A 136,399-nucleotide genomic window follows, 5' to 3' on the forward strand; every position below is an offset into this window, starting at 1 on the left:
GTGCACACTCACGCACACAGAGACACACACACATCCCTTTTTGCCCAGTAATATGACACACTTGACATTCTCAGAATATGTCAAGATCCCTCACAACTTCCAGCTTTGAACATATTTTTCCTTCTTATCCCAGGGTTATTCCCTCTTCCGCTTCATACCTGTGCAAGACTAACATTCTTTTAGACTTCATAAGCAAGTGTTCTTTAACCATGCCCGCTTCACCAGGATGGATTAATTAGTCCTTTCTTCTCTCTACCCTCCATGCAGAGATCTGTTGCAGTACTTTTTTCACTATATTATAATTGCTAACTTTTCATTAGTCTTCTTACTAGAAGGCAAGCTCCTGCTGAGTAGGCAGGAGGTCATGTTTACTTCTGAAATCCTTAATGTGTATGCTTGGCACAAAAAAGAGGCTCAAGTGTGTATTGGGAAAAAAGAATTATATGACTTCATTGAGACATGTTTCTCTTCCAAAATATTTCCAAATTTCTGCATTCTCAGTGAATGGTTTTTAAAGTCTTGGCGCATTGAAGAACCAAATTTTGTAGCATATTTTAGCAAATGCTAGACATATGCATAACTTTCTGTGTATAAAACTCCTTAATTTAGGATTATGTTATTTGAAAGTTATTTGACACTTAAAAAAGACTGAAGGGGTCCTTGGGTGGCTCCATCATTTACGCGTCCAACTTCAGCTTAGGTCATAATTGTTATGCCCAGAATTCGTGATCCCCAAAGACCACTAGGGAGCCGAGTCCGATGCAAAAGCAAAGAGCCTTTATTCGAGCTAGCTCGAGCTCAATCCCCTACCTGCACCGACGCAGCGGTGAGATACCAGGGAAAGAGAGCGAGTTTCAAAAGGACAAAGGTTTTATTGGGGCCTGGGGGCAGTTGGTGAGGTAATGGCTATGGCCTCAGCCGATTGGCTGGGGAGGGGTCCTGGGGAAGGGTCCGGCAGGTGAGGGAGGGTTTACTCGAGGGGAGGAGGTGTGGTCAAGGTGAAGGACACAGAACAAGATGGAGTCAAGGGGAAGAGGTGTGGTCAAGGTGAAGGACACAGAACAAGATGGAGTCAAGGGGAGGAGGTGTGGTCAAGGTGAAGGACACAGAACAAGATGGAGTCAAGGGGAGGAGGTGTGGTCAAGGTGAAGGACACAGAACAAGATGGAGTCAAGGGGAAGAGGTGTGGTCAAGGTGAAGGACACAGAACAAGATGGAGTCGGCTGGCGTAGGCCCGCCCTTTCATTCCCCCCTTGTCATGTAGCTTACGGACCCAATCATGGGACCGGCTGCATTTATGGTGACAAGGAGAACAGAGTCTGGAGGTTTACGCAAAGTTCTGGGAACCAAGTGTCCCTGGGATGGCTCTGGGAGGTCTGATTAAGTATTGTCCCCGAGCTGGTGTCTATGATCTGCCAGGTGATGTTTTGGGGGGCGTGGGGACTCCCAGCAGCATGAGCAATGACAAGCAGAGTTAACAGAGTTACCAATATTAGGTAGGTCGAATGCGCTGTAGCTTGAGCTTGAGCGGGTTGTGTTGGTCCCAACTGATGGCCCATCGCGTGACGAAGTCCTTCCGGATCGAGGAGGGGTCCGCTGGCTGAGCGTGGGTGTGATGGACCCAGGTCGCGATGCCGTCTACCTTGAGAGCGGTGGGGGTTGTCAACACCACGATGTAGGGTCCCTTCCAGCGCGGCTCGAGAGTCTCTCGGTGGTGCCTCTTGACGTAGACCCAGTCTCCCGGCCTGTACTGATGAGGTGTCGGGATCGGGCCAGCCTCGTAGATGGCACGGAGGCGCGGCCAAATGTCCTCATGCGCCCTCTGGAGCCCGCTCAAGGAAAGAAAAAGTTCTTGATCTTTAAACTCAGCAATAAGTTCAGCTCAAAGGCTGAGAATAACAGGGGGTGGCCTGCCAAACATGATCTCATAGGGAGTAAAACCCAGAGTGTAAGGAGTGTTTCTAACCCAATAAAGGGCGTACGGTAGGAGAGTCACCCAGTCCCCGCCAGTCTCCATGGTTAATTTGGTAAGGGTCTCTTTTAGGGTTCTATTCATTCTTTCTACCTGTCCTGAGCTCTGGGGCCTATAAGCACAATGTAATTTCCAGTTTGCCCCCACCGCCTTGGCTACTGCCTGTGTTACCTGCGAGATAAAAGCTGGTCCATTGTCTGATCCTACCAGGGCAGGAAAACCATACCTGGGTAAGATGTCTTCTAGTAGCTTCTTAGCCACCGTCTGAGCCGTTTCATGCTTGGTTGGGTATGCCTCCACCCAGCCAGAGAAGGTGTCTGTAAATACTAAAAGATATTTAAAACCATACTTTCCTGGTTTGACTTCAATGAAGTCGACTTCCCATTGGGCTCCCGGTCTGGTGCCTCTGAGCCTGGTTCCTTTTTTTATTTGATGTGGCCCTCGCGTTGGTGAGTTGGCAGGTCTTGCAGGCAGATACAACTTGCTCTATTTTGGTGTCCTGTTGGTGAATCCTCTCCCTGCATATCTGAGCCTTCTTCGTGGATGCCCAGTATCCTAAGGCCCCCAGGGTAGCCAGCAGGTCCTGGGTCCCTCGCTCACAGTCTTTGGCAGTGTCGGCAGCAATCAGGATGTCATCTACATACTGTAGAAGGGTGAGGCCACGGTGCTCCCTTCTGTACTCACCCAGGTCCTCGTGTAGTGCCTCGTCGAAGATGGTGGGTGAATTTTTGAATCCCTGAGGTAGCCGTGTCCAGGTGAGTTGTCCACTGTAGCCCTCCTCCGGATCATGCCACTCGAAGGCGAACAAGGGTTGGCTCTGGGGTGCCAGCGGCAGACTGAAGAAGGCGTCCTTTAAATCTAGTACAGTATACCAGACCCTGGAGGGCGCTAAGGAGCTCAAGAGAGTATATGGGTTGGGAACAGTTGGGTGTATGTCCACTACCCTCTTATTTACTTCCCGGAGGTCTTGTACCGGTCGGTAGTCATTTGTGTGAGGCTTTTTGACCGGCAGTAGGGGGGTGTTCCAGGCAGACTGGCAAGGAACTAGTACCCCTAGGCTTCGTAGTCTCCGGATGTGTGGCTGGATCCCCTTCCAGGCCTCCTGAGACATGGGGTATTGTTTGATCCTTACCGGACTCTCTCCTGGCTTGAGCTCTACCAGGACTGGGGTCCTATGAGCGGCTAGTCCCATCCCCCCTGTCTCTGCCCAAACCGAGGGGAATTCTTGTAGCCATCTGTCTATATTATCCTCTCTCGGGAGCGCCTCCTGGTGGAGGAGGTATTCATCCTCCAGTTTCATGGTCAGGACCTGGATGGGGTGGCCCTTGCCATCGGTGACCTGAGGCCCCCCTTGTCTGAAAGTTATCTGAGCTCCAATCTTGGTCAGTAAGTCCCGTCCTAACAGCGGGTAGGGGCATTCTGGTATTACCATAAAGGAGTGGGATACCCGGCCCGTTCCCAAATCTACTGTTCTTCGGGTAGTCCATGAATACTGGCTCATACCAGTTGCCCCTTGTACCCAGGACTTCTTGCTAGCTAGTTTTCCTTGTGGGGTGCGGAGGACCGAATGTTGTGCTCCGGTGTCGACAAGGAAGTCAATAGGGGTCCCCTCCACTTTAAGAGTTACCCTGGGTTCGGGGAGAGGGTCTGAACCCTGACTCCCCTAATCACTTAGTTCATCCAGCTCTAGGACTTTTACTCGATCAGTCTTGCTTCCCTTCCAGCCGGCCCATTTCGGACAATCTCGGGCCCAATGCCCTATCTCCTTGCAGTATGTGCACTGATCCTTCTGCAGCCTCTGCTTCCCCCCCTTGGTGGTGCTTTTACCTTTTCTTGCGTCATCTGCCAGCTGCCGGAGACGGCGGTCTCGTTCCTCGGGGAAGTCAGCAGTGGTAGCTAGCAGTATTCTGGCCAGGTCTCGAGTCTGCTTACTGCTGGCAGCCGCCATGGCGCGAGACTGCTTGTCCTCAGGAGGCTCCCGGTTATTATATACCTTTTCGGCTACCACCAGTAAGTCCTGCAGACTTTTTTCTCCTAGTCTATTTTCTGTAATTTTCTCCTAATGTCTATGGCCGATTGGTTTACAAAGGCCATGATAACAGCTGCCTTGCTTTCCAGAGCCTCTGGATCCATGGGGGTATAGGTACGGAATGCCTCCATGATCCTTTCTAAAAAGGCAGCCGGAGATTCATCTTTTCCCTGTTGTACATTTCCTACCTTGGCCAAATTGGTTGGCTTTCTAGCAGCCATTCGGAGACCCCCCATTAGAGTCTGGCGGTAGACCCGGAGCCTCTCCTTACCTTCTGCCGTGTTGAAATCCCACTGGGGCCGAGTTAAGGGGAAGGAGGCCTCTATCTGAGCCTGGTTGGTGGTGGGATTCCCGTCTGCGCCCGGAACTAGTTTTCGGGCCTCATTGAGGATTCTTTCTCTTTCTTCAGTCGTGAACAGGACCTGTAAAAGCTGCTGGCAATCGTCCCACGTGGGCTGATGGGTAAAAAGAACAGAGTCTAATAAATCAATAAGCCCTGCCGGTTTCTCAGAAAACTTAGGATTCTGAGCTTTCCAATTGTAGAGGTCACTAGTGGCGAAAGGCCAATAGTGATGGGGCTGATTCCCCTCCGCGTCTGGGGGTCCGGTGGCTCGCAGGGGCAGAATAGTAGAGTCGGCGGCAGAGGCGGATTGCTCCCTCTGAGCCCTTTGTCTGGTAAATGGCGGGCTTCCCCCTGGGGTGTTTCCGCCTCCCGCTCTCGGAACAGCATCTGCCTCCCCCGGAGGGGGAGGATGGTGTTCTTCCGGCATCCTAGAGGGGTTATACGGGGGAGGAAAAATTAATTCTTCTTCAGTACCCCCCTGTAGGACAGGGTAGAGGGGTGCTGAAGGCTGGGTAAGACGTTTCCTCTTCTCTGTCTCCTGCAAAGCAAGAATGGGTTTTGGCTCCGGAGGGAGCAGGGTTAGGAAGGGCTTAAGCCAACAGGGTGGGTCTTCTACAAGGTCCTGCCAAGTGATAATGTAAGGGAGCTGATCAAGATGGCCCATCTTAGGCTGAGAGATGATACTCCTGACTCGGTGGATGGTAGGGAGGTCGAAGGTCCCCTCTGGTGGCCATCCGACATTGAAAGTTGGCCACTCGCTAGAACAAAAAAACTGCAACCGACTCTTTCGGACTTCCAAACTGAGGTTGTTAGCTCTTCCCCTCACATCCTTAAAGTGATCAATCATAATACTTAGAGGAGTAGTCTGAGTCTGTCCCATAACGTCCGTCCAGTAAGTCCACAGAGCAAAACAGAGAAACACAAAAACAGACAAACAGAGGGCCCCTAGAAAGTCTTCCAACTCCATGGAAGCAAAACTGAGAGCTAGCTTAGACATTTGAGGGGATTCCATGTCCCTCCAAAACCGATGAGGGGATTCCACGTCCCTCCAAAACCGATGAGGGGATTCCACGTCCCTCCAAAGACGACGGCCTCACGCCGACCAGCGGGAGCGACCCGCCTCGTCTCAGACCTTTGAGGGGATTCCACGTCCCTCCAGAAGGGAGAATCGGAACGTCTTCCGAAACTCCCGGCCCGTGGTCCTCCAATGCGTCCACCTAGACCGCGTCGGGCACTACCAGAATTCCAGAAATGAGCTCACACAGAAAAGACAGAACAAACAGACACTAACCGTGGCCAGTCAGGCTCTCCGGGTCGGGGGTCCCTCGGGGTCTTGGGGATCCCGGGCCGAGCCCCCAAATGTTATGCCCAGAATTCGTGATCCCCAAAGACCACTAGGGAGCCGAGTCCGATGCAAAAGCAAAGAGCCTTTATTCGAGCTAGCTCGAGCTCAATCCCCTACCTGCACCGACGCAGCGGTGAGATACCAGGGAAAGAGAGCGAGTTTCAAAAGGACAAAGGTTTTATTGGGGCCTGGGGGCAGTTGGTGAGGTAATGGCTATGGCCTCAGCCGATTGGCTGGGGAGGGGTCCTGGGGAAGGGTCCGGCAGGTGAGGGAGGGTTTACTCGAGGGGAGGAGGTGTGGTCAAGGTGAAGGACACAGAACAAGATGGAGTCAAGGGGAAGAGGTGTGGTCAAGGTGAAGGACACAGAACAAGATGGAGTCAAGGGGAGGAGGTGTGGTCAAGGTGAAGGACACAGAACAAGATGGAGTCAAGGGGAGGAGGTGTGGTCAAGGTGAAGGACACAGAACAAGATGGAGTCAAGGGGAAGAGGTGTGGTCAAGGTGAAGGACACAGAACAAGATGGAGTCGGCTGGCGTAGGCCCGCCCTTTCAATAATCTCATGGTCCGTGAGTTTGAGCCCCCTGTCGGGCTCTGTGCTAACAGCTCAGCCTGCTTTGGATTCTGTGTCTCCCTCTTTCTCAAAAATAAATAAAATATATTTAAAAAAAAAACCCTGAAAGTGCAGACTCAGGAAATGCTAAAGAGTGTTGTGATTTCTTCTTTATATTAATAGCAATTACCAGAATATCTTTTCTTTATTTGGAGCAAAATTGCAAGATAAGAAGTAAAGATCTTTTCTTTGCACTTAATTCACTGTTTCTATTTCAGGCTTAATAGGACAAAGGAAATGTGAAAAATAAATTTATTTAACTTGGATAAGCATTGACAGATTAGTAAGAAAGAACCTGTCCTACAAAGATCCCTTTCCTTCAGGTTTTCCCCCATTAAAAGGGCAAAAGAACATTGAAATTGCATAAATAATGATAATTAATATTTAATGAGTGATTGACCAAATGCCAGATGTAAACCTACCGTGACCAAACACAAGGAAATATCTTTTGATGGTTTCACAGCCAATGTCTTTTGGGAATCATTTTTGAAATAGGCTGTTAAAATATCCCTTGTTTTCGTAATTAGGCATTTAACCTCTGCTGCTATATTTAGGTGAAGAATAAGAATCTTTGGACTTGTATCAATGAACCAAAAATTGTGTCTCATGAAAATACAACATCGTGTACTTCAAAACTGCTGGAAGCACAAAATAATTTAAATCCCACTTTGCCACTTTGACTACTATAGAGAAATATTCTTGTAGTAGAATGACACTTTTTAATACACATCATTTCCTTTCTTACTATTTTATCAGCATCAGTTGCTACTTGCTTTCCTATTACCAGACTGATACTGCCAAGATGTTACAACTAAAATTTTCATTCTTAAGTGTTGCAAACCTTAATTATTCTGCTTCATACTCCCTCTCTTATCCTAAATTGTTTTTTTTTTAGGTCTCTCCACACTAAGATTTTCTCCATCCCTCTCCAACATCTTTATTTTACTTACTACATATTCCTAATAAGGCACTGTTGCATGTTGTGTTGTCCGGAAGCTGACTTTAAGATGAAAAATTCCATTTAGAAAGTTGATTAGAAAGTGGTCTTTGGAAAAACAACTATGGAAAAGAAAGGAGGAAAGCAGGGTTGAGGACAGGGAGGGATTGAACAGTAATATGATCAAAGCAAAGACTTCAGTTGAGACAGCTGGTCCCTCAGGGAGCACCAGGACTGAGGCGGCCTGTTAAAATCTCCTGCGTGTAAGTGAGCGGTTAGGCCTTTATATGTCCACTCAAACCAGTTATTAGTTCTGAGCTGCCCCTAGAATGGCAGCCTCACCCTGGCCAAGGAGATTGTCTATACCTGAGCCAATTCCAGGACCCACAGAGACATGACCAGTGGCTATGGAAGAAGTCCTTCTTGAAGGAGAATCTTGGTGGCACATCATAGTGCCCACTGCAAGATCAAACTGGCTCAACTGTGCCTTTTGCCAAAGATAACTCAACCAAAGCTTCCTAAAGGAATTTAAAGACTTTTTCTGACCAACAACTTTAGATAATACAGTGATGTACAACACGAGAGGCCTCCTTTAGAAAACAATTAGAGGGACTGAATTAAGAAAACAAAACAGAGAAAATGTTGTGGAATGAGAAGAACTGAGTGAGGTAGTTTACGTATAGTCATTCCCTGGAATACAGTGCCAGTGAAAGCCACAAGTAGCATGATAGCCAGAAGAATCTTAAAGAATATGGTTGTCAGCGTCTATTTGGAAATGGTTGGTGTTGCTGCAGTGTAAATCTCCCTCCACTCCACCACTCCCACCAAAGTCTTTAATTAAGTTTACTTCAAGCATGGATCCTGAATGAATGATGGAATTTTAGTGAAGATTAACATATAATCTTGAGATTCACAAATGGGTTGACATAGCATGTGTGTAAATAAAACGCTGGAACTAGAACTGACCATTTAAATATAAACTCTTGAGAATTTTCTTAAATTGTAATAAATATTTTCAAGTAAGTCTTTCATAAATCTTAGAGGGGTGCCTGAGTGGCTCAGTTCGTTGAGCGGCTGACTTTGGCTCAAGTCATGATCTTGCTGTCCATGAGTTCGAGCCCCGTGTCGGGCTCTGTGCTGACAGCTCAGAGCCTGGAGCCTGTTTCAGATTCTGTGTCACCCTCTCTCTCTACCCCTCTCCCACTCATGCTCTCTCTCTCCCTCTCCCTCCCTCTCTCTCTCCCTCTCAAAAATAAACATTAACAAATTTTTTTAACTCTTAGAAAATTATACATGTGCATAAAATGGGGTTCAAGTTTATCTTAATAGGTTTGAAGGGGTGATGGTATACCAGGTAATAAATGCATTACACTTATGAAAACATATCTGGTACATTTAACATAGTAAGTGAAATACTGATAATTCAGAATTTAGCAAAGAAACGGCTTTTGAATTCATCTGCCTCTGAAATAGTGAAGACACACTAAATATATTAGTAAAGGACATTTTTATTAATTGTATGTTCAAGCCACACTTAGCCTAGAAGATGCTTTCCCCCACATAAGTTAGTACTGATAAAACCCCTACTGCAGCTACAGTAGAAGGTATTTTGTGGGAGAAATATGTACCCAGTACTTGTCAATTGTGTCTACACACCTCACATACCCTTGCTGCCAGAATCCCTCTTCTTACATAGATGTTAGGATTAACAATTTATTTAAGAAATAGAGCAGTAAAAATCAGATTAGTAAAATCTGTTTGAGAAAGAAAGTCATAGCAGGTTTGAGATTGAACCTAGAACAATTGGAGGGAGAAAAAAAATGAAAGAAAATAAATTTGCCATTTATCAAGTACTTATTCTGCACCAGACTCTGAGCAAGATGTCTCCAATCCTCAAGTGACTCTGAATGGTGAAGACCCATTTTGTACTGAGGGGTCCAAGGATTGGAGGGGTCATGTTACTTGTCCAAAGCCACAGAAATAAGATTTAAACTCAGGTTGGTCTGGCCAAAGATCCATGTTTTTCTCAATTGCTAAGTGGTTTTGGAATTTTCTTATCAATTCTGATGAAAGTAAATGGCCAGTCTGACATTTTTCAGCAGAATCCTGTGTAGAATATAATTATCACGAATTCAAGGAACAAAAGCATCCTTACAGAACCGTCAATTGGGCTAAGGTGTCGTCAGGACTAAGTAAGAAGGTATTGGTGATTACCAAGAATTTAAATTGTAATTATACCTGCATAGTACTCAAATTTATTATAAAACACTTATTCTGTTTAGTAAACTATAATCATCAATGAATGTCAACATTAGTTTGTTGACCTTAAGAGAGGTGTCTGAATTCATGGGCCAAACATATCTGTAGTCATAAAACTGGTGTACCATGGTGTGACCAGGCAAGGTGTGTTCTTTACCTAGTCTGAATTGAATCTGTCTATGCTTAGTTCTGCTATACCTTAAATTCACAGAGGTCAGAAATACCTTATTTTGAAGGCATCTATTAATAGCTATAATAGAGTTAAAGTAACTTTATGTGAATAGCTAGTCACACTACATTTATGGAATTGTGACTTCATTGTGGACACGTTTTGTTTAAACTGGTTTATAAACAATGAATCCATGTAGTGTATAAATATAGGGTTCTATTTAAATTCTAAGAAATTAATGGTGGAGTTTCTGGAATTAGAAGATACCTCTTCAATTCTCATAACATTATTTTTCTAAAGAGGCAGATTAAATAGCTATTTGACACTCCTCATGCAAATTTCTTTTGACTCTAACATATTAATCACAACCCCCACATTAGTACAACTCTACAATACTTTTCTACCCTCTCTTCAAAGAACTATTCAGTCATGTTTTTTTCTGTGTCCCTGGACTTTCTGTCTTTGTGACTTTATCTTGTTCGTTCTGCACTCAAAAATGAGGTGAACAAGTGTAACACTAGAATAGCTTCCTCCCACAAAGCCAGCTTCAGTGTCTTCATCAAAAGAAGATATTACCATACAGTTTAATGAGAACAGATATTTACCAATCAAATCAGGGCTGTCCCCTGTAGGTTCTAGTTCACAAAAGCTTGAATCTCCAATTACCCAGTGTCTGGTCTCAAATATGTTTTCCTTCTAGGCAGGTTTTCAGTAACAGATCCCGTGCCCACAAGACTCTCCCTTGGGCAGAAGCAAGCACAAAGACACCATTGTCTTCTTCTTGAACGGGATTCAAGGCAACAGTCCCAGTTTCTTTGCTTGTGGGTTCTCCAAGCTGTTCAGTGTGACAGGAGGAAGCAGAGTGTGTCTGCGGTCTTCCCACCTGCCACACCACTCCCAGTCAAATGGGAACAAACCTTTGGGTGTCCACGTCATGCGTTTGAAGTCCAGCCCACAAGTCTTAACAGGACCCTTAAAGAAATAATCTTTCTTTTGGTTATGTTTATGATTTGCTTAGCACTATTTCTTCATAAGTACATCATAAAGACACATTATTCTGTCTCAGTGGAAGGACATATTTAAGAAATATCAATAAATACAAATTAATATGTTTTCCACAGGTTAGGAGAAAAAATAAATAATTTTTTACTTTATGTATTACATACGTAAAAGTTCTACATAACATGCCATTCTTTAAGAACCAAAACATATTGACTTTTCTTCCACAAGTGCACGGAAATGTGTAATGATGGGATGAAACCCCAAGGTTCACACAGGGAAGGCAGGTGTTCTATCAATGAACTACAGACTTTAGGAATTATTGCTTTGTTTGTATGCAACTTGGGTTTCCTTGCTTATTTCTGTTAAGTTAGACTTTATATCCTCTATCCTTCCAACTTAATTTGACAAAATTTGCCAAATGCTATATTTTCCCCTTTGTTATTTTCTGCATTTCTGTTTGCCGTGCATTTAATTTACCTTGTTCATCATGCTGTGTGATCTATTTAACTTCTCTTTCTAATTCTGAGGCCAACCCATAATCTGTTTCTCTCTGGTGTGTCTATTTTTTATAATCTTTCAACCCTTATTTCTAGTTTTTAAAGATTTTAACCTGTGCTTAGTCACCTTCCCTCTTTATTTCCCTCTTTTTTCATTCTTGCTTTTGGGTTTACATTCCTAGACTGTGATCCCGCTGGGCTACCGCCTGTTACAAAACAGCACAGGAATCTCCCGGGAATAGCCTGTCAAAATTGTCTACTTGGTGATCGTTTACAATGCTTGGCAGGTGGTGTGTGACTGATCACTGCTTGAGCAGAAATATATTAAACTGATATGTGGCCACCTTAGAGTCACCTAAACAACCAATTCTAGATGATAAAGTAGCCATGGAGCAGAAAAATAAAATTCTATGAACGAAAAGCAACATTACCAACAAAATCAAATAAAATAATGGTAAAATGCCAAAAATGGGCCAAAATATCCATGTTTCTATTGTTCTGAGCCTTACATTTTCTTATGCCATGAAATAATTCTGTACACATATGTGAAACAGCATATAGTATGGATATAGCTGTGTAAACTGTGATTTTTCAAAACATTTTCCAATTCACATCTTTGTGTTTGTTCCCTGTTTTTTTTCTCAACATTCACTATAACTGACCTAGATACTCTACATGGAAAGCAGTTAGTAGAAAGGAAAACATATGGCATTATGGAAACGAAGGGGGAAGTGATAAAAACTAGTAGGAATATTACCTGGGCCTCTAATGAATCCTGACATTCCATTTAAAGAAAGCAGGTCCCCACAGTATAATGATATGGTGTTCTACATTTGGGCCTTAATAAAGCCAGAAACTATTCTTTTATATACAGTGAATGAAGAGGAGTAAGGAGTTCAATTTTGGAAAAATAGCAAAGCAACTATGTGAAAAAGAAAATTCATTTTGAATAACTTCTTCCCCTATAAAACTAGTAATTATATTTAATCACAGGAATGTTTAAAGACAGCCAGATGGAAAAATAACAGGTGTTGGTGAGGATATGGAGAAATTGGAACCCTCACACTTTGCTGGGGGGAATGTAAAATGGTGCAGCCACTGTGATAAACAGTTTGGTGGTTCCTCCAAAAATTAAAAATAGAAATACCATATGACCAAGCAATCCCATTTTAGATGTATACCCTGGAAAATTGGAAACAAGTATTCAATAAAATATTTGTATATGAATGTTCAGAGTGGTACTGTTTATAGTAACCCAAAGTGGAAACAGTCCAAATATTTCAACCAATGAACGGACAAACACATTGTGGTATACACATTCAGTGGTACATTTTTAGTAATAAAAAGGAATGAAGTATTGATACACGCTACAGCAAGGATGAGCCCCAAAACATTAGAGTGAATGAAATAAGTCAGTTGCAAAAACTCACATATTACATGATCTCACTTATATGAAATATCCAGAATAGATAAATCCACAGAGACAGAAAACAAATTAGTTGATGCCAGGGGCTGAGGCAAGAGGGTACCAGAGAATGATGGCTTAGTGGGTACGGGTTTTCTTCTGGGATGATGAAAATATTTTGGAATTGGATACAGATAGGGATTACACAACATTGTGAATCTGGTAATAAATCCAACTGAATTATTCACTTTAAAGTATGTTTGCTGAATGTCACCTTAATTTAAAAAAAGAGAACCGAGTAAGTCTTTTTCTTGAGAACCAAGAGAAAGGTAAAAATTTTCCTAACAAAGTGTGGAAATATGTATTTTCACAAAATTTTAATAATCTTCTTATATTTAAATGAATGCAATGATAGTTTTGTATCTTTTCTTGAGATTTTTCTCATCATTTATTTATTTAACAAATATTCATAAGGTCCTTAGTATGTTCTAGTTAATTTTAGTATTACTTGATTCCTCCTTCTAGGGAAATTTTCTTTTTTAATTTTTTTTATTTTATTTATTATTATTTTTTTTTTGTTTTTCAACGTTTATTTATTTTTGGGACAGAGAGAGACAGAGCATGAACGGGGGAGGGGCAGAGAGAGAGGGAGGGAGACACAGAATCGGAAACAGGCTCCAGGCTCTGAGCCATCAGCCCAGAGCCTGACGCGGGGCTCGAACTCACGGACCGTGAGATCGTGACCTGGCTGAAGTCGGACACTTAACCGACTGCGCCACCCAGGCGCCCCGAAATTTTCTTTTTTTAAAAGCAATGTTTTATTAGCTTTGTGAATAAAAAGAAATAATCACATGCCAGTTAAAATCAATTATCATGTTGTCCTAGACTTTAAGAATTGTCAATGAATATTTTACCTTGAAAAGGAATAAATTTGAGACTGGAATCCAGACGAACCTGTCTTCCTCCCTTCCTTTCATCTTTGCTTTCTTACTTCCTTTTTGTTTTAAAATGACTAAATTAGGGGTGCCTGGGTGGCTCAGTCGGTTAAGGGTCCGACTTCTGCTCAGGTCACCATCTCATGGTTCCTGTGTCTGAGCCCCGTGTGGGGCACTGTGCTGACAGCTTGGAGGCTGGAGCCTGGAGCCTGCTTTGGATTTTGGGTTTCCCTCTCTCTGCTCCTCTCCTGCTAACACTAGGTCTGTCTCTCTCTCTCTTTCAAAAATAAATAAACATTAAAAAACATGAAAAAATAAAGTTACTAAATTAGACATATAAAAACAGTTTTTAAATTATAGCTATAGAGATTTAAAATATTATGTTTATTGATATGTTACGTAGTATTTGAATGTAGCCATGTGGTATATTTTCAAGACATTTCATCTTTTCTATCATTAGAAGACCAATGATTTCCTAATTTACTGTAGAGCAGAATCCTGTTTTTTAAATTTAATACCATGTAGAAGCTGAATGTAAAAACCAGTTAAAAATGGAGCTGATCTATTTGAACCTGCCTCTGCTTTGCTCTTCTGCGAGTGGCCTCTGACCTTGGAACACAGTTTGAAAACCACTACTTCAACCAGTTCAATACATTTAATGACATTTCTTCTTCCCCTATTTCTATATAATTTGTTGGGCCTCTTACTACAAGAAAGGAATAAATTGCTCATTTTCAGTGATACATGGACTCAGGGATTCCTCCAGAATACATTTAGTAAATTACTCCTAGTGAAGTAAATTGTGCTTTAGTGGCCTGAAAGAGATCATGAAATTTAGAAGAAAACAAATATCTATGTCTCATTCAATTCATTCTATTAGGTTCCGGTCATTCTGGACAGTTTGGGTCTTTTAAGTTGTTTTGTTGTTTGTTTGTTTGTTTGTTTCCCATTAAGACAGGTCAAGGATCACAGTCTCAGTCTCTCTCTGGTTTTTCACTGTTAACCTCACAGATCATCTGCCCACTGTATCTTCGTCTAAACACATATGACTTCAAAACTCATTCTTGGGAAATGACCAGACATAGTTAATTGCAGCAGGAAAAGACAGGCACTGCATTCATTGATCTAATTGCAGCCACCAGGAAGATTTAATTTTAGCAAGATTCATCTCCGTATGGGCTGGAGGAAGACAAAAAGTAAAGTTATCATAGCTGCTTACATTATAACGTATTAAGGTATTCTACCAAGATAGCTATGTACTAATTAGCAATTCAGAAACTGACCAATGTTTACTCCTACAGAGTCCCAAGACATCTATCTTCCACAAGTATCAGAGACTGTTACTCTTTCCAAACTGTTTCTCTTTCCAAAACTTAGTAGAGGCCAGGATATTACAAATGACATTCTTTGCTGCCCACCTGTTCTATGGTATAACCATAAATCCAATTAGTCAATATAGAACATGTAATTTTGGAAAGATCTAAGTCCCTCTGCCTTCCAATCTCTTCTCCCTCACCCCCCACCCCCAGCAGCATACTGCTTCGACTAATAATTCTGGAAAGCTTGCATCCACATCATCCTTTGTGCTTCACATCCCCCGCTTCTGCTGCCCAGCTTTTTCTTGCCAACATTCATAGTCGTAATCTATTATCTTTTTGTTGTAGTCTTTTGGCAAAATGACAATCCTAGATCCACCTAACTCCACCTTTCTTCTCCCACACAGGAGATACTGAATTCTCACAATTGTATACATTGGTATGATAGCAAATTCACGGTGTCAAATCTTGATGGAACAGGCTCCCAATGCTGACTGTTGGTCACTCTATGGTCCATTCTTTAGATGCTTATTAACTCTTTATTATACGTCAGGAGTCATTCTATGCTGTGTAGGTATAAAGATAACAAGAGAGGAGTTTCTTCTCTCATGACACATTACAATTCAGGAGACAGATTATAATCAAGTAACCGATATAAAAGATAATTTTAGTTACTGTGGAGTACAATAAATGGAGTCACCAGGATGATATGATAGAGATATAGGAAGAGTGTCACTTTTAGGTCAACGCTAGGGATGGCATCCTTCTTAGAGAAGGTGACATTTGAGTTGAGCCAACAAGACACAGAACACAGGAAGGCATCTCTATAGCAAATAACCAGATTTGCAATCGAACAAAGGCTTTCAAGCCAGGGAAGTAAAGCCAATGAGCTCAGAGCAGAGTATATAACAGCAAGAGTACAGCAAGCAGGACTTGTAACCCATGACAATAATATTATTGTGAGTATAAAGGAAAGTCCTTTAAAAGTTTTCAGTATGTTTTTCACTATTAGAAAAAGGGGTTACAAATAAACAAAATCTAGAATGAAGCCTGTGATGTTGAATTAGGTTAGTACCAGTAGCAACTAATTAAAAATACAAACCTACAAATAGATAGATGCATAAATAAATGGCAGTGTAGATGTGTGAGTAAGGGTTTAGTGTACATGCAAAAATTTCCCAACTCCAACACTGAAAGGAGAGGATTGAAGCAGTCACTAGCTCAGTTGCCCAAGAGAACATCTAGTGTCCAGACATTGGTTTTTGAATGCATTCTCCAATAAGAGAAATAGAGAAACTGTCATTTCAGGGCTGTAGCAGAAAAAAAAAAATGCAGGAGGAGTTTAAAGCATTGTGTGGGACCAGAATGTACAAACATACTAAAAGAAGAAAAAAAAAATATGAGGATCAGATGAAAGGGATACCAGATCCAGCCTGAAAGAGTTCCTTGTGGTCATATCTGGATCTATTTGGGAAGCAATATTAATAACCATAGTACTGGATTTTAATCCATAAGGATCAGGACTGTATTTATCAGTACAAAGCAATCTAGCTTTGATGATTTTTTAGTCTGGCATGTGTTCAATGCTGATTTTCACTCTGGAACACTTTCATGAAGACTTGAATGATACACATTTTATTTACATGGGTTATACATATCTGGCTGAGATCTTGTTACTTCTTAACCCCACCTCTGTCCTTTTACGCCGATGACTCTTTGCCTTGGTTGGCCACCCTCTTGGGGAAGGTTCCTTCAAGATGACTCTGGCTCAGTGAAAATATTTATCCTCAGCCCTCACCAAAATGTGCATGCCTGTAGATGTAGTTTTGTTTTTGTTTTCTAATAGAGCCACCTCAACTTATACTGAGGTCAGAGAAGCTAGCCATCCATAATAGTATCTCACCTTTATACTTTCCAGATGTTAATGGCATTGACTAAATACCTCCTAAAAACTCTGGATGACACAAGTTAAACTTGCTGAGTAGTCCTCTTGAGTACTTACTCTATAGGCTCATGGTAAAAGACCAATAACCTTTTCTTCTCTTCCTTTGGGAGAAGGAAGAAGGGAGTGGGGGGGGGGATGTGAAAGTACTTTATTAGCTTTTCTCAAAGAAACTCTCTCTCCTATTCATTCAACTTCAAACCTTTAGAACTCAAAGGGACGATGGTGTATGGGAAGATATACTCAATCAAGAATGAGGAAAGATATTTTAGTCACGTAGGGTAACAAAGAATTATGTCTCTTGCACTCTTTCCAAGAGGCTGGAGAAAGTGATCCATTAAAATGAAGCACTAAACCTTGAAAGAGGAAAACAGAACAATTTCAATTTGGAAAGACATGAAGGGAATCTCCACTATGAGAGTAAAAAGAGTTCCTGGCTAATAACTGACATCAGGCTGACAAGGCTATGAAAGTAGATTGGAGTAAAAAAAATGGAATTGATGAAATGATTCATGGATATGATCATTTAGGAGAATGATTTAGACAATTGGCAAAGGGTTTAGGACTGAATTAGTGATGAGTATAGAGAAAACTCAGCAAACAAAGATGATTATTAACTATAGAGAAAACTCATCTGTGACTAGCATTTGCAAAATAATCATAACGTACACATAAAGTGTTAATTAAATAATTGAGCTATGTTGGGAGGCTTGGTGGTGGGATGGATGTGTGTCTGTGGGGCTTAGGAGAAGAAAGTAAATGCTCATCTTCCACAGCAGCAAATAATCAAATGATTCCTAAACCTGAAATATCCAGAAGTAGGAATACAAACATGTTCTTGGGAGCCATGAAGTTAAGGACCACAGTCATCACTTAGAAGAGAATTTTTTTTTTTTTTTTTTTTTTTTTTTTTTTTTTTTGTGATGGAGAAAGGGAATCAATTACAGCCAGTGCTGCTAGGGGGTGTGAAGTTAAAGAGAGGACAGAAATGCATCCCTTGTACTTGGTGGTAGGGAGGATATTAGTGACCTTAGAAAAATAGTTTTGTCGGAATGGTGGAGACAGCAGCCAGAGCTGAGCAGATTGAAGAGTGAGAAGGAGGTGAAGAATTAGACAACAATGGAAAACAGAGAAAGAGTGAGTTCCTAAGAAGTATTTGTTGAGTGAATTGGGTATCCAAACAAACCAGCAGGTATCTCAGTAAATGTGAAATGTTGAGCAGGCCACAGAATGAATGGTAGGGGAGGAAATGACGATCGGGAGGGGCCCATATCATAAGGATCTAGCGTGTAAGTGTCACAAACTGGCCATTAGGTCAGTTCCAGACTAACAAGAAATGACTGGTTTTATTTTTCAAATAAAAAGCATTCGTGTAAAGCTAACAAAATTCAAAGCCAATCTCTCTACCCCTCAGAGTCACAGACGTCAAGGAAGCTCTTAACTCCTAGTTGTACTTTAGAATTTTAACTAGCAAAAGTAAGTTGCTCTGAATGCCTACTGACTTTCACATCTTCAGTTTGTTTTTGTCAGTCATACAATTTTAAAGGATCCTGTCTTCATAGAAGGATCCTGTATTTCTTATGACTGCTGTAAACAGATGAATCACAAACTTGGTGGCTTTAAACACAGAAATTTATTTTCTCACAGTTCTGGAGATCAGAGGTCTATAATCAATATCATTAGTCAAAATAAGGTGTCAGTAGCAGGGCCATACTCCCTCCAGAGTCACCAAGGAAGGATCTGTTCCTTGCCTCTTCTACTTCTTGTCACTCTGGTATTCCTTGGGTATGGCTGCCTCACTCCACAGTCACCTTGCCTTTTCCTCTTTTTTCAAATGTCTTTCTTCTCTCTCTTATAAAGAACGGTGGCTGCATGTAGGGCCCACGAGATAATCCAGGATCATCCCCACATCTCAGGATCCTTACCTTCCGTATTAGATAAATGTTACAGGTGCCAGGAATTATGTTTGAGGGAGAAGGGCATTATTTGGCCTACTCAAGTCCTCAGAGATCACCTAATGTAACATTTCTGATGAAGGAAAAAGACGCAGAGTTGAAAAGATCTATTCAGGCCCATACTTCGTAACAAAACAGGGCTGAAGCCAGATGCCAGCCTCTTTGCTGCAGAAACCTCACATTAAATTAGAAGCTGGTGACGTGTTGTCCCGTTTTCTGAAACTTTTCTTGGACAGTCAAATGATACACGGAGACTGGGGATGAAAAATTTAAAAAGAAATCATAAATTGTGTGGTTCCATTTCAATGATAGCCTTAAAAACCATTTTTAACAGTTACATAGATGAAACTTCTCACTTATAGTACCAATTCATAATTTAAAGTGTTTTGTTAAATTAAGAGCTTAGTGTCTTCAATTAATGTTTATGAACTGGGATTTGTGGACAATTTTCCTGAGGGTTCTGGAAAATTTTCTTCTAAAGAAACAGTCTTTGGAAGCAGGGTGTAGATCCGTGTTTTAGTTTTAATGTATTAGTCATTCAGATAATTAAATATTATTTCCCCTCAATTACCTGGAGAAATAGAATTAAGCATTGTGTGGCCAAAATCTTCCCTTAGTGAGGGAGCCTGGAGAGTTAGCAGGTTTTTCATGCTTCCCAAAGCATTTTTACAGCCAGATCAGCACACTTTTCCATTTTATTTGTTTACACTCCACACATCAGATTTAAATGTGATGATTTAGATGATTAAATCCTACCGCTTGAGGGTATTGGTATGGTACAATTACTGTTGTCAGTCATCATTGCAAATGTTTCCAAGTTTCACATCAGTCCTATTAGGTGAGAAACCATAAAATAAGAAAAAAAAATTCAGATTGAAGTTGAATGTTCCAGTCACTCAAAGCTGTCATAGGGAAGGATGAGAAGATAAAATTGGCATATCTTGAAAATAATTGGGTCGGGCTTAATGCTATTTGAAACTGTCATATGTATCTCTTGAGGAAGCTTTTCCAAATCGTAGCATGTTCAGCCCTACCACGCCACATTTGAAAGATGAGCTTTGACAAATACCATGTTCTGATTCCTGTTTCTTGATTTTATACTCAGGAAAATTCTTAATTTCATTCCTTACCAATTCTTGCTATATTTGATCATTTTATTTTTAGCAATCCAGTGGTGTGTGCACTTACCTCGTTGCTCCTTCTTCTGCTTCTCTTTGCATTTCCTGATGTTGTGCCTCCTCTTAAATGTTCTGTGTGCATTTGAATATCTTTATTTTGTCAAGCTCCTGTGGAAGACTTATGTCCATTTCTCTTTTAAGCTGTTTTTTCCTTGTTGATGTATAAGAGTTCTTTGTATGTTCCAAATATAAGTCCTTAATTGGATATAGGTATTGAAAATGATCTGCCATTCTGTGGGTTGCATTTTAGTTTCTTAATGTCAATTTTGTATGTGGACCAATCGTTAATTTTAGTGTCAGATGAAATACCTATTTTTTTTTTCTATTTTGATAGGACGTACACAACCTTCTTTAATGCTTGATATTAACCATGTGATCAACCAGCTTGAATGCATTTAAATAGCTATTTTGAAACACCTGGTTTATGGAATAACCTCAGCCTTAAAATAATGAATCTTTAGGTGCAGAACCCAATTAGATTTCATTCCCAATTTTTTAAATGGGTATTATGTGTTAGTGTAGCCTAATAGAGAAGAGAGTGGATTTTGGCATCAGAAATGGTTCCTATCCTCCCTCTAACATTCAGCACATAGTAGATAATCTAAACTTTATGAGTGTCTCAGTAACTTCTTTTCTAAAATAGGGATGACAGTGTCTACATGGTAGACTCATTTTTAGTTTTAAATGTTACATATAAGATATCTTAATATGATGCTATTTAGTTATTTATTTACTTTTTGTTTGAGAGAGCGAGTATGTGATGGGGAGATGGGCAGAGAGAGAGAATCTTAAGCAGGCTTCATGCTCAGCATGGAGTCCAATGTGGGGCTTAATCCCATGACCCTGGGACCATGACCTGAGCGAAAATCAAGAGTCAGACACTTAACTGACTAGCCACTTAGGTGCCCAAATATGATGATATTCTAAGATGCCACTTTTGTAAGCATTTTAAAAAATTAAAGTACCAAAATATCTTCAACCTAAACAATAGTAAGATCCAGTAAAGTTTCTTACCGTCACTAAATATATGAATCAAAATGTCCCTATAGCTGTGGAATAAATAAATAAAAGTGTCATTCAAGTGATGGATGGATGCTCACAATTTTACCTTACAAATGACACTCAGGCACTTAATCAATTTTTAAATTGCTTTTTGAGAGATGAAAAATAAACTCATATATCATAAACATAACAATGTCAATTGAAACTGCACTTCAGAATGATGGTCTTAAAAGGAGAATATGACTTAGATTCAACAATTCCAAAGCCACCTTTATTCAGCAATTAAATCCCACAGGTCTTAATGGTATGTTTAAAACAAATAGGAAAACGTTTAGCAATATGAGCAGTAAGGTGCTGTATATAATGCGTGAGTAAAGAATCAGGCTTATTTAAGGCTGTAACATATGCTATATAGGAATGTGTGTACCCGTGATCAAGTATGTCAAATATAATAGACAGGTCCAACAATGTAGAAGTTGACAGCATGCTGTTATCAGCATACCTGAACAAATGATTGGTACAATACTCCAAGAGAGGCAGCCATCATGCTGTGGAAAGATCAAAACACAGATAGAAATTTCTCATTAAGGTTGTTAGGTTGGAGGCAATTGTATAAGTGTGTTGTCAGCACTTTTTAAAATGCTCTTGGCTGGAGAAGGCAAATCGCTTGGTGGCAAAGTAGAATTAAACTTCCCCACAAGCTATCTATGAGAAATGATCTCTGCATTCTATTATTATTTTTTTTAATTCACAGTTAGTGTTTTTCACTATAGACAAATACTTATAAAAATTTGCTTGCTGACATAAATAAGTCATATAGAATTTAATATCTCCTCCTAGTGAATTCATCCAATTTGAACACTTAAAGGTATAGGTGATATGGCATAGATACAATGCTACCAATTTATGTTAACATAAATTAATATTATATGTTAATATATGATATATATTACATGTTAATTTATGTGTCATTGCATATATTGTATATACTTAATACATGTATATATATGATTATATATGATATTACATATAGTTATTTTATAATTACATATTATATATGTATTTGCTTGCTAGGGCTGTCGTAACAAAATTCCTTAGCCTAAGTGGCTTAAACAACAGAAATTTATTTTGTCTGGAAGCAAGAAATCCCAGATCAAGATGTTAGCAGGTTTAATTTCTTCTGAGGCCTCTCTCTTTGGTTTAGAGATGGCCATACTTTCACTGTGCCTTTACATGGTCTTTCTTCTAAGAGTGCACCCTTCTAATTATAAGGACATAGGTCAAAGGATTAGGTCCACTCCAAAGACTAATTTTTAACTTAGTTACTCTTCTTTTTTTTTTTTTTTTTTTTTGAGAGAGAGAAAGAGAGATCCCAATTTTGATCCCACAATCCTGGGATCATGACCCGAGCTGAAGTCAAGAGTTGGATGTTCAACTGACTGAGCAACCCAGGCATCCGTTCACTTAGTAACCTCTTAAATACAGTCACATTCTGAGGTACTGGCAGTTAGGATTTTAACATATGAATTTTGGGGGTGGTGCACAGTTCAGCCCATAGCGATATATTTTATATGAATTATGTGTACAATCTTATGATTCATAGAGTTTGATTATAGTGGCTAAATTTTACCATTAAGTTCAGTGTGTCATGTTCATTGATAGAAATACTCTAAATGATGTGAAATGGTTCTAGACTCATTTTAGATCTCAGCTGCCACACAAGTGGGGAAAGATGTCTATAGTCTTATCTCAAACAATCCTTGAGTGACACTTCCGGGGAAATTGGAAGTGTTGAGGGGTGGACATTGGCAATCTCAGTGTCAAGAGCCTGATAACCCTGATAATTCCTGTTCTGAGTTTCCTCCCACATGACATTTGAATTGTTCCTTGGAATACAGCATTGCCTTCTCATGTGACACTCTGAAAGAAGCATTGAGGAACAATAGCAAGACCATGGAAATTATCTTCTATGTGACTCTATGTGTCAGACCTAAACTCACTTGTGAAAATAATAGGAAATCTATTTTACCTTAATATTGAAAACAATATGTGTGCCTTAAAATAGAATGGACTTCTCATTATATAATAACCCCCACTGTCCAATAAAGTATTCAGAGGCAGGCTATCCCTGGACCACCTTCCATGAAATACTCTTCTCTTTTAATTTCTACTGTTAGTGTAACTGGATTATTCGCATGTTATCTAAATTCTGTATGTAATTACTGATTTGTCTCCACCCACAGAAAAGAAACCCGTGGATATGTATAAAGCTGCATAACCTTTTAATATCTGAAGGCATTCAGGGTTTTTGGAAGGGCAAAGACTGAAATACAATAGGATAGTTATATTATTGTCCTTCATTTAATAACTTATTATTTATTTTTTAAGTTATTTATTCATTTTGAGAGAGAGAGAACACGAGCAGGGAGGGGACAGAGAGAGAGGGAGGGGGAGAATTCCAAGCAGACTCTGCACTGTCAGCACAGAGCCTGACGCGGGGCTTGAACTCACAAACCGTTAGAGACCAAGAACCAAGAGTCAGACACTTAACCAGCTGAGCCACCCAGGCACCCCTAATTATTTATTATAAAATTATTGTTTGAAATAATTGATTATTAAGTTTATTAATTTATTACTATTATTAGTTTAATAATTTAAAAATCAACACGAGAACTTCTTTTTAGTGACTTCTTTTTGCATGAAGCAGTTATGTTCTCTTCAATATAAAAGCCACTGTACACTGAGGCATTCTTTTTTTTTCTCAGAGAATTAAGTGTGCAGTCCATTGTGTGGCTTAAGAGCTATGATAAAAGAGCTATTTTATTACTATAAAATGCAAATGGATTTTTTTGGAATAATTTCAAAAATGTTGACCGCCCCTGATTGTGTATCTACTCTCTGCATTGTCTCCTAATTCATGACAGATCAAATGACTAGGCCAAATTGAGTGAAGAAATTTTTATTCTCAATGATTTAGAAAAACCATTGTGTGCGGGAGCTGCTCTCCGAGAGAGAAGCAGGTGTAAGATATAAGAAGATGGGGGATGAGGGTTGAGAAGTGTGATTGGATTATATCCCCAAGGGTATCGTGCTCCCTGCGCAGGATCATGAAGTCAGGGGTTAGGTTTCACGTGGGGGTGGGGGGAGCCGGTACTAGGAGGAAGGGAAATGGATTTGACGCTGTTTGTGACAGATTGATACTTCTACACCTGAAGAGTAACTTTGTCCCTTTTTCATACTGGATGTTCAGTTGAAATTTGTTCCCAATATTTTGTTATAGGCGAGTGAATACATATCATATCATAAAACGATAAAAAAATGTTACCATTGTGGTTTTTCTTAAAGTCAGGTATTTTTATATAATAAAAATAGTTTGAATCTATAATCATGTTGTAGTTAATGCCAGTGTTATTATTTTCAACTCCAAATGGAACAAAATATTTACTGTATACAACAGCATAAAGATAAGTGGGATTCTGAATTTTAGAAAATAATTTCCTATTACATTATTGTAATGTCTTGTCTGTGCTCTCATTTTAAATATCCAGCTTTTTCCTCCCAGACTGACTGTTTTAGTAGAGATTAATGACACATATACATTTCAGAACTAGATGGGAAATCCAGACAACAAAATCGTTTTCTCTTGGTGTTTGTTTTCTCTTTCAGTATTTCAGTTTTTTTAGATGTACATGTATATATGTATTTATATATATGTGACCAAAAAAAAACCCATAATATCTGTTTTACTATGTTGTCACTTTTCACCTTGTTGCTTTTCTTTCTCTCTGCCAAATCAGTAATCTGACAGCGCAACTGAGTCAGTCTTAACCTAGTTAATTTTAACCCCATTTTGGTCTACCTAACTGCATTCATTATCAGTGGGTGCAGGGTTGTTTTCATATGCTTATTCCTTCATCAAAGCTCCTTGACTCAGAATACATTTTTATAGTGGCCAACTACTATGATTTGTTTTTCATCTATACAGATACCTCTGACACCTAACGTGTGGGTTTTTCACACCAAGCAATTCTGTATTCTCTGAACACCAACTGGGACTCCTGCAACTTAATTCAATTCTGACACTAACTAATCAGGGTTAGTGTAGAGCGGCAGGGTAAGGGCTCAGTCCCACAAAACTGCCTTCCCACCTTTAGATGTCAATCACACATGATGGGTCCCCAGATTACCCACATTTCTATCCAACGGGGCTACAAACTGGGGGATCCCATGGCCTCCTCCTCAGGCTTGATAACTTGTGATAGTGGTTCACAGTACTCAGGAGAAAAACTCTACTTGCTATTATCAGGTTATTATAAAGGATAGAGATGAATAGCCAGATTTTGAGTTATATAGGGTGAGGACTGGAATGGTCCCAAGTGCAGGAGCTTCTGTTTCCATAAAGTTTGGGGTACACCATATTCCCACACCTAGATGTATTCATCACCCCCAGAAGCTCTTTGAACCACCTTTGTTTAAGGCTTTAATGGAGGTTTCCATTATCTAGACATGATTGATTTAATCACTGGCCTTTAATGATGAACTCAATCCTCAGCCCCTCTTCCTTCCTGGAGGCCCAGCAGGTGGAGCTGAAAGTTTCAACCCTTTAATCACATGGTTGGTGCCTCTGGCAACCAGCCCTCATCTTGAAGCTTTGTACAGTTCCAGCCACCAGTCATCTAATTAATATAAACTAGGCGTGGTTGAAATGGGTTGATGAATAACAAAAGACAATCCTCTCAACCGTATCACTCAAGAAATTACAAGGGTTTTAGGAACTCTGTGCCAGGAACCTGAGATAAAGACCAAATATATATTTCTTATTATATCGCCCACGTCACATGTGGATTTAACCACTCTGTGAAATACCTAATCAGAACGTTTCTGACCTTCAGCTTGAGTGACACATAACTAAGTCAAGCAAGCAGGAATCCAAGTGGATTAAGTTTGAAATCTGTGATTTACCTGTGCCATAGGGGAGGAACTTCATCAGCTAAAAGAAAGCTTTAGAAGGGCAACAGAGAGAGATGGAAATCATGAGTGGGAAATTCATTTTAGTATCTGAATGTTTCTGTTTTATATTGGCTCACTCTCAAGAGATCCTTTTTTTATTAAAAAAATTTTTTTTAATGTTTATTTTCGAGAAAGCGGCATAGAGAAAGAGAGAGACAGAGAGAGAGAGAGAGAAAGAGAGAGAGCATGAGTAGGGGAGGGACAGAGAGGGAAACACAGAATCCAAAGCAGACCCTAGGCTCTGAGCTCATGACCTGAGCCGAAGTCAGACACCCAACTGACTGAGCCACCCAGGCACCCCAGAGATTCTTTATAAAATATTTCCTATAACTTTGTTCTTATATTTGCTTCAGGCAAGATTTGGAAAATCTCAAAATATGTGTTTCAGGTAAAATCTTATTTTTTATTTTTATTTATTTTGAGAAAGAGAGATACGAAGCAAGCAGGGGAGGGGCAGAGAGAGGGAGGCAGAGAATCCCAGGCAGGCTGCACAGTGTCAGCACAGAGCCCAATGTGGGGCTTGAATTCACAAACCTGACCTGAGCCAAAATCAGGAGACTGACGCTTAACCGACTCAGCAACCCAGGCACCCTCAGGTGAAATCCTTTTGAAATTAGGAATTGATAATTTGTTAGGGAATAAATTGAAGTGGATAGCTCTGAGCAACAGTATACTGACACACAAGTTTGTACCACATTTTCTTAACTTCGAGGTTGTCAAATACTTGTCCCATTATTATTATTATTATTATTATTATTATTATTATTTATATTAGAGAGAGAGAGAGAGAGAGAGAGAGAGCATGAGCTGGGGAGAGGGGAAGAGGGAGAGAGAGAGAATCCCAAGCAGGCTCCATGTTCAGTGAAGAGCCTGACACGGCGCTTGATTCCAGGACCTTGGGGTCGTGACTTGAACCAAAATCAAGAGTCTGATGTTCAACTGACTGAGCCACCCAGGCGCCCCGCCATCATTTTTTACATGAGGAATTCTAGAAACACTAGTGAGTACTCAAAGAGTACTTAGTATGTGCCAACCAGTATTCTAAATGTTGCATATGATTTAATTTAATCTCTGCACCAACCCTAAGAGTTAGATATTATCATTATTATTTATTTTACATACAATTAAATGAGGCTCAGAGAAAGTAAGTTACTAACTAAAGGTCACACAACACATAAGTGGCAGAGCCAGGTTTTGAGCTAAAGAATCTTGTAGCAATTATGCAATCTGCCTCTTAAATAATACCTTTTAGTTAATCTTTCTTCTTCACGTCTTTTCTAGTGTCCTAGAGTGGGGGATGAATATTTTTATCCAACATTCAAAAATACTTATCTTAGTTCAATCAAGAAAGTGCAGTGAACCATTTTACCAATACTGAACTAAACAACTTTTAAAAATTTATTTTTAATGTTTATTTATTTTTGAGAGACAGAGAGAAAGAGAAAGAGCACGTGCACACTTGACTGGGGCAGGGGCAGGAAGAGAGGGAGACAGAACCCAAAGCAGGCTCCAGGCTCTGAGCTATCAGCCCAACTTGGGTTCCAACTCACCAACCAGGAGATCATGACCTGAGCCAAAGTCAGACACTTAACTGACTGAGCCACCCAGGCACCCCATGAACTAAAGCAACTTTTAACAATATAAAATTATTTCCTTAATTTTCATGCAACATTGATGCATTAGAACAGCTTGTGAAGTTCCATTGCTTTAACTTCCTGTTCTTTGTGATCTGTTATTTTTACATTTCTGATTCATATAACACCTAAAAGAATCTATGAAAACTATGATGAAACTGATTTTTTTTTAAAAAAATCAACAATCAAGCTAAAGGTAGATTTTAAAAATTTTCTTATGTGAACAATTTTATCTTGGCAATGATTTTTTTCATAGCCTTTTGTAGCTAACCTTTTTTTTTTTAACATCTCTGCAAAGTTAAAACATGTTAGTAAACATAAAGACAAATGAAGAATTAATGTAATTAATATAGCACCTGAAATTCAACAAGTAATTTTCTGTTGCATTTTCTTCTTCATATATCTTCATTCCCTGTATCTTTTCCCTAAACATGGATGTGTTACGTTAGGCTATTTCATTTCAGAATTGTAACTGGGGCACAAGGGTGCAAGAACACGTCGCTCTGGGGTGTGGGGGGCAGACAGATCAGGTTCAGCCACTCACTACTGACAAAGCCGAAGGTAGACAGGAGTGGTGGAAAAACAAGAAAGGGATTTAACTCAGTGAGGCCAAAATGGGAAGATAGCAGACCAGCATCTCAAACACTGTCTCCCAAGTGCTGAAAATACTTCCAGGTTTATATTAAGAAAACATGGGACAAAGATTGGTGGGTATGTGCAGGTGGGCTGTGGAGATCAAATCGATCACTGTCTTTGGGTCAATCACACAGGGGGCGGGGGTTGGTTGAAGTCAGGGCTGTCCTCGTTGCTTGAAGGGGTAGTTTCACTTCCCATCACAGGGTGCTTTGCCTGCTGGGTCTTTTGCCTGAGTCAAAAGATAAGCTGGAAAGAAGAACTTAATCAGTTAGAAAGTACAGACTGAGGTCGAAATGGAGATAGTTAAAGCCCGCTTTCAGATGTATGTAATCCAGTGTGTGCGAATATCTTATCTATTTTTTTCCCTTCAGTTTCTCAGCCTGTCACATGATGCTTGTGCAAGTTTTTTCTGGTGACCTGGTGTCTTTTGCCCTATTCATTTTCATGAGCTTTCTTACTTTACTAATTCTGTTCATTTTGTTGCTTTTCTTTTTCTCTGTGAAAAGACTCCAACAGTAAAGCAGTTTTTGAGACGTGGCTAATCATCTCTTCTTTTCTGTGCATTCCCCTTCCCCTTCACAATCTTCTTTCTAGGGTGACAATGCTAGCCACTTATATATTTGCCAACCGCCAGTCACTGCTTAATGCTTTACATGGATTGTCATCCACATAGGAATCTTAATAATAAGTAGAAACTATTTTTTATGTCTATTTACAGATAAAGAAAATGAGGCACAGGAAAGTTAAAGTCCAATGGCCTGACTGAAGTTGGAACTCAGTCAATCCTTGCCCATCAGATCTCCCATCCTTTATAGATGGCCTCTCACACAAAATATGTGTGACCTTTGGGTCTGTCCAGCTGACAACTGATTTAATGCAGGCAGGCTGGTCTGAGTATCCGGAGGAGGGGTCCCACAGGACCAGCCAAGAGGGTCCTTGGCTTTGCACAGTATGGAAATCAAACATGAGCAGAGAGGAAGTGAGAGAAGAGTTTACTAAGGACATAAGAGTGCGGGTACAGACAGTGTCTGGGAGACTCAGAAAAGAAAGAAGGGCACACATATGGCTTAGTTGGTTAGTCGTCCCACTTCTGCTCAGGTTGGGGTCTCATGGTTCCTGGGTTCAAGCCCTGCATCAAGCTCTGTGCTGATAGCTCAGAGCCGGAAGCCTGCTTGGGATTCTGTGTCTGCCTCTCTCTTTGCCCCTTCTCCACTCGTGTTCTGTCTCTGTCGCTCAAAAATGAACAAACATTATTTTTTTTTTTTTAAGAAAAAAGTAAAAAGGAAAGAAGAGTGAGCCGCATTCATCTTTGCTTGGAGTCTGGGGTTTTTATTGAGGATGGTGGTCTGGTGCACCTGTCTTCTCAGGCATCCAGGATCAAATACAAGTGTTTAGATGTTCTCCATAAGTCACTCATGCCCTGTAGCCAGGGGTTCTGATGAGTCACCCATCTTGGAAAACATTCATGCTGCCCTGTCACTCCTTAGATGTTATCTGTTGTTCTGGAGACTCCAAAGAGAACATTAAATCTTTCACCTTTACAACAAGGACATACATTATCTATTGTGTAGCTATAGATATACATATCTATTGCATAAGGATTGTATAAGGCAGGGCTGTAGGATCTAGCAAGAATAGAAGCAGGGAAAGGGGCAAAAACAAGTTTTTCATGGAGTCTTTTTAGTTTCCTTGTCTCATTTTCCAGCCTTGTTAATAAAGGAACACCTGATTATCTTGACATCTAAATCTGTGATTACTTCTGGTCAGAATATTTGATATAAGGTAAAAAAAAATAATAATGAAATAAAAACTTTTAGCAACATGCAAATAGTCAAACTGTAGTTTTTAAATGATTCGTATAGTCTTCTATTTGGATTTGGTCCAATTCCATAGATTTAATTTGATTGTTATGCTGAACAGACAGAAGGTCGTGGGAACTGCAGTTATAGAAGAAAGATTGTTTTTATACATATTTGATATGACTTTTAATATTTCACACACCTGTATATATAAATTATGCAATTATTTATGGCATCCTTCTGCTGAAGGAATTTTAGTTACTTTCTTAGGCAACATGATACATTTGTGCACAAGGAAAACATATGTCCTATGAATGCTTCACTCATATATTTATTTTTCAAGTCAGGCATTCCGTAAACAGATACTAAATAAATAAATGCCTGTTCTATGTTGGCCATGGGGCTGGACGTTGTGAATGTTACAAATATCAAGAAAAACCAATGTTAAAGTCTTGTGAAATAGCTTTAAAATATATAACAAATAAGTAGGTATTTCTGCTTCTGGGATTCTTTTTCTTCCTTTTTTTTTTTTTTTTTTTTAATTTCTGCCGTAGCTCTTCTTGAATATAAATACTAACTGCCAGTGTTTGTAACGAAAAGCGATATGTATAGGGTTTCAGAAATCTTCTCTTTTTAAAAATTTCCGTCATTTGCAAAGTAGGTTTGATTATTTAGAGAGGTCTATAAATTATCCTTTATTCAAAATGTCTATAATTTTAATCATGTTATTTTAATTGCAATAGGTTGTAAATTTGCAATAAAATAACAAGAAGGGAGGCTGTAACAGATGTTCTGTCAGCACATGTGATTTCGTCTGAGACAATCAAGCATTCATCATGCTTAATCTTCATCAATTGAAATGTACTGATTTTCAATAATGTGAGTTCTGTATACTCAAAAGGCTTCTGATACTTAGGAACAAATTTCTTGACGGGGACATATTTTTATATAATGGCTAATTTACCCTAAGGATTTCTTCAGCTGCTATTATAAATAATTTTATTTAGTGATGAATTATTTTCATATTACTTGATTATAAAGGTAGCTATTGTTCTTTATAGATAGTCTTTTTTTTTTTTTTTTTTTTGGTCATTCCATGTTTCTTTGCACATGGCAACTATTTCACCTACATAAGTAAAATATCATTTATGCTTAAACTGGATGCAATTTGTAAATAATGATGTTAAATTATTTCTTGGAGATATACTGCTCTGATGGCAGTTTAATTTATTTAGATAGCTGGAGAATCCTAAGAGTGGTACATTAGCAGTAATACTTTCATAAAGAAAATACAATTAAGGCCCGCTTCAGTACTATGCACAATGAAATAAATTTCATTGAAAACATAGTACTTCCTAGGCAGTGTTTTGAATTATTGTTGGACCTTAGAAAATACAGGGTAACAATAAAAGCGGGAAAATGAACATCACGATTTTATAATCCGTACATTCTTTACACTGTGCTTTACAGGAAAGTGTGTAAGAAATGGAGAGTGGGAAGGAGAAAGGAAGAGGGAGGGAGCAGAAGAGAGACACAAAAAGAAAGGAATAGGAGATAAGCAGAGAAAATACAGGCAGTTAGAAACAAGAAGAAAAAGGAGAAAGGAAAAGAGGAGGAAGAGGTGGAGCTGGGGGAGGACAAGGGGAGAAGGTGAAAGAGGAAGGGAGTCACAAAAGGAGAAGAAGAATCATGAAAGTTAAAGACTAAAGCTTTTCCTTTCAGGGGCAAGGCCAGACATTCTCTGCAGACGTTCAGAGGCTCACGTAGAGAATCAAGCTGTTGGGTAATGGGAAGGTGATCTCCTGCCTTGAGGCTTGCTTTCATAGAAAAGGAGTGGAGGTGGGGGGAGAAATGAATAAAAGTTCCGGCCAAGGGGACCTGGGGAGAGGCAATTAGGTCTTGGCTAGTTCTCAGGTACTGCAAATGCCATTTGTCTGCACCTGGAAGCGTCTTGGTTGCTAGGGAAATGACAGTAGTTTGAGAGGCTCCCAGGGAAACCTGCCGAGTCGCTGAGAAACACAGGGAGTGACTCTGGAGGTCAATGTAAGATTTAAAATGGGCAGTAAAGGAACAGAGTTACTCTCATATCTTTGCCTTTTCCAACCAAACGCTTGGAAAACAAAACAGTGTAACTTCCAGAAAGTCTTTCCATTCATTCTGAAAAATTGTCACTTTAATCTTGCCTGGTGTACTGTCTCAGGAAGGGAAGATCAGAAGAATGAGCCTCTGATATCTGTTTGGAGATTTTATAGAAACCTCCTCTTCCAAACTCCACCCCCACACTTATTTATTTTTATGTTTGTTTACCAGTATTCTCTCCTTTTCCAAAAGAGATGCAGGTGAAATCAATGAAATGGTACTTTTGGTGGAATTCTCTTATCTTTCGTCACGTGTTTTGGAGAGAGAAATACATATTATCACAATCATTTTCTGATCAATTTTTATACAGAACATACTTTATATTAAAGGCAATCTGAATTCAGTACAGATTCATTTTAAAGTCACTACTCTAAGAAATTTTCTAAAAACTTCATAGCATTTTCTTCACTTTTGGAGCTCAAAAAAAAAAAAACATAAAAAGTGTAAGTTTGCTAACTTCTTACATTTATTCAGCAGCAATACCTGGGTAGAAACTTAACGATTCCATTACTGGAGCTTAAGGTCTATTTATTAAAAAATGTGCCCACTTTCCCCATCCATGCCTTTTATTTTAATGTACAGGGCTACCTCATAGGACTTCAAGAAGTATGAGGAACAGCACACTGATAATCATGTTATTAGGAAACAATTTTGGGATTCTATTGAAAGATATGTGGGGTGTTAAGTTTTTCTCTTGTTAGATGATTTGTCTGACAATTTGCCAAATTTTAAGAAATAGGGGAATAAAAATAAGAGCACATTAACCACAAAGAATTTTTGGAGATAGTTATCCATGTTCCTTTCCTTCCTAGTTTTTGAGGCTAGTGTTAGAGTTACTCAGCAAATAGCATACCACAAAGTCCAAAGGGCAACGTATGTCTTAAAATTTTTTCAAGACAAATTCACAGGTTTTCAGGTAGCGGCTGGGGTGAGTAGAGACAGTAATAATTTCCCTATCATAAATATTCTCTGCTAGTTTTTTATATCATGTAGGCTAGAGAGAAGTTGATGAAGTGGTAGCAGTGTCTTACAACTCCACTGTTTTTCACTCTTCTTCCTTGTCTCATCCTGTGTCTGGCCATACTCTCTCTCTCACCATTGACCAATTTAGCTCTTGTTTTTTTTTTCTTTCTTCTTTTCCTTTTTCCTGCCTTCCTCCTCTCATTGACATCCACCACCTCCCACTCTTCTTCCTCTTCCTCCTCCTTATTTCTGATTTGCTCTTTTTCTACTTCTTCCTCGAGTTCCTGCTGTCTATTTTCTGACAGTTAGCCACCAGAAGCAATAGGGAAAGAAAATATACAGGCATTTTCTCCCTGAAGTTTGTGTTACTTTTGATTTTGTAATTGTAGGGGGAAATGATGTTATAACTTTTAAATGGTAGTGATATAAGGGAGATTATAACTTGGGGTTTTGTATACTTCAGAAAGAGAATGGCAAACCAAATTCTGCTAATTCTTGAGAGCAATCACTTCCCTGAGGTGGTAACTGGCCCTATGGAAAATGGTTTTCCCACAAGGTCACTTGCCAAGATAATTTTTCCACTGATGTGAAGATGTATCTTGTTGGCAAAACTGCATGGGTATATTAAGGTATATCTAGTGCATGCAGAAGCTATTCGTTACAGCCCAGAATGGGAGCATTTTAAGAAAATCTGATGCTTCTCATAGACCTAAAACCTCTCCCTAACAAAGATAAGAACATTATCTAAGCATAGATACCACATTTAAATTTTCTAGATACAAAAAGTAAAGGGGCGCGTTGGTGGCTTTGTTTGTTGAGTGTCCGACTCTTGATTTCCGCTCAGATCATGATCCCAGGGTTGTGGGATCAACCCCAGGTAGGGCTCCCTGCACTGAGCATGGAGCCTGCTTTGGGTTCTCTCTCTCTCTCTCTCTCTCTCTCTCTCTCTCTCTCTCTCTTTCCCTCTGCCTCCACCACTCTCTTTCCCTCTGCCTCCTCCGTCACTTGCATACTCTTTCTTTCTAAAACAAAAAAAAATTTGAATAGTTTTGGAATTAATGATTATAAATTCAAGTCTGTCTCCATTTGTCTGAATAAAATGAATTCTCCTAGAAAATTTTCTAAATTTCTAAAATTTGATTAATTTAACACATTTAATTCTTTTCACACTCCCAGCATGTTCTATGCATTTAATAATCTCAATGACCCACCACTAGCTGCCATGCCAAGAACATTATTAATAAGCAACTGGTACCTGGCCTCATGGGATTCTCAGATGCTGTATAAGCATCCTAGTCTATTTTTCAAAATAGACTACAGAACCAGTTTTCAGATACCAATATTACTCATGATATCTATAATGTATTACTTAAATTTAAAAGGCTAGTTTTTTTTTTTTTATGATACTCATGAATGCCTTTAAGGTATATAGATGTTGTTTTCTCAAACATGTTCTACTTTGAGTATACAGCATGGGAAGAGAGAAGCCAAAATGTTGCAGAAACTCAGTGATGGTCTTTGGTTATTGCTTCCATTCATTGCAGGGGGTAGAGTTCATAGTTTGCTGTTAATGTAGAGAGAGCTGTGCGAATGACTAAAACCTACTTATGACCTCTCAGTGTGCTGACCATTTAAAGGAAATAGAATTAGAGCTTATGAAATAGAATCCTGATTCAAAAGATTTAATGACAAGATTCAGAAAGGGCAATGAAAGTCACATTAAAAAGACATGCACTCTCTGGAGTGTCTTTTAAATTTCATCTACAGAATAATTTCCACTATTTAGCTGTCTCCTCAGCAGGATTAAAGAGATCTAAATATGTTCGTTAAATAGCAAATCTGCAATGATGGGATAGGGAGTAAGGGATAGTAGGGAATTGAAGGACGATTTGAGATGATGGGAGGCATCTCTGTGGGATATTCTTTGTTAACAGCAAGATAACTCCGTGAAAAATCATGAAAATCAGTGTATGTGAATATATCTAAGACATCAAGATTAAAAAAGACATGTTCTTGGGGCGCCTGGGTGGCTCAGTAGGTTAAGCGTCCAACTCTTACTTTCGGCTCAGGTCATAATCTCACGGTTCATGAGATAGAACCCCACACTTGGCTCCATGCTGACAGTGTGGAGACTGCTTGGGATTCTGTCTCTCCCTCTCTGTGCCCTCCACTTATTTCTCTCTCTCTCTCACTCTCAAAATAAATGAAGAAACATTTTAAAAAGTACATGTCCTTGACATGTATTTGATGTATAAGTAGCCACTATCTTTGTCAAAGTTTGATATTTTTCTTATTTATTATCCATCTAGCAAGCTCAAATCATTTTTGAAAATGGCTAGGTAATAAAAATAAATGAATTCTTTCTATACATGTTTTCTAACAAATTACTGTCATCCTAATCCACAGACTTCATTATAGATAAAGAAATAGACATGTGGTCCTCTTTATGCAAACTATGCACAATCAAATGCTTTAGTGGTAATGATGGTGACAGCAAAGATACATGAGGGGAGTAAATTATAAAAAAATAAAATAAAAGTTTAGAACTATCTGTAATCGTATCCTGGTAAGAAGAATCTAGTGAGTCATTTTGTTAATTAGTGGCTGCAGTAAGGAAAGTAGAATAGTATTTATAAGAACACCCACCCTTTGCATTGTGTCATGTAGTATTTTCACTCTTAACTTGAACGAATTTGATATAGTATTTATTTTAATCAGAAAAATGGGAAATTCAAGTAAGTGTATGAATCCAAATCTTTGGATTTAGATTCAAATACAATGAAGACACTGAAAGAAAAAACGAACAAACCACTAACTCGTAGGTTGTAACACTTTTACTGTGCTCTTCAGTGGGCTTGCTCTAAGTTTCTATCTGGATCTAATAGGAAAAATCACCTTACAACCAGGATCTGCTATAGACGGATATGTTTTCAATCATGAAAGTAAGATTTTAAAATATTCTAAATACTACATTCAACATTTGGTAACCGGAAAACGTTTTGACTAAAGCCTTTGACAATTCACGAAGCAATCCATAAAAAAAAAAAAAAAAAAAGAAAAGAAAAGAAAAGAAGAGAAAAAGTAACAAAAACTCTAAAATTTGGACTTTTTCCGGAGTTTGGGATTGTTTGATTAGGATGTCAGGCCAGAGAAATGAATGCTACTTTGTTGTTGTTTTCTCTAAACACAAACGCGGTATATAGCTCATTGAAAATTCTCACTGAGCTGTGGTAAAAGCTCTCAAGGGAAGGGATTTTAGAACCCTCCTCAGCTTGTTGATGAAACCCTGGGTTTGAAACCACTGGGGCAGCAAACATGTTTGCCTCCGACGGGGGAGATCAACGCCACACTCTAACACGGGCATGTTGATCATTCCTGCTTTAATGGTGTCCTGCACGTGCCTTGCAAGGATAGAGGGTAGAAAGACGAACAGGTTTGAATAATATGGAAAATTTTGTTACATTAAAGATCGCCTTTAATGAAGACAAAGAATATTATTCAACTTGCTTCTAATATGAAAAAGTTGGCACTAAAAGCAATGTTTGTTTTTTTTTAAAGGTACCAAGTTGTCTGTACATTTTCTTTAGACTTGGATGAAAAGTATGTGATAAAAAACTTCAGTTTTATAAATATATATATTATAATTTATATGTTAGATAAAGATATATATTTATATTAGATATATATTAGATAAATGAAAATTTTAACTTTTTTATTATATAACTGAATGTATATATAATGTAAATATATACTATAAATAATATATTTACATATAATGTAACTGAACTTCTACAAATACAAATTCATTTGATTCAGTGAATTTAAATTTTGAAACAGATGAATAATAACAAAAAAATCCCCTCTAAGAAGATTAAATAGGCTAGTCAACCAAAAATCAACATGGCTTATTTTAATAAATCAAGCTTGTCACTTCTTAATGCTCAAATCTTATTAGTTCATTCTTCTAAAATAAGAGTTTTGACGTATGAAAGAGAATAAAGAAGAGTAATTTAGGCACACTTAGCTTTGAATCTGAACTTTCTCAGTTCTTGAGTGATCCAAAGGAGGTAATGGAAGCTTGGTCAGAGATGCAGAAAAAGAGGGGATGGTTATTTAAGATACATTTCCCATTGTCACAGAGCTGCTCATGATTTTGTTGGTAGTAAACGCCAGCATGACTCTGGATAATGTATTTCATATGTAGCATCCGTCTGTACTGATTTATTTGATATTTATTTTTATATTATTTAAAAATATCTATCCTGCCTTCATGAAGTAGGTATTTATTAAATAATTTGGTGAATGAATGCATAGGACGTTGTCATGAGTAACTAGGGTCGTATTGTACTTCAGGAGCTTGCTGGGCAGGAAGGTCTGGTGACAGAGAAGGGCTCTGCATTTCAATGTACAAAATAATAGCCATGCAAGTTGCTGTCTCCATGGGAGAAATAAAAAAAAAAAAAAAAAAAAAAACCCAGTGCTGTATTTTTTATCCATGAGTAAGTTTGGTCATAACAATAACATAACATAACATAACATAACATAACATAACATAACATAACATAACATAACATACTAAATTAATTGTCTTACATTATACTGGCTGGATTAAAAAAAAAAAAATAGCCAAACAAGATTACAGCAACTTAAAAGTCACTACAGGGGTGCCTGGGTGGTGCAGTCGGTTAAGCGTCCGACTTCAGCCAGGTCACGATCTCGCGGTCAGTGAGTTCGAGCCCCGCGTCGGGCTCTGGGCTGATGGCTCAGAGCCTGGAGCCTGTTTCCGATTCTGTGTCTCCCTCTCTCTCTGCCCCTCCCCCGTTCATGTTCTGTCTCTCTCTGTCCCAAAAATAAATAAACGTTGGAAAAAAAAATTAAAAAAAAAAAGTCACTACAATGCCTCTTTGTCATTTATGTATTTCTAAAATATGTCTAAAAACAAAGGATTATATTAATAATTAAAATTCCAAACACCAAAGCATCATTTGATGCTAAATATTCTTAATTATCTAATTACAAACTTAATTAACCAAATTGTGCATGGCAATGAAAAATATTGTCAAATGATTTACTTCCGTCTGTTTTGCTAATATTAAAGTATGTTGAGATCATTAGAATCTATGTTGAAAGTGTCTAAGACAAAAATTGTATTTAATCTATGAGTATTTAAAAAAATAAAATGAAAAACAGTTTAGATTGTGATGCAATTTTAAGCAGGCACTAAAGAAACTATCAAAACATAAATATTTTTGAAAATGACCCATTTACACATAACAGAATTGTGAGTCACCAAGCCTCCACTTGTCAGTATCTAGCTCATACTCTTCCCTGACAGCCCGAGTCTATTACTGAGTGAGGCAAGGTTGTGAATCCCCAGCCATTTCAGCTCAACGTGAGATTCTGATGGGCAATACTAAAGTTAATGATACTGGATTGTATTTTTTTTTTTAATTTTTTTTCAACGTTTTATTTTATTTTTGGGACAGAGAGAGACAGAGCATGAACGGGGGAGGGGCAGAGAGAGAGACACACACAGAATCAGAAACAGGCTCCAGGCTCTGAGCCATCAGCCCAGAGCCCGACGCGGGGTTCGAACTCACGGACCGCGAGATCGTGACATGGCTGAAGTCGGACACTTAACCGACTGCGCCACCCAGGCGCCCCTGGATTGTATATTTGAAAGTGGCTATGAGGGTAATTCTTAAGTGTTCTCATCACTAGGAAAAACTATTAGGTGAAGTGATGAATTTTTTTAAATGTTTATTTCTGAGAGGGAAAGAGAGACAGAGTGCGAGTGGGCGAAGGGCAGAGAGAGAGGGAGACACAGAATCCCAAGGAAGCAGTCTCCAGGCTCTAAGCTGTCAGCGCAGATACCGATGTAGGGCTTGAACTAAGGAATCGTGAGATCAAGACCTGAACTAAAGTGGGACGCTTAACCAACTGATCCACCCAGGCATCCCTGTGAAATGATGAATGTTAAGTAAGCTCATTGTTGTAATCCTTTTGCAATATGTACATATGCCAATTCATCATATAGTATACCTAAAACTAATATGGTATTATATGACAATTATATCTCATTAAAAAAAAAACAAACAACTCACTTTATACTTTCCTGCAGGGTTGGCCAAATTTTATCAGGTTGCAGTTTGAAATCTTCTCCTACATTATTATTAGGAGTTTCATACATGTTGTTGCGTGTTCATTCCTTTTAATTGCTTGGCAGTCTACTGTATGGATATACAAGTGTGTGCTTAACCATTCATCTGTTGCTAGACATGTGGGCGGTACCTTGTTTTTGGCTATCACAAATAAAGCTCCCATGAACATTCATGTACAAGTCTTTGTATGGACATATGTTTTCAAGTTTTGGCCAATTTGAATTCTTCTCAAGTTTCTGCTATAAGAAAACATCATTTTCACTTTCAAGATTGGCAATATTTTAAAAATTGTGAATTTTGATGAGGGTGAAGAGGAGCTAAAGAATGCTTTTTTACATGAGCAAAAGGGGACTATGGATCAGCACAAATCTTTTCAAGGGCAATTTGATAGTACTTATCAAAATAAGAAAAACATGCTTGTCCTTTATTACAGAAATTTCCCATAGTTTGCTGTAGTTACCCTCTGTGAGCCTCAGTTTCTCAGCAGTAGAAAGAGGATGATAATACTTAATATGTATGTCATAGGTCTAATATGTATATATCATAGGATTCTAGTGAGCAATAAGTAAATTAATTCCTGAAGAATGTTTGCCAAGCCAGACTTTTTTTCATTATTATTTTTACTATTTACTTATAGGAACGTATTGTTCAGAAATACTTTATTAAACATGAAAAAAATGTATATTTAACGGTGTCCACTACATTAACGGTGTTATAATAAAATACTCTAAACAAGCTAAAGAGGTCATCACGTAAATTGTGGTACATATATGGGAGGCAATAAAGACGAAGGGTGACTCTCCACTCTGGAGAAGACCCGGCCTGGTTCTAAATCCCGCCTCAGTCCTTGCTGGTTGTGGAGCTTGGTCCATCCTATAATCTCCCCATGTCTGTTTCCTCAACTGTAAAAATGATAATAATAATACCCACTTTACAAGAGTTTTTGTGAGGAATCAAGGAGACATTCCATGTAAGTTCCTTAGAAGAGAATCAGGACAGAGTGAACATCACATAAATCGTAGTATTACTCTGGAATCTTATGTCCCCTTTAAAAGAAGATGAGCAGGCCTGATTGCACTGCCTTGGAAGGATACTCATCAGAGGAAATTTTTATTTTTTCCGTGTAGATATTGTATCATGGAGGCAGGTAAAAGAACCACTTATACATGCTTAGACATAGATGTAAATGTTCCACTATTTGTCAATTACTACTTTAACCTCTAAATTACAGAGAATGGTAGTTAAGCATATTTCAAGCTTCAAATACAACTTTCTTAAGTTTGATTACAAATGAAAATTTTAATATATAAAACTGATCAACCCAATAATGAAGAGTAAAAATCAAAGTTAAAAAACAACAACAAAAAAACACTTCTCAGTCTTTCAGTAATTTATTTGAATTTTGAACTTAGGAAATGTATGTTATATATTTATATACATAGGGAATAACAAAAGGTAAGTATTTTATTGTAGAGACTACTGTGGCTGACAAAATCGAATGATTGCCATTTAGTCATATTACATTACATTAAAACTACTTAACTGGAGAAGACAAAAATCATTATGTCAACAAATGCACTTTGTTTTCTGTGTCACTAAATCTCTTTACGAGCAAAACTTCGTATACAGGTTATCCGAGAGATAGTGAAATAATTTTATGACATAAACAAACTTACAGGCTTACTCAGATTAAAAGAAAAGTTGATTTTCATTTCATGTAGAAAGCCAAAAACAGAGCAGATGTGCATGCAAAGATAAAGGAAAACTCTGACTGCTTCTCAGTGAAGGTGATAGTCTGTCTTTCATACTAATTTATGTACGATATAACAAGTAACCACTAAATGTAGTAGCAGGGGGAAATTTGGCTGGAATTGTTCCTTTTACAAGTCGCAACCACACTTCCTGCCCATAATTTAATTCTAATAAGGCATCCCCAGTTAAAACCCTATCACAGCGTATTTCACTATTAATATTTTCAGATTCAAATGCAAGCTTGTCTCTTCCATCAACCACTAAAAATCCAGAGATATGGGCACTAAATGACTCGATGGTATACTTAAACACATACACCCCAAGATATGGAATTCTGAATTTTCCAGTTCTTGGAGTATACGAAGCTCCATAATTGACATCCAAATTATTAAATAAGATAGGACCAGGTGTAGTCATTCCATATGTGTGAGATGCAAAAAATGCCACCATCGGTGCATATCTGTAAGATCCTTTGGAAAAATCTGTTAGGGAAAAAAAGTGGAGTCAATTTTCATGTTTTTTTTAAATATCGTCTTTCCCCATTTCTTTATCATTTTATCTCAGTTATAAAAAGGGCTACCAGAAGGAAAAAGGTCATTCATCAGATTTAACAAGGGCATAGGCAGATATGCCTGCCTCTTGGCTGGCTTATCTCAAATCATTTGCCCTCTGTGAGCCTCAGTTTCTCCATTCAGATCCGGATAGAATGATAATAACGCTTAATACATCCCTCATAGAAATGCCTCAAAGATTAATTTGCGTGTTGCTTTGATCTCTCCAGAGATAAAGGAATTCAAAGCACTCTATGCTTATTATGTTATGCCAGCATGTTTTAAAGCCGCTAGTAGGAATTGAAGCTGACATGATGTAGAAACAATTTTTCCAGCACCTTGTCAAACAGTTTCTAGAGGCTAAAACGGAAGCCAGACGAAGTCATATGCACTATAGAGAAGTAGACAAAAGCACTTTTCTATGTAATTGATGCCAAATGTACTTACAAAGGCTGAGATTTAAAAATAGACTAAAACATTTACTCTTTGGCGTGCAGCATATTATTGAAGAAAGCCTGAGTTAAAATATGTTTTTGCCATCATTAAAGAAAATATATTTTAAATGTTGCACATATTTTCTGTATAAAAATCGGAAATGGTACACTCTTAATTTGTAACAAGCAATACTTACGAAGGTAAATGGACAAAAAAGGCATTTGGTTCTACTTAGTACGTCTGAGCATATTCTAAGTCTCACCCAGTCACAGTGGCACTGTTAGCTTAACCTTCATAGAAGACATGCTGCTGATTACTTATTAAAGCTTCATTTAAATGACCATATCTGATATGAATCAAAGGTATATTTCTTTATCAACTTGTTTGAGAAGAAAGTTTATATCAATCAGGTATGTACATCTATGTTTTCTTTTAAGATGTACAAGAAAAAAAAAGACTGCCTCTATTATATCAAAATTGAAAATTTCAACAAGGGTACATCAATATAGATTTACCTGACAGACATTTCCGCTTGTAAATCATGTATGTCATTCGGTAAATTTCAGAAGTAAAAGGAATTAATCCTCACAAGAGTCCAGATTAATCATTTGCGAATATTTTCAAACAATGTTTTTATGACATTGAGCGAATCCAAGGCTGCGTGCGCTTTCCTACCTGGAGCCAGAGCATTTTCGTCCACCAGCTTGACGGTGCAGTTATCACCCGTGAACGGATGTCGGCAGGCGCAGATAGAGCTAGTCCTTCCGTTTATACATGTGCCTCCGTTCTGGCATGGGGACCTACTGCAGTCTGAATACCCCTCTGTTCCTGAAAAAGAAAGAATCGAGATAAGAGAGGCTGAAAGTGACCTATTTTCTTGTTGATCTTAAATTATAGTTTGCAGCTGAATGGGAAAAACATTGAAGCAGAAATGAGAAAAATGGGTTCCCAGGCCCAGGTTGGCCGCCAGTATAGTGCCAGGACTTCATGAAACCTCTTAACTCTCTGAGCGCCTTTTACTGCTTCTTCGAAGTGAGGATCATTCTGTGATATTCAAAGTGGGGACAATCCATTGTGTGAAAATGTTAAGATTTTGCTTAACTGTAGAACAGAATAGGCTATCTGGACACAGATTTATATATATTGGAACTGATAAAGGTAGTACTTCAAATCATTGGAGAAGAAAAAACGTGGGTCCATACATGGTGCTAATATAAATTAAATATTCATAAAAACGTACTTTCCACATACAAAAACACTAAATGTAAAAAAAATAAAAAATAAAAAAACAAAAACAGGAACCCAAACAATCCATACAATGATATTACAATCAAGTGAAAAGAATATCTTTGTAGAGCTGTAAGATTTTGGAGAACTCAAAGCAAAACAAAACAAAGATCCAGAAGCCATAAGAGAAAATCCTGACCTTTGACCACCCAAGAACAAAACACATTTGCAGTGAAAGTCATCATCATCAGGTTCAAAGATGAGTGACAGATTAAGAGAAAATTTTTTTGACAAACACAAAGAACGAACGAACGATATCCATAAGATATGAAAAGCTCTGATCAATCCAAAGGATTGTGGGGGGAAAAAGTGAAAAATGGACAAGTGATATGAACTGGCCAAATACTGAACAAAACCCACAAAAGTTCATTAACATTTTTCAAGCCTATTCAACTTCACTAATTAAGGAATAGTAAATTTTCACCACCATTTTTATATCAGGTTGCAACATTTAAGAAGACAGAAAATATTCAGTTATGGAAAAAAATGGGCATTCTCATACAATGTTCGTTAGACCTTAAATTGTTAGAACATTTGAGTGAACAATTTAACCATATTTATCAGAATTAAAAAGGCTCATGTGCTCAAAGCCAGAAATTTCTCCTGAAAGAATATAAAATCCAGAGACATTTGCCTATGTATACAAAGAGAATTGTTAAAAAAAAATGTTCTCTATGACATAATTTGCATTAGTGAAAAACTATAAGACACCTAAATGACCATTTCATTGTAAAATAAATTATAGGTATCTTTTCCCTAAGGAATATTAGACAGCAGTTAAAGAATGAGATAGATTTCTGACCCATTTGATTTACCGAAGGCAGAAAGTTCCAGTTCACTCATTAGATATAGAATAATTTCAATTATTTAGAAAACCTCAAATTATAAATATGGTTATAAAGGTAATTCATAATTATGTAAACACAGAGAAAAGGTTAGGGAACACATTACCGGCCACAGTTACCGCTATGGCGCCACCTTGTGACAAAAGTGTAAACAGCTTATAATTTACTCATTTCTAATCCTGATTGTTGATTTTTAAATTTAGGGTTATTTGCTTTGTTTAACCTTTTTCTCAAGAAGTGAGATCTGTAAATATCTTATATACATTATAATTCATATTTAAGTAATTCAAATTCACATATAATGTGACCAAACTACATGCCTGTATTATTAGAATTTTTTTGCAAAGAAAATATATATTACACAATTAGAAATTAGTTTAAATTATTTTGATATATTTTCTTCAATATTCCATAAACTGCTTTGCTCATTATGGAAAATACTACATGTATGCATTATATTTTAAAAAATGTCTCGAACTGGCCTACGTTTTTTTAAACATCATTTCTCAACCAAGTGAATAGGTTATTAAACCCTTCCATTTACTGTTACCTATCATTCTAAAACCTAGCTCATTGCTTCCTAGCTTTAAAAACTTCAATGATTCTCCATTACCTATAGAAATGTGAATTCTTTATGTCAAAGCGCTGGCTTCATCTGTTTTCATGTTCTCCGAATCTAGCCCAGTGATCGACTCACAGGGTAGTGTTCAATTACAGTGTTTCATTAGGAATGAATCAACTGTGCAGTGGCGCTGAGGGGACACTGAATTATTTATGCAATCTGATCAGCTCTATAAGTCTTATTTTCCCAGATCGGAAAATGCTATTCTCACCTGTAGACTCTGCCCCCATGAGTGAATCAGGGATCAAACCTATTCGAGGTAGGAGAACTTCAGAAATTCTAGAAATGTACTTTTTTGTATTCCTATTGGCTCTACTGTGATTCTATAAAACTAGGGCCTTTGCTTTCTATTTACTGTGTAGGATGTGCTTTTCATTCTTCTCCTCCCTCCCATTCCATTACCTCTAGGAATAGGGTATTTCCTTGTTCTCTCTGAGTTGTTTCAGAGGATGACATTTTATTCTTTATTCTGATTCCTTTGCAGGATCATTCATCTGGAGGAGGGGTTCACTTGAGTTTGATTGCTCCTATTGCTGTAGTAGCTGGAACTTGCTGAGAATACACATGGTTTGCCTTCTGGGGCATCTCATGTTCTTACTGAATACCTGTCCAGGGAGCCTCACACACTGGTCTGCACCTGCTTCTGCCACTTGTGTTTTAAGTCCTTTTCTCTGCCTTCTTTGATGTTTTAGACAACTCTGGTCTCCAAATCCCTGTTTAAACAATCCACACCATGATACATAAAATTATGCCCATGTCTTCCAGAACTGGATATATTGGGAATTGACTCTAATTAGAGCAGGCTCCAGTAACAGTTGCCCGTTATGACCTCATACTGAAATGAAATGACCTTATAATTTTGTTAATATTACATAAGTATTAAGTGTTCATTTTCAATTTTTTCAACTGCATTACATTGTGTCATAACAGGTCTTCTATGTTCTGATGTCACCGAAATTATCTAAAATCTCATGTTTATTTAATTCATTTTAGTATGGATTTGTAATTATTACCAATAATTACATTTATCTTATTAGACTTGATTTACCATCTGTCCATAGAAACTGTTCTTTAATTCTGTATACAATGTTTTAAATTAACACTCCCAGCTTCATCATTTTCAAACTTATGTTTTATCTAAATTCATCTAAGTCACTGATGAAAATACTTAATGGATCAGTGTCAAGCACAGAGTTTTATAACAGACAACTAAAGACTGATTGACATTGATTTATAAATTGAAACTATTTATGGTTACACAATCAGTTAAAATCTACTTTTGTACATCATCCGACTCACATTTCTACCTAATTACTAAAATACTTAAAAAGTGGTTAGGCATCTTTATAAGTTCTTGCATACGCTTGTGCTCAAAAGGCAATTTTTTCTTGAATTAACAACAAAAATCAGACCCCCTAAAAGCATCATTTTCTTTTTGAAATCTTCTCTCATCCCTGTCAATAGGATTAATTACATTAATTCTCTTATTGTCAGATGCTCAGAAGTTCTCATGTTGAATTTATCAAACTTCAGTGTAATTGCTCACGTATCCTCCTGACTCTCGATTAGATTGTGAGCTTTTGTGAAGTCAGGGCTTGGATCCTCTATTAAACTTTGTGTCACTACTGACCAGCACAGTGCCTGACATACCAAGTGCTAAAATGTGTTTTTAAAGTGAAATAAAGAAGCACAGGGTGTTGTATGGAATTCTTGAATCACTTATATCATACATCTGAAACTAATAGCACTGTATGTTAACCACCTGGAGTGAAATTAAAAACTAAAAATAATAAAATAAAGTTGAATAAACAGATCAATGAAAGATTGAATAGATGACCACATTCTTAACCCAACACTCTATCCTTTCTTCACATTTTCAAAGACCAGGTAGAGTTTGATGCTATGATGTCATTGGCATGTTTTTCTAGAGACACAGAATCATCTCAAGCAAACTTTCCACAGCTTCTCTCCTACCTTGGGCTTCAGTAACCTCTTAAACTCTTTATAGGCCATTTATTTTCTTTGGTGGAGGTCAGTATGATTAGTTGAACAGTTCTGCCAACTCAACATTCTACTATCTTGGGTAAGTAGCATAACTAATCTTTCAATATTCATTTCCCTGCTCTGAACATGACTAAAATTCCTTTGCCATTGACTTGGAATGTTTCATAAGCTTCAATTTGTTCTGGTCTTTGCTTTCAGGCTCCTAATATGTACTCAAGTTACACTTTCTTATTAATCTTACTTCTACATTTCATAAATGTTCACGTAAAACTTGAATTGACTGGAGAACTCCTTACATTTTCAAAGCACTCTGCCTTTGCTAATATTTGTCGTTCTCTATTATAATTACTTGTGAAATCTATGAGGTCCATGAGAAGAGGGAGTGTGTTGAATTTACCACTCTGTCCCCTCAATCTTTCTCAGGGGTCATTCAACACTTACTCAATAGATAGTTAATGAAAAAAATGAAGTGGCAGGGGCACCTGGGTGGCTCAGTTGGTTAAGTGTCCGACTCTTGGTTTCAACTCATGTTGTGATATCATGGGTTTGTGGGTTTGAGCCCTGCATCAAGCTCTGCACTGGCAGCACGGAGCCTGCTTGGGATTCTCTCTCTCTCCCTCTCTATGCCCCTCCCCCACTTGTGCTCTCTCTGTCTCTCTCAAAATAAATAAAATTAAGAATAAATCTAAAATAAATAAATAAAATGAAGTGGCCTGTTATATGGATGTCTTCTTCATTTTTATTTTTATTTATAGTACATATAATGTTATATATAATACATTTTATCTAATATATTTTACTGTCATTTTATTTAGTATTTACCTAATTCATTTTGCATTTTTATTCCTTAGTTCTGCTTTAGCATCAAGATCTCTTCCTTCCTTCCTTCCTTCCTTCCTTCCTTCCTTCCTTCTTTCTTTCTTTCTTTCTTTCTTTCTTTCTTTCTTTCTTTCTTTCTTTCTTTCTTTCTTTCTCCCTCCTTAAACAATAACATTGCAGAGGGAAGATAACCCTGATCTCTGGTTGGGGCAGAATGGAGTTTCCAAAGAGGAGTGAGGAAACTTGACATTGCCTCTGGGCCAGTTTTGTCATATACAGAGAAGAGTATGATGTACAAATCTACCGCACAACTTAGGTCAAGGTAACATTCCCATACAACATTAGGACTTTATTTTTCCTTCCAATTCCAATGCTCTCTAAAATGATTCCACCCTCATACTTATGGATGCATTAACTTTCAGCAATAGTCTGTGTCGCATTTATCAAAATTGTTCCTTTCAAATAAGGTTTATCCTTCCATTGCTCTAAAAGTGCTTCATATGCTCCTTGCCAACAACTTAGAGAAGTGTATTTATTTGCTTATATTAAGTTTCCAAACCCATTGTTCTAATTACTCATATTCTATCCATTGGTGGATAGATGGGTGGAAATACTGTTTCTGACCATCTTTACTACTTTTCCTTCAAGTCATCAGTTTTTATTTTTGTTCTTCTTTTTAACTCACATCTGTTGTTCTTGATACTTTTTCTGGGATCTTTTTTCTCAGCCTTTCAAATATAGCTTTAAAACTCATTTAATCCTATCAGCAATCCTTCGCAAATGTATTCGCTCTGTCCCAGAAGATTTACTCTAACCTTGTCATTAAATTATCATTCACTTATCTTTAAAAAAAAAAAAAAACAACAAAAAACATTTATTTACTTTTTGAGAGACAAGGACAGAGCAAGAGCGGGTGAGGGACAGAGAGAGAGGGAGTCACAGATTCTGAAGCAGCCTCCAGGCTCTGAGATGTCAGCACAGAGCCCGACACAGGGCTCGAACTCACAAACCACAAGATCATGACCTGAGCCAAAGTCAGACACTTAACCGACTGAGCCACCCAGGAGACCCTATCATTCATTTATCTTAAGACATGACCTAGGAAATTAAATGTTTCTATTTGATTTCATCAACTGTTTTCACCTTTTTCTTAAAAGTCATAGCATTTAATCAAAAACAGTATTTAAAAAACGACAAACACATTAAAATGTGTTCAACACTATTAGTCATTAGGAAGATGCAAAATAAAATCACAGTTAGATACAACTACACACCTACTGAATGGTAAAATAAACCATATTGATGATACCAAGGGTTGGCAAGGTTGTGGAGAAATTCTTGTACATTACTAGTGGAAATGGCAAGTGGTTCGCCATTACTTATAAAAGTAAAACTATGCTTATTTTACAAGCAAGCTATGCTTTTGCTATGTATTTATTCAAAAGAAATGAAAACTTGTGTGCACACAGGAACCTATGCATGAATGTTTATAGCAGCTTTATTCATAATCACCTCACACTGGAAATAACCAAAATATCTTTAAACTGGGAAATGGATGAACAAACTGTGGTTCGTCCATGCAGTGGAACACTACTGGGAAATAAAAAGGCATGCATTCAACAACACAGATGAATCTCAAACCTAGTGTACTAAGTGGAAGAAGGCGGACTCAAAAGCCTACGTACATGTGTTTCATTTATGAAATATTCTGGAAAAGATAAAACTGTGAGGAAAGACAACAGACCACTTGTTGCCAGTGACTGGGAGTAGAGGTAGAGTCTGACTACAAAGGTACATAAGGAAATTTGGAGGGGGTGATGGGTGATGGACAGGTTCTCTGTCTTGATTGTTGTGGTGATCATATGACTGCATTTGTCAAAACTCACAGACTGTGCATCCTTCCACATCCCTATGCTTTCTTTTTGTTTGTTTGTTTTCATTTTCATTTTTTTTAAAGATTGAGTTCTGTGATACATATACTTTCCTGATTATTATCACTCCTTCTCTTTTTTTCCTTCATTGATCTCTCTCTCTCTTTCTCGCTTTCATCAAACATAGGATATCTCCATGTTTTTATCTTCTTTTCTTTTTCTTTAGCTTTCTAATTTACTTCTGTGTCCTTGAACATCACCTCTGTGCAAGTAATTTCCAACTTTTACCTGCAAACCAGTTTTTGATTTGAGGCTTACATTACTAATTAACTTATGAACTTTTGATAGAAATAGATTTGTTTTAAGTTTATTTATTTATTTTGAGAGAGAGAGAGAGAGAGAGAGAGAGAGAGAGAGAGAGAGAGAGAGGCGCAGGGAGCAGCAGAGTGAAAGGGAGAGAGAGAATCCCAAGTAGGCTCCACACTGTCAGCACAGAGCCCGATGCCAGGCTCCAACTCACAAACCAGGAGACATGAGACCATGACCTGAGCTGAAATCAAGAGTCAGCCACTTAACTGATTGAGCCACCCAGACTGAGCCACCCAGGCGCCGCTGCAGAAATAATTGATTTTTAAACTAATGTATCACAGACTAAACTTCCCTTCCTGTATATATCTGTGCTTCCTCCTTAATGTTCCTATTTCCATTAGTGGAAATCTTTATGGGATTGATGCTTTATTCAAACTTTGCTGTTATTCTTCATTCTAAGTCTTTGTATTTTCAATTAGATAATTTCTACTAAATATATATTCACATTTAACTGATACTCCCAGCTTCCATTTTATTCCTGTCTTCATCTATTCATGCCAGAGCTGTTATAATGATTTTCTAACTGGTTTGTCTAAAGAACTCAAACTTAATGATGCACATACATGATTAGCCATATTCCTGCTTAAAAATCTTCAGGGTGCCTGGGTGGCTCAGTCTGTTAAGCATCCGACTTCAGCTCAGGTCATGAGCTCAGGTCATGATCTCATGGTTCCTGAGTTCAAGCCCTGTGTCAGGCTCTGTGCTGAGGGTTCAAAGCCTGGAGCCTGCTTTGGATTCTGTGTCTCCCTCTCTCTCTGCTCCTCCCCAGCTTGTGCTGTGTCTCTTTACGTCTCTCAAAAATAAATAAATGTTAAAAAAAATATTTGTTACCAAGAGAATGAATCTGAACATAGTATACTCAACACAGGATGTAAATGGTTGATTAATGAATGTTCAGCTCAAATCTCCCTCTTACATGAGATTTGCCCAAACACCCAGTTCTTTTTTTTTTTTTTTAATTTTTTTTTTCAACGTTTATTTATTTTTGGGACAGAGAGAGACAGAGCATGAACGGGGGAGGGGCAGAGAGAGGGAGACACAGAATCGGAAACAGGCTCCAGGCTCTGAGCCATCAGCCCAGAGCCCGACGCGGGGCTCAAACTCACAGACCGCGAGATTGTGACCTGGCTGAAGTCGGACGCTTAACCGACTGCGCCACCCAGGCGCCCCAACACCCAGTTCTTAATAAGAAATAAAACCCTTATAATAATGAAAACATATAGCATTCATTTAGTGCTCAGTACATACTTTGGTATATTTCTTTCATATTCAAAATAGTTTTATAACTATGTAGTGTTCATCAGCATATGAAAAATTTTAAAAATAATAAAAATACATAAAACATAACAACAACCAAATGTCACATTGCTCTCTAGGCACATCCTCTATGATCAACTTTTGTTAAAACAAAACTACAAAGTCTCTGAGCCAGAGTCTTGCTTTCTTTATCTTTATATTCCCAGTTTCTTGCCGACTTCACTATTTTTCTATCAGTTGAAGCCTATCCTATCATCTTATTTAAAAATGTTGTGATCTGCTCCCAGCATATCCTGGTGCATCCTGCAGTACACTGATTCCCTTACCTTTCTCTGCTTTTCCTTTTATGCATAGCATTGATTACCTTTAACATATAATGCAATTTATATTTTTATTAATTGTTTTTTCCTCTATCACTGCTAGAGTGTAAACTTCAGGAAGATAGCTTTTTTTGAAAAAAAAAAAAAAAAAAAGAAACATTATGATGTGTCCAAAATACCTAGAACAGTACCTGATTCCATTTAGCACTCCGTTATATTTGTCGAATTGAGCAGTTAGGAACTGCTATTTTCAAATAACTAATAATTCTAAGATAGTTATTTGACCCTAAGAGAAAAACTGCTTAAATTAGTTTGAGCACAACACTTTGGGGTAATATAACACTGAATTATAAAAATTATCTGATACTTTTACTGCACCTTTAATCTAGGAAGCTATTTTTAAAGATCTAGAGGTAGATATGCAAATTGAGATTTTTAAGAACATTTCTTAGATTACAATAAAGTCACTGATTTTAGGCGATATTTGGAAAGTAGAGTTGATGCCATCTCATTAGTACCCAGATAATTATTTGGGTTACTTGAGGACTTTTCATAACTTCCAATAATACGGCAGTCTTGCAGAATACAATCAGATGCTAACATCCACCTGAGGTATGCTTGTCCTACTACTTCTTGCTCTTTTCTCACTATTCTCTCCTCACTTCTCTTTCTCCACCACCCTTGGAGGATGTTGTTCCCCTGACTCTGCTCTATTTCCCATCTCTCTGTAGAATGTATACCTTCCCCTGGCTTATCTCACCCACACCCAGAGTTTCAAAACACTGTCTTTATGCTGATGCCTCTCAAATCTAAATATCCATACATATTTTAAAATTTAACACTTGCTTATGACTGTAAAGTCTAGAAAAGAATTCTTAAAGGAGCATTGATTAACCATAAAAATGGCTTCCTTTTTTGGTAAAAGGTAGATGTATATTTTGGTTCCTCTATCATTCTGGCACAATGCCATGCAATAGCTTTCTTTCACTGATTTCTTTAATTCTCCACACACTGTGTAATGATATTAGGGGTAATTTTTTGGAGTTGAAGAGTCTTGAGTTTAAATCGATCAATAATGTCGGGGTGCCTGAGTGGCTCAGTTGGTTGAGCGTCCAACTTCGGCTCAGGTCATGCTCTCACGGCCAGTGAGTTCGAGCCCTGCCTTGGGCTCTGTGCTGACAGCTCAGAGCCTGGAACCTGTTTCAGATTCTGCGTCTCCCTCTCTCTCTGACCCTCCCCTGTTCATACTCTGTCTCTCTCTCTCTCTGTCTCAAAAATAAATAAACGTTAAAAAAATAAAAAAAAAATAAATCGATCAATAATGATATCAGTAAAGGTGACATGTCATATTTTCCCCCCAAAGAATAGTATTCAACATAAACATATTTGAATAGTTCAAAGTAATCTTATAATAAAATTCTTATTACTTCTTTTCAGGGTCACTTTTAAGCTATGTATAGTGAAATTGACAATTAAATGTTTCTCAAACTTCATGTGCAGTTAAAATTTGGTACAGCTATTATGTTTATGCTTCAATTTTTTTCTCAAGATGTAACTATAATGTCTGCTCAGACAGTAGTTCACAATATGTGATTTAATAATCCCTACACTTTCCTTCTCGTGTTTGATAACTCATGTATGAAATCATACTATCATGTGCAATTTTCAATTTATAGTGTTTTTGATGCCAATACAAAGACATCTATTCATTGTATTTAGTTATGGACCAGTTAAATTTTTTTTTTAATGTTTACTTATTTTTTACAGAGAGAGAGAGACAGAGCATGAGCAGGGGAGGGGGAGAGAGAGAGGGAGACCCAGAATCCGAAGCAGGCTACAGGCTCTGAGCTGTCAGCACAGAGCCCGACTTGGAGCTCGAACTCAGGAACCGCGAGATCATGACCTGAGCCGAAGTCAGACGCTCAACCGACTGAGCCACCCAGGAGCCCCTAGTTATGGACCAGTTAATAATCAAATCTGTTTTCAACTCTTGGGTGCCAAAGAATAGTCTATTGTAGAAATAGCTCCTGTGATTCAGGAGAAAGAACCTAAGCATGTTCGGTGTCTGTGTAAATGGGGACTTGGTATTCTGTCCCCTTTCCTTTTTTGTGTCAGACCATGTGTTACAAATTTTGGTTCAGATGTGAGTATCAAACACATGGGTTTCTGCCTGCTCACCTCAGATACCATGGACACTTTACTACAAGACAAGGTACAGGAAGGGCCTGTCAGTTTTGTCAGCATCCTCTCCTCAATCGTCATCCTTCCATCTGAAGGAGAATCACATGGAAACCTGGGGAGTCTTTTCTTCTCCCAGGAACCATGAACGAAAATAGTACATTTAATATTCTCTCCAACACTGGTATGTTTTATTGACACAAACTGGGGAGACTATCCCCAGCAGACAGGCTTGCTAATCAATTCTGACATAATGAATATCTTTACGATCATGAACAGAAAAGAATTAATGGAGCAGGCCTGAGACTGCTAGCTTTAGAGAGGCCTGCTTGCAAGGTTTTGTCCTTAGCCCACATCTGGGCACTTGGCTTCTTGCCATTTCCTAATTGGTAAGCGTCATTCACCGTGCCCCGACTTTTTGTACAAATAATGTGGGTCTCCTGAACATCTGTTTTCTTTCTGAGAGTCTGCAGTTGTAGTAGATGCTAGGCAGAGGGTGCCTACATGGCCAGTCCTGTTATAGATGGAATGTTTGTGTTGGCTAAGAATTCATACATTGAAATCCTGACCCCCACCCCCCAGTCTGATAGTATTGGTAGGTAGGGACTCTGACGGGGGGTGAGTAGGTCATGAGGGTGAAGTCCTCATGAATGGGATTAATGCCTTTTTTTAAAACAGACCCCAGAGAGCTCTGTCACTCCTTCCCTTTCTGCCATGGGAGAATATAAGACATGTACAGTCTGCAACCTGCAAGAGGGTTCTCTCCAGAACCCAACCATGATGCACCGATGTGAGACTTCCAGCTTCCAGAACTGTGAGGAATAAATTTCTATTGTTTATAAGCCACCTAATCTATCGTACTTTGTTACAGCAGCCTGAATTGACTAAGACAAGCCCCAATAAAACCCTTGAGTGCTGACCACCTGAAGGACTTCTCTGGTAAGAAATATTGCACATACATTACTGCATTTGTGTGTGTGCGGGGGGGGGGAGGGCAAGGGGGACTAGAGAAAGAACACACAAGCGTGCTCCTTTATAGGAGACAGTGAGCATAAGAAAGCTGGTACAAGATTTCTCCAGACTCTGCCTGTATCATTTGCCCACTCTGATTCTATCAGGTATCTTCTCACTATAATAAACCTTAGCTCTGTGCATAACTATATGCCGAGTTCCATGAGTGCTTTGGGCAGATCACCAAACTTGTGTGTGGTTTTGGAGACCTTATAAAATATATCATGAATTCTAAATTCAAGCACTTGTCCTTCAAAATTTAATTAGCTTACAGTTAACTATTTTGTACAGAAGTCAACATATTAGTTATCTTTTTTTTTTTTTTTTTTTTTTTTAGAGAGAGAGAGAGTACAATCCAGGGAGAGGGGCAGAGGGGGAGAGATGGAGAATTTTAGGCAGGCTCCACACTTAGAATGGAGCCTGACACAGGGCTCAATCCCAGGATCTTGGGATCATGATGTAAGCTGAAATAAAGAGTCAGATACTCAACCAACTGAGTCACCTAGGTGCCCCAACTTATTCGTTATCTTGAGGTATATTTGAAAATGTTAATTTTTTTATAATATGGAAAAACACATGAAGAGTAGAAATTACCTTGGAAAAGACCATTATTAAACTTTTTGCAAGTATTTTTCAGCAATTATTAACACAGATACATTTTTTTACACTTAAGCCTTTACATTTTGTATCCTATTCTTTCTGAGTTATCATTATATGATAGGAATTAACTCAGTTATAAACATATGTTGAAGTTATTTTAATATTTATTTATTTATTTTGAGAGAGAGAGAGAGCAAGCAGGGAAGGGATAGAGAGAGAAGGAAAGAGAGAATCCCAAGCAGGCTCCATGCTGTCACTGTAGAGCCCAATGTGGGCTCCAACCTCCTAACTATGAGAGTGAGAACATGACCTGTGTCATAATCAAGAGTCGGAAGCTCAACCGACTGGGCCACCCAGGCACCCCCATATGTTGAATTTAAAATACAATGACTTATAAAGATAGGGAATGATGGAATACCATGAGTCTGTAAATTATGTTGATATATGTAAATGATTATATGTCAAGTGTTAATTGAAAATATTAGAGAAAAACCATAAACATCAGGTATGGCTAAAAAAAATTGTGTCATACGGATGTAACTAATTTAATGATGTATTGTATACAAGTTAGTTCCATGATCCTCAAAACAAACTTTTGAGGTAGATATATTATTCTATATTTTATAATAAGAAAGCAAGTTTTAGAAAAATAAATGACATGTTAGAAATAAATACATTGCCAGACAGGACCTGAATCTTGGTTTCCTGATTCCAAAATCAGTGCTCCATAGTCATCATAACTGTCTCAATGCACAGTCACAAAAATTAGATATGGTTTTAAAATGGTATAAAACAGTTAAATATCCAGGCTCCTATTTTCTCTTCTAAATCACTTATATCCTCAGCAATAATTTTACGAAGTGTATTTAGTACACCAGCAAGTCTTATGTAGAATGTAATCTTTCTTAAGAGGAGTGGTTAAAAGGGCAATTATGAATAAAAGAAGTTTATGATGAGAGTTAAGTATATTTGGTAAGCACTGGGAAAGGGTCACAAAAAAAAGTCAGTGGTTTTACGAGGAGGGCGTGCGCGTCCTCAGTGATGTTGCTGCTGACGTGTTGCAGCAGAATTCAGCTCCTCCTAGAAGGCAAGAAGCCAAACCCTCTCTGCAGGGACAAGTCTGCCAATTGCTGTACAAACAAATCTTCAAAGATGAAATAAAACCCCTTTGGTGTCTATGGGAATATTGTTTAGACACAATCAAATATTTAGTGATTCAACTGGAACAGCTTATCAGCACTGGCCTAGGAGGAATCATGATTAACATAGCCGAATATGGGGATGGCTTACAAGGAACTGATAGGGATGAGGACTCTGAATTTTTCCCTTCTATTGCATCAGTCAGAAAAAGATCTTGTGAATCATTGATGGTGACTTTCAGTGACAACTGCCCACTGGCCCTATCACAGAAAATCCAAACTGGAAAGTAGCACCTTTAATTCCTGGTAAGTGCAGGAATGAATGGCAATATTTGGATCTTCAAGGAAGGAAACTCTCTGTGAGTATCAATCCTGGCCATCTGGAATATTCAGGTATGGCCAGACACTGAGATAGATTTGATGCATTGAACAGAAGCAGAAGGAAGAGAAAGGTGGGTGAACGTTACTATACAATCTCTGGGCATAGTGGTTGAGGACTGAGCCCTGAGTCCAAGAGACCAGGGGCCAGGCTCCATCACTAACTAGTTGCACGAACTTAAGCAGAATAGGTTGGTTCATCTCTCTGAGGGTTAGTTTACTTATCGTCAACAATAACAACAATGACAGCTATTTCATAAGTATTGTTAAATGGGCTAATATATAGTATAATTTTTATAGCGCCTGTGATATACTGAGTGTTAATAAGTAGTATTCAATATTATATTATTATAATATTACTATTATTAGGCTTCAAAGGAAGTTATCAGTATGAAAATTAAGATTACATTTTTAAATGACATTTATATGGTTTTTTCATTCTACTAACTGAACTTACTATTCTGCAAATAATACTGACTATAATCTGAATAATATTATTGTGACATTCATAAGATGATAAATTATCTTCTGATGTTGGTTAGGTAAGGGAACACTCTGGCTACATGGTATTTATAATAGAATAACAAAGGTCAAAGGACACACAGCCATATTTAGCCAGTGTGCCAGTCTGTCCCACCCCTAGTATGAAACAGGTTATGAAAAGGAGTAGTTAATTGCAATTGGTTTATTCTTATAGGAGAACTTAGCCTGAGTCCACTGGTTTTATCACCATGCGTAGACTTCACCTGCTCAGCCGTTCAGTGAATGCCATTGGTTTTATGGCCCATAGAAGCCGGCTTAATGAGCTTGCATATCTACACATCCACTAAAAGGATCCTACGTGTCATGCTGCTGGTCCTACATAAAGTGAATATCTATCTACTCAGTTCACGAATTAGGCCAATATATCTTTATTGCCCTGACATTGTTATTGGCTATCTTTACTGAAATAAAATAAATAACTTTTAATTAATTATTAATTTTGGTAGATAAGCCTATCATTTTTTTTTATTTCCAGTAAATAAAAGAACAGGAAGCAACTTTATCAAGGCATCATTGGAAAAAAGAGGATCAGAACTAAGTTAATTATTAGCCCATTAAGCCCAATACTGAGTCAGCTGCTATATAAATATCTAAATATAATTTTCCTAAACTCCTAACATGCATTCTTTATACTATAAAAGTTTATAAGTTCTTAAGTTCTATTAAACATTTTACCTCAACTAATTTTGAAGCTATTCAAATTTTATACTTACTATATGGATCCAGGTATTTTTTGGTTTAAGAAAAAAAAAAATGACATGGTTTGCCTGCTGTGTGATCACATGTACTACAGAGCTTAACTGAAACCCATTTGCAATGTTCACAGGAAGACCGAAGATGGAAATAAAATGCAAAAAAGAACAACTGATTATTTTTTAAAAATAATTATTATAGGGGCGCCTGGGTGGCTCAGTCGGTTGGGCGTCCGACTTCGGCTCAGTTCATGATGTCATGGTCTGTGGGTTCGAGCCCTGCATCGGGTTTTGTGCTAACGGCTCAGAGCCTGGAGCCTGCTTCAGATTCTGTGTCTCCCTCTCTCTCTGACCCTCCCCTGTTCATTCTCTGTCTCTGTCTCAAAAATAAACATTAAAAAAAAATTAAAATAATTAATATAAGAACATCTTGTAATGAAATACTACCACGTCTGCCTTGGAAACATGTAAGTCTGAATCGTTTATTCTATGATTGCACATGATCAGGTTAGTCTGCCTGGGTCAGACTAATTGGAAGGAAGTCATAAGTAAAATACAATAATTTAAGTAGTCAAGAAACAATTCGACTTTGTATTATTCTGCGATATTTAATATTATCAAAACATCCAGAGATTAAATATGAAGCCATATGATATTAGAATAATGATCACTCATAATTAGAAAGCTATAAAATAAAAAAATTCATCCAACTGGGCGTATAATTTAACAGCAGACTCATGTGAGAGGCACACTGGCATTTCTTTTAGTGAGAATCAATAACTATTCTTTTCACTGTGGAAAGATTATTTAATATTATTTATGTGCCAAACATATTCATAAAACACTTCTCTCAGAGAGACTATTAAGTAGTTTATATGCACTGCATTGAATTCCGCCTTCTTCCCAAATTTATGCTTCTCTTTGGGTGTTTACAACTTTTATTAATGATATTGCTACCCTCTCATTTCCCAAATTCAAAACCTCAGAATATTCTAGGTTTCTCCCTCCCCAAGTGCCATGCCTCCAGGCCGTGAATAGCTCACCTTTTTCACAATAATGCATTCTGCAAATATTTCTACCAGTGAGCTCAACAAAACACCTAATGCAATCCCATCACTTAAAAAGAAGAAACAGAGACCCAGACAGGTGAACTTGAGTAAGGTTACAGAGAAACTTACTGAGACCACTAGGACTCGAGTCATGATTTGTTGGTGTCTTGGATCATCAATTTTTCCACTCTTCTGCTGTCTATTAATTTTATTTTTGCAACATGTCTCACATCTGTCCCCTGTGTTTCCACCACCTCTTTCTTAGATCTGGCTCTTATTGTTCTAATACTGTCCTAACTGGGATCTCTAGTTTCATGCTTTGCAGACATGTTGTATACTACTGCTAACTTCATGCTTCTGAGATAGTTCTTACCACACCCAACCCATTGCTCCAAATTTTCAAAGACCACTTTTTACAAAATCGTGTCTAAATGCCTTAGTGTTGTGATCTGAATGTGTCTACCCAAAATTTATATGTTGACATTCTCAATCCCAAAGTTGATGATACTAGAAGGTGGCGACTTTGGGAGGTGGAGCTCTCATGAACAGGATTAGCATTCTTTTTTTTTTTTTTTTTTTTTAATTTTTTAATGTTTATCTTTAGTTTTGAGACAGAGAGAGACAGAGCATGAGCGGGGGAGAGGCAGAGAGAGAGGGAGACACAGAATCAGAAGGAGGCTCCAGGCTCTGAGCTGTCAGCACAGAGCCTGACGTGGGGCTCGAACTCGTCAGCTGTGAGCTCATGACCTGAGCTGAAATCGGACGCTCAACCAACTGAACCACCCAGACGCCCCTAGTGTTCTTTTAAAAGAGACTGCAGAGAGATCTCTCATAACTTTCACCATGTAAGAACACAGCAAGAAATCCCCAGCTGTGAGTCAGGAAGAGGGCCCTCATCAGAATATGATCAGGCTGACACCCTGATCTTGGACTTTGCAGCCTCCGAAACTGTGAGAAATACATTTCTTGTTATTTGAAAGCTACCCAGTCTGTGGTATTTTGTTATAGCAGCCTAAATGAACTAAGATGCTTAGCTTGGCATTCATGGCTTTCTGTGATCTACCCAACTGAATTGCTGCTCACTTATGCAGTCATTCAATCAGACAGTCATTCAACAGATATTTACTGCGTTGCTATTGCATACAAGACATTTTGTCAGATGATGCCAAAATGAATAAGACTCAGTATGGTCACATTCATCCAGGAGCTCATTATCTAATAGGTTTCTTAATTACATATGCAAGTAAAAATGTCCTACAGGGGCAAATTTGATTGTATTATAGAGGTTTTGTCAGAAAAGAAGTTAAGAGGGGACCTGGATGGCTCAGTCAGTTAAGCTTCTGACTTTAGCTCAGGTCATGATCTCATGGTTCATGAGTTCAAGCCCCATGTTGGGCTCTGTGCTGACAGCTCAGAACCTGGACCCTGCTTCAAATTCTGTTTCTCCCTCTTTCTCTGCTCCTCCCATGCTAGTGCTCTGTCTCTCTCTCTCTCTCTCAAAAATAAATAAACATTAAAAAAAATAAAAGAAAAAAAAAAGAAAAGTTAAGAAACATGTAGACAAATATTTGCATTATAAGCACTTGTTTTGTTTTGATGCTTAATTTACATCGGATGGAATCTCATTCAAATGGTACATCAGTGTTCTTTTAATTACTTAACTATTTACCCAAGTTCAAGAAAGAGCCTTTTATATTTTATGGACTTGATAAACCACACAGATCTACTAAGTACCCTTTAAATTGAAAGAAATTAAAACTTATTTTTTCAGCAATAGCTTACCAGGAACTAGAACGTTGTCTGTGTTTCTTTGGGTCCGGCCTATCAGGACAGTGGTAAGATTCCCTGTTGGTTTTTTAAGTGAATTGGGTTTCTTCGGCAATAGTTTTATTTGCTTCTGAGACTTGACAATATTTGCAAGACTACCAGACAATGTTTGATTCACATACCAAGTTAAATTGGATATGGCAATTCGAGTTTTGATTTCAATTACTGATTCCACAAAGTCCGTCAGACCTTTCTGAAGAAGCTGAATATCTGGCAGGGAACCTTCTATCCACTTAGGTATGGTAGCATTCAGTTCTGATATACTTGTAGAAGCATTATGACACATCATTAAAACTTCATGCAGAGTTTTGTTAAGTAAAGAGAAATTAATTGAAAGGTGAATGGATTTTGCTTCCAGTGCCTTAAATCTGGAACTTAGTACCTGCAGTTGAATAGCTTGGTCTCTCTCATTTGTAGCCGTATTGCCTTTTTTTAGTGAAACATAATAAGGTATGAGTGTCTTGGTCACTTTAGACTCAATTCCTTGCAACCTAGTTTCAAAATTTTGGGAAATCTTTGTGGCTGAGAGTATTTTCTCCTCTAAATGACTCATATTTTGCTGGTATTTTATCACTTGGGAAGTGGTTTCATTGAACATTTGATAAATCTTTTGAAAGTTGGACTGATTTAGTTTCTCATCTTTAGTACTATCTGCAAGGACCTTGGCAACTTGCAAAACAAAGCTGTATCTCTGACTGTCATTGACCAACATCTGAATAGAATCATTCAAACGTTGGAATTGAGGAATAAATGTCAAAATAGTTTCCATATTTTGGGTGCATTTGTGATGGACCTCAGGATCATACTTTATGGTACTTAAAGTCTCTTTTAGCATGTAGTTATCTTGAATGAAATCAATGGCATTGTTTATAATAGTCATTGTCTTATTTAGGCCATCTTCCATTTCCAGGGCATATTCATTGATACGTCTGTCTAAGGCATCACTACGGCTCTGCACTTCATTCCTAAGTAAGTTGTGTCTTTTTGAAAGTTCTTTGATAAGAATATTTAGGGTGTTGACAGCAATAATCAGATTTTCCACTTTTTTCCTTGTAGCTACTGCTTCTTTTGGTTGCTCATATGTCATTGTCTCTCTAAATGGTGCTCCCCGCTCAAGCAAGGGTTGAAGGATCTCCATATCGTAAGTCAAATCATTTAGCTGCTCATTCATTTTATCCACCTTATTGTCCATGGGAAAGAGAACCTCAGCCAATGTTTGGTTTAAAACTTGTAAATTCTCTTCTGTGTCCTTAATTTGAAATTTAAAATCATTTCTGCACTTGGATAACATGTCTTCACATTCACTTCTGACAGATTCTTTCTCCATCTCCAAAGCCATGGTGAGATTGTTAATCTTGCTGTCGTGGATGTGCAAATCATCAAACATTTGCAGCATCATCAAACCCTGCTTCTTCATATTCTCATGTAGAGCAGACATGTACTCAGTGACATTATTGCTAAGTGATTCAGCAGCTGGAACACCCTTCTGATCTGATACTTGTTCAGTTGATAAAAGCTGCTCGTGTACTTCCCTCATTTTAGAAAGAGTCTTGTTGAGGGATTCATAATACAGAACACTCCTTGAGTGTTCCTGTTCTAAAGCACCTTCTAAGTGAATTTGCTTTGCTTCTAATTCTTTAATAGGCTTTTCACATGTAAAAGTCATTTCTTGTCTTATATTCACAATGTGATTCTTTAGATCTAGTATATCAGTTAAAGTGGGCCTGTTTTCTTGCATTAAAACAGACTTTTGCTGGACTGCTATTGAAATCACAGATTCATTAACTTGCCGAATTATTTGTCTGGTGTTTTCAAGGTCCTCTGATAGGCTGGATACAGTCTTGAAGAGCTGTGCTACAGTCTCTTGCATTTCATTTTGAAAAACTTTAAATTGTTCTCTTACTATATTCTTTACCAGATCACTAATGCTTTTGGATTTTAGACCTAGAGAAAGAAATATTAAAAAACAACAATAAATGATACATGATTTTAATTATATAAACTTTAGATATCTCTAAACAGATATAAAGTTTGGGACTAAACCCTAATAACATGTAATAATAAAAGTACTTTGCTACATTTACTTATGAAATTTTAAAAGTTACTATCGTTCGTAGGAGATCAATTTCTTAATTGGTAAAACTGAAGGAAGAAATCAACTGTGGTGTAGAACGCACCAGAACCATAAACAAAAGATATGAAGAAACTGCTACTGATTTCAATTAATAGGCCCTTGTACCTTACTATTCTAACTCCAGGCTTAGTCTGGTATGAAAATAAATGGCTTTGGGCTTTCTGCCTCAGTAAATAATACCTGGTGTTATCTCATGACTATGTTATTAGGTTTCTAGTAATTAGGTTTCAGAGCTTGTGTTTTGAGCTCATAAAAACTAATAAATTGACTTCAGAGAAGAAATTTAATGACATTTCCAAATGAGGAACAATATCAAGTAACAGTCACAAGATTCAATGATAGCTTATAACAACAATATAATAATGAGGGGTTTGGGGATCACAAAACAAAATCACATGAAAATAGGAATTCAAGATATACCTCAATTGTCATAATATGACATTAATTCTTAACAAAAATAAGAGTAAACTCACTACTACTGAAACACATATTAGTATATCCAGTATTAGAAAGCATGGACTGATCCTATATCAGAATTATGGGCATCTCAAAGTGGTCTTAAAAAAAAAAAAAGGAAAAGGAAAAGGGTCCTGAAGTACTCAGAACTCAGAACTATTCAGAATAGGAAATGAGTATTTAAAAATGTAAAAAACCAACCAACCAAACCTGTTACATACAAAAACAGGGAAATGGGAAAAAATAAAACATATGCTTGTGGTTTACTTATGGTACATAGCTACAAAGCACATATAAATGGAAGATATCTCCACTCAAATTCACAATGTAGCAATGACTGTAATGTAAAATATCGGCAACATACTCCAAAGCATTTTGAACAGGAAGTGTACATAATTGTGAAATGTTATGGCTATCATAAAGCCTATTTAAGAAGGATAATTATAGAATAAAAATATATAGTCTCTACATGTCTCTATTTTGTCAGCATGTTTTAAAAAGTATTTGAGATGCATAAGAGACTTATATAAAAAGTATGTGAAAGATCAATTATAGCAAATAGAATGATGTGTTGCTGAAGCATCTTGATATTAATCTGGCAAAAAGATAAAGCTGTAAATGTTGTTTACATTAATGAATATCTCCCTGGAAATCCTATACCCTAAAGGTCAATATTGCTAACTGATCTTTAGGGAATAGTATTTTCAGAGGAGGGGGGGAAGAAAAGAAAGTTATTTTACATTTCTAAACATAGCAGAAACTGAAATACATTTAAGAGTCCAAAAAATATGTCATTGAAAATCGGTTTGTATGTAATTGAAAAATAAGTATTTTTATTTTCTAAATTTTACTTACCATTTAACCAGTTGCCTACATATACAAAAAATCTACATTGAGGATATTCTATATGCTACACAGAAAATAAAATTTGGAAAGTTAGATTTCTCACACTAAAAATAGAATATATTAGCTTCATTGAGTGTAAGGTACTACTCAATAGCAAAGTTTTTTTTAATTGTACTTCCCACAATATCACTTAGTCATTTCCTGTTAGTTAAAATTGCCTTAAGTTTTCATGAAGGTTTGATGAAATACAATAAAATATTTAAGGTTAGGGATCAGACATTCTTGGAATTTATAACCTTATCATTTGGCTTTAAAATATTTTTCAAGATTGAAAAGGTAAAATAAAACTGAAGTGTAAGTGAATTAATTAATTGTGGGCAGTAAAAACAGCTGTTTAAATTCAGTCAACAAAAACTATGTGATCTGAAAGTCAGGATAAGAGTGAGAGGTAAAAACACTAAACAGGTAAAGTTTAGTTCAGAATCTTGATGGAGGTAACTAGGAAAAAAAGTGAACGATGAAAATGTAAATTGAGAGGTGCTTTAGCTATTATGTCTTAATCTTTAATGGAAAAATACATTGGATTAAGGGCAAAATCAGAGCAGTGTCTGAAAAGAAATCAAACAGACTATTAGCTTAAAAACAGATTATTGTTTCTGGAAAAGGAGCTTTAATATATCAAGAATTTGTTGCTAAAAATCGTCTGTGTAAGAATCTGATTTTGTGAAATATGTCAAAGTAATTTATGTCAATATCTGAGTGGGAACATAGTCTTAACTTTGATTCTGTTTCATGTGACTCATGTGCTTCTACCTCTTAAAAGAGGACATTGCGTTTGGTGACTTAACAGATAGATATGATATCAGACACCTTGGTTGCTCCTCTGTGGTTGTGAATATATAGCCCATTCATAACATTCAGGTACCTCTTAAGGAACTGGGGCATTTGATGTTGAACATGTTTCTCACCTTGGATGTGGAGTAAGCAAGAGAAGAGGATGTGGTTTTGTTAGGCAAGTGCAGTTCCTTGGGGCGGGTTTAGTTTCTGTTGCCTGAATGACCATTCAATAACAACTAGCTCTCTGGTTTTCATAATCAATTGTGCTTAGTACACACCTAATGTCTCCTATTGAGGGGAGAATTTTTTCCCTTTTATTATTATGTTTTTGAATTTTTATTTATTTTTATTTTTTTCAATATATGAAATTTATTGTCAAATTGGTTTCCATACAACACCCAGTGCTCATCCCAAAAGGTGCCCTCCTCACTACCCATCACCCACCCTCTCCTCCCTCCCACCCCCCATCAACCCTCAGTTTGTTCTCAGTTTTTAAGAGTCTCTTATGCTTTGGCTCTCTCCCACTCTAACCTCTTTTTTTTTTCCTTCCCCTCCCCCATGGGTTTCTGTTAAGTTTCTCAGGATCCACATAAGAGTGAAAACATATGGTATCTGTCTTTCTCTGTATGGCTTATTTCACTTGGCATCACACTCCAGTTCCATCCACGTTGCTGCAAAGGGCCATATTTCATTCTTTCTCATTGCCACGTAGTACTCCATTGTGTATATAAACCACAATTTCTTTATCCATTCATCAGTTGATGGACATTTAGGCTCTTTCCATAAATTGGCTATTGTTGAGAGTGCTGCTATAAACATTGGGGTACAAGTGCCCCTATGCATCAGTACTCCTGTATCCCTTGGGTAAATTCCTAGCAGTGCTATTGCTGGGTCATAGGGTAGGTCTATTTTTAATTTTCTGAGGAACCTCCACACTGCTTTCCAGAGTGGCTGCACCAATTTGCATTCCCACCAACAGTGCAAGAGGGTTCCCGTTTCTCTGCATCCTCTCCAGCATCTATAGTCTCCTGATTTGTTCATTTTGGCCACTCTGACTGGCGTGAGGTGATATCTGAGTGTGGTTTTGATTTGTATTTCCCTGATAAGGAGCGACGCTGAGCATCTTTTCATGTGCCTGTTGGCCATCTGGATGTCTTCTTTAGAGAAGTGTCTATTCATGTTTTCTGCCCATTTCTTCACTGGGTTATTTGTTTTTCGGGTGTGGAGTTTGGTGAGCTCTTTATAGATTTTGGATACTAGTCCTTTGTCCGATATGTCATTTGCAAATATCTTTTCCCATTCCGTTGGTTGCCTTTTAGTTTTGTTGGTTGTTTCCTTTGCTGTGCAGAAGCTTTTTATCTTCATAACGTCCCAGTAGTTCATTTTTGCTTTTAATTCCCTTGCCTTTGGGGATGTGTCAAGTAAGAAATTGCTACGACTGAGGTCAGAGAGGTCTTTTCCTGCTTCCTCCTCTAGGGTTTTGATGGTTTTCTGTCTTACATTCAGGTCCTTTATCCATTTTGAGTTTATTTTTGTGAATGGTGTGAGAGAGTGGTCTAGTTTCAATCTTCTGCATGTTGCTGTCCAGTTCTCCCAGCACCATTTGTGAAAGAGACTGTCTTTTTTCCATTGGATGTTCTTTCCTGCTTTGTCAAAGATTAGTTGGCCATACATTTGTGGGTCTAGTTCTGGGGTTTCTATTCTATTCCATTGGTCTATGTGTCTGTTTTTGTGCCAATATCATGCTGCCTTGATGATGACAGCTTTGTAGTAGAGGCTAAAGTCTGGGATTGTGATGCCTCCTGCTTTGGTCTTGTTCTTCAAAATTACTTTGGCTATTTGGGGCCTTTTGTGGTTCCATATGAATTTTAGGATTGCTTGTTCTAGTTTCGAGAAGAATGCTGGTGCGATTTTGATTGGGATTGCATTGACTGTGTAGATAGCTTTGGGTAGTATTGACATTTTGACAATATTTATTCTTCTAATCCATGAGCATGGAATGTTTTTCCATTTCTTTATATCTTCTTCAATTTCCTTCATAAGCTTTCTATAGTTTTAAGCATACAGATCCTTTACATCTTTGGTTAGATTTATTCCTAGGTATTTTATGCTTCTTGGTGCAATGGTGAATGGGATCAGTTTCTTTATTTGTCTTTCTGTTGCTTCATTGTTAGTGTATAAGAATGCAACTGATTTCTGTACATTGATTTTGTATCCTGCAACTTTACTGAATTCATGTATCAGTTCTAGCAGACTTTTGGTGGAGTCTATTGGATTTTCCATGTACAGTATCATGTCATCTGCAAAAAGTGAAAGCTTGACTTCATCTTTACCAATTTTGATGCCTTTGATTTCCTTTTGTTGTCTGATTGCTGATGCTAGCACTTCCAACACTATGTTAAACAACAGCGGTGAGAGTAGACATCACTGTCATGTTCCTGATCTCAGGGAAAAAGCTCTCAGTTTTTCCCCGTTGAGGATGATGTTAGCTGTGGGCTTTTCACAAATGGCTTTTATGATCTTTAAGTATGTTCCTTCTATCCCGACTTTCTCAAGGGTTTTTATTAAGAAAGGTTGCTGAATTTTGTCAAAGGCCTTTTCTGCATCGATTGACAGGATCATATGGTTCTTCTCTTTTCTTTTATTAATGTGATGTATCACGTTGATTGATTTGCGAATGTTGAACCAGCCCTGCATCCCAGGAATGAATCCCACTTGATCATGGTGAATAATTCTTTTTATATGCTGTTGAATTCGATTTGGTAGTATATTATTGAGAATTTTTGCATCCATATTCATCAGGGATATTGGCCTGTAGTTCTCTTTTTTTACTGGGTCTCTGTCTGGTTTAGGAATCAAAGTAATACTGGCTTCATAGAATGAGTCTGGAAGTTTTCCTTCCCTTTCTATTTCTTGGAATAGCTTGAGAAGGATAGGTATTATCTCTGCTTTAAATGTCTGGTAGAATTCCCCAGGGAAGCCATCTGGTCCTGGATTCTTATTTGTTGGGAGATTTTTGATAACTGATTCAATTTCTTCGCTGGTTATGGGTCTGTTCAAGCTTTCTATTTCCTCCTGATTGAGTTTTGGAAGCATGTGGGTGTTTAGGAATTTGTCCATTTCTTCCAGGTTGTCCAATTTGTTGGCATATAATTTTTCATAGTATTCCCTGATAATTGCTTGTATCTCTGGGGGATTGGTTGTAATAATTCCATTTTCATTCATGATTTTATCTATTCCGGTCCTCTCCCTTTTCTTTTTGAGAAGCCTGGCTAGAGGTTTATCAATTTTGTTTATTTTTTCAAAAAGCCAACTCTTGGTTTTGTTGATCTGCTCTACAGTTTTTTTAGGTTCTATATTGTTTATTTCTGCTCTGATATTATTTCTCTTCTTCTGCTGGGTTTAGTCTGTCTTTGCTGTTCTGCTTCTATTTCCTTTAGGTGTGCTGTTAGATTTTGTATTTGGGATTTTTCTTGTTTCTTGAGATAGGCCTGGATTGCAATGTATTTTCCTCTCAGGACTGCCTTCGCTGCATCCCAAAGCGTTTGGATTGTTGTATTTTCATTTTCGTTTGTTTCCATATTTGAGGGGAGAATTTTGCTGTTTATGTTGTTATGAGTGTATGATTTTTTCCGTGTCATTGCCGGAAATTTTGTTAGTAGTTTCACAAAGAGCTGTTGACAGGCCTAATTCTTTAATTCTCTTTGGTTATGATAACCAAATTTTGTTAAACAAATTTCATTATGGTGGTTATAGTCAATTGTATACTGTTTCTATTTGTTTTCTTTCACATGTTATCACTTCAGGGAAAGTATATTCCCCTCTCATGCTTGCTATTGGTTTAAGTTTAGCCAACGAGGACATGCCAGAAATGTAGGGCAGGGTCTTTCTTTCAGGGGCTTGATAGCACTAATTGTTTATATAATTAAAAATAAAATCATGGTTGCTGCTATACTGGTAAATGTTACAGAAACCTCCACCTTATCTCTTTTGCCTGCAAACCACATGTGAAAAATAAAGAAAAACTAACATGTGATATGGGATTGGACAGTGAGGATATTTTTATGTATAAAATAAAGTGAAAGGGACCAGTAATCTTGAAGTTTGGAAACATACAATAAACCCAGAGAAGTGAGACATTCCAGTGATCAAATTACTTAAACCCCTTTGCCTAATTAATTCCTCCTGATCCATAGCTTATTTGTTGAGATAGTTTCTTTTTGTAGAAGCCTTCACTGGTGCCCTTAGACTCGATTTGTTGAAACTATGAAATGGTCCCATAGTGCCCTATGCATAAACTACCATAGCAATTATTCACTATCTATAGATTCCTGTGGTAGGCAGAATAATGCTGTTTCACTCAAAATGTCCACACCTGAACTTATGAATATGTTACCTCACCTGGCAAAAGGGTCTTGGGAGATATGATTAAGGTTTAAGACCTTGAGGTGAGAATATTCTGGATTATCCAGGTGTGTTCAGTGCAATCACTGAGCCCTTCAAAGGGGAAAAGGAAGGTAGAAGAGTGGGTTTGACACATGCCATGAGGACTCAACAGTCTTGCTGGCTTTTGAAGACAGACAAAGAAGGCCATGAGCCAAGAAATGTAATGGTGTCTAAAAGCTGGAAACAAGCTTCAGTTTATAGCTATCAAGAAAACAGGACCTCAGTCCTACAACTGCAAGAAAATGAATTTTGGCAACTGGAATTAACAGGATTTGGATTATCCTGTAAAGCCTCCAGAAAGGAACACAGCATGCTGTTTTAAGAGCACAAAACTTGGGCAAAACTAATTCACATTTATAAAGAAATTATTATGTCCATCATCTGAGATGTTTTAGGATATATTTTATTGATTATACTCCATAAGCTAGATAATTTCTAGGATAATTATGTACTTTTGATTTATCTTCAATATCTTCAACAATATTATTGAGACAACCATATATCTAGTTCCTTGATAATCATTTCTTAGCCTCATCTTTGTCTTGAACCGGAAACCATGATGGAAGTAAATTAAGTACAGTTCATTTTACAAGTTAAGCTGTAACCAGTACATAATGAAGATAAATTAGATAAAATATTCAGTAAAAGATTTGACTATACAGCAACAAAAAATTTAGATGTTTCAAATTATTTCAGAGATTGATTTACAAATATCTTTTTCCAAAATCATAAGCCTTAGAGACTTTACACACCCAATCTTAAGAAAAAATTCCAAAGCGATATGAGAAAAGATAAATGAGTCATTTACCTTTTGTCTTAACTCAATGAATAATGTATTTGACTTTACTTGTACCTTTTAGAAAAGATTGAAATTCTCTGCCTTTATCTTCATTGATTTTCCCTTCTAGGGAGGAGTATGTGTTTCTTACATCACTAACAGCCAAAGAAATATTGTCAATCTTCTTTTGCAGAAGGGTCAGTTTCATTGCCTGCTGGTTCATCTGCTCAGTCATCTTTTGTGTCACTGCTGCATGGAGAAGAAAGGAATATTGGAAGAATTTAAAAAATGAATATATATATATGCATAATATCATTCAAATATTGTGATAGGTTTAAAGTATTTCAAATAAATCATGTTCGTATTATATATTTGAAAACATAGACTACTATATATGCACTTAGCAAATGGCAGCCTGAACTTTACACTAAGAGTAAAAATTTATAATATATAAATATAAAATACATATAAATGTATACGTTTATAATATATTATATTTCTAAAATATTCTAACTTTGCTCAGAGTTTTCAGTCTTTTTTGTTTTGTTTTTAAACCTCAAAGAGTTATTGTTACACTCTTAAGAGGTGACAAAACTGAGGTACAGAAAACCAAAGTAACTTGCTAAAGGTTGCAGAGCTAATACCTTATCTTCTGTTTATTTATTTATTAATTTTTATATTAGAGAGAGAGAGAGAGAGAGTATGAGCCAGGGAGAGGGGCAGAGGGAGAGAGAGAATCTTAAACTCACGCTCATCATGGAGCCTGACTCTGGGCTCAATCCCATGACCCTGGGATCCCGACCTGAGCCGAAATCAAGAATTGGACGATTAACTGACTGAGCCACCCAGGTGCCCCTCATCTTCTGCTTCCAAATCCAGTGTTACAGAATTAAATATGTGTAGCTATATACACATATGTATGTAGTCATATCTATAGTCTAAGGATTTTATACTTTACTGAGCTTTTCTTTCATGAGTGCTAAAGATTCAGATTTACTTTGAATCATTTAACGTAACTATGAGAGTTTCCATACTTCTACACATGCACTTCACTAATTCAAGGAGGATTTTATAGTATTTTATGAAGATACTGAATTCCAATCCCCTTTAAAAAAGTACAGTTTCTATGATATATTCATCTTTATTCCTAAAAAGATACCCTTAAGTCTCTTTATTCCTAAAGAGATCCCCTTATGTCACATTTCTCAAGTTGAGTGCCCTAGTTTGTATGACGAGATCTATGGAAAACACATAGAGGTTTTCAGCAGTAACCAACCTCCTATTTCTAAGAAATAAAGTTAGTCCTAAAAGAAATGGTAAGGGGAGCCTGGGTGGCTCAGTCAGTTGAGCGTCAGACTTTGGCTCAGGTCATGAACTCTTAGTTCGTGAGTTCAAACCCCATGTCAGGCTCTGTGCTGACAGCTCAGACCCTGGAGCCTGCTGTGGATTCTGTGTCTCCTCTCTCTGTTTCTCCCCTGCTCGCACTCTGTCTCTGTCTCTCTCTCTCTCCCAAAAATAAGTAAAGATTAAAAAAAAATAAACAAAAATAAAAGAAATGGTAAAATACTTATGATTAGAAAGATGAGAAAATATGGGGCTTCCCAACATTGGATCAACATGAGGTTCTCAATTAGGCACAATGATTTTCCCGAGTCAGTGATCAATATCCTTGGTGATCCCTTCTCAATCAAAGGAATGGAGGCTTCTTACTTCCTTCAAATGCTCACATCATTCCTTCCACATCAAGATACTTCCATGATTGCACTCTTTGGTGGACAAAAGTTTGACCTTACTTTGGAAGCCTGTGATTTCCTTACAACCTCGTATAACAGCATTTTTAATCGCCTTCTGTGTTTGCACACAGAGCTTTGAAATTATATGTGGTCCCTTCAGGCTGGGAACCTACAGCTCATCCATGGTTTCTCCCAACGTGGGGGCACCAATAGAAAAGGATTGAGAGGTATGTTAATGTGCCACCATGAGACATTTGACAGCCAAGGGATTTCCTGTTTCAAAGTTGTTATAAATAGCATTGACAATAATTGGGGTAGGGATGTTAGTAATTACAATCTGTGACCTGGGTCACCACAGTCTCTCTGCTGCTCCTGCTTGGCTGTCTCTTTGCCAACAGCTGTGTGACTCTCAGCCTGGTTGCTGTGTATCAAGTGCTGCTGTTCCTGGGCTGGACAGACACAAAAAGAAGAGAGAGAGTTAAGCTTTGGGACTGCCTCATTTTTTCCAACCCCGAGCAGCGCTGTTCCAACCCCGAGCAGCGCCCCGTGGCTGCCGTTCATTTTCCCGTGTACTGGAGCATGATGGTCTGCGATGATTGCAGAGTGAGCTGCTCGCCCCCATCCGGGGCGGGGGCAACGTGCGTCCACTTTGTGCTGGAAGCGCAGGGCTCCAAATCTGTTTGGCAAAAATAAAATTATTCAGGTCTCCTTGTAGGCACAAATGGATGGTACTTTGTGGCAGCTGTGCGAACCGGAGGACGTAACGTGCCTGCATGATTGAGGGACTTGAAAATCAGCTGTGTGAAAAGCGACAGTGGCTGTATAAATGGACTGCCACAAAGCTGCTTGTTTAACAGTGCAGTTTCCAACTGGTGTCTCTTTGGAAGTAAGGGGGAGCTACAGGTTCCTTAATGAAAGAATACCTGTTTAAATAAATGGGCCATTCCCAGATTTTTAGGAAATACAGAGACTCAGCATATAGGGAATATAAGTAAAAGTAACTATTACATGACATGTCTCAAGGGGATCGACCTGTAAAATCAGTGAAATTTCAGAAAAATAGAAATGCTTATAAAATAAATCTACTCTGTTAAAGCATTGATTCCTCTTTCCCACGAATCAATATTTTTGATGGAAATAGAGTTTTTCACTGAAGAAAATTTAGAGCGAAAATTTACTAGAAATATTGAACACATCAAGTAATGTAGATCTGTAATTTGCAGATCTTTAACCGCAGATTACTTTTACTTTTAATGAACGAATGTATTCATTGAAGTCTGCATTATCAGACATGAGAAAACAAGGGTTTGGTATCTGTGCTTCTAACTATGTGAAATTATGTACCACTGAAACCGCGCCTCTGGCACATGTTAATTATGCTCCTAAGGCATATGTGGCTTTGACAATAATACTAAAGGATCTCTACTCCATAGTAAGAATAATACATTTGTCATTAATGTGAGTTAGTCTCCGTTGTGTGACTGAATTTTCCATTGTTTTTCTTCAGGGCATCAAGCTAAACTAAATTTCCATTCATGTTCAAGGTTTTTGTTTTGATATTGTTTCTTTTTTTCTCTCCACTCTATTATAGACAGTCCTGTATAATTGATGATTTATTTGGAAGAAAACAATCTGCAGCTTGGGGAGATTCTACTTATTTCCAGGCTGTAGTAAGTGGCAACAAGTTCTACTTTTCTGTTAGGTCCTAGCAATAAGGTTCTTAAAGCCTAAATTCAACTGAATTCATACAAATATATCTATTGAATAATTGCATAGATTTTTATCAATTTTCCTCCTTAGATGATGTAAGAAAGCATTTTTCTGGCAGCTAGAATCTAAGTCTACCCATGAGAGTAACTAGAAAGTGAAGTGATGGTTCTCAAACCAGGGTCACTAGATCAGCAGTATCAGCACCCCCTGGAACCTTTTTTTTTTTTCCACCTGCAAATTTTTGAACGTAACAACTTCTAGGTCCCATCCCAGACCTACTAATTTTTAGAAAGTCTGGAGTGGGGCAATACTTTGTGTTTTAACAAGTGCGGCTGCTGTGTCCAATGCACACTGAAGTTTGAGAACCACTGAAGAAAGCATCGAGACCTATCTTCCTTAGCAACTGCCCACCTCACAGTCTTCCCGATTTCTGTTAGCAATGGAAGATGGTTCAGGATACAGATGTGCAAGTATTTATAGCAAAAGGAGCATGTGGCTTCAACAGGAGGAACAAATGCTCTTTTCATTTTCTTACTGCTTACCTTTTCGATCAAATCACTCACAAGAAAAGAAAACAAGACAAAACAATCCTAGGAAAACAAAAAGAGCTGGTACATTTAAAGGTATTTCCATAATATGATAGGCAGAGGATAGTTTGTTATGAAGTAATGGAAAACAGAAGCTCCTGTAAATTCTGAAACACTAAAAGTGTCTGTGTGCTTTCCATTCCCTCACCTGAAGATTCTGATTCAGTAGATCTGTTCTGGGGAATTGAGCATGTGTGTATATATATGTGTTTATATATGTATAAATATATATGTGTTATATATATGTGTGTCATATATATATGTGTGTGTGTGTGTGTGTGTGTATATATATATAATTTTAAACTCTATAAGTGATTTATAAGTACTGATTTATAACAAAATTTCTAATTCTAATATCTCATTGTATAAGGCAGAAAATTCCAGATATTTTCATATTAAAATTGTAATCCAGAAATTTATCTTCAGAGATTTTTAATCACACCTGCCTATTGATAACAAAAACGTGTTAAATACCTGATTTATTAAAACTCCAATACATGACAACATTGAGTCTCCTTTTATTCCATAGAGAAGTGGACCTTTATAAGGAGGAAGTAATTTTGATAAAAATAACTGAACAATTTATAGTAAATTATTAAAAACACTAGATAAGAGACAAAAGTTTAAATTTTAGAAGTACTTCTTATGAGTGTGATTTTTTTAAAAAAGAAAATCATAGAAATTTTATCAATAATGAAATTATTCCTGCATTATCTAATGATATAGTGCAAATCTGGAATACCTTTTTATATGTAAAATATCAAAATAAAAAATGTCAAATTGACATAAAAATTAATTAATATAAAACAATATTTCTGGAATGAAAATCAACTTGATTTTGTTTTCAATAAAAATTAGTGGATTTTACTTGCTATATAAATATTTGATTCAAATAATGCTCTAAACTCATGTCATTTAAAATTAATATTAAAATTACTTAATTTATTTTTCATAATGACATTCAATTTCTGTTCAATTTCAGTTATAATCAAGAGAAAAATATTAAAGAGCCTTATGAAATTAGTCTCATAAGTTTTTGAAACGAAAAGTTTCAAGTAACGCAAAATTTTTGAAATAAAACATTCCAAAATACTTTATCAAATAGTGTTATTAAAAAAATCAGTAAAAGAAAATGTTTAAAAGATAAAATTAGAATTTTAACATTACATAATTTAAATGGTGGAACATTTGAGAAAAGAAATATTATAGAACATACCTAAAATAATTCTGATATAGGCATATCATTAAGAATCAGTTTTATGTTTATCATTCGGAAAATGAGCCTTTTTAAAAAAATGGAAATGACATTCTAATAGAGATGTCAATTATTTTTTTAACTCTATAGGGGAAAAATATTCACCTTGCTAAACTGGAGATAATTTGAAAACTTAAAGACATTTTAGATATGAAAAAAGTACATATACTATTTGAAACAAAAATTAATAAGAGATGAATTACATGAGAAACATCAATTTTTCTAATTATACAAAATTACATTTACACAACAAAACTCAAAAATATAATAAACGTTTACATTCCTGGATTTATGGTGCCACGAATTTGGCCAAATAATGTTTGCAACACTCTATGGATTAAATAGGACATCCTTACAGGAATTTTCATGATTTAGTAACAAATATATCAAATATTTTAAAATGCACTTAGTTTTTAGGGGCTGGAAAGATTTGAATGCAATCATTCTTAATTCAGTAAACACTAATAGATAATTCAGCAGGATGGCACTATCATTTATGTTAATAGAAATTATCAACTTGCTGAGACCTGATATCACCCATTGACTCTAAATCTGATGGAGAATTCTTTTTTTTTTTTTTAACATTTATTTATTATTGAGAGACAGAGACAGACAGAGCGTGACCATGGGAGGGGCAGAGAGACAGGGAGACACAGAATCTGAAGCAGGCTCCAGGCTCTGAGCTGTCAGCACAGAGCCTGACACGGGGCTCCAACTCACAAACCGTGAGATCATGACCTGAGCCTGAGTTGGACGCTTTACTGACTGAGCGACCCAGGTGCCCCTGATGGAGAATTCTTTAAAGGAGGTTGAGGAAGGACTCTGTTTTAAATCATCTACCTGATAGACACATCATTTAGCTGGTGTCATCCATGTCAAAAAAAGAACACACCAGTAAGTTGTAGAAATTAATACATTATTTAGAAATTACTAGAATAATGAGATGAATGGTTTGTGTTATGGTTTCCATTATTTGGTATGCTTCATAATATATGTTATATTTATAAATATAGATTTATAAGTATTCTCTTAAATTATTAAATATAATTATTAAATATTTAATTATGTAAATAATCACAATATTTACACTTATGAAATACATTTATACATGAAAATATGTGCATTAACTTAAAAGTAATACATTTTTAACCATTGATTTGCATATTGATTTATATTCTAATTGACGTTATTAAATGAGTTATCTGTTTGAATATGGCCCTGCACCTTCATCCATCCTCAGAATCAAGAGACAGATTGGTTTGGTGCTCATGATCCTGGAGTGGGGTCACTGCAATAAAAATCACAAAGGCAATTGATAAACAGTTCATTTCTAGGGGTTCAAAATCTTTGCTAAAGGTTAATTATAAATAGTAAAGTGTTATTTTAAATTGTTTTATTACATTCTAATGAAGTCAGCTTTATCTCCATGGGTATTACATGTGACATATTTAATGTGGAGATTATAGCATTACTTCACCCAGTATCCTTCCTCATTTGAGAAGGATTGGTAAATTAGAAAATCACACACACACACACACACACACACACACACACACACTTCTACAGGAGGAAGTAGAGGGCATTTTAAGTCTTCTAGGGTCATATCTGACTGGAGTTTCTTCATTAAATCATAGTTCTCTCTGTGCCGCCTGGTCCAGGCAAGATCCTAAATGTGCAAGAAATAAAAACAATTCTGGATAAAAGATAAAGGGAGAAAGAATAGAAAGGAGGTAAATGAAAAGCACTCATGTCTGATTTTCTATTGTCTTTAGGGTCAAAAGTATTTCAGATAAACATCATTCATGCAATCTGGAAAAATGCTATTAATTCCATTGTAAGTAAAGAAATAGAAAGTGACAACTAGAGAAAGTCAGCAGATTAGAAATAAAAACTAAAGATTCAAGAAAAAAAACTCTAGAATCAGTGACAAATAGAAGAGAAAGCAAATAAAACTGTCAGAGAGAGAGAGAAAAAAAGAAAGCTATTGAAAGGGACAGAGAATAATACACAGAAGTATCAAATGAAAGTCTTTAGTTCTCTTTCATACTGATGTTTGGTAATTCACCCCCCATTATATGAAAACATATGTGAAATAAGAAAAATTAAACGTTCTCCATATATTTGAGAAGTTTTAAGATTTGAAAGAATATGTAATTGGAAAAATACTTTAAATATTAAATGACAAAAACTAATGTGATTGTGTGTGTGCGTATGCATGTGAAACTTTCCATTTGCTTTCAGCTATAATTATTTTTAAATTAATTGCTTAAAAGGAACTAGGTGAGGAAATTGTACTCATAAAAGAAACAACTATTAACCATTGCACAAAGATCCTTGAGATCTGATTGTCATGTGAACCTCTTTTCTCTGGAATTCATTGGATTGGGTCCCTGCCAAGACTGTTAAAAACTTGAAATGCCTGTTTAACAAATTCAGTGCTTTATGTTATCTTTTCCTAGCTCTGTTTGTTGACTGGAGTTCAATGCCTGCATTCATCCCAGTTGATTTCATAGGATTTAGCCCAGGGAGAACGCTGATAGGGTCTCTCGCAAGTGGAGTCAGTTACTTTCCTGTGATTGATGCTCTTTTATTTTTCCATGTAGCAATCTTTCTGTCTTCCCAAATGTATTCCCTACCACAAGGACTGCTATGAATTCTAGGTTTCCCAGGCAATCTTATCTTATCTTGCACTTCAGCACAGACCTTTGCTTTGTTCTATAGGGTGGATTTCTAAGTCTCTTTTTCTTGGTCCTTTCTGAGAGATAGGTGCTAGGACAGAAGGACATTTATTTAAGTCAAACAACTTTTAAAGAGCTTTATCACTTCAGATTTAAAAAAAAAAAGCAATATGGGGGCATCTGGGTGGCTCAGTAAGTTAAGCTTCTGACTTCGGTTCAGATCATGATCTCACATTTTGTGGGTTCGAGCCCCACATTAGGCTCTGTGCTGACAGCTCAGAGCCTGGAGCATGCTTTGGATTCTGTGTATCCTTCTCTCTCTGCCCCTCCCCCTCTTGTGCTCTCTCTTGCTGTCTCTCAAAAATAAATAAACATTTAAAAATAAATTAATGAAAATTCAATATATTTAAGAAATCAGATTCCTTTTTTCCCCTTCCCTTCCCTTCCCTTTCCTTCCCTTTCCATTCTCCTCTGATTCCCCCACTCCTCTTCCTCCTTCTATTAGACAGGTGTTATCTATATTTTGTTTTTCTTCCAGACCTTTGAGGCTTATGGAGGAAGTCATTAATGGCAATTCAGTAATGAGGAAGCTTGCTCTTAGTACCAGAAAGCTTCCTATGTGACAAGACCAGTTTCTGGCTGATCCTGTGACATCAGGTGAATGCTTATTTGGTGATATTCAATACATATATAAACATTTACTGACATTTGGTAGTTAAATCAAAGAAAGCAATTGGTGCAACAAAGACTTAAGGTACATGGTGACTTTTGACTAAATGTATCATAATTGAGCAAGATGCTTATAGGAGATAATGTTCTTTCTTAAAGGGGAAAGCATTAATCCCCACTAGGATGAATTAGATATGCAAGTATATAAGGAAATATAGGGACTTTTTTCTGTTTAGGTATTTATATTAATTGAAGTAATATCTTAAAATAGTTTTACTGGAGAAGTCCCATATTTAAAATGCTGGTTATAATAGCTTATAAAATTTATTGAACTATCTCACAACATTTATAAAATGAAATATTTTTATATATTCATAACAAATGGCAGAGGTCAATTTATTTCAATAACTGCATAATTGTATTTTTCAGCATTTGTAATATCTGTGGTACGTATTATAAAACATAATTTTATAAAATACCTTTTTCCTACATAAAGGATCTGACTAGAGCTGACTGGATTTTTTCTTAAACAGATTTACAAAGAAGCTTTTCTTTCCTCCTCTCTAATCTAACATTATTTGAACTTAAATTCCCGTCTTTTGTGTCATTAGAGCAAGCCACAATTTCCTTGTTCTACTTCAGAACATTTTAGAGACATCTACTGGAAAAGCACATTATTGCAAATTTTATATAAATGGTTTAAAAAGTATATTTTTGCTGACATTCTGAAAAAATGTCTTGGATCCCATCACAAAATTAGGTCCCTTTCTGAAGACAAACTCTTTGATCCTCAAAAAAGTATAACAAACGTAAAATAAATCAAAACTATTGCCTTGCTCTTTGACTTAATGCATCTACCTTTTTTCCCTAAAAATTTCTATTCATTTACGCTTTTAAAAAATTGTTTTCCTCTTGATAGTATGACTAATATTATTAATAATCTAATCTAGAACTTTTTTTTTTTTACCACATTTTTGATTATCGAAATTGTAGCAAAATGAGCATGCGTAGAGGCTTAGTCATATTATAGGCAGCATATGGTAGAATAAGACAACGGGAAGAATTGCCTCATTGATTTTGAATCACGGCATGCCTTTCTTTTTTTCAAACATTTTTAATGTGGGGCGCCTGGGTGGCTCAGTCGGTTGAGTGTCCAACTTCAGCTCAGGTCATGATCTCGCACTCTGTGGGTTCGGGCCCCGCGTTGGGCTCTGTGCTGGCAGCTGGGAGCCTGGAGCCTGCTTCGAATTCTGGGTCTCCCTCTCTCTCTGCCCCTCCCCTACTCATGCTCTGTCTCTGTCTCTGTCTGTCTGTCTCTCTCTGTCAAAAATAAATACACATTAAAAAAATTAAAAAAAAATTTTTGATGTGTATTTATTTTTTGAGAGAGAGGGAGGGATTGAACCCACCTATGGCAAGATCATGACCTGAGCTGAAGTCAGATGCTTAACTGACTGAGCCACCCAGGCACCCCACAATACCCCTTTCTAACAGGTTGGAAGTGAAGCTATAAAAGGGTAGGAGGAGAAAGAAAAAGAGAAAAAGGTATAGAAGTGGAGGAGGAGAAATAAAAGAGAGTACAGTTGCTAGCTGTTCCATTTTATTCCTGACTGATGGATCTTCCCTATACATTTAAAAATATCTCCCTACTGCAATCTAAATGAAAAAGAAATTGTTGTTTTTGTATTATGAAGTTTATTTTATTTGTGGGGATGAAACTTTTGGGGAAGTAGGGATTTGTAAAATTTACGTATTTTCTATGGATAGAATAATCTGATGTGAAGGACTAGCACTGAAGTAATTATCACAGTAGCTACATGGGAAGGTTATTCTAAACCCTTGCAGGCTCTGAAGACATTTAAAGAATGGATGAGCCACACTGATTATTCTTGCCATATTTGGGGCTGCTTGTTAAATGAGATAGCGTGGAGAGTGTTGTCAAAGGAAACCTGACATTTTTTTCTTCCGTATAAGAATAAGAGACTATTGGCACATACATAAAGTGTGATAAGAAGAGGGAGAGTTGGAATGTAGTGGCGGAGAAATCAGAAGGGAAAAATGTGTTTAAAAAAAAAAAGGAAACAAAGAAAAGAAGACAGGAAGGAAGGAAGAAACCCAGGATAGATGAGATAATGAAGATTGATTCAAGGGACAAAGGGACACAGTAGTTCTTGATACTATCAGTGCATCAACTGCACTAATAAAAAATTGAACTGCTTTTATATACTGCAATATAAGTGAAGAGAAGGATGGTCAGAGTATCATAGGGAGCAAGAGTAGGGGTTTTTGGAATCACAGTCATATTGAATTGATTGTATGACATGACACAATGGGCATATCCGCCATCGGAAAATTATTCCTATCATAGATTTCAGTAGAAAGATGACCTTTCCACAACAGCTTAATCAGCAGATGCTTGAACTATGAGTAGTTCTAATTATAGTATTGTAACAGAAGGTCATAGTCAGGTCTGTTCTGGGACATTTTGGTTAATGAAGATTCAAGATAACAATTTGTAAGTCTAGTATTAAAAATATCCACAGGTGGCTTCCAGTTAGAACATGAGATGTCATTAAACAATCAAAGCAACAACAGTTCTTATCAGCTGCAGCCCATGACATTCTTTGACATAAAGACTTTGCTTTCTGTCACATATCGACATTCAGTCCCCTATGTGCAATAGGGTGTGTAATGACATTCTAAATTTCTAGAAAGGTATAATGTGAACTAACCCTTCTCTAAGAAATAATAAGGAATCGATATTCCTAAGATACCCTTCTTCATAGAAGAAGGGAAATGTAAAAACTACTGTTAGACTTTATAAATATAATTCTAAATATTGTTCAGAACTTTTAACCATCTGCCATTTATAGATTAAAAACAAATATGTTTTACCATATTTGTGCACCTCGCAGAAATCAGGGATCATTTGAAAGCAGCATGATATTTGGACTTCTTTAGAATATGCTAAATTGCCCCGTTTTTAAATACGTTTTGTATAGATGATATTTTATTTAAAAGTTTATTTTACTTGATTATAAATGAAGTACATATTCATATTATACCCTGAAAATGTATTAAATTTTTATATCATCTCTGAAATTCAGGCCAGACCCAGAACAAATAGCCTTATAGTCAAATCCGCCTACAGATTCTCACCGGGTGGGCTGGAAAAACCATACATAATATCCCTAGCAAAACTGCAAGTTTCCTAGAGCTTTTTGTATTACAACTTCCTTTTTTCAAAATGTGAATCATAATGGTTTCTCCACACTTACATTAATTTTTAATCACAGTCTCTCATGCTGCTGATTGAATTCCTCACCACTGCTAATGGTCTTTCTCGTAATATTTATTCATTTAAAATACATATGCCGATGCCGTATCTTATTTTTCAAGGCTTTTGGCTGTTTTAAAGCCAAAAGCAAAATAATAGCCACATGGATGTTAGGCCACGGCAGGTTACCATGTGTTTGATTAGCCTTGCCACCAGAAAATCCTTAAAATTAAAGTTGATAAAATGGCTCTATGAGGATTTAAGGGGAAAAAACCCACAATTATTCATGCCTATTTGTATATTCTTTAAAACTGAATTTCATTCATAGACATTATTTCAAATAATTGAACGAGAACAAAACTAGAAATTAGTTTTATTATCACATAGGGTCACTTCTAATGATTATTTAAAAGTATAAAATTAGGATTTCCGATATTTAAATAAGGCATGTCTCCACAGCATACAGTTAAGAAAAAGTGAATAATCAGATCTCCACTTACTCATGCCATAAAACTACCATAACAATATAAGAATATATAAGATATCTCATTAAGAGATTTAGGGTGCTAAACTCAGTACTAAGGAAGCTCTAGAGAGGTAACAGTTTTAATGATTTGGTTACATGTTAATTAACTTAGGTTCAAAAGGGAAAATACAACTCTTCACTGGAATCAGTTGCTTATTCTTCAGAAGTTTTATGCTTCTAATTGTTATTATAAAATTACTATTAGAATATACCTTTTAGCTGACATTTTGCTCCACTGAATCCAGGACAGCACTTCCATTCCAATGAAGTAACGATTTTATGTTGCATCCTGTAGACGGGATTTGGGATCTTCTGAGATCTGTAGAGGAGAGGAAGTATTTGTCTCTCATTAAATTATCAGTTGGGATTGTTAAAGTATTGGAGACATTGCCCCAAATATAATAAGCATTCAATAAATGGTATCTGTTATTGTTAATACTATAATCCTCATCATCAATATTATTGTTAAACTTAGATTTGTTTAAATACATTCTAAAAAGTATTAAGACTTCTGCTGTTGGGGATTTTAAGTTTATACCTATCGTTACATCTTCTACACATAGTAGAACATTTCCCTTGATAATTCTTTTAACTAAAGCAATGTTAAAACTTATTTAATTTTTTTTTTAACGTTTATTTATTTTTGAGAGAGAGACAAACAGCGTGTGAGCAGGGGAGGGGCAAAGAGACAAGGAGACACAGAATCCCAAGCAGGCTCCAGGCTCTGAGCTGTCAGCACAGAGCCCGATGCGAGGCTCCAACCCACAACCCTGCAAGATCGTGACCTGAAACAGTCAGAAGCTCAACTGACTGAACCACCCAGGTGTCCCTAAAACTTATTTTAAGGAGTACCTGGGTGGCTCAGTACGTTAAACGCGGGACTCCTGGTTTTGGCTCAGGTCATGATCTCATGGTTTCATGGGTTTGAATCCCTCATCCGGCTCTACGCTGGCAGCACGGAGCCTGCTTGGGATTCTCTGTCTCCCTTTCTCTCTACCCCTCCCCCACTCGCACTGTCTCTGTCTCTCTCAAAAATAAAATAAACTTTAAAAAATTATTTTAATTCTAATTTTTAAACAGCTTATAGGATAATTTATTTTATTTCAATTTTTATTATTCCTTATATCATTATAGTTAAAAGGACTTGTTTTTTCTCAGATCAACATCAAACAACTTAAACCGTGTACCAATGATCTAACTGAAATTATAGAAACCACTATGATTTTTAACCTGCACTTTCTCTTTTCTCAAGTTTTAAAAGCTTAATTTTTATTATTTCTCTCATATGGTATTTATCTCAGAGAGAGAGATGGGGTAAAGAGAAGGAGAGAAAGAGAGGGGGAGAGACAGGGAACATGAGAAAATATTTTGGAAAAGAAACTGCGCAAGGGAAATCAAGAAGTTATAACATTTTAACACGGCAATCAATAGAAATGGTGAATGGTCCTGAACTGTAGGCACTATATATATATGTAAATGTCAATCATAAATACAATTTTGTCATATTTATTCTTACCACATGATTTTAATATTTAGCTAATACTTATCAAGCAGGTCTATAAAATGGGTATATATTATCTTGTTTAATTTTATTCTATTTGGAAAATATTATTATTCTGATGTGCTGATGAGGAGCCTGAGGAAGAGAGAGATGAAAAAACTTGCTCAAAGTCTCGTATCTAAAAGTGATCCAGGTGGGATATTATTCCATGCTGCATGGGTTAGCCTCCACTGTTATTATCTAGAAGTTTGTCCCATGCAGCTTTGTGGAGACAATGGTCAATTTCATGGGTAAACCCTGATCATGTGGAAGAAAATGTATTATAAACCGACTGGGCTTTAGGAAACTTGCTGTGATGTGAAGGGTAATTCACTATGTGTGAGGTTGTTCCTCAATTTTAAAATGAGCTGTAAGATTCTTTCCATCTCAAAAAAATAGGCTAATCATTTGTCTGTGTTTATTCCAGTGAATTGTATTCAGTAAATAAAACTCTGTCCAGTGAACTATCTCCAGTCCAATAGTTAAATCCAAACAGAAAGGACAGCTGTTTGGAAAAGGACTCTTGAGAGTTTATTAGGATGAATCCACACAGTTGGTTGCATTATTATAGGAGTAAATGTCCCTGCTTTAGCAAACTGGATCCCTGGTATATGTGGCTCAGGCATAATAAAAGAAAAGTAACAAACATTGCATATATACTGAAATAGTGAATGAATGGAGAGACTCATTCAAAGGTAAAGAAAGATAAGAGATGAGAATAAAGATATACATTTCTGGTTTGTTTAAAGAGAGAGAGAAAAAAAACTCACCTTGAACTCAGAAGGGCAGTATAATGGGGGTTACTGTGGTAATATTTTCATTACTGAAGAATTAACAATGCATTCTTTGTTTCTCATGTCGGCAAGGAAATTGCCACAAAGGGAGTAAACTGAAAGCAGAACTGGAGCTCAGCTCTCCTAAATCCCTAAGATGTGCTTTGCTCTCTGGACCATGAACCTTAGCTATTCCTCTGGGGAGTAAGAAACACCTTGATTTTACAATCCTTACTGTGCACTGTTCCAGATTGCCAATGTGTCAGATTCATTGCCTGAGTTATTTGTATGACAATTTGCATAACATGAGCCATCATGGCCTGAATAATAATTTTAGTTTTTATTTCAGGGTCTTCTGAAACACTCTCAGATAAGCTACTGTGACTGTACGAATTCAGAGCACTTATCAATTACTCAGCCCCACATTTGAGGACAATTTTTTAATGTCCTAAATAGATTTTTTAAAAAATGAAAATTAAATAACATGAATCATTAAAATACACATGTAAAGAAAGGCCCTCCTCAGCCGTTTTATTGTGCATAATCTCAATTAGTGGCTTGCCAAATTACAGACTTCTCTCTGACCTGGTAGGAAAGGGAAATTATCAATAAAATTTTAGAACTGTATATGAATTTCATAAGAATTAAAAGACAGGATTATTGGTCAGGTTATAGAATAAAAATAATAGTAATAGTAAAAATGGAAATAAGCATGAGAATTAACATTTATTGAAGACTCTGTCAGTAGGCTAAGGTTATTACTGCATTGTCTCACATATTCTAAAAACTCCCAATGAGGCATGTATTATTAGTATCTGCATTTTAACTTACCCAAGATCATGCATCTCATTTAATGTAATGACCCTACTCTGACCTTATTATACTTATGTACCTGGGATGATTAGCTTTCTCTACATATTCCAGGACATACATGAATATAGCACAAGCAGTGGCTATTTTCAAACAATATCACATACCTCTGAGGACAGGATCTCCCGGTTGAGCCACAAGGCCCTCTCCCATTTGGAAGATAAGTGACTTGGTTGTCTAGTATCACTGTGGGTGATAATCTGGTATGTACATAAGCACACCAATTCCTAAGGAAGAGAGAATTTTTGTTAGAAAAAAATCATTGTGATCACTGTGAAAAAATTATTTTCACAGACCTCTGTCTACGGCTGCAAGTATTATGGAGTGGATACTTTGTACATATGAAAAGTAAAGAAACACTACAAGATCAAAGTAAATTGAGAATAAATAAGACTTAAAACCAGAATCTGTATGTTCATTTGTAAGCTGTCAAAATAGAAGATTGCCCTTATGTCAAATATCAATATATTTTTTTAATGTTTATTTATTTTTGAGACAGGAGAGACAGAGCATGAGCAGGGGAGAGACAGAGAGAGACTGAGAGGGAGACACAGAATCAGAAGAAGTTTCCAGGCTCTGAGCTGTTAGTACAGAGCCTGATGCGGGGCTCGAACTCACAAGCTGTGAGATCATGACCTGGGCTGAAGTCGGATGCTCAACCAACTGAGCCATCCAGGCACCCCTGTCAAATATCAATATTAGTACTTAGATTGGAGACTCAAAACTAGGCCCATTAATTCTGGTGAACAATGTGCAGTAAGACAAAAGCAAAAAAATACATGCTGTAATAATCAAAAAGAGGAAAAAAAAACCTGTTAATAGGAGCAGATGATATGATTGTGAATAAAGAGAATATGAGTCTAGATGCAAATGATTATAAGAGTTCAGCTATGTAGTTAAAATTCATATAAATTTTTTATAACTAATAAAAAGTATGGCCACATAGTTAAGATCAGTTACAGACAGTTCAATGTACCAAAAAAAAATTTAAAAAGATACTATTTACAACAGCAAAAATACCATTATTTTTATTAAATCCAACAAAAGAAGTGTAAGACTTAATATGTATAACTTTTAAGCTTTATTGAAAAGCCTGAAAGAAAATCCAATAAATACTATTAATGGATGGGAAGAGTCAATTTAAATACATCGATTCTCCTCAAGTTAATCTACAGATTTAGTGCACTTTTGAATCAAACCTTAATTTGATACAAGTTTAATAAGCTTATTCTATTGTTTATGTAATAAACTAAAAATATGAATTTTAGAAATTTCTGGCTCTGGCCATAACAGAGCATCAGATGTACTTTCCCTTGGTAAAAAAAAAAAAAAAAAAAAAAAAAAAAAAAAAAAAAAAAAAAAAAAAAAAAAAATCTATAAAGCTGGACAAGCTATATAAAGCAATAATTTTTAGAAGTTGAACAACAGACAACTCAGTGATGTTATTTTTTGAGAAAAGAGGACAACATGATGTGAATTCCATACCGACTCTAATTTTCTGCCTGCAAACAATTTTCAAACTGCATCACAAAGGGGTGGGCCCCAAAGACAGAGAAAGCACTGGGTGAATGAAACAGAGATCTGAGTTTGGGGCTGCTGAGATGGTTAGAATATGTGGATAAAGTGAATAAAATGAGGATGAATGACAGTGATGCCATTTTTTTGTGTTTTGTTTTGTTTTTCTCTTTATTTTTATTTTTTTTTAATATGAAATTTATTGTCACATTGGTTTCCATACAACATCCAGTGCTCATCCCAACAGGTGCCTTCCTCAATGACCATCATTCACCCTCCCATCCTTCCCACCCCCCATCAACCCTCAGTTTATTCTCAGTTTTTAAGAGTCTCTTATGGTTTGGCTCTCTCCCTAACTTTTTTTTTTTCCTTCCCTTCCCCTCCCCCATGGTCTTCAGTTGAGTTTCTCAGGATCCACAGATGAGTGAAAACATATGGTATCTGTCTTTCTCTGCCTGACTTATTTCACTTAGCATAGCACTCTCCAGTTCTGTCCACGTTGCTACAAATGGCCAGATTTCATTCTTTCTCATTGCCAAGTAGCATTCCATTGTATATATAAAACACATCTTTTTTATCCATTCGCAGTTGATGGACATTTAGGCTCTTTCCATAATTTGACTATTGTTGAAAGTGCTGCTATAAACATTGGGGTACAAGTGCCCCTATGCATCAGCACTCCTGTATCCCTTGAGCAAATTCCTGGCAGTGCTATTGCTGGGTCATAGGGTAGATCTGTTTTTGATTTTCTGACGAACCTCCACACTGTTTTCCACAGTGGCTGCACCAGTCTGCATTCCTACCAACAGTGCAAAAGGGTTCCCGTTTCTCCTATCCTCTCCAGCGTCTATAGTCTCACGATTTGTTCATTTTAGCCACTCTGACTGGCGTGAGGTGATATCTCAGTGTGGTTTTGATTGGTATTTCCCTGATGAGGAGTGATGTTGAGCATCTTTTCATGTGCCTGTTGGCCATCTGGATGTCTTCTTTACAGAAGTGTCTATTCATGTTTTCTGCCCATTTCTTCACTGGATTATTTGTTTTCCGGGTGTGGAATTGGTGAGTTCCTTATAGATTTTGGATACTAGCCCTTTGTCCGATATGTCGTTTGCAAATATCTTTTCCCATTCCGTTGGTTGCCATTTAGTTTTGTTGATTGTTTCCTTTGCAGTGCAGAAGATTTTTATCTTCCTGAGGTCCCAGTAGTTCATTTTTGCTTTTAATTCCCTTGCCATTGGAGATGTGTCAAGTAAGAAATTGCTACGACTGAGGTCAGAGTGGTCTTTTCCTGCTTTCTCCTCTAGGGTTTTGATGATTTCCTGTCTCACATTCAGGTCCTTTATCTATTTTGAGTTTATTTTTGTGAATGGTGTAAGTGGTCTAGTTTCATTCTTCTGCATGTTGCTGTCCAGTTCTCCCAGCACCATTTGTTAAAGAGACTGTCTTTTTTCCATTGGATATTCTTTCCTGCTTTTTCAAAGATTGGTTGGCCATACTTTTTTGGGTCCAGTTCTGGAGTCTCTATTCTATTCCATTGTTCTATGTGTCTGTTTTTGTGCCAATACCATGCTGTCTTAATGATTTGTAGTAGAGGCTAAAGTCTGGGATTGTGATGCCTTCCACTTTGGTCTTCTTCAATATTACTTTGGCTATTTGAGGTCTTTTGTGGTTCCATACAAATTTTAGGATTGCTTGTTCTAGCTTTGAGAAGAAAGCTGGTGCAATTTTGGTTGGGATTGCATTGAATGTGTAGATTGCTTTGGGTAGTATTGACATTTTAATAATATTTATTCTTCCAATCCATGAGCATGGAATGTTTTCCCATTTCTTTGTATCTTCTTCAATTTCCTTCATAAGCTTTCTATAGTTTTCAGCATACATATCTTTTACATCTTTGGTTAGGTTTATTCCTAGGTATTTTATGCCTCTTGGTGCAATTGTGAATGGGATCAGTTTCTTTACTTGTCTTTCTGTTGATTCATTATTAGTGTATAAGAATGAGACTGATATCTGTACATTAATTTTGTATCCTGCGACCTGGCTGAACTCATGTATCAGCTCTAGCAGACTTCTGGTGGAGTCTATCGGGTTTTCCATGTATAGTATCATGTCATCTGCAAAAAGTGAAAGGTTGGCTTCATCTTTGTCAATTTTTATGCCTTTGCTTTCCCTTTGTTGTCTGGTTGCTGATGCTAGCACTTCCAACACTATGTTAAGCAACAGCATTGAGAATGGACATCCCTGTTGTATTCCTGATCTCAGGAGGAAAGCTCTCAGTTTTTCCTCATTGAGGATGATATTAGCTGTGGGCTCTTCAGAAATGATTTTTATGACGGTTAAGTATGTTCCTCTATCCCGACTTTCTCAAGGGTTTTTAATAAGAAAGAATGCTGAATTTTGTCAGATGCTTTTGCTGCGTCGATTGACAGGATCATATGGTTCTTTAATTTTCTTTTATTAATGTGATGTATCGCATTGATTAATTTGCGAATGTTGAACCAGCCGTGCATCCCAGGAATGAATCCCACTTGATCATGGTAAATAATTCTTTTTATATGCTGTTGAATTTGATTTGCTAGTATCTTATTGAGAATTTTTGCATCCATATTCATCAGGGATATTGGCCTGTAGTTCTCTTTTTCTACTGGGTCTCTGGTTTAGGAATCAAAGTAATACTGGCTTCATAGAATGAGTCTGAAAGTTTTCCTTCCCTTTCTATTTTTTAGAACAGCTTGAGAAAGATAGGTATTAACTCTACTTTAAACATCTGGTAGAACTCCCCTGGGAAGCCATCTGGTCCTGGACTCTTATTTGTTGGGAGTTTTTTGATAACTGATTCAATTTCTTTGCTGTTTATGGGTCTGTTCAAATTTCCTATTTCTTCCTTGTTTGGGTTTTGGAAGTGTGTGGATGTTTAGGAATTTGTCCATTCCTTCCACGTTGTCCAGTTTGTTGGCATAAAATATTTCATAGTATTCCCTGATATTTGCCTGTATTTCTGAGGAATTGTTTGTAACAATTCCATTTTCATTCATGATTTTATCTATTCCAGTCTTCTCCCTTCTCTTTTTGAGAAGCCTGGCTAGAGGTTTATCAATTTTGTTTATTTTTTCAAAAAACCAACTCTTGGTTTCGTTGATCTGCTCTACAGTTTTTTTAGATTCTATATTGTTTATTTCTGCTCTGATATTTATTATTTTTCTTCTTCTGCTGGGGTTGGGGTGTCTTTGCTGTTCTGCTTCTATTTCCTTTAGGTGTGCTGTTAGATTTTGTATTTGGGATTTTTCTTGTTTCTTGAGATAGGCCTGGATTGCAATATATTTTCCTCTCAGGACTGCCTTCACTGCCTCCCAAAGCATTTGGATTGTTGTATTTTCATTTTCATTTGTTTCCATATATTTTTTTAATTTCTTCTCTAATTGCCTGGTTGACCCATTCATTCTTTAATAGGATGTTCTTTAACCTCCTTTGAAGGTTTCCAGACTTTTTCCTGGGGCTGATTTCAAGTTTCATAGCATTGTGGTCTGAATGTGCATGGTATGATCTCAATAATTTTATACTTATGAAGGGCTGTTTTGTTACCCAGTATGTGATCTATCTTGGAGAATGTTCCATGTGCACTCGAGAAAAAAGTACATTCTGTTACTTTGGGATGCAGAGTTCTAAATATATCTGTCAAGTCCATCTGATCCAATGTATCATTCAGGGCCCTTGTTTATTTATTTATTCTGTGTCTAGATGATCTATCCATTGTTGTAAGTGGGGTATTAAAGTCCCCTGCAATTACCACATTCTTATCAATAAGGTTATTTATGTTTGTGATTGTTTTATGTATTTGGGGCTCATGTATTTGACACATAGACATTTATAATTGTTAGCTCTTCCTGATGTATAGACCCTATAATTATTATATAATGCCCTTCTTCATCTCTTGTTACAGCCTTTAATTTAAAGTCTAGTTTGATATAACTATGGCTACTCCAGCTTTCTTTTGACTTCCAGTAGCATGATAGACAGCTCTCCATCCCCTCACTTTCAATCTGAAGGTGTCCTCGGGTCAAAAATGAGTCCCTTGTAGACACCAAATAGACGGGTCTTGTTTTTTTATCCATTCTGATACTCTATATCTTTTGGTTGGAGCATTTAGTCCATTGACATTCAATGTGATTATAGAAAGATATGGGTTTAGAGTCATTGTGATGTCTGTAGGTTTCATGCTTGTAGTGATGTCTCTGGTACTTTGTGGTCCTTTCAACACTCACAGAATCCTCCTTAGGATCTCTTGTAGGGCTGGTTTAGTGGTGATGAATTCCTTCAGTTTTTGTTTGTTTGGGAAGACCTTTATCTCTCCTTCTATTCTGAATGACAGACTTGCTGGATAAAGGATTCTCAGCTGCATATTTTTTCTGTTCATCACATTGAGGAAATCTGCCATTCCTTTCTGGCCTGCCAAGTTTCAGTAGATAGGTCTGCCACTAGTCCTGTGGGTCTCCCTTTATAAGTTAGAGTGTGTTTATTCCTAGCTGCTTTCAGAATTTTCTCTTTATCCTTGTATTTTTCCAGTTTCACTATGATATGTCGTACAGAAGATTGATTTAAGTTACATCTGAAGGGAGTTCTCTGTGCCTCTTGGATTTTAATACCTGTTTCCTTCCCCAGATCAGGGAAGTTCTCAGCTATGATTTGTTCAAGTACACCTTCAGCCCCTTTCTATGTCTTTTCTTCTGAAATTCCTATGATACAGATATCATTCTGTTTGATTGCATCACTTAGTTCTATGGATTTAGTTCTCTTAATACTCCTGGATTTTTTTATCTGTCTTTTTCTTAGCTTCCTCTTTTTCTATAATTGTATCTTCTAATTCACCTATTCTCTCCTCTGCCTCTTCAATCTGTCTATGGCCACCTCCATTTTATTTTGCACCTCATTTATAGCATTTTTTAGCTCCTCATGACTATTTCTTAGTCCCTTGATCTCTGTAGCAATAGATTCTCTGCTGTCCTCTATGCTTTTTCAAGCCCAGCAATTAATTTTATGACTATTATTGTTAATTCTTGTTCCGTTATATTGTAAATCGTTTTTGATCAATTTGTTAGCTGTTGCTACTTCCTGGAGTTTCTTTTGAGGAGAAAGCTTCCGTTTCATCATTTTGGGTAGTCTCTGAGGTGGCTCCAAACTGCAGGACACTTGCTCTGTGCTGTGCAGAGTAACTTGTGTTGGTGAGTGGGGCCACAACCAGACCCGATGTCTGCCTCCAGCCCACTGCTGGGGCCACAGTCAGACTGGTGTGTACCTTATCTCCCCCTCTCCCAGGGGCAGGACTCACTGTGGAGTGGTGTGGCCCTTGTCTGGGCTACTTACACACTGCCAGGCTTGTGGTGCTGCTTCGATGGGATCTGGCGTATTAGCTGGGGTGGATCTGCAAGGTGCACAGGGGCAAGAGGGGCAGACTCAGCTCGCTTTGCTGTTGGTGTCCCCTGCAGGAGGGGCCCTGCAGCATCAGGATGGAGGCAGGCCGGTCAGAGGAATGGATCCACAGAAGTACAGCATTGGGCGTTTGCACAGTATAAGCAAGTTCGGTAAGTGGAACTGGTTCCCTTTGGAGTTTCGGCGCCTCTCTGCCCTTCCTACCCTCTTCCGTGGGCCTCTTGTCTACGCTTGGCTCAAGAGAGTCCTCTGCTAGACTTCTGGCAGGTTTCTGGGTTATTTAGGCAGATGTGGGTGGAATCTAAACAATCATCAGGAGGAGGTGAACCCAGCGTCCTGCTATGCTGCCATCTTCCCCTCCTCTCCCAGAGATGCCATTTTAAAAGTCAACATAGGGATCCTCTTAAATCTTGGGTTGAATACCACGCAGTGCTTGCAAAGCATAGTTTTTTCCAAGGCCACCAGTGAACAACTATTAGAAAGCTTCATGAGCTGGACAGAGATTTCAGATTTTACCCAGTTGTGGAGAATTCTGACCAGCCAAAGAGAATAGTTCTCATTAAACATCTGAGCATTTGTCTGAACCTAACAAAGACTGCATCCAGGAGAGTAAGGATAATCTAGACACACTCTCACAAAGCCTTGAAAAAAAATCCTTGATATAAATAACTCCATGTCAGAACAGAGGTCAATGCTCTTTAATGGAAGACAACAAAATCTGTTCATAACATATCAGCCCAGCATAAAAAAATGAACAACAACAAAAACTAGGCATCTAGGACCAATACGTGAGTAAAAATCCAATGAACAAAGACAATAAAACAGAGATGGCATAGATGTTGAATTAGTAACCAATGACTAAAATAGCTATTTAAACCTATTCGAGATTGTAAAAGACAAAATGACCATAGTGAATAAATCATTGCAAATCTCAAAAAACCCATTAAATAGAACAAAAATACACAAGATATGAATAAAAATGAACTAGATTGGGTTTAACAGACATTGGGACCCTAGACATTAACATCAATGTACTTGGAGGCAGAACACAGGAAACCATCCAAACTGAAGTACAGAGGGAAAAATATTAAAACATAAATGAACAGAAACTCAAGTGGTCTAAAATATATGTGGTTAGATTTCTTATGCAAATCCACTGACTATCCTAAATACAGAGAATGACTAAATTCAACAGAAGCAGTTAAATAGTGTGTCAAATAAACACTGGCTGCACGATGGTTGAGTATTGTGTGTATGAGGCAGGAAAAAAGTACCGTCATCTATACATACTCCGGGCTTTGGAAAAAAAAAATGGTAGATAGATAATAGATAGGTAGTAGATACATACATAGATAATAGATGATAGATATAGATATCGCTTATGAGGATAAATCACAGCGTTGCCTGCAGAGATCTTTTAAATTTCTAAATAGTAAAACAATCTCATGACTAAAAGAGTTGAGTAGGCAAAAAGCAGACCAGCAGATTGCTCATGGCCCAGAAATCTTTGATCCAGTATAAACTGAAAGAACTATCCACAGCAAAAGAGCCCCTGGTGTGACTCATAATTAGGTTTATGCTACTGATGAAATAAGCTTAAGGGATGTTAAAAATGTAAATTGAAACTTTAAAACAAAATTATTGGAAAGCATACGTTTAAAACTAGAAAATTAAGCAAGATAAAATAGTGACAGGCAGTATAAAGGCAAAAGTAATGATCCCAGACAAACATTTTGCTTAAATCTAGAAGTCCTTTTTACCTTTCCAGACTGATTATGGTGGATGGAGAGCAGTTACTTTGAAGTGTTTAGCTTTCCATGGGGTCGTAACCCTACAAATAGAAGACTGCATTTGGGATTCTCTTTAAGGGTAATAACACCGTTTCTTTTGTGCGGCAACATGTACTGAAAAAAGCTTGTATTGATTCTTTGGGTTTTCTTTTTTTTTTCTTTTTAATTTTTTTTTAAAGTTTATTCATTTTTGAGAGACAGAGAGAGACAGAGCATGAGTGGGGAAGGGGCAGAGAGAGAAGAAGACACAGAATACAAAACAGGCTCCAGGCTCCGAGCTGTCAGCACAGAGCCCAACGCAGGGCTTGAACTCACAAACCGCGAGATCATAACCTGAGCCGAAGTCGGACACTCAACAGACTGAGCCACCCAGGTGCCCCAAATCTTTGGATTTTCCAAGTTAATAGGTAAAGGTTTCTTCTAGGGAAAAGCAGGCAGCTTTGGTTATTTATGAACACCAGCCTAGCTTGCAGACCACACAGACTAGAAGGTAGAGAAAGGATTCTAGTTTGACTTACACAACTTGAAATCTTGTGGGTAAAGAATTAAGAGAAACATTCTAAATAAACAATTTATTGTACTTTTGATTGGAATGTTTTAGAAACCTAGTCTTTCAAGGAGCTAGTAAACAGACAAAATTAAAAAAACTTTTTTTCATTAACTTGTGATTTGCCATTTGAAGCATATCCTGACCAAACCATGACTCAATCACATCCATTCTTATCCTGAACCAAGAGTGGACTGAAGCAAAAAAAAGATTTATTTAAATAATGACCACAATGAATGTTTTCTTTAATAAATAAAAGACAACAATCTACCAGTTAACATTGTCCATTTATACTAGTCTTTAAAACTCAATAAATTGCTTTCCATCCTATTCATAAAAGGTTGAATGTTTAAACTTGTATACTGATAATCTGTGGCTTGAGTTGACACAATAGCATGAAAATAATAGGTCCTGAGGATATTCACGAGACATCAATAAAGCCCCCACCATAAAGTTGCCAATGGTATGTAATTTTTTCTGAGAAGTTGGAGAAGATTTATGTGTGGGGAGACTTTCTGAACAGAGGGGCCTTTATGATTTTGTTTTCTGTCATCTCCTTATTGAGATGAATTTAGGAATTCGAAGAAGAACAAGAGGAAAATGAAACCAAGCAAGACAGACATGGCTACCTCTGAAAATTAAAACATTCTCAAAGAAAGAGGATTGTTTCGTAATTCTCATATCAGCTTCCCACACCTCACCTAACATCCACCTATGCCCCCTTGGCTTGAGAATCATTCTTTACCTTGTGACTAAAGATGGCTAAGAATTACATATGATAAAAATATATACATGTATGAATGAACTCATAAATGCTTCAGGGAAAGGGCTAAGTTGCCCATGGGATTTAATTTATAGATAAAAATATTAACTAATCTTCAGAAGAGAATAATTCATTCATTCTGCCACTGATTTATCTTATGAAGAACATGTTTGTTTTAATTATAGGATGTTGATTGTGTGGAAATACATCCCAACAAAAACCTACCTGAACTGAGTGTGACCATTACTAACAGCAAAATTATGAATTTATGTACATCATTGAACAACACTAAACCCCTCAAATACATAACAATTAAATCCCCACCAAATTCAGTGATAAGTGAGATAGACATATTCTAAATATATCAAAAGTAGTCATATGTTTTTAATGGCAAGTATTTGCTACTTTTGTAAATCCAACCTGCTCATTTCTCCACTCAATAACATATGTGGTCAACGCCTTCTCTTTCTATCTCTTTCTGTCATATAAATTAGTAAAAATGAATTTATTTTAAAGGCAAGAATATATCCTAACAAGCCTAAAATTTTTGGTGTCAATAATTAGGGAGGAAAATATCAAATAAAGCCTTATTTAGTTCAATAGTCTAATTACTAAGTTCCAGAGGATAAATATGTGTTTCTAAGTTTGTAAGAAGAAGACAGATTTCAGATAAGACCACTAGTCAGGGGAAATGTTCTCCCTAGCGCACTATCCTAATTTAAGAACATCGTTAAAATATCATGAATAACAATAGCCAAAAGGTAGAAACAATCAAAGGGCCTACAGACAGATGAATGGAAAAACAAAATGTGGTATATATGTATCTATCTATCATCTGTCTATCTACAATGGAATATTATTCAGCCTTAAAAAGGAAGGGGATTCTGTCACATGCTACAATATGAATGGATGAAAAGGGAAGAGAAGGGAAAGAAAGCATTTCTCTCAGCTTCACAGCCATCATAAACACATGCTTTTCCCACCTCTGTAAGTCAGATTTGGATGGTCATTTCTGACGATGAAGGGTGGCCTCCTGAACAGATTTTCATTCTCTTTTACTCCACAAATGCAGGCAAAGGAAGAGAATATTGAATTTCCTTTTTTTTTTTTTAAGTTTATGTACTATTTTTAGAGAGAGGGGGGTGGGCAGAGAGAGAGAGGGCAGAGTCCCAAGCAGGCTCTTCGTGCTGTCAGTATGGAGCCAGATGCTGGGCTCGACCCCACAAACAGCAGGATCATGGCCTGACCAAATTCCAGAGTCAGACGCTTAATTGACTAAGCCACCCAGGTGTCCTGAAAGAGATTGCATTTCTGTGTCCAGAGTTTTGTTTCTGTGTTTTCCCTGAAGGAAGTGGAAGGGGAAGAGCAGGGGCTGGGATACCTACATAATGAAACAAAATAATAAGGAAAAACTTTTCCTGAATAGAGAGGCATGTTATGTAATTGTTGACTTATGCTGAAGCCAGACTGCCTCCTTATACATTTTGACTCTACAACTATTAGCCATTACCTTGTTCATGAAATGTGGCTTCTTCATATATACAATAAGTATAATAATATTACCTATCTTACAAGATGGTTGTGAGACCAAATGAATTAACCCTTGCTGCTGCTGCTGATTAAATGAGTCAGAGAGTTAGTAGGATTTTTTTATGAAGGGAATAGATATCTGTATATCTATTTGTATATTTATATATCTTCCAATTTTGCCTTGTATAGAGAGACATGACTCCTTTTTCACTTCTTTAATGACCTGATAAATTTATGTTAGTCACAATTATATATATATGTATATGTATATATATGTATATGTATATATCTGTATATATAATTACGTATGTATACCGGGTCAAAATAATTTCCAGAAAGCCATTACAGAACATTATCATCATTATTTATATCCATTTCATATGATGAAGCTTAGCTCTTAGATTATGTATCTATATATACTGATATCTATTAGCAGATTATATATCTATATATACTGATATATAGATATATATATAGATATATATCTGTTCAAAATGTTTCTACAGTCTTAAAAATTATAACATAAATACTTCCCAAATGTTATTAAGTCTTTATTTTTTTTAATTGAACTATAACAAGAACACCATTATGAGATTATTAATATGAGAGGCTAGAATTTACATGAGAACACCAGTCATCAATGAGAAAGTTCTCCAAAGGAAATGTACACAATATGAAAGAAGAAATAATAGAAATTGAAGGTAAGTATTTAGATTTAGTAAAAAGATTCTTTATATGTAAAACACACACGAATAAATCATTAAACTTTTGTATTTAGTTTTGGCTATTAGTCCAAAGGTAAGTTCATCTAGATACTAATCTCCTTAAGAAAATAACTTATTTTCAAACAAACAAAATTTATGTTTGTGATTCATTTTATTTTAGTGGAAGTACCTTTATATAGTCCATCTTTTTCAAAATTCTACATAATATTTAAACTTGGATAGAAGTATTAGTTTTATTAAAATATCATGTAAAACAAATTTTGAAAGGCAATCATACAAAGCTCAGATCATGGGGAATTTCTGATATTCTGATACTTTAATTTTCTGGTTAATTTAGGTTTTAAAAAGAAACTTTTCTTTTTTTTTAATTTTTTTTTAACGTTTATTTATTTTTGAGACAGAGAGAGACAGAGCATGAATGGGGGAGGGCCAGAGAGAGAGGGAGACACAGAATCCGAAGCAGGCTCCAGGCTCTGAGCCGTCAGCACAGAGCCCAATGCGGGGCTTGAACTCACGGACCATGAGATCATGACCTGAGCCGAAGTCGGCCGCCCAACCGACTGAGCCACCCAGGCGCCCCAAAAGAAACTTTTCTTTATATGCCAATGTTTGCAATTAGAGCCTTTTGTCAGGCATCATCAGTTTGCCTTCCACAGTGGACACATTACGATAAATATAATTGAGTTTTTGATGATAGATTATGGTACAGGGTCTCGGCGTCACAAATTATTGTATATATACAATATTTTCAGTGTAAAATTGTAGGAGAATGAACTGAATATGTCCCCATTCCAGGGACTGTATATGGAGTTTGCTTTTTGATCCAACCTACTTTTTAACTTTGAAAGCTAATGATAGTAAATTTTTAAGAGATACATTGAATTAGAAATGTACAACATATATACATATATAAGTAACAATTCTTAAAAGTACTTAAATATAACCTTTTTTCATAAATTTGTTTTATTTTGTCTCATTTTATTTTATTTTTTGTTTCTTTTCCCCACACTGCGACTTCAGGCCATTCAGGGACATTGTCAGCTGTTTGTATTCCAGTAGGTGTCAGGCTCTCCCAGTGTGCACACCAGAAGGCCTCAGAAAAGGCAGGCAAACAGAAGCTATGATGCTTTATTCCATACTTAATCCAGTTGCTTTTGTAAATGGACTCTTGTAGCATTTCCTCTTAAATAATGTTTAAAATAATATTTTCATACTGAAAAAACTAAAATGTGTGAAAATACAAAAATTTCTCATTTAATCACCTAGACTATATAAGCAGTTGTTAAATTCCAGCATGTATAATTCGATATGTATTTATATATTCAGTAGTAATTTAGTGAGGAAAATATCAAAGAAATGATAAAAAGGAGATGATTAATTAGAAAAAATTAAGACAAAGAATATATTGAGTATCAGTTTTCACTGGCAGTAATCTAGGAGATGCATTAATTTCCCAAGGAACTTTAAAAAATATTCTTTAACATATGGTGTGTTTCTCTTGAGAATTTTACAGCTTGTGAGAATAATTTCCTTTGGATGCTGTTAGGTTGCATAATAAGTTTGCAAAATTCACACGACATAGATTGAATGTTTGCGTCTCCCTCAAATTTATATGTTGAAATCCAAATGCCCAATATGATAATATTAGGACTGGGGCCATTGGGCGATGACAGTGTCCTCTTGATGGGATTATTGCCCTTATTAAAGAGGCCCAAAATCGAAATCTGGAAACCCAGAAAAGGGCTCTCACTTGCTCGTGCTGGCAACCTGATCTCAGACGCCCAGTTTTCAGAACTATGAGAAGTAAATTTCTGTTGTTTATAAACCACCCAGTCTGTGTTATTTTGGTATAGCAGTCTCAATGAACTGAGACAACATACAAATTTAATTGATCAGACTTTTCATATCCAGAACCTACTCGTAATTCAAAGAAATAAGCAGAAAGATGCATATTATGATAGAATTAATTTAATGGTTAGTTTTTGTAATTTTAAACATCACTTTTTAAAGTGTGGTGTTTAAAATTTTTATTTACAAGTGGTCTAGAGAAAGATTTGTAGAACTTACCATTTTAGACATTATATTAGAAATCATAATTCATTTAAAGTAAGCTACCTATTTGTACATCGAGCAAATTACATAGCTTATATAAAAAGAATAAAGTTCTAAAAGACACGTCATTAAACTCAGCAAATAAAACGTTCCTCTTGTTCAGTATTCAACTTTTTTTCCCTGTATGCCACCTTTCATTAACATTTTACCATATTTATGACCATTATGTATACAAAATAAGATAAAATAACAAACAAAAAATGTAGAAAACTCTCTGACTAGCCCTGGTTTCTGCTTTATTCTCTCCTCCCTTTCAATAAAACAAACAAAAACACCCAAAAGCAAACAAACAAAAACAAAAAAACTCTCCTCAGTCAAGTGTCCATATTTCTATATTTTCCAGATTTATATCTCTAGTCTTAATCCCTGCCCTTAACTCAAAATCCATTCAATAATTAGCTATTGCACAGAGTTTTGTTGAGCTCTCTTTCTAGGTGCCTGGCACTGTTGTGGGCAGTAAATACAATAGTAAATAAGAAAGGCAAAGTTTCTATTTTCATGGGATGTATGTTCTTTTATGAAAAGATAGAGAATACATAACTGCCTACAGAAATTAACCAAGTCATTTCAGGTAAATGCCATGAAAAAAAATAAGGGTGAAAAAATAAGGATGGTAAATTTATACCAGATAATCAGAGTTCTCATTGAGGAGGGACATTAAAGATGAAGTTGCAGGAGGAAAAAAAATCTTTCTATACTGAAAGGAGAGCATTCTAGCACAAGCAAACAGGAAGTTTCCTTGAGATGCAAATTGACTTGAGAAGTTCAGTACCCACACACAGAAGGCCAATGTGACTGGAAGAAATGATGTTGAATGAATTTGGAGTGTGCTGAAAGATGAGATCATAGAGATAGGGGGAGTATCAAGCAAGACCTTGTGGGCCATGGTGAGGATTTAGGAGTTTATTCTAAATGGAATGGAAAGCTACTGAGTAATTTTCAGCATGTGAGCAAAATGCTAAATATCACAGATTTTAAGACAGTATCTCTGAAATCAAGAACATATTTTAAAGTCATGGGGCACCTGGGTGGCTCAGTCAGTTGAGCATCCAGCTCTTGGTTTCAGCTCAGGTCATGATCCCAGGGTCATGGGATTAAGCCACTCATCAGGCTCTACACTGAGCATATGGGGCCTACTTAAGATTCTCTCTCTCCCTCTCTTTCCTTCTGCCCCCTCTCTAAAATAAAAAAACAATAAAATAATAAAATAAAATAAAATAAAAGCAATGGTATCATTCAGTCACTATTGTAAGACAGTGTTTTTTGCCATTGCCTTGGAAATACCTTAACCAATTTCACTTACATTTTCATTTTCAGTATGCAAAAAAAAAATATATATATATATATATAGGACATATATATGTTACATATATATATGACATATATATATGATAAATAAACCTAAACATTCTAAGAAATAATGTCATACTATTCTTTCTTATTACTATGTAAAATAATGTGTCAAAAAGATGAAGTCTTACATAAAATCAAAGGCATTAACCCAATTTAAAAGTTTAAACACCTTAAATATACACAATGACATTTCAAATTTATTTATTTATTTATTTATTTATTTATTTATTTATTTATTTTAACGTTTTATTTATTTTTGAGACAGAGAGAGACAGAGCATGAACGGGGAAGGGGCAGAGAGAGAGGGAGACACAGAATCAGAAGCAGGCTCCAGGCTCTGAGCCATCAGCCTAGAGACCGACGCAGGGCTCGAACTCACCGACCGCGAGATCCTGACCTGAGCTGAAGTCGGACACTTAACCACTGAGCCACCCAGGCGCCCCCCCCCCCCTTTTTTTTAACATTTTATTTAGTCAAATTTATTTATTTATTTATTTATTTATTTATTTATTTTTAAAATTTTTTTTCCCAACGTTTTTTATTTATTTTTGGGACAGAGAGAGACAGAGCATGAACGGGGGAGGGGCAGAGAGAGAGGGAGACACAGAATCGGAAACAGGCTCCAGGCTCCGAGCCATCAGCCCAGAGCCTGATGCGGGGCTCGAACTCACGGACCGCGAGATCGTGACCTGGCTGAAGTTGGACGCTTAACCGACTGCGCCACCCAGGTGCCCCAAATCAAATTTATTTTTTAAAAAGCTATAGGATCCCTCACTTGTGTGGGACAAGGATTACAGGAGGTGAGAGAGGTAACATGTGGACAAGGTAGCAGTCTGGGGGTAGATAATGGTTGCTAGCAAAGGATGGTGTAGTAAAGGTAGAGAGGGATTTAGGATATACTGGAGGGAGTACTAGGAAGACTTTGTGATAGGTTAGATAAAAGCTAGGAGGGAAAGAAAGATGTCAAGGAGGTATCAAGGGTTTCTAGTTATGGAACAAAGCATTTACTGAGATGGTGAAGATTCATGCACGTGTGTGCAGGAGTTGGGATTGTGGGAGATGGTAAGTAGGCAATCGATGTCTATCAATACCTCATTTCAATTTCACCTAATATCCTCCTTTCAGGGATGGCTTACTGGCCTTCAGAGTAGTCCATTCACTCTGTTACATATTCTCAAAGGCTTCATTTAGAATGTTTATCACCATTTGGATTCTCCATCAGCATTTGTGATTCACTGTTTTACCTCCCCATGTCCTTCCCACTGAACTGGAGACTCCGTGGGGGCAAAACAGGTGGGAGGTTTCATTCACTATTTTACCCTCAGCACAAGCACACTGCTGAGTACAGTTTACATTCTCAGCAAATATTTGCTCAATGCACAAATATGTTAATTCTAATTTCTTCTTTTTATCCTGCCTATTTCAAAGTGCTTGGTCACTGACCAACAACCACTCTGCCAGATAGGAAACCACAGCTTTGGTGTACCCAGGAGTTTCTACAGCACTAGGACAAGAGGAAGTACAAAATGAGACAAAAATATGCCAGAAAAATCCTGTAGAAAGAGGTGATATTCCTTTTACTTAGAATCACTATAAAATTGCAAGAGCAGTAAGGAAAAAACAAACAAACAAACAAACAAACAAACAAACAAAAAACCCAAACACAATAACAACAAAAACCTAAAATGAATCAGCCAGATTTCATCATAGAGAAATAAGAATATGTCTTTGGGAAAGATTCTTCTTTATATTCACATATTAATCTATAAATTTTACATTCAGTTTGTTAAATATTTATTGTGTACCTATTATAAGTCAGAGACTTTGCCAGCACTCAAAATACATCTCTGTAAGAAAGGAGATTGCAAAGTTCACTCTAATTGTAATATACTATTATAAGTGCAGTGATAGAAGAATTCAAGGAGAGCTCTCTCAAAGTTAGAAGGGCCACCTACCAGCCTGAGAGGGCTTCCTGAGAAGCCCTGAGAGGGCTATTACTATTGGAGGTAAAGGAAATAGATGGTGAGAAAAGAAGAAGATGTTATCCAAAGGGACAATCAGGGAACAAAGACAGGTTTAGGAAACAGCATATTGTGGACCCAAGAGCTACAAATTTTACTGGCCAGGAAGTCACAGAAGATGAGGCTGGGGAGGTAGGCAGAAGCCAGATCAAGGATGGCATTATATGACCAACTGAGTAAGGATCTGGGCTTTATTCTGGAAGCAAAGGATAGCCTCTAAATGCTCATAGGCATGGATATAAACTGGTCACTCTCATTTACCCACTTAGGAGAACAGACTGCACTGGCTGAAGAAGTATCATGTAGGGGTAGACGGCCATGTCGCTGCAGCCACCCAACCAGGGTTTGAATCTTTGCCCTAAGATTTACTTTTAGGTGACCTTGGTTAAATTATTTAACTTCTCTGGAAAGAAAAAAATAACAGAATCTTCTTCATGGAGTTATGGTAGTGATTCAATGATAGGATATATGTATATCTGTGTGTGTGTGTGTGTGTGTGTGTGTGTGTGTGTATTCACTCAGAGCAGTACAGTAGGAACAAATGTCATAAAGTGTTTGCTATTATTATTTGCTGATCAAATGAAAATATGGAAGACATTATCAAGGCTTCTTTGCATCAGCATTGTGTCCATAAGGGATGGAACTGTTTTCTTTACTCTACTACCATTATCAATTACATAACATAAGGAGTAAGAAGGTTTGAACTTGATTGAAAGGATTAGCAAAAGAAAGCCTCAGGCTTTCTAGGACCCTGAGCTGTAGAATCTCTAAGTACAGTGGATACTTTTCTCTAGGAATAATTTAAGATTATTTTCACTGGAAAATCCATGGGATGAAGTTCTGTTCTGTTCACATCCCAACTGTATTGTTCTTTTTGCTTTCATGTGATGGGTGTAGTTCTGAGCACCACCAGCATACCCTTGAGTTGAATTAACAATAACAATTAACAGTCACTGGAGTTACACTGTTAGTGAATAACTCCAGTAAAAGCCCCTTTATAAGTGACTTTGACCACTTCAATTAAAACAAAATTGCTGCATTTTTTTGTTCATCTTTTCTCCATTACATAAAGTAATGCTTGATTTACCTTATCTAATTGGAATGTGATTGAATTTTATCTTGACCATGAAAACATTTTCTGACAGTGAGACAGTGGACTTTATAGTTAGGGAGAAGAAAAAAAAGAAAATGTTTCTTACTTTCCTCTAGTTGTTTCAAAGCTTGATTTTTGATTGTTGGTTTTCTGGCTTCCACTGCTGTCACCTCTGCTGAGGTACGTTTCCCGTGGGGATCGATTTCCCACACCGCCTGCAACCGAGTCGGGAGAGATTGCCTGTTGGTTCGACTTTCTGGCAAAGCTCTGAAGAAATTTCAGTGTAGAGTTGGAAAGGACCACTGACTCTGCTCTTGGACTGAACTTGAGGCTAGGTTTGGTTGGGAGGGCAAGTGTCTGTAACTTCAGCACCCCTTCTGTCTTCCCTGTGGGTGTGAGAGTTTGGTTTCTTACACCCTCAGGAGGTGTGCCTGTCTCTGAGGGAGGCACTGTTGATTTTAGAAGACTGTCTTCAGAGGTTCTTGTCTCAGGAATTGTGGCTATCTCAGCAGACGTGATCTGAGAGATTGGCAGCACTTTATTTAGAGGAATTGTAGCAGAGGCCATATTCTCCTGGGAGCTTGCATCCTCTGATGGAGTCCAAGTATACGTGGTGTTGGTAAGACCAAAGCCCCCAATCCATAAACTCGAAAGCAGGACAAATAGCCCTGCTCCCTTCATCTCAGTAGTCTGAAGGAAGAAAGCTCAGGTGAAATTAGGAGACACAGTCCTTCTAGTCTTTTCGACAGCCGCTCCACACTGAATCCACTTTCAGAGCTTTGCCAATTTGAGATATGTAGAGGAAATAGGTTTCTGTGTTTTGTAGTGGACTCAGGAAGTTTGATTTCCTGTTTCTGTAGATTTTGTGTGATCCGTGATCTCTGTAGGATGTGTCTATGGAGGTGGTGAAGGGTGGCTGACGAAGCTAAGGGTAAATGGGAAAACACAGGCAATTATTATCAGGAAAACCCATGAGAAAAACATGAAGTAAATTTCCTTTCCTAGGTCCACTCATGTTTCGTCTGTTGCTGATACTGAAGAGGAATTTTACAATGATGATGGGCAGCATGGAATTTTGTTTGGAGAGGCTGAATCAAGGAACTTAACATTTTGTTCTACTACACAAGGACATTGAGAAAAAAAATTGTGACACTTCTTTTCCACTGTGCCCCATCCAGAGAATCACATTTTGTTCAAGTGCTTATATCCATGCACATACACAAACACAAACTCACTAACAGGGTCTCTGCCCTTTTACACATCAGAGGCTGAATTATGAAAAAAAATAATATAAATACCCCTATTCTTATAAATATGCTTCAGCCAAAGCATTACTTGAAGTCACTCTTGAGGATAAGTAATAACAAAAAAGAAAAGTATAAATTATTGAATTATACAGATATACAAGGAACTCACTTTAAACTTTGCTCTCAAAACTTCTACCAGAACCAGTTACTGGAATGAATGATCAAAATTTTGGATAATAATGGATGAAAAAACAGTGAAGTCACACAAAAATAAATTACAATGGGATCATATATAATGTTTTTTTTTTTTTTACTTTGTGGTGCAAAAATATATTTGCTTCAGGTAATAGAGAATTAAATTGGTCTAATTTAGTATGGCTGTTTTCCTAGTAGAAATGCTTCATGGGATTTATGATTTCATTACTACAGTAAATCTCTGATTCTCAGGCTTCAGTTAAGCTCTCTCATCTGTAAAAAAAGTTCCACAGCAGACCCATTGGACATATAAATAATATAACAGTTCATCCATTCATTCATTCTTTCAGTAATTACCCAAACCTTCAGTCAGCTTCACAGCAAGGTGCTCTCTTAGGTGCTGAGATTATAAAGCAAGAATATTCTTGGCTCTCTATTTGCTTATGGTTTATTCTATTATCTGAAGGCCAGATATATGTGTAATTAATCTTTCTGCCAATTTTTGTGCCAGGCATTATGTTCTTGCTAAATATTCAGCCATAGAATTATTTTTCTTTCAGAATTGGATAACCAGAAACCTTGTGCCTGTTGGGTTATGTACTATTGTAGATGCGCACTACTGTCCCAAATCCTGGATACAGAACACCAGGATTTGAAAGAAGGTCTAATTTTGCTCTGAACTACTACCTACTTGGCCTTAATACTTTTTTTCCCCTTAATTTTTGTCACTCACTTCTGCAAGTATATTAACATATTAGAGATATATAATATGAGATTATTTAAACTAAGACACATAGTAATCAGTATCAACTCTAATTAACTTTGATATGAAGTACAAAGCATCTGTTTCTTAGATATACCACAGAATAATCCCACAAGGCTTGCATTAGTAAAAGAGAAAATAGGTGCAGCACAGACAATCCAGACAGCAATTCGTCACTAAACAGAGCAATGAAACTGCATAATTTTCACAACACAAACATGGTTTTCAGTACTAAAGAAAAAGACATTACAGCATCTTTATCTGTAAAATATACAAACGACCTGGGGCTTAGAGCAGACTAGTAATTCTGAAAAGCCCAAGTAAAATTTTTCTTATAGTGTAAAATTTTAAATCCATTTTCTTAGATTTAGTAAAAGTAGATGAACAGACTTTCCTGAAAGTATAAGAAACAACCAGAATAATGGCACACATAGATTAGTTTCTTTCTATGGTTTGTGAAAAACATCTTGATCCTGTTCAGGACAAGTGAACTTTAGTGGTAAAGGGTCACTCACTGGATCTATAACTGGTAACAAATAGCTCTCAAATGGTAATAAAAACTGAACTGAGCTAAGCAATTCATTTTGCTCTTGTAAGGTATTGACCAATAACGACTTTTGGTTACCCCCATCCTAGCTTACAAATGACCTTGTGATCAAAAAGCTAAAGGTTCTGTATCTCATTATCAGTTCACCAAGGCATCTTTTGATGTAACCCCCCCAGAGAATCCCAAGCTCATTTGAAGGTTTTAGATGTATGGATCATCCCTTAATTGGAGACATAAAATATCTGTACTCCAGAAACTGTCAGAGGCCTAACCTCAAATTTTGCTTTCTAAGACTTGTTAATACTTATCAAATAACAATTAAGAAAAATAATATTCCTGTGATTGCTGCCTAAAGGCTACTCCATCCATTCTTCTAGTTACTTGAAATACTATCTGTGGATTAAACTATACCATCAGAGTTTTATATACCCATCATTGGGCTACACCCTTCATTGCCCACTAGATTGTTTATATTATGGTTTACCCTATTACCATTTATTCACTTTAAGTAGTTTTATAAGAAAGAAACTAAGAAACTCATCATATTATGTGCTATCAGGAGGTTTTTATGTCATTTTTCATTGTATCATAAACATAGGATTGAATTACATATCGCAAAATGAGTTCTCTCTAGGTAATGAGATAATGGATTCATTGTATTTTTCCCTTATAATATGCATGAATCAATTTTCTAATCACTAGAAAAAAAGATTAATAAGTTGAAATAAACATATAAGTGAGTTAAAAGAGAATCTTAGATTAAGGATTTCATTGTTTATAGATGGTACTATCTATTATTTAAAGCCACATTTATGACTGTGAAAGTATTATCTGTGTAGAATAACTTCCACTAGATTAGTAGGATTTCTTAGCAGCTTCTTTATTTCCTCTTAACACGAGAAATTCTTATTTTTAAAAATAGTTTAAAACATTTAAAATAATATTTCATTATCACCCTCCTCCATAAATTGTCACTGTCAAAAAATAATTACAGAAAACAAAGTTCTAAGCATTTTTCAATTTTATGTTGCTTGAAAGTATTGGAAAACTGTTGAATGTATATATAGACAAAGGGAATTATAACCATACAGTAATAGGGCTAGGGGAAGGAGAAAAATAGATTTATGTGAGATTTTGATAAAGCAAACAGTTAAATTTGGCATATTATTTAATTCTCCCAGGTAAGTATTCTACCCTCATTTTGCTGATAAAAAATTAAGTTCAAAGAAGTTAAATAATTTCAAGGGGTAACACTCTGTTAATTGACAGAACAGATCTTTATATCTTATTCTGATTCTTTCCACCATCTAATAATACACTCCCAAAAAGAATTGATAACTTCTAAATTCACAGAAATTTAAGGAAAAGAATTGTCATATTGTCTTAAATTCATTTTTTTCAGTGGTTTTTAACTTCCTTACTTGTTGCTTTATCTCACAGCTAAAACATACGTTGAGGCACACTAATAATTTAATGATTTCTATTAGTTTGAATTTATGGAATTAGAGGGGAAGATCTGTATTTTATAAGTTTGCTTTTAGTGTAATCTTTTCTGATTTTTTTTCCTCTTTGGTTGGGTGCCTTCTTCAATTTCTATACAGTATTGTAAGGGATGACAGTGTCTTGTTTTTGACAGCCCAATAATAATTTTCTTTCATTTGTTAAATGGAACCTCCAGGACAGCAGAAGACTACTATATCCTCAGCATCCAGAACAGTGTTTGGTGAGCATTCAATAAATATTTGTTGAATAAACAAATGAGTGGTTGAAACTGTGAATGTAGTGAGTATATTCCAACTCATAGCCATACACACACACACACACACACACACACACACACACAATCTAAATAAACATAATATACTTACTGAATACAGCTTCAGAAGTCTCCTAGAATATCCATCCCTTCAACCAGATTGTCTCTTGTAAATCTTTCCTAAATAAATTTTAGGAAGCCCACTGTTTTAAACTCACCTGTTTTCAAAATACATTTTAGATAGTTTATTTTGAAGCCATAATCAAAGCAAAGACTAACAGCTATGTAATAAGGATCATGAAGCAGTAGGATTGCCAGAGAAAAAAACCAAGGTATCAAACAAATTAAAATTAAGAACAAAATTTAGGTCTTAGTGGGCTGGTAGGAAAGAGAATATGGAAGTATAGTGAATTATGTAATTCTTAATATTAAGTGAGAGAAGCATATTAGTTTCTCAGGAAACAAAAATACAACATAGCTTGTCTTAATGTTAAATTTTTAATTTTAAAATTAAGAACATTAAGAACACATTGATAAGACAAAATATCCCTTATTAGTGAATGTATATTGATAGTTTGGAAAATCATCCTAGTGTGTAATTTATATTTCCCATTTAAATAAAACAGTACACTTCAAATGAAAGAGATAATTTTAAAATTCTTTAAGACCAATTTCTTTTGAAAATTTTGGAAATAATAATATGTCACTTCCCAATTTATGTCTGGCTATTGAGTGACTTCTCCAGGAAATATGGAATGCATACAATTTTCCCTTATTCCTCCCGCCAAGTACATATTAAAATCCAGGGCACTATATGTAAAACAAATATAAGAAGACTCTGAAAGGTGGAGAAAAAAGGCAGACTGGCTAGGAGGACCCAAGGAAGAACACAGGATTGAGTTCTATGGAGTTTCTTTTTTTCTCATCTTTCGGTGCTGGAGAATTTAGCAAACTAGAAACAGCAATGGCACAAACAACAAAAGTTGCGAGAAAGGCCAAAAGAACTGAAAAATGGTCAGCTTAGAAAGACAGGAATCTATTTAGACAAAAACTTCACTATTCCCACCAACCACTACAGAAAAAAAATGGATACTATCCCCACACTTGCCAGCAAAGGCTGAATGGAGAGCCTTAGACTTCCACCCTCACAAAGTTGTAGCAAGGTGTCAGCCCCCATTCTCCCCCTGGGTGTCAGAAAAGGCCAATAGGGAAGCCAGAAATTTCATTATCAAGAGAGCTCCACTCACTGTGATAACCGTCCAAAGGCTGGGGAAAGGGCAAGAGAACTTAAAGACATAATGGCTTTGAGTCATGCCAGGTCTTCACTGAGTACACTTCAATGGTCCCCCGAAGGCTGGAGATAAGGAAAAGTTTGAAGAAATTGGTGTAGAAATTCACAGATAGGTCTGGAAAAATAAGAGAACTCACCAGAAATTTTTAAGAAATGATTTCTTACTGTGATTTTGGAGGTCTTCCCTAGTGTTTTAATCTTCCTCTTCACCCCACTGATGAGGGAGAATTCCCACCCTAGGGTTATGGAGATACCGAACATGTGATACTTGCCACTGGATGAATGAGACTGGCAGCGGTTCATACATATATTCACACTGGGGAGGGCGACATCTCATACCACACTGGTCCCACAGAGGTAGCATGTAGGAACAGAGTGAACAACCAGGGGCTACATGAAGCAGGCTTTGTAATAATGAGAGGGTGGGCTGCCTCCTGGCTCCCATGGGAGGATGCAATTGGCTTGTTTAAATAATTCTACGGGCTGCCAGGGAATCGAAACCCATGACTTAGAGACAAGGAGGAACTGAGCCTGGTCCCTTTGATAAGGAGGACTGTTTGACTAAGGGACCTTATCCACCAGAGCAGAGTGTGGAAGGCAACTTGTGGTTAGGCCATCTAAGCCTCCTGGGTTTCACATGTCAAGGCAGCACATAATGTTGCACTTTAATGTTAGATCTTATGCTGCACAAAGTTCAGAGAGCCTTTTTCTGTGTAAAGGATAAGAGCTCTCTGGAGTTTTGCCTGTACTCAGAAAACTTAGTTGTAAGGAAAATCCTGATCATGCTGTTGAAGTATTTTAAGACTGTGTTGACTTAAAACTAATAAGAGATGAAACAATGTTAGTGTATATTAGACCCAGCTCAACTACAAATTGGTGTGACTCAGCCCCCACACTCAAGGTCTGACAGGAGTAAGGGTATGCCCTCTCTGCGGCAAAGTTTATCTACTATAGCTCTTTTACACATAATGCTTTTAAAAAATTATGAGACAAATGAAGGAATAAGAAAATGTGACCATCATCAAGAAAGAAAACATCAGGGGAGCCTGGGTGATTCAGACATTTAAGTGTTGGCTCTTGATTTCAGCTCAGGTCAGGATCTCACAGTTTGTGTGATTCAGCCCCTCCTCGGGCTCTATGCTGAGACCATGGAGTCAGGATTCTCTCTCTCTCTCTCTCTCTCTCTCTCTCTCTCTCTTCCTCCCCCCTCCCCTGCTAATGCTCTCTCAGTCACTCTTTCAAAATAAATAAATAAGCATTAAAAAAAAAAAGCAAAACAGCAACAGTAAAAGATTCAGGAAAGTCTGAGATATTAGGTATATTAGAAAGACAATTTAACATAACTATGACAGAATACAGTAGAGAATGTGGGCAACCCATCTGACCACAAAAAAGCTTTCAGCAGAGAAAAAAGCTATTAAAAAATTAAATAGAAACGCTAGATATAAAAAGTATGATATCAGAAATAAAGAACTCATTTGATAAGCTTAATAGCACAGTGGAAATATCAAAGAAAACAAAACAATCAGCTAATTTGAAGTCAGGTAAAAAAAATCAAATGGAAACACGAAAAACGTAAGTGTGTAGAGAACAGGAAGGAATAGTGTCTAAGGTCTGTGGGACATCTTCATACAGTAGACATACATATAATCTGAGTAAATAAAGATGAAAATAAAGGAGAAAGATTAGGACCAAAGAGAAATTTTTAAAGATAATAGACAAAAATTTTCCAAAATTGATAAATGACATCAATCCAAACACTCAAGAAGTTCAGAAAACTCCAAGAAGGAAATTATGCCTGGGCATATTGCAGTAAAATCCTGAAACACCAAAGTAAAAAGAAAATATTGAAAGCATTCAACAATTAAAAAAAAAAACAATTGTATTACAAAAAGGTTAGAACAATTAATGTTGACTTTTCATTGCAGTTAATGCAAGATGACAATAAAATGACTTTTTTAAAGTATTCAAAAGAAAAACTGACCTGTTAATTTAGAATTATACATCTAGTAAAAATATCTTTCATAGCAAAGGGGAAATAAAGACATCTTCCTTAGGCAAAACCTGAAAGAATTTGTCTCCAGAAGACCTGCATGCCAATCCACTGACAATTTAAATGAAATGGATGTATTCTTTTAAAAAAAATTACTAAAAGTGATAGAAAGAGACATAGAAAGAAATCTAAAAAGCCCCACTCATAATGAAAACTTTTCAACAAAGAAAACTCCAGGCCCAAATGGCTTTCCTTGAAAATTGTATCAAAAATCTAAGGAAGAAATATCACAAGTCTTCATGAACTTTGATAAAAAAAAAAGAAGAGAAAATAATATATCACAGCTCAATTTATGAGGCCAGAAAAACATGAATATCAAATATTACAAAACCAAATATTTCAAGAAAAATAAAACCACAGACCACTATCCTTCACAGAAATGAAAACAAATACTCTAACTAAACAGCACTATGTAAAAGCTAATATATCATAACCACAAGGGGATTATTCTAAGAATTCAAGGTTGGTTTACATTTGGAAATCAAGCAATGTAATTCTAAAAACAAAAGAAAATAAATTAATTGTTTAAAAAGTATGTACGTTTCTAAATAGGTACAGCAAAAGCACTGGAAACAATCAAATACTGGTTTATATTAAAACCCCTGTGAACACTAGAAATACAAAAGCATCCACAAAAAAATGTACTGATAATATGTTTATTAATCATGGAAGATTAAATGCTTGTCCCTAATATAAAGAGCAATCAAAAATGTTTGCTCTTACAACTTCTGCTCACTATTGTGTTTGAAGTCTTAACCATTGCAACCAGGTAAACAAAAGAAACAAGCAGAGTGATTGGAAAGGAAAAAGTAAAATGCCATTATACAGAGATGGTGTAACTATGCACATAGAAACTCTATGTAATCTTCAAAACTAAAAAAACAACAATAATAACAACCTACTAATTAGGCAAGTTCACAATATAACGAATCTAAAAAGGTCAATTTTTAAAAAGAATTAAATCAAATTGTTCACACTGATTTTAAGATTTAATCTACAGTAGTCAGAAGAGTATAATAATGGTGTTCCAAATGTAAGGGAAAGAGAGTTTTCTCTAAAAATAGAACACTCAAAGAAAAGAGTGAGTCCAGAAATCAACCCACACGGATTCTGAACAAAAGTACTGTCAATTCAATGGTAATAATAAAAAAAATCTTATTAACAAAAGATGCTGGAGCAAATAAATATGTAATTTTTAAAAGTCAACCTTCACCTCTAATGCACTCTAAACTTAAAATTAATTTAAGATGGATCATAGGCTAAATACTAAATAAAAACTAAACCATAACCTTCCAGTAGCAAACATAGAATAGCTTTATGATCTTAAAAAAGATTTCTTTGATGGGACGCTGAAAGCATGCACCATGATAAAAGGTGCATTGAATCCCTTCAAAATTAAGAACTTCAGCTGATCAAAGGACACAATTAAGAAAATGAATAGCAAGTCCTACATTGGAGAAAAATTAGGAATTTAGATACTTATCCATCCAGAATATAAAATGAATTCCTATAAATCAATAATAAAAAGACAAATGATCCAATTAATAAATAAGCAAAAGCCCTTTGCAAAGACACATAACAAAGGAAGATATACAAATGGCCAACATACACATGAAAAGGTATCCAGCATATTCATTTATCAGAGCAAAGCAAAGTAATTAAAACCATAATTAGATAACATTTCTAGGCCATTAGAAGAACTAAAAACAAAATAAAACAAAACACTTCACAGCACTAAGTGCTGGAAGGGAGTAAGGCAATCAAAGCTCTCATATATTTCCAATAGAAATATAAAATGGGGGCACCTGGATGGCTCAGTCTATTAAGCATCCAACTTCAGCTTAGGTCATGATCTTGTAGTCCGTGAGTTTGAGCCTCACATTGGGCTCTGTGCTGACAGCTCAGAGACTGGAACCTGCTTCAGTTTCTGTGCTCCCTCTCTCTCTGCCCCTCCCTAACTCACATTCAGTCTGTCTCTCAAAAATGAATACACATTAAGAAAAAAAAGAAGAAATGTAAAATGGTACCACCACTTTAGAGAACTGCGTGGCAATTATAAAGTTGAAAGTACATGCATCTCACCCTTGACAAAAGAATTTTACACGGACATATTTACCCAAGAGAAATAAAACATGTCCACGGGGGAGCCTGGGTGGCTCAGGTTAAGTGTCCAACTATGGCTCAGGTCATGATCTCACGGTACGTGAGTTCAAGCTCCACAACAGGCTCTGTGCTGACAGCTCAGAGCCTGGAGCCTGCTTCAGATTCTGTGTCTCCCTCTCTCTGCCCCTCTTCTACTCATGGTCTCTCTCTCACTCTCTCAAAAGTGAATAAACATAAAAAAAAGTCCACAAAAAGACTTGTACAAGAGGATTTAGAACAGCCTTATTTATAGTAGTACCCCCCAACCTGGAAAAAACCCAAATGTCCATTAAGAGAAGAAGATATAAATAAAGAGTGAAATGTCCATACAATAAAATACAATTCTGCAATAAAAAGAATAAAATGTGGATATATGTAAGAACATGAATGAATATCAAAACCAATATGTTGAGTAAAAGATTTGAAACAGAAGAGAATTTCTGTGCTACAGTTCTCTATGCATATGAAGTCCAAGAACTGGAAATGCTAATTTATGGGTAGAAATCAGAAAGTAGTTTCTTCTGGGAGTAGGAGGATTTTTTTTTAATGTTTATTTATTTTGGAGGGGAGAGGAAGAGGCAGAGAAAGAGATAGACACAGAATCTGAAGCAGGCTCCAGGCTCAGAGCTGACAGCACAGAGCCTGACACGGGGTTCAAATTCATGAACAACGAGATCTGAGCCGAACAACGACCTGAGCCGAAGTCCGGTACTTAACTGACTGAGCCACGCAGATGCCCCATGGGAGTAGGAGGCTTTATCACAATGGACATGAAAGATAGTTCTGGGATAATGGAAATAATTTACATTTTGCTTTGGGTTGTGGGTATTGAGTATATGCAATTGTCAAAATCATTGAACACTTAAGAGCAGAGCATTTTATTGTATATAATTTACACATTAATTTTTTAAGTGTGAGAAAAAGAATTTAATAAGCTTGAAATCAAGAATGTTTGCCCCTTTCTAGCAGTGAGCTGATCTTTCTTAAATCAAGTATACAATTTTCCTTTTCCAAGTACAACAACTCTAATTCTTCCATTCATCTGTAGAGCAGAGATGATCATCAAGGGCAGAAAGTCAACTTAAATTGGCTTGATATTTACCAAAAATTTAATATGCCTGGAACATGATAGGGAGGAAAAGAATACAGTGGGACACTAAGAAAACTTCCCTGTTAGAATCAGGACTAAAATTAGGTTTTCTAAAACCAAGTCAGTAGTCTTTCTGTACTTAACTCTGTCTTTATAATATATTCTTTAAACTACCTAAACCCAGTTCAATTTAAAGCTTAGAAGATTTCTTCTAATTTTATTGATGGGGGAAAATGCTAAACTACTGTTTCAACAGCAAATATATTTACATATATATACACACACATATGCAATTACATACATCTATATATCTGTATATCTATATCATCTATATCTATATCTATATCTATATCTATATCTATCTCTCTATTTACACTTAGGCCAAAATATTGGTAAAAATGGTTCAATATCAAGAATATGATATCAAGTTTAAAAGCAATTCAACAACTGTTATTTTTTTTTTACCATGACAAAAACACACTTAAGGTAGGAAAATGAAAAGCCAATAATATTTCCCTAATTTATAGAAGTAAAGAAGTATGGTCCTTCCACTAAATGTCATTGTAACATTTAGATGTCCTCAAAATATGAAAGTGATCTTTTGATGAGGATTACTTTTCTTAAGCAACAGGAAAATGGTTAATATAACACCCAAATTTAAATAAACATAGCTTAAATTTAGAGATATATCAGCTGCTGACAAACTCTCATCAGTAATAAATTTAGGAAATGGCCAGATGTCATAAACAAGTGCAATAAGCAGGACAAAAATAGCTCACCAGGCACTTCACTTTCACCTGAAGTATTCTCAGTAACTGTGATGTGTAACTTATTATACCCCATTCCTTCATTAGTTGTATCATTACTGTTCACTTCTCGCAAGCCAAATTATAAATCAAAAGGTAGCCTTGTGGAAGTGGATTCAGTATATAATTTGCAACAATACATCAATAGATTGAAGAAGATGTACAGTATTAAGTATGTAGCCATACGAATCAATGCTAGGTACACCATTACTAGAGCTGTAGTAACAGTACTGATTACAATGACATCTTACGTTCACCCTGGGCAACTCTAAGGAACACAAAACACCTTTCATTACTATTCCTTTCTCAGACCTTCATTTAAAAAAAAAAAAAAGGAAAGAAAAGACATATGATCTATTCGTGTATTATCATTCACACAAAATGAGAACACTTGCTTTTATAGTCAGAAGAACTCATTTTAGCAACATAAGTATACTCAACATTAATTCTCAAATTTTGGAGATTTTGTATGTCATGAACTAGAAACAGCCACATTCCCTTGGAGTCCTTTAATACCTTAGAATAAGCAGTTCCTGAATTTAAGAAATGTGTTATAAATGTGTTGGGTTCAAATTTACAGGTGATATTTTAATTTGTATTTTAAATATTTAAGTATGTATTTAAGTATGCATTTGCCAGATTAGAATTTAAAGTCAATTTAAATTTAACAACACACCAATAAAATTAAGAAATTACCTCCATCGGCAGTTATAGTTTGGTACTTCTCTTACTGTATGCAAATCTGTGTATCACTGGTGAAATTAGAGAAGCAGAAAGGGAAAATATCTGCTCAAAACATTCTGATGAATATGGGCAAAGAAATTCTCCAGATTTTCATTGAAAAAGCCAAGAAATAACCTTCCCTTTAATTTTATCAGTGCTTTTGCCTCCAAATCCCAATAGATAATAATCTCTATTCTGAGTACGTCTACCCTAATAAACATAGAGTTTTTCTCATATTTCCATTGAGCACTTTCTTCTGAATTCTTTAACTATTCCTTTTAGAACCATAAGCAGTACACTGTAGAAAGAGGGAAGCGTGGCAGATGGCTTCAGGCTTGAACCTGAGATCTTTTTTTCTCATCCCTGCTCTGTCATGTACCACTGGTATGGCTTTAGATCCGTCTCTCTATCTTGCCAAGCTTCAGTTATCACCTCTGTGTTCTTCCTCCAATGATTACATGGCTCAGCGCATATGAGACCATTTTATACAAGGTAAAGTAACACATTGGTAAGAGTTGGAATCTTTTTATCTCAAGAAACCAGAGCTATACTTTGCCAATCCATGCTTAATTTCCATTAAGTTTCCTCTCCCCTTGCCTGGGCAAGAGCCTGGGCACGACCCACCTACCCTTGAATGTCTTTAATCCTTATTGTTACTCTAAGCACTAGAAAGCCTTCTGTGTGCCCACCCTGTTTTATAAACTCTCACTGGACAGATAATAACGGTTTCTGGATTTTCCCTTCTGAGGCCAAAAGAAGGACAGATTAGCACTGATTTGCCTTCTCCTGACAATTATAATACTTGCTAGCTCACTATGCACTGATTCTGTGCTAAGCATTGCATTAAGTGGCACGTTAGCAATATTAATCTTATTTAATTTCTCTAACAACCTGTGACAATATGACTCACAATCCTCATTTTACCAGGAAATCGAGTGATTGTCAAAGGTATAGTTGCTGATGGGGCTCTTAATGGGGCGCTGACTTCGGCTCAGGTTGTGATCTCAGTTCCTGAGTTTGAACCTCATGTCAAGCTCTGTGCTGACAGCTCAGAGCCTAGAGCCTACTTTGAAATCTGTGTGTCCCTCTCTCTCTCTCTCTCTCTCTCTTCTCTCTCTCTCTCAGCCCCTCCCCCACTCATGCTCTGTCTCTCTCTCAAAACTAAAATAAAACATTAAAAAAAAAAACCGTATAGCTGCTGAAAAGTGGCAGACTGCCATTTGAATCCAGGTCCTTTGCATCTACCGCTTAAACTAAACAAACCCTCTCCCCCAGGTTAACCTGATCTCACGCATTCATTTAGATTCTTAATTTTTGTTAACAATAGAAGTCAACTTCTCTTACATTAGGAAACTGGTGGAAACAGCAAACATAGATCCTGGTTTCAAAAGAGAGCAGCCGTATTTGCAAACGCACTGATTGTCTTCCCCTGTGGCTTCTACCCCAGAACAATTGGAATATGTGTAAAATTCAAGGAGCAACATGCTGTGTCCAAAGAAGTAACAGTTTCACAAAGCAAATGCTGTTGATTTAGTAGATGATTCAGTCAATCCACTGGAAGAATAGGTGAACAATTGACTGGGCCAAGAGCAAAAAATAATAACCTTGCAACAGTTTTCAGTATAATGCTTTTCTTAAGGCTATTTTCATAAATATTGTTAAATTCTGCCAGAAGAGTTTCTCTACCCACATTCCCACTGGATTATGATGTGTCATACATTTTAAAGGAAGTAAGTGCTTTAAAATTCTTTTTCATTGTATGTTACACAAAGTGCTAACACTACTAGTACTCAAAATAGACCTGTAATCTCAGAAGCAACAATAGCAAACTTCCGTGTCTTAATTTTATTTTCTTTCAAGTAGCATGTTGATTAGAAAAAAAAATCATTGGTCGCTCTTACCTTAATATCCTTTTCACATGGGTATATACTAAATGCTGATACGTGGAAACTTCTGCTGGCCTCTCTTCGGGCTGTCTCCGAATATTCACTTATTTTCAGAAGCAGAGAAACAGGAGCTTAAGAGGGGCAGGGGGAAAAGCACCCTTACAATGGCCTTGCCATTATTCTCTCTGTGAATGCCTAGCAATAGAAGCCCAGAGACCAAGAAACTAAGATGCCTGAGGGCACTGACCCCAGCACGCCTTGTGTCTTTTCAGTGTGGCATTTGATCCTAGAGTCTTACTAAAAAGTGTTACCCAAGCTGAAGGTTTAGTCACCATTGTGATTAGCATACTCCAAATAATGCAAGGCTAGGAGACTTTTCTCAAAATTCTTGAGGGCAACATATTTTCATAATTAGCAATATTTAAGCCTGCATGAAAGCAGGCATGATATGGAAATCATAGTTATTAAGATTTAGACTTTTAATTCAATCCCATTTAGAAACAAGAAAAATAAAATGGAAACTAGGGTAAACTGCTCTAGCTTTTTTGATTAACACCCTTATTGCAGCCCTGGGCTGCATTCCTGAGAGTATTTCATAGTCACACCTCACTGATAAATCTAATGCTAGAGCATTCTATAGTTTCTTGTACAGATCCTGTAAGTGGGTGGAAAATGAGTTCTTAAGAGTCTGCATCTTAGACAGAATTTTTCTAAGACAGAGAAATTTCAGTCAGCTGAATCCCTTTACTCAGCTTCTGTCTGTTTCAGCCTTTGTCACCTTTCTTCTGTTGAGTAAGCAGATCTTCCTCTGTGAGCTGGGGCCAGGGCCTGTGCTTTGTCGTCTTTTAAATTCTTCAGGACCAGTCTTGCACAGGATAGGTGATCCTTAAATACATACTGTCTGCCTTGTAGTTAAAGTAGTGGAAAATTTGACATACGTTTGAGTTCTTCCTCACATATAATGTACTCCCTTAGAGATTTTTCTTTCCAATTAGCTGAAACTCCCCAACTAAGCACAATGTTCATTTTTGAAAAACAGTCTCCAGATTTTAGCACATTCAAATACCTCTGTGTGAAACATTTTGGGAAGTTTAGATGCATATGGGTGGAAGTTTGATTGTAACTACATTTCAGTGAGTTTTTAGTGTCTGCTTTTGAGGGACTATATATATATATATATATATACACACATACGTGTATATATATGCATATATATATATATATATATATACATATCCATTCAGAAAAAAGGAACACAGTAGGTTTTTTGTTTGTTTGTTTTGTTTGAGGCCAGTATTCCATTAGCTACCTAGCTTTTAGGAACTAGGTAGAACCATAACATAATATCATTAATCTCTCACATGAAGTAATTCATTTTTTTAATGTTTATTTTTGAGAGAGAGAGAGAGAGAGAGAGAGTGGGAGGGGGAGAGAGAGAGGGAGACACAGAATCTGAAGAGACTCCAGGGTCTGAGCTGTCAGCACAGGGCCTGATGCAGGTCTTGAACTCAAGAATCGCGAGATCATGACCTGAGCAGAGTCGGACCCTTAACTGACTGAGCCACCCAGGTGCCCCTCACATGAAGTAATTCAAAATTCGATCATAGAACTCTATAAAAATACAAAGTCTTGAAGAGCGTGGCATTCAGCCCTCCTCTGTGCTCCACTACACTGCCCTATTTAGAGTCTAGGTAGAAAACTCCCGAATTGCTTTGTAAATACATTATCCCATCACAAATAGGATGAATTAAATAGTCATAGGTGAATAAAAATATGTTTGCTCTGACACTAATGTCTGACTTAAACATTACATTGTAAAATTAAAAATTATGCCTGGATGCCCATAATTCCACATAAAATTGAAAAAGATGAAAAGGTTTTTGAAACAATAATTGTTTGTTTTTTATGAGAAAATATAAAATGATTTTCATAGAAATATATAAACAGAACTATGTGAATTCAATAGAAAATATTGTGTGACCATTGGGCATGACAACATTGAGATTCTACTGTTCAAATTATTCTAGTAAACTTAGTATCTTACTCAAATTTTTTAAAAATATGAAAACTCAATATTTTTACATAATTTAGTATACAGCACATGTTATACAATGTCTATATAGTATTATGTATGTACTATATCATATCTGTATACATGTATCCATACGTAATCTACATGCATAGCATATAGAATATATAAATAATTTAGTTTGTGTGTGTATACACACACACACACACACACACAGAGGGAGAGTATATGTGTGTATATATATCCCAAATAACTCTAATACAAAGTAAAGAAATAAGCATTTTAAAGAGCCAAAAGAAAATAAATAGGGGAATCATTCAGAGGTCACTTTTCATCCATTCATTCTCATAAATGTATGTGCATGTGTGTGTATGTATGGAAAGAGAGACAGAATCTCTGTGTGGAAAAGTAACTTCATGAGTCAAATTTTCTTTCTTTGTATCTCATCACTGTATCTCTAGAACGTGACACATTTATGTGTTTATTAAATACTTGTTGAAAGCAGTTTTCAAAACCAATGTCAAGTTTTCTGAAACTTTCTCAATCCCCAAATATCACTTTTTCTACAGCAGCCAGAGGTAATTTATGTAAAATGTTAATCAGATTATGTACACTCCTGTGTGTATTAAATTCTTGTCTTCCCCATTACGTCTAAAACACACCCCAGATTCTCAGATGCTAATGATCTTACCACTTCAATCTCATCTGACACCACTCTCTTCTCTGATTATGATGTCCCTGTCACGTTGATGTTCCTTCAGTTCTCAAACTTGTCACTTTGTCATTGAACATTTGAGGCCCCTTGCCTACAAATCTGTCTTCCCAGTCTTCCCAAGGCTGCTTTTTTCTCATGGTTAATTCTCAAATTATATAGTTCCCTCATCCCTACAAGTATCTCCTTCAAATATGTATTTTACAATTAGTTGTTCATTTACTGTTCATTTCCTTCCTACTATATATCACAATTAGCTGTTATTTCACTTACTTATTTGTTCTCTTTTAAAAAAAGTTAAATGTTTATTCATTTCTGAGAGACAGACAGAGCATGAGCAGGGGAAGGGCAGAGAGAGAGGGAAACACAGAATCCAAAACAAGCTGCAGTCTCTGAGTTATCATCACAGAGCCCAACCTGGGGCTCAAATTCACAAATTGTGAGATCATGAGCCAAAGTCAGACACTTAATTGAATAAGCCAACCAGGCGCTCCTTGCTTATTTATTAGTTTTTAAGCATTGTCCCCCAGATGAGACACTAAATTCCATGATGGCAAAGGAACATGTTAATCACATTCAGTTATTTTATCTCATTGCCTAGCACAATATATAACATACAGTAGGTTCTTAAGAATTGAAATTGAGAGGCACATGCGTGGGTCAGTCAGTTGAGCATAGGACTCTTGATTTTGGCTCAGGTAATGATCCCAGGGTTGTGGGATTGAGCCCCATGTCAGGCTCTGTGCTGAGCATGGAGCCTGCTTGGGATTCTCTCCATTTGCCCCTCTCTCCTGCTTGTGCTTTCTCTCTGTCAAAAAAAAGAAAAAAAAATTAAAATTGAGTGAATTAAAAGTAACTTCTGAATACCCATGACTCTTTATTTGTATTTCTTTTTAAACAATTCTTTCTACTTATGTTAGAGCTATTTGGAATATAATTGGAATATAAAGTGCTCACGTGTCCAGGGCAAGACATGCTTTTTATTTCCTTTTTTTATTATCCATAGCACAGATACGCAGTCTTCTGAGGTAGATACTGTGATATGCTACTCAGTTTCCTCTCCAGGAATAGAGAATTCATTCCCCCAACTGCTGGAAGACAGCCCACAACCATCAGCTTTCTTTGGGAACTATCTCAGACTTGCTCAGTGCCATACCTCCTTCCGACAGTTGCCTGCAAAAAAACAATCAGAGTTGAAATATGAAAACTCAGCTTCCTCAGTCTGACTAGGGATGATTCTAAATGGGATTGACTTAAGTCTTCACTGGGACTGAAAAGCATCTCACCTTGTCTCTCAACCCACAACTATTCCCTCAACCTTATGTAAGTGTTGATCTCAGGAACACTCTCTAATAAACTTCCTTGGAAGTAATCTCCATCTCATAATCTTTTTTTTCAGACAACTTGACCTGCATCATCTGCAAATATTTATTTCCCCCTTTTCCACAGTAATAGAGACCCCTTTTTTTGGCTGAATTAAGGTCACATGTCCTAGTATTCCCTGCAGTCAGTTGTGGCCATGTGACTAAGTTTAGTGGGTTATAGCAGAAATTGTCCACCTGCCAGAATATGTCCTTAAAAATTGCATTTGCATCTTTCTTTGCCCCTTCCTCCTTCTTACTGGATGGAATATCTGGAGTTACCTTGAATCCTGAGAATAACTTGGAATCAAAATCCATGCAGGGCATAGCATTAGCATGGAGGAATCTGGGTCCTGGAAATTGTGATCTATCACTTCAGTGCTGTACTGACCATGTCCAGACTTCCTGAATAGAGAGAAAAGTAAACTTCTATCTAGTTTAACCCATGCTTAATGGGGATTTCCAGTGATTGGCGTCCAACCCAAATACTAACTGAGTACATGACACAGAGCTTCAAACATTGTTTTGAAAGTTGAATCAATAGGGGTGCATGGGTGGTTCTGTCAGTTAAGCAGTCAATTCTTGATTTCAGCTTAGGTCGTGATATCGCAGTTCATGAGTTTGAGCCCCACATTGGGCTCTGTGCTCACAGCGTGGAGACTGCTTGAGATTCTTTCCTCTCCCTTTCTCTCTCTTTGCCCCTCCCCCACTTATACTACCGCTCTCTGTCTCTCTCTCTTTCTCAAAAATAAACGTTAAATATATACAAAGAGAGTTGAATTAATAAATGAATAATTATAGGAAAGTTAATATTTTAGGCAAATTTTCACTGTGAATGTGAATAAGAAATAATGGGAGAACAGACGAAGGCAAAGATACCTTAACAATGGGACTCATTCCTTGAATGGCACCTTAACAATTTATATTTGAAGGTAGAAAAAAAAGTAATATAAAATGTTATGCTCTAGTTAGATCACCTTGAATAAGACTATAAAAAATCTATTCTCTATAGTGCCCCAATTTCCCTCTTTGCTTGAATGTTTACTATAAACATGAATTTATGTCTTCTAAGATGTATTTGGTAAGGCCTAAAAAAAGAGGGTATTTTAGACAATCCTCTAAGAGCAATACTATTAAAATTATTCAATTTCAAAGGGAATAAATCATGCTAAAAATGTTGACATTCTCTCTGCACTTGGTGAAAAACAATTGGCTCCTAAGAAACTAGTGTGCTAGTAAAATATAACAAATTTAACTTTTCATCTGACGATAGAAGAAAAAGAGAATTTGATACTACAAAATGATCTTATTTATATTAGAAATTTCATTGTGATAAAATACATTATACAGGGGAGAAAAATAGTCCCGGGTGTTGACTCTGGAGCTGGAATTCAGTCAAATCTGAGTTCAATTCTTGACTCCAGCATTTATTTGCCATATGATCTTGGTGAACTTTTTCAGGTACCTATATTTCAATTTCCTTATCTCTTAAGTGGGACATACCTACTAATGCTTTCTTCACGTATCGAGGCTATAATAGGTTAACTTGGATCTTCAATTTTTCCTAATTCTTGAGGTCATACTACTTATTAAAAAAAATAATGACATAGACATAACCCATCTTTTCAGCTTTGTATCCCCAAACTCTCTCAATGGAAAAACTCATGATACCTTACATTTAAAGCATATCTGTGGAAGTGAAAAAAACAGTTCCACCTATGGGAAGTTGATGTCATGATATTCAATGTTAGTCAGAGATCAATCTACATCATGAAAAATTTACATGGTGGCTTGAACGTATCAGAATTCTCAAATCCCCTCTTCCTCATACTTGAGTGACACAGGAAAGTTTGCCATTAGTTAGCATGCAACTTTTGGAAAAGGAGAAGAGGGTTAATTAAAGTTGTCTCCTTCATTCAGTTCAGATTCAATAATGTACACTGGAAGATGACACAAAATCATATTTTTCTGGTATTTGATAAATGGGGTCATCAGCATCAAATCATTTTCTACATTCTCTACACCAAGTAGTTTGCTATTGAAGAGTATTTAATGAAGGAAGGTGAAACTCAACACATATACGAAAAAGAGAGAGAGAGAGAGAGAGAGAGAGAGAGAGATGTTATCATTGATTTTGAACCAAAAAGGGAGAGAAACTTTTAATTTTTATAAAAATGTATCCACAAGCTTGAGGAAAATATATGAAGGGAAAATTGGAGGCTTTTAAGATTCCTGCTAAGTGTTCATATGACCTAAATCAAATGCTACTTTGTAAATGCATTGCAATAATGTTGGAACTAAGACCTAACACTCCTAATTGCAATATATAAAATAAATGCTTATTTGAAAGGACACTGGGCCTCCACTTATCCCCACTGGGGCCATTTTCATGTTCTATGATGTAATAACCTGTGTTGCTATTTTAATTTTCTTTTCTGTAGTGATTTCATGTAAAGTTAAAATGTATCTAAGCTATATGTATGTAAGCCAAGTCCTTTATGACTAACAACAAATAATAAAACAACAGATCTATGATTTAGGTAATAGTATAATAAATTAGTTGTATTAGTAATAATAATGATATTAATGCATTATTTTTGAGCATCTTCATTTAAAGTCACATATAGTATAGAATTCAAGATGCTTGTAATTATAATCAACATCTTAGCTCTCTAATTTAATACTAAAATATTTTAATAATAAGATGACTCAAGGTGAGACTACATGGACAGTAAAATGCCATTAGTTTTTAGGAAGTGTCATTGTGTTTGGATATTGGTGCAAACCATTTGCAAAAAGACATTTTGAAAAATCAGGGAAATTTGGTTATGGACTGAGTGTTAGATGAACAGGAATAATCTGATATAGTTGCATGTGATAATGGTTTTATTGTTACATAAATATATGGCTCTGTTTTTAGAAATGCAGACTAAAGTATTTGGGTAAAATGGGTAGATCTGGAATTGCTTTAAAATATTTCAGCAAAGGAGAAAAGGAATACAAAACACAATTTTCTCAAAATATTTTTTTGAGTTTGGATATGTGGGAGTTTATATTATTATTTTCTCTTTTTCGAATACATTTTTTAAAGGAAGACTGAGTGCAAAAGCAATGAAAAGTTGATGGCTTGGAAATGCATTGAAGAAAAGAAATATCTTGATATTTTTTTTAAATGCTATTTTGCTTACTTATATTATTGCTCTTGCAGAAAGTGACTTAAACCGTGAATCCCTCCATAGGGTTTTGTGTCATGTGTCACCCTAGACCACATGATTACCTTTATAGAATGGCATATGTGGCCACACAGCTATGCCCCAACCACATCTGACCATGACTCTACCCTTGCTTACTGTGAGCAGCACACTGGTCTCTTTGGATGGTTTTACCACAAGGCCTTTGCACAAGCTGTTTCTTTGGTCAGGAACATACTTCTCCAAATATCCACATGCTTGCCCCCTCATTCCTTTAGGTCTTTTCTTAATTGTCTCATTGAGGCTTTTCCTGATTATTTTATGTATTCATTTATTTTTAAAATTGAGGTGTCATTGACAAATAAATTTAAGATATTTAAAGTGCATGACATGATGATTTAATAGATGTATACACTGTGAACAGATTCCCTCCATCCAGTTAATTAACACTTCTATCACCTCACATATTATCTTTTCGTGTTCGTGAGAGATTTAAGTTCCATTCTTTAGCAGTTTCAATTATGCAATACAGTGTTATTTATAGTCACATTACCCATTAGATCTGATTATTTTCTTTAAAACAGTAACACCCACCTGCCCTATCCCAATATTCTGTATCTGCTTTATTTTTCTTATATAGCACTTATTATTATATCATATACTCTATAATACACTTATAATTTTGTGTGTTGTCTGCTCCTCCACAGCACTGTAAACGCCATGAAGGCAGAATTTTGTTCCTGGTGTAGTCACTATAGTATTTCAAGTACTTGTTAAATAAGTTAATGGGGCAGATTTTGAAGAGAGAAGAGTAGAGATACAGCAATTGTTACATTTTCATATCTGGTTACTAGGCAAGGATTTTGGCAATGGGAGAGGGTATTGAAGGCAGAAGAGAGGTGTTGCAAATGTGGTTCATCTCAAAAGGGCCAAGAAGCACAGAAACATTCTCCTTGTTCACAAATATCTCAGACAACATTCCACACCATAAGATTCCATTTGAGTCAAAGTTATGTTTTAAAATATAAGCTCTTTGTAGAGTTAAATCTTTTATTTTTTCATACTTTATGATGAATTTCTTAGATGAGATTAAGTACAGTGACAATCAAGAAATGATGAATATTTTCATGTGACAGTGATGAATGAAGAAGTCATTTGGAACATATACCAGACAGGATGGAGCACTTTAAACACAGAGGCCTGTGGGAGACAGAGAGAACAAAGTGGAAATGGGATCCCAAGTATGTAAAATACTGGCACTTTAATCAATTTTATTATTTCTAAATCAGTTTTATTTTATCTATAAATATAACCTATAAATATAAAATATATCTATAAATAGTACATATAAGATATTTATACATCATGTATGTTTTGTACAACATAATATATTAATTATGAAATAAGTATAATACCTATAAATATTAATATATACATTTTTATAACAAAATGCTATGTTAAGAAACCGATAGCTTAAAAAACATATTTGAAATCTGAAACCAAGTCAGCAAAACTAAAAGGCAATGCATGGAATGGGACAAGATATTTGCAAATGACATATCCAATAACAGGCTAATATCCAAAATATACAAAAAACTTATAAAACTCAACACCAAAACAACCAAATAATCCAATTTAAAAATGGGCAGAAGTTAAGAATATACATTTCTCCAAAGAAGACATCCAGATGGCCAACAGACATGTGAAAAGATGCTCAGCACCACTCATCATCAGGGAATGGCTAAAATCAACAACACAGGAAACAATAGATGTCGGTGAGGATGTGGAGAAAAAGAAACCCTGGTGCACTGCTGATGGGAATGCAAACTGGTGCAGTCACTCTGGAAAATAGTATGGAGTTTCCTCAAAAAATTAAAAATAGAACTACCCTATGCTCCAACAATCACACTACTGGGTATTTGCCCAAAGAATACAAAAACATTAATTCAAAGGGATACATGCACCCCTATATTTATAGCAGCATTATTTACAATTGCCAAGATATGGGAGCAACCCAAGTGTCCATTAATTGAAGATATGGTTTATATATGCACACAATGGAATATTACTTAGCCATGAAAAAGAAGGAAACCTTGACATTTGCAATGACATGGGTGGAGTTAGAGAGTATAATGCAAAGTGAAATAAGTCAGAGAAATAACATGATTTCAGTCCTATGTGGAATTTAAGAAACAAAACAAATGAGCAAAGGGGAAGAAAAAGAGAGAGAGAAAGAGAAATCAAGAAACAGACTAAATTATAGAGAGCAAAATGATGGTTACCAGAAGGGAGGAAGTTTGGGTGATGAGTTAAATATGTGATGGGAATTAAGGAGTGCACTTGTGATGAACACCAGGTGATATATGGAATTGTTGAATCACTATGTAGAAAAGAAGGGGGGGATCTGAAACCAGAGTCATCATCCTATCTGTAAAGTGTTATTAAATATATTTAATAAATGTACTACCTCATACTTCACAGAAATATTCTTTGAAATACCTTTATTTCTTTATGGCTTTAATATTTTCTGAAATTTCACCTGAATACATGCTTGAATTGTCTTGCACCTAAATCTGAGACAAAATTTTCATCATATTTAATATTACATTTCCTGGTCAGGTACCCATTTCAACAAATATCAGAGCCAGAAACAGATCCTAAGTAAGAGAAGTTTAATAGGAAAAGAGTATAGAGGGGAAAGAGAGAAAGCAACAAGATACGGAAAAACTGATAGATGAAGACAATGATACTCATTTAAAGGATTTTCTTGTTTTGATTTTCTAAACTGTTTTTTGCACTAGTTAGCAGTAGGCTTGAGAAAGTAGTAGGACCTCAGTTGCCTTAAGTATAAACTAAAGAGGTCCAACTGATGATCTCTCAAGTTAGTGATGGTAAAATGTTTAACCACTGTTTTTGTAGGGGGTGAGGAGAAGCCTTGAAATCAAGTTTCAACTTGAAATCAACTGTCATTTGTCAGTTTCTTGTATATAAACACTTCTGCCATAGCTACCAATATGAAGGCAGTGAATGCAAATTTGCTTTCATAAACTGGTGAGCTGGCTCCATCACACCACTGAGGTTCTCTCCAAATCTAAATTATGTGACTCCAGTCCATATGAGCATGGGTGTATCCCAAGACTTGAGCAGCACCTCTACTTTCTGATTAATTGATTCCCTTAATGGTGTCTTTCCCTTTGAACTCTAAATAGATACTGAATATAACCAAAGTATTTTAGACTCATGTGTACAATAATTTTACTGTACATATGCATCTGCTCTTTAAATCTAGTTTGGTTTACTTATCTCGGGAGTTAATTTTTTTTTATTTATTTTTTTAATTTACATCCAAGTTAGCATATAGTACAACAATGATTTCAGGAGTAGATTCCTTAATGACCCTTCCTCATTTAGCCCATCCCCCCCCCACAACCCCTCCAGTAACCCTCTGTTTGTTCTCCATATTTAAGAGTCTCTTATGTTTTGTCCCCCTCCCTGTTTTTCTATTATTTTTGCTTTCCTTCCCTTATGTCCATCTGTTTTGTATATTAAAGTCCTGATATGACGAAGTCATATGATATTTGTCTTTCTCTGACTAATTTCGCTTAGCATAATACCCTCTAGTTCCATCCACATAGTTGCAAATGGTAAGATTTCATTCTTTTTGATTGTCGGTAGTACTCCATTGTATATATGTATCACATCTTCTTTATCCATTCATCCATCGATGGATATTTGGGCTCTTTCCATACTTTGGCTATTGGTGATAGTGCTGCTATAAACATTGGGGTGCACGTGCCCCTGTGAAACAGCATACCTGTATCCCTTGGATAAATATCTAATAGTACAATTGCTGGGTCATAGGGTAATTCTATTTTTAATTTTTTGAGGAACGTCCCTACTGTTTTCCAGAGTGGCTGCACCAGCTTACATTCCCACCAGCAGTGCAAAAGAGATGCTCTTTCTCCGTATCCTTGCCAATATCTCTTGTTGCCTGAGTTGTTAATGTTAGCCATTCTGACAGGTGTGAGGTGGTATCTCCTTGTGGTTTTGATTTCTATTTCCCTGATGATGAGTGATGTTGAGCATTTTTTCATGTGTTGGGTGGCCATCTGGATGTCTTCTTTGGAGAAGTGTCTATTTGTATCTTTTGCCATTTCTTTACTAGTTTATTTGTTTTTTGGGGTGTTGAGTTTGATAAGTTCTTTATAGATTTTGGATACTAACCCTTTATCTGATATGTTGTTTGCAATTTTCTCCCATTTCATCAGTTACCTTTTAGTTTTGTTGACTGTTTCTTTTGCTGTGCAAAAGTTTTTATTTTGATGAGGTCCCAACAGTTCATTTTTGAACTTGGTTTTGTTTCCCTTGCCTCCAGAGTTGCTGCGGCCAAGGTCAAAGATATTTTTGCCTGCTTTGGGAGTTAATTTTTTAAGGTAGAATGTAGAGTATGCTTATGTATCTACAAATTTAGAAATATTCTTAACTTCAGGGCATAGAGTCCAGATTATTTTATTTTATTTTATTTTATTTTTAAAATTTTTTTTTAACATTTATTTATTTTTGAGACAGAGAGAAACAGAGCATGAACGGGGGAGGGGCAGAGAGAGAGGGAGACACAGAATCGGAAGGCTCCAGGCTCTGAGCCATCAGCCCAGAGCCCGACGTGGGACTCGAACTCACGGACCGCGAGATCGTGACCTGAGCCGAAGTCGGACGCTCAACCGACTGAGCCACCCAGGCGCCCCTGAGTCCAGGTTATTTTAATGCCAAGAAAAAAAAAGGTAAAATAAATTTATTTTCTTTCATGTTTTAATTGACACATAATCATCATACAATGAATTGCACATACTTGAGATGTATAATTTGGTAAATTTGACATATGCGTGCAGCCATGAAACCAACACTTTAATCAAGATGATAAATATATCTATCATTCCCAAAACTTTCTACATACTCCTTGCAATCCGTCTCTCCCACTCTACCCATATTCCATCCTTATGCAAACACTGATGGTATTTCTGTCACTGTTGATGAGTTTGCATTTTCTAGAATTTCATGAATAAAATTGTATTACTATCACACTATTACACTGGTTTCTTGAGCTCAGCACAATTATTTTTTATAGTTATCTGTGTTGTTGTATGTATCAGTAGTTCATTTGTTTTTCTTGCTGAGTAGAGTTTTATTCTCTGCATATACTCCAATTCATTTATCTATCTATCTGTTAATAAACACATGGATTTTTTCAAGTTTTTTAACTACTACAAGTAAAGCTGTTATGAATATTCATAAATAAATCTTTGCATGAACATATCCTTTCATTTTTCTTGGGAAGATATCTCGTATCAAATGGCCAACTCATGTGGTAGGTTTATATTTAACTTAAAAAATTTCTTTTTAATGTTTTTATTTATTTTTGAGAGAGCGAGAGAGTGAGCAAGCAGGGGAGGGGCAGAGAGAGAAGGAGACACAGAATCCGAAGCAGGCTCCGGGCTCCGTGCTGTCAGCACAGAGCCTGATGTGGGGCTCAAATCCACAAACTGTGAGATCATGACCTGGCTGAAGTTGGGTGCCTAACTGACTGAGCCACCCAGGCACCCCTGTATATTTAGCTTTTTAAGAAACTATCAAACAGCTGTCAGCACAGAGCCCGATGTGGGGCTCAAACTCACGAACGCTGACATCATGACCTGAGCCAAAGTCGGACACTTAACTGACCCAGGTGCCCAATTTACCTTTTTAAATAATATGTTTGTCTGTTCTTGATATCAGAGTAGTGGTGGTCTCACACTATGAGTTAGAAAGTATTCACATCTCTTCAATGTTCTGGATAGATGTTTGTATAGTATAGATGTTTGTGTAGTATAGATATTATTTCTTCCTTAAATGATGGGTAAAATGCTCCAGTGAAGCCATCTGTGTCTGGGATTCCTTGTGGGAATATTTTCATCTATAATTTCATTTCAATTTCTCTAACTAATATAGAGGAATTCAGATTATCTGCTGACCTAATTTCTTCTTGAGTGGTATCTGGTTGTTGGTGTCTTTCTAAGAGTTCACTTATTTAATCTAAGTTTTGAAACTATTGGCAAGAAATGGCTCAAAATATTTTCTTATTATCCTTCTTATAGCTATAGATTCTCTAGTAATATCTCTTCCATTACTGAAATTTATTCTTCTATTGTCTACTTCACTGATTGCACTCTAATCTTTATTACTTCCTCTCCTTTTGCTTATTCTTGGTTTTACTTGCACTTATTTTCCTAGTTTTATTTCTTTTTAATATAGGCATTTAATGCTGGAAATGTCCTTGCTTTATCTGTAATTCCCAAATTTTTATATGCTATTTGTTCATTTTCATTCATTAAAGGTACTTAGAAGATCCCTTTTTGTTTCCTCTTTGACTCATGTGTTATTGAGAAGTGTATTATTTAGTTTCCCAACATTTAGGGATTTTCTGGGGAAGCTTTTGGTCGTTGATTTGTAATTTAATTTTATAATATTCAGAGAACATGCTATACATGAGTTTAATTGTTTTAAAATGTATTCAGACTTGCTTTTATGGCTCAGGATATGGTCTATCTTGTTAGATGTTCAACAAGAACATGTGTGTGCAGTTGATTTTGGGTGGAGTGTTCTAAAAAGATCAATTTGGTCAAATTTATTGGTAATGTTATTTAAGTCCTTTATATCCCTAACTGAATTTGTGTCTACTTATTTTATAATTATTGAGGAAAGAGTGGTGAAGCCTATAATTATGGATTTGTCTATTATTCCTTGAAATTCTAAGATTCTAAGGCCCCAGATCTTGCCTTGTGATGTACATGCCATATTATCCTGGAGTTTTTCCTCGATGGATCTCATTTAATCAGGTGAACCTGTAAAAGGAAAAAGCGTCCAAATAAGAGGGATTTGAAGTAGGATAGGAATTCTGTGTGAGGGAGGCTCCCTGTTCCTTGCTTTGAAGATGGTGGGGTCCAGGTACCAACATCCAGCCAAGAACTGGGGACCTTAGTCTTGTGGCCACAAGAAAGTGAATTCTGCCACAATCATGTCAGCTTGGAATAGAACACTGACCTCTAGATTAGAATATAGGTCATCTGACATTGATTTCAGCCAACTGAAGCTAAGTAGAGAACACCGTGCCCAGACTCTGACCTATGGAACTGTGCAACCTAGTAGGTGTTTTAAAGTCATTAAATTTGTGGTAATTTGTGATGCATCAGAAGAAAGCTAAAACAGTGCATAAACATTTAAGATTTCTATGTCCTCATAATCAGTTGAGCCCTTCATTATTATTAAATAAACTTATTTACCACTGGTAATATTCTTTGATCTGAAACCTACTTTGTCTGATGTTAATAGAACCACTCTACATTTCTTTTGATAAATGTTAGCATAGAATATCTTTTACCATCCTTTACTTGTAAACTGTGTTTTATATTTAATTTGGATCTACCAGAGGCAGCATGCGCTTACTGTTTAGTCTGATGTTGACTGTCTTTTAATTGGGATGTTTAGACCTTTACTTTACTGTGACTCATCATTATACGTGATTATTATATAGTTGGATTTAAAGTTGCCATCTTGCTATTTGTCTTCTATTCAACCCATCTGTTCCTTTGCCACCACTCCAAATCCCCTTTTTTTGCCTCTCTGACTTCTTTTGAGTTAATCAAGTGTGTTTTATGATATACTTATGATTTTTATTTGTTGGCTTATTAGCGATAACTCTTCATATTATAATTTTAGTTTCTGTAGTGTTAATAGTACCTATCTTTAACTTATCACTGCTTCCCTTTAAGGGATGTTATTCTACTTATAATTAATTGTAAGAACCTTACAAAAGTATTCTTCCTATTCTGCTCTTCCAGAATTTGTGCTGTTTGCTATATATTTTGCTTCTACATATGTTATGAACCACACAATATGCCATCATTAATTTTTGAATTAATAATTATCTTTTAAAGAGATTTAAATAATAAGACAAAGAGCCTTTATATTTATTCATGTGGTAACCATTTATGGTGCTCTTCATTGCTTTATAGAGGAATTCATTTTCATCTGGTAGCATTTTCCTTCTGCTTGAAGAACTTCCTTAAAACTTTCTATAGTGCAGGTTTTCTGCTGCTGACTTCTTTCAGTTTTCATATGCGTGACAAAGCCTTATTTCACTATTGCTATCATTATTACTATTTTACAATTTAGTGATACATTCATTATTATTTTTGAAAGATACTTTGGCTGAGTGAGGAATTCTAATAGTCTTTTTCACTCAGTACTATAAAGATGTTACTCTAAAGTCTTCTCACTTACGTTGTTTATGACAAAAAAAAAGAAGAAAAGAAAAAGTACTGACATCCTTATCTTTGTTCCCCTATATACGATGTATCTTTTTCTCTAGCTTCTTTTAAGAATTTTTCTTTATCACTAGTCTTAAGTAATTTGATAGTGATTTGCACTGATGTGTTTTTCATGTTTCAAGAGCTTGTGGCTCTTGAATCTTTGGGTTTAAAGTTTCACCAAATTAGGGGGGCAATGACCATATTTTCTTCCTCCACCTTTGAGGGTTCCAATTACACATATATCTGGCCACAGTCCATTGATTTTTTTTTTCAGTTGTTTTTCACTCTAGGTTTCATCATGGGTAATTTCTATTACTAGGTCTTCAAGGTGATTGATCTTCTTTTACAATGTCTTATCTGCCATTAATAATCCCATCCAGTGTGTTTTCCATCTTGGATATTATTTGAATGGTTTTTTTTTTATCTCTTCTATGTCTACACTTACCATGTTTAATCTTATTTCTACCTTATTGACCGTATTGAAAAGAGTTAAAAGCATTCAATGTCCTTGCCTACTAAATCTATCTTCTGTGTCATTTCAGTGTCACTTTTAATTGATTTGTTTTTCTCCTCATTATGTGTTATATTTTCCTTTACTTTGCGTGCCTGGTAAATTTCAATAGTATATCAGACATTGCGAATTTTTCCTGTTGAGCAATAGATATATTTGTATTGCTTTAAATATTAAGAACTGCTGACTTGGCTTGGGTCATGAAGGATCTCACCATTCATGAGTTTGAGCCCCATGCTGAGCTCTGTGTTAACAGCTTGGAGCCTGGAGCCTTCTTCAAATTCTGTGTCTCCGCTCTACCTCTACTCACACTCTCTCTTTCTCTCTGTCTCTCAAAAATAAATAAACATAAAAAAAGAGTCAGATGCTCAACCTACCGAGCCACCCATGTGCCTCATGGCATCATTTTTTATAGTTGCTAACTTCTAAGTAGATAGTTATATAATATTTATATTTATAAAAATCTCAAAGCTATAATGCCTGTTATACAATATAAAAGAAATGACATAAGCTCTTAAAGCCAAATTTAGAAATATAGCATGAATAAAACACCATATATTTCTCTCTTTTTAATGTGTTGATAGCACAGGATAAAATGATCTTATACAATTTTTTCTTGAAACCTAGCAAAGAAATTGTAGCTTTAAAGGACATGCAATTTTATTTCAAAACAGCAGATGGCAGTATCAAATTCTAGATTCCCCTTACAATTTTTTTTTCTTAAACTTTTTTTTTTTTTTTTTTTTTAACTCATAATGCTTGGCTTACTCTCAGAAACACAATTAGCTTTAATTCAGGAAATACAGGTTTACAGGCATTAATTCCTGGAAAAAAAGAAAGGTTTGCAGTATCTAGAACAAAACCCTTTTTTTTTTTTCAGAATTAATATCTAACTGTAGTTAAAAAGCCAGTTGATCAAATTTTAGAGGCATTAACATCAAAACAAATGAAATCAAACTCCTAATCCAATTG

General features: G+C 36.6%; 2 protein-coding genes across 3 annotated transcripts; both read right to left on the reverse strand.

Annotated features, from left to right (window-relative positions):
* Positions 1-3,248: 3,248 nt before the first annotated feature.
* Positions 3,249-4,835, reverse strand: LOC123385015 (the record flags this gene model as incomplete). The annotated part of the gene is given in 2 exon segments (XM_045056098.1): positions 3,249-4,012; positions 4,015-4,835. Coding segments are annotated over 2 exon segments (1,521 nt in total), but the record flags the coding sequence as incomplete, so codon positions are not given.
* Positions 4,836-40,614: 35,779 nt separating this feature from the next.
* Positions 40,615-110,903, reverse strand: MMRN1 (multimerin 1). Of its 2 annotated transcripts, XM_045056097.1 has the most exons (10): positions 110,535-110,552; positions 109,400-109,505; positions 104,886-105,704; positions 86,011-86,130; positions 82,933-83,039; positions 72,363-72,467; positions 70,361-70,534; positions 60,744-62,732; positions 42,653-42,805; positions 40,615-41,473 (listed from the first exon to the last, which is right to left on the reverse strand). In XM_045056097.1, exons 3-10 carry the CDS (start codon positions 105,458-105,460, stop codon positions 41,052-41,054), a joined length of 3,645 nt encoding a protein of 1,214 aa, XP_044912032.1. In that variant the 5' UTR covers positions 105,461-105,704; positions 109,400-109,505; positions 110,535-110,552; the 3' UTR covers positions 40,615-41,051. The 2 variants fall into 2 exon arrangements, with proteins under 2 accessions (XP_044912032.1, XP_006931027.3); XM_006930965.5 differs by lacking the exons at positions 109,400-109,505; positions 110,535-110,552 and adding an exon at positions 110,716-110,903.
* Positions 110,904-136,399: the final 25,496 nt, after the last annotated feature.

The sequence above is a fragment of the Felis catus genome, chromosome B1 (genome assembly GCF_018350175.1).
Source record: "Felis catus isolate Fca126 chromosome B1, F.catus_Fca126_mat1.0, whole genome shotgun sequence".
In the NCBI taxonomy this organism is placed as follows: domain Eukaryota; kingdom Metazoa; phylum Chordata; class Mammalia; order Carnivora; family Felidae; genus Felis; species Felis catus.

Coding starts and splice junctions, on each gene's coding strand:
- MMRN1 (XM_006930965.5), bottom strand. CDS start 105,460: ATGAAGGGAGCAGGGCTATTTGTCCTGCTTTCGAGTTTATGGATTGGG. Junction 86,131..104,885: donor TTTGAAACAACTAGAGGAAA/GTAAGAAACATT, acceptor TCTCTTCCTTAG/GAATTGGTGTGCTTATGTAC. Junction 62,733..70,360: donor ATTTCAATCTTTTCTAAAAG/GTACAAGTAAAG, acceptor TTCTTTCTCTAG/GTCTAAAATCCAAAAGCATT.